At 34.2% G+C, this 144,179-nt stretch overlaps 1 protein-coding gene across 1 annotated transcript; it reads left to right on the forward strand.

The window, feature by feature from the left end:
- Window positions 1-22,067: 22,067 nt before the first annotated feature.
- Window positions 22,068-112,732, forward strand: CDH19 (cadherin 19). Its single transcript, XM_045790244.2, has 12 exons — window positions 22,068-22,232; window positions 44,131-44,432; window positions 47,516-47,810; window positions 62,789-62,908; window positions 64,256-64,420; window positions 69,819-70,000; window positions 70,559-70,812; window positions 74,825-74,946; window positions 83,793-83,914; window positions 106,083-106,200; window positions 108,160-108,411; window positions 111,555-112,732. The coding sequence occupies exons 2-12, from the start codon at window positions 44,238-44,240 to the stop codon at window positions 112,043-112,045; spliced, it is 2,316 nt and encodes a 771-aa protein (XP_045646200.1). The 5' UTR covers window positions 22,068-22,232; window positions 44,131-44,237; the 3' UTR covers window positions 112,046-112,732.
- The last annotated feature ends 31,447 nt before the right edge of the window (window positions 112,733-144,179 follow it).

The following is a 144,179-nucleotide window of genomic DNA, read 5'->3' on the forward strand; positions in this document are numbered from 1 at the left end:
GTGACTCTTTAAGACTTAAAATGTCCCTTTGATCTCCAGGTGACTAGAGGCAGGAAATGGGCTGAGAAAGCTGCTCAGCCCCAGGAAGGTATATTCTCCAATCCAATGTAGACATGGTCCGGGAGAATAATGGATAAGAAGACACTGCTAGACTATGATGCCGACATCTACAGAGAAAACCTGATGATCTGGTGATCTCCTATGTAGGGGACAGAATTAAGATCTAATCCAGGAGTGTTTCCCATCTCCAAGGTTAGGGCTGTTGTCATGCCCGCATGGGAGGGTTCAGAATTGCTACATATCAGTGACTACTCTGTGCACCTATTATTCTTTCCAAATTCAGGAGTGTACTGTGGGCTCCATATCTGACCTATCATTGAATATTGTTTCTTTGAGTTTTGAGAAAACTTGTCTTTCTAGTATGTACGTCTCAGCACCAAGAGGAGTGACATTTGAACATGATTAAAAAAAAAAAAAAAAAAAACTAGGTATCACTTAGCGTTCCTAGAATTTGAACTAAAACTAGTAACTCGATGAGAATTTTGCATTGTTTCCTAGAGGAATGAGTGAATGTGTCTACATATAGTAGGGAGAGGAACCCAATTTTAGAAGTAGAGTTAACAGCCTGTGGTAGTCCTTAAGGCCTTGCCTCTGATATCGCTGGCTCTCCTTCTAGGAATCTAATATGATTTCACTACCCTGATCCATTGAAGGCCCATAAAGTGTAAGCAGAAGTGACATTTGTCAGGTCCAGGTGGAAATTTAAAGAACCAGTGGACAACCTATCAGTCTTTCTTTACCCAGCCCTGACAACAGTCATCAATTCAATATAGTGTCTGCCTTGATAACTTGAGTTCTGGAGTAAATATACACAAAGCAGAGTCCCAGCTACCCTTTATAAAATGTGGGTTTCAGAGAAAGAATCATTTGTTTTTAAGCCACTAACATTTAACAGTTGTTTTTTGTTTGTTTGTTTGTTTGTTTTTTTAAACCACAGCCTGATTTAATCTTATCTCCATAGATACAACTATTTACTGAAAATTACTCGAGTAGCCCGGGGGGGGGGGGTGGGGGGTGGGAAAGTACATGTTTTTATTCAATGCTGTTTTCTATGTTAATTTATTCAGGCATTAGTCATAGTCCAGTATGACTTTTTTAATGCAGAATATACCTCTTTCACTATTATCACATGCAGAAGAAAGTGTTAACATAGGACCCATTATTTTTTGTGGCTCGTATTAAGGAAAACACAGTCATAGTAAAGGGAAAATCTCACCAGAAGAAGAGGCACAGGATAGAACACTGTGGACTGGGGAACAAACAAGAATTCCTGATCTTCTGGATGCCAGCACAACTTCCCAAAAATGTTGAAGCAATTCATTTTGCATATTTTTCCCCCAGTGACAATGTTGTTTTTAAAGACACAGAAACTACACAGATAGTGCATTTCCCATTGAAGTGTGTTTCCCAGTGAGAAGCAATCAGGGAAGCAATTGTTATCTTGTTGCGAAAATACCTACCAAGAGAATACAGAGCAAAAAATATAGCTTGCATTGTAGCTATCAATTTTATTGGTGAAGAAAACAACTACTATTCATTGGTTTAGGTTAGAAATACTTTTGCCACAGATTTTCTTAACATGAAAATGTTCTTCTTGGGATTTTCTAGAAGATGTATTGAAATGGAAAAAAGTAAGTGCTTGGACATAAATCAATCTCTACAAGTTAAGTTGCTTCCTAGGAACTGAATCTATTATTTATAATATTTAGTGAAAGCAAAAATTTAGTAAGGCAGATCAAAACAGTTATGAGCAGTGAAGCTAAATTTACTTATCAAGAGACTATCAGCTTTTTAATTAAAATAATTTTATATGTTTCTCCAATAAAAGTATATACCAAATAATATTTGAACTGACCAGATATTTAACATTAAAAACTCTTCAACTGCCCTTTGATTTAGTATATTACGGTTACATGTGAATGAGGTTACGATTCAGCAGCATTACATAAATTCACTCCCATGAATGTAATTATATCCCAGATTTCATTTTTTGGCATAGACTAAACATCAATTTCACTTGAACATGAAGAGGAATATACTACAGTGTATATTTTTTTTCTCCACGCCGTTGAAATAATTTTGTGGAGAATAATTTTTATTTTCATCTTGAATATTGACATTAGATATGATGTTAATATAGGAATACTTAAAAACAAACCCAGAATGTTAGAAAGCCTCAGAGTGCATTATGTTGGATTACCCTGTGGTGTTTCCCTGTATGAATGCTCACATGGCCCACTGCCAATCTAATAAAAAGTAGTGTTATTGCTTGTTACCCAGAACTGCCTTTATCACGTCTTATAAGCTTTCGTATTTTGGATACTTTATTGAATATAAAATATTCAGCTAAGTCAAGTGCCTCTTATTTAGTGTAGGGTTCGAGTGTAAACATCAAAACTAATAAATTAAGACATTTGTTCTCATATGCAGAAACTTTGGTTTGTGTACCTTTGTGAAATGCACTGCAGTCATTTTAATATGAAGTGCAGGTTAAGTTGTTAAAAGTACCATTGACTTTAGAGTGAGTGCTTTTGACAATACTTGCTATCCAACAAAATTACAATAAATATACAATTGCAGTGAAGGCAAAAAAACCCTGAAAATAAAAGAGCTGGATCAGATGTGGAAGAAGCCTAAGATGACCTATTTAGGAAAATCTATGTGCTCATCTTCCTGAGATTTGAAGAAAATCCTAAGATTTTTAGATTTCTTTAAGTTTATCATTCCAAAATTTTAATTCCACAGCAAAATTTCCTTTTAGGTAAAGACATTTTCGTAACTGATGCATCTTTTATTTTAGTCTTAAATCAGGCTTAATAGGAAACTGCCTTTACTGCCTGTCCCCCTTATGCTTCAGCAGAAAAACTGTGTCAACCCAGCTGATGCACTAGAGTCTTGGGTGGGAGGTGATGATCAGTAGTAGCAGAGGGCAGAGACAATGATGGTGGGAAGTCCCACTCTCCTGATGGAGCTTTCAGGTGAAGATAATGTGTAAGATAGACAATGATGAGAATACATTCTGGTTTCCCTTTTTTAGGCCATGCTACTCAAATCATAAGTCAAATAGTGATAGAGTAAATGACTTGATTTTACAAATATCTACCATAAATAGTATTTGATATTTAATATTTAGTTTATGAGTCTATACATTTTTGATGGGGGGGAATAAAGGGCTTCCTTCAAACTCTTAAGTATGGTCATTGTGGTGACCATGAAAATCCCCCATATGATTTCCTGCTGTGCAGAACACAGTTGACTGACAGCCCCCATTAAGACCCTTTGGACTCTGGATCCACCACCATATTGGTGCCACGTTCATGATTCTGTGAGGCTTCTCCCAGCCAGTGATTGACCAAGACAAAGCTCCTAGCACAGACCCATTTCTTTCTTTTTTTCTTTTTAATATTTGTTTTATTATATTATGTTAGTCACCATACAGTACAAACCATCCCTGGTTTTTGATGTAAAGTTCCATGATTCATTAGTTGCATATAACACCCAGTGCACCATGCAATACATGCCCTCCTTACTACCCATCACCAGCCTATCCCATTCCCCCACCCCCTTCCCCTCCGAAGCCCTCAGTTTGTTTCTCAGAGTTCATAGTCTCTCATGCTTCACTCCCTCCTCTGATTACCCCCCCTTTCTTTATCCCTTTCTTCTACCGATACAGACCCATTTCTGTGAGGCTCCGTTTGCAGACTGTTCTGAGTCAGAGACCTCCCATGAGTTCATCCAAAATTTACCAGAATGGTGCTGCAGTCTTAAATCTTTACTATGACAGTGGTTTGGTAAATATTTGTTAAGTGCATGAATAGAATAATTAGGACCGTGTACAGTTGAAAATAATACAAAGACCCGACCAAAGGGGAAAGCTTGGGAACTTAAGGGGCGTGTACTTCATACAGTGCTCTAGAGGCATTCAAAGTTATCACTGAGGAGACTGTGTAGTAGCATGGGGAAATATTTAGGATATGTTATTAGGTTAGAAAACACTATTTAAACTTGGATTGCGACTAAGTGAAGATATAATTCATATGGCCAAAAACTAGAAGTAAACAAAGAAATTTGGAAACTTGCTAGGGTGGTAGAGATTGTGGAGATTTTGTCTTTTAATCTTTAAAAAAAAATGGTAGTTTTCTTTAGCTGAGTTTGGAGTGGTTTTTTTATGCTGCAAAATAAGTGGAACACAGGGTAATAATTCACTTATCCCGCTGCCTGTGTTCAGTGCACCAGAAGAGAATGAATAGACTTTAGTAGTTAAAAGAGTTATTTTCTCCTGCTATCCCTGGTGGGTGTTGTTTGCAGTGGTAAATAGAAATGGAAAAACAAGGACACTTTTGTACTTTGAGAAATTCACACAACCCTATAAAACACAATCTGAAAAAGGGAAGGCCTCATCTGGCCAATGCATGTTATTCTCCATCATTGCTAATTTGGGCATTGTTAATATAGTCAACATAGTTAATTTGGGCATTGAATGACAAGGCATCATGTCCTGCCTGATTTCATATGAACTTTGACATTTGAGGCATGGCACACAAACTGATATATAGAAGAGTGGCAGGAATTAAGCAACTGCATGAAAACAACTTTTGCTCAAGAACAACATCTTATTTTTCAGAGTCCTGAAAATATCAAAGACGAGTAAAGCAATTTACATGGTTTCTCACTATTAATGGCATTATAAACTTATAAGAAAAGAACAGAGGGTGGACTTAGGCTAGACACAGGTGGACTGCGTGCATCATGGCCCTAGTAGGGAGAGATTTCACTTCCGTAATGCACCGCGTGTTAATAGGGAACTTCCATGTGACTACACAAGATGATGTTCATGACTGAGCATGTGATCTTGTTAGAAAGAGAGAGCTCAAGCTCCAAGGGGCTGGTATCCGCCTTCCCTTTAGTGGTACAACTGAGACACGCTAAGACAGAACTATGTTAAATGACAATTATGAAGAAGATACTGAGCCTTGGTAGATAACGTTTCTTTTCAACTTGGAAGCCACATTCCTGGATGTAGAGCATATTTTTCAAAAGAAGGCCCTACAGTATAGTGGATGTCCTTCTGAATCTGTCACCAAGTGGCACTCAGTGATTTATCATATAGTGAATCTCAAACATTTCCATTTTAAGAGTATTCTAGTGACGCCAAAAACTATGAGGAGCCTCACCTTCAGTCTAGTCCATTCTGTTCTTTCACGCATATCAGTTGATTGGCACCCTCCTTTGGCTTCCCATTCCCTTCAAACTACCAACCCATTTCTTGACTTTGTAAAGAAAATTCCTCAAAAATGTATTTGTAGTTACTCTTTTCTTATTCATTTCATTTGGACCATCAGCCCCACTGTTCCATGGAACTATGTCTTGACATCATCAGAAATGCTTCAGACATATATAGTCTATCAATAGCATGTGACATATTGTTTTGTTTTTCATTTTATACATGAGACCTCACTCTTTTTTTAACTTCTTAAAAACTCAGTGGACACTTGCCCTCAATATTCTTTGCTAGTTCTCCTATATTGTTGAAGAGCCCCAAATCCCCTGGATCTCTTTTCTACATTAATTTAAAATATATCTAAAGCTAAAGAAATAGGTCAAGTCAGAATAAGTTTCAAGTGGGGTAGAAGGTTCATGCTGTTTGAATCACAGTTTACACAATATTCATAAGTTATGTTCTTTTTCTCTCCCGTGTCACTTGTCTTCCTGGCAGTGCGGTTATGTGAATTGATTTGAGAACTGAACAAGGCGACTCAAATGATGGATAGTGCCTGGGACTAATATACACACTCTTTTTTTAAAAATAATTTTTATTTTTTTATATTAGTCACCATACCATACAGTACACTCTTTTTATCAGAGAGCTTCAGGAACATGCAAACCTGGCCTTAATGGAAGGTGCCAATTAGCTTGTATTTTTGTGTGTTTCTTGAGTAGAAGACAGTTCCAGGAAAAGAAAAAAAAAATATTCCCCTAATGGATGGCAGATTTCAAACATCAAGCATTTGGAGAGTCTCATATACCTCATATATAATGAGTACTTCATGAATATTGAGGTCTCTGGTGTCTTGGGACACTTAGGGTATTATCAATACTAGGTGCTTATTAGTGTTTACATCTCTTTATATCTATGGTCAGCACATGTACATCTTCATCTCACCTGCTAGGTCTCAAAAGTTACTATTTTATCACATCTCACATCCTCTACAAATTATTCCGGTAAATCATAAGCAACTTGCTGTATTTACTTTCACACCTGCCCTTATTTTCTTGTTTTCTAAAGAAATGAATATTTTCACATGAGGCAGTAATCACAAATTAAATCTTTATTACAGTTTTTCAGATACAACAAAATACAATTTCAAAATAATCTTTTTTCTCTCTCTCTCTCTCTCTTTAACTTTTCTATTTCTTTTATAAAACTTTCTAAACTGGAGGCGATAAGAGTGAATGTTTCAGGCTATGAGTTTGGCTAAGTGGACATAAATGATAAGATTTTCAGGACTCTTCAGGGAAGTTAAGACTTCTAGATTCATTGAATCATCCATTCAACAAATATTGGCTGAAATCCTACAATCCAAAGATGTGGCTAAGATAATATGAAATGGGAAGAAAGTGAATTAGATATATTCTCTCCTTTCAAGTTTGGCAGAGGTTAATATGTTGTGAATCAACCATATCATTTCCTCTCAGGAACACAGGGAGGCTATGCTTTCCAACCTCTCCAATTATGCTGGGGCCAAGGGACCAAGTTCTTAACAATGAAGCATTAGTGAAAGTGATATGAGCCATGCCATTTCCAGGCCTTGGCCTTAAAAAATATTCTGCAAAACCATGTATTTTCTCTTCCTCTTCTGCTGTACACTTAAGTTATTTAAAAATTTCCAAAAAACAGAGACACAAGATGGAAGCAACTTGGATTCTTAAGTCAGTGCTTGGAGAAGAGCTGCTTAGGAGAGCTGTGTGAGATCACAAAATAAATCCCCTACATTCAGAAGAGCCTAGTGTTAAATATGATAACCAATAGATATTCTAATGCAGTGAAGAAATTGAAGTGCAACAGTTCTATGTAGAAACAATGTTGGCAAATTGAGAGCTGGGAGATTGCTCTTCAAGAAAGGACTCAGATAAGAATAAATGGAGAAGATATCATTTAGGAGTGTATTTGACAGATTTGGACAATAGAAATGGTGTAAAAAGCAATGCAGACAGATAACAGTATAAATAAAAGCAGTACATCAGAAAACATGAAGCTTGTTTTGAAGCTCCCAGGAGTCAATTAGGCAATTGCAAGGAGAGACTTGTAAAAGTTGCAAGTGTAGTATTGAATCCCAGAGTAAACTTTGCTTTGGATTTTTTAAACACGATTTGGGTGATATTGAGAATCTTTGAGCAAGAGTGAAGATACCAGAATTATGGTTGGTAAAAATAATCTGATACTCTCAGGATGAATTACACAATTTGTGGGACCCAGTGAAAAATGAAAATACAGATCTTCTTGTTCAAAGATTGTTTGTAATTTAAAGATGGCTACAGCAGAACATTGCACTGAGTTTGGGGTCTTTCTAAGAAAAGGCCTTTATGGGACTGTGCAGGTCACATGCTTATGAAGCCATGTCTGCATACCTTAGTTCCTAGCTATGGTGGGAAGGAGGATATGATGTGCTTAGATGGAATTGCAGCTAACACCAATGTATATACTTAGAAACTTTTCACAAGTCTCAGTGAAACAGTATTTATTAGTAAAAATTATTTGACAAGCCACTAGGCATGGAAGATATGGCAAATAATATGAAAGCCAATGTCTAAATATGAATGTTTACTACCAGCGCTAAAAAAAAGTTTCTGATCCAAACATATATGTTCTCCCTACAGTAGAAATAAAATCCATGGCTTTAATATAGAACTGTCTGCTGCAGATATAAAATAGAACCTCTAGTTTCTGTGTATTTGGATGTTTACATTGAATTACTTAGTTGATGAACTGACTACTGAAATCCATTTCACTCCTGTTTCCCATGATTGTCTCAACTGTGTTCTAGTAAATAGGAAATTCTGTAACATTTATAAGCTGGTCAGAATTGCTGAGAGTCTCTTTGATACTATGGGATGTCCTAAAGATAACCCTCTGATGCCTTGAAGGAAAGCTTCTATGATTATCCCTTCTATTATTATTGTCCTGGATGAATCTGTGGGGCTAGTCATTCCAACATACAAAATCTAGCTCCACTACGAAAAAAAGTATTGAGAGGTTAACATACATATCCATGAAAGTTTCCTTTGTGCTTTACAAGAGAATATTTAATTCAGGTTTTTTTGTTGTTGTTGTTTCTTTCTATATCAGTCTTGTAAAATTGTATTAGGTGTGAATAATGCAAGAACTTAAAAATATAACTTGAGGTAAAATAAACATAATTTCTCCATATGTCCTCAATCCATCATAAAAACAAATATGAGGTTGATCATATAAATTGTTAAATGAACAAATCAATTCAGAGGAAGCATGCTTTGGGCAGAGAAAAACATTATAAATATTAATATTTTCTATTGCCATATTGAAAAGTCTTACATAAGGTCCCTTATTTTTACATTTTAATTCAAAATATACTTAGAATACTTTTTGTTGTTGTCATGACATCTTTCATTTCTGTCTCAATCACTAATACACTATCATTCTTTGATAGTATTACAGCACATAAAAAATACAGAAGCCAAAGGGCTGAATGATTTCCATTTTTCCCCCAATGTAAAACTTCATGACATGTAAAAATAAAAGTTCCAGAGGCCTTGCATTTCATTAGGATAGATCCAGTGGAACAATAATAGTGACATTTTTCTTAACATCTACCAACATTTCTGAATACGACTTGATAAAATTGCCATAATAAGAAAATGGTAGCCTTTTTAGTCCTTTTATTCCAAAGTACAAGTCGTCTTGCCTAGAAAATTACTTCTGGTGACATGTGTTTGTCTACTCTCCAACAGTCTCTGACCCGGCACAATTATTTCATCAAGATTGGCAGCATAGTGTTTTGGTTTGGTCAGTGATAATGAGTATTTGTTTGCTCTCTTTTTTTACAGACTTTTTTTAAGAGCAGTTTAAGTTTCACAGCAAAATTGGGAGGAAGGTACAGAGATTTCCCATATAACCTCTGTCCTTATACATGCACAGCCTCCTGCCTTATCAGCATCCCCCACCAGAGTGATACCTTTGTTACAAGAGATGAACCTGCGTTGATACATCGGGATTACCCAGTATCCACAGTTTATAGTAGAGCTCACTTTCGTTGTTGTATATTCTACGAGTTTAGACGAATGTATAATGACATAAATCTGTCTCAGAGTATACAGAGTTTTTTTTCACTGCCCTAAAATTTTGTTTGCTTTCTTAATATGAGTTAGAAGAAATTCTGAAACAGACTCTCTCTCTTCCTTATTTAGGGTTTTACTCTTTTTCTATTTACAAGAATCATGTCTTCTTTACTTTCAATGTTAATTAGGAAAGAACATTGCTTTCTGTCCCTCCTCCACTCAGTTTTATTTAGTTAAACTTTTAGGACATTGTTTTTTTCATTCTTTTTACCAGTATTTACAATTAATCATGGTGGTATGTTATCCTTTGCAATATTTGGAATAAGTGAGAATACTTTCTTTTGTCTGTGTATCCTCTCCACTTCTAGAGTCCTACTTTTGTGGTAAATTTTAAAAACACAAATGCTCCAGGGAGGACTAATACAAAAGTGAATGGGTTTATCCGAAAAAAAAAAATATTTTTTTTTTAGATGAGGGAGATTATATTACATCTAAGGAAATGCTCAAAAAGGAAGTTAGAAAGACAACCAGTGGCATCTCATAATTAGACAGAGCTTGGACCAGATGGTATGTTCATACTCTTATGCCAGATAGGATAGAACTAAGATTTATATTGTCAAATTGAAAAACAAATCCAGACTTAGATCAGGGGAGACTTTATTAAGAAGTAGGATTATAGTAATAGAGAGCATGTTCTGATTTCAGAAATTTGCCAGTGTCTCAAAATCAAAAAGAAAAAAGCCTTTAAAATGGGGGGGGGGGGAAAGGTAAGAAGGGATAAGCAAAGATTAACGGATATTTTTCTGGGAAACTTTGCTGGCCAAGGGGTAATGACCTGTTGGGTGTGACATGAAAAGCATCTTGCTGTGGTCAGTCAATTGTAAGGAAAAATTGATAAGATTGTACAATCCACTTTTTAGGTTTAGGGGTAAGGAGAGTCAGGGACACCTAGGTAGGAGAAAAGTCCAACTGAAGTTTGGTTGGGACAAAGTAGAGAGCAATAAATGAGCAATTGTGAACATTTGGCCAATGGTATTCTATCATTTTAATAAAATCATTGTTTTTGAGGAAGGAAAATGAAAACTTAGGAGTTGAAGAGCTATCCCTGCTTGGACACTGTCACACAGTATCCACCCTGAGCCGTCTGTCCAGGCCGTTTAATCTGCCGGCCTAAAAAAGGGGACTGTGGTTTTGAGTCTCCTTGGAAATATTTTACGTACTATACTGTGATGTCTTCATCTGCTCTTCTTTCTTTTCTGATTTTGATTTGGTACATAACACAGTCTTTCAAAATAAACACATTTGGTGCATTTTTTAGAGGAAAGTGCTAAAAACGCAATCCAAATCGTGTTTTGATATTTATAAAAGGACTGGAATTGAGATTTGACAGGACAGTATTTAGTATAGAGTCCCCACGATACATACCCCGAGAGGTATTCAGAGAATGTTAGTGTGAGAGTGCCCCCAAAGTATTTATTACACAACCTGAAAAACTGTATGCAGTAGCTTAGCTTGAATCATAGATACATAAGAGGGAGTCTGTGTTTAAAGCAACCAGACTAGTTTTAGATGTATGTAAATGGTACTTAAAAGGTGTTTATTATCATTGTTATGATTATTCCACAATTTACACATGTTATTAGTATCTATATCCAGATTTGTCTTCTATGTGACAATTGAGTCATTTGAAAGCAATCCAGCTATGTCTGTCCTATTCGCTCTTGCCTACACATGTGCATTTCTAACTCCTCAGTCACCATTTACAGAATATCCAAAGATTTTGATTACCAGTTCTAATATCATGCTGCTTGAATTCTGATTCTGTCATTTATTCTCTGTTTAACTTCGAGGAAGTGACCTGACCTTCATTCTACTCAACCCTAACATGGGAAAAATGCCTACTTAATGGGAATGTTATGATGATTAATTAAAACAATTACATGGAAGGAACACATAAGAGCAGTTGAGGTAAAATAAATATTAATTTATATCCTCCCTGTCTATAGGCTCATATCACTTAGTATATAAACAGGCAAATTTCAAGCGCCAGGCTTCTAGTAATTTAATCCAAGATTAAATGGTTGGACAAAATCTCCTGCAAATAGCTATTAATTCTAAAATTAGAATATGTATATAGAAAATCAAATATGTGATGTGAATCCAAAAAGAAGTGACTATAGAATATTAAAGTATAACGTAGCATTAAATGTTCATATTGAAAAAAGAATGAAGGTCTAAAATTAATGGTGTAACTGAACTATTTAAGAAACCTCTCCAGGGGCTCCTGGGTTCCGAGTCAGTTAAGCCTCCAACTCCTGATTTCACCTCAGGTCATGATCTCAGGTTTGTGAGATTGAGCCCTGACTCAGGCTCCCCGCTGGGCATGGAGCCTGCTTAAGAGTCTCTCCCCCTCCTCTCTCTTACTCAAATTAAAAGAAAGAAAGAAAAGAAAAGAAAAGAAAAGAAAAGAAAAGAAAAGAAAAGAAAAGAAAAGAAAAGAAAAGAAAGAAGCAAATAAACAAACCCCCTTCAAGAAATGGTAAACCAAACCCAAAGTAAGTAGACAATAGAATAATGAAGATAAGATTGAAAATCAGGGTGCCTGGGGAGCTCAGTTGGTTAAGTGTCCGACTCTTGATTTTTGGCTCGGGTTATGATCTTAGGGTTGTGAGATCAAGTCCCACGGTGAGCTCCCCGCTGAGTGTGGAACCTGCTTAAGATTCTCTCTCTCCCTCTCCCCCTCCATCCTGCTCGTGCATGTCCACTCTCTCTCTCTCTCAAAATACATAAATAAATAAAATGTTAAAAAGATAAGAATGAAAATCAATGAGATCGAAACAATAGGGAAATTCAATAGAAACGAAAGCTTTTTTTATAATATTGGTAATATTTATAAACTTCTATTTATGATGAGAGAAAGAGAGAGAGCATAATATATATAATTTATATTACATCAGAAAAGAAGACATGTCCTTAAAGATTCTATAAATAGTAAATAGAGAATGTGAGTGTATCATGAAAAACAATGCCAATAAACTTGGCAACTTACAGAAAAAACCTTGATGGGTTCCTCAAAGTACACAAATTATTCAACCTGGATTCAAAGGAAATAGAAAAAGTTTATAGCTTTATATCTACCGTTAAATAAAAATTTACCCACAAAAAACTTCACACTAATATAGTCACTGAATGATTGGTGATTTTTATCAAACATTTAGGAATAAATTGCACCGAGTATGGACAAGGTCTTTCATGAACTAGAGAAGGAATAGTCAGTTGGCAACTCCTTTCCTTGAGATCAATGTTATTCTGACAACAAAACATGAACAAAAATTGCAAGAAAACTACATGACATTATCATAGATAAAATCCTTAACAAAATGTTACCAAATCAAATCTATTAGTATTTAAAAAAAAACTTACTCCATAATTAACAAGTGGGATTTATGCTAGGTCTGCAAAATTTGTTTTACATTGGAAAATTAATCAATGTAGCTCATCATATTGAAAGAATAAAGTAGGTTAAATATTTGATAATTTCAATGGGTGTAGGAAAAGTATGTGGCAAATTACACCATCCATTATGGTAAAAACCCTCAGCACATTAGTAATTAAAGGGTATATTTACAACTTAATCATGAAAACTTAACATTTTTCCCCTTAGACTACAATATGACAAGAATGTCCACTCTCAGAATTTGTATTCTATAATATACTGGCTGTCTGACTCAGTGAAATAAGGCATGAAAAGAAAGTATTCAAAGAATGAAAGGAAAAAGTACAAATTTATTCACAAATTAATCATTTATGTAGGAAATTCTAAGATATCTACAAAAAAAAGCCACCAGAACCAATGTCAGAACTATGTAACCAGTATAGACAGATTTAACAAAATATATTCAAGACTGACTTACAAAACATTGCTGAGATAAATTAAAGAAATCCAAATAAATGGAGACTTATACTATGTCCTCAGGTGGGAATATTCAGTGGTGTTGTTTTCAGTTATCCCCATATTGATTATAAGCTCAGTGACATCCCTTCCCTAAAACACCATTTCCTTCTCTCCCTGCCTCTTCTATTTTAGTCTCTCCCCATACCCAAAACATATTACCCCCCAACTGTCCTACCCCATTCCATTTGTTTTTGGCACTCTTCTCACAACTGGCCAATCTAGAAACCTGTGGGAAAACAGTCTACCTCTTCCTCTTACTTACCTACAATTGGCAAATCTCCAAATGCGTAAGTGATAAATATCTTCACAAGTCATTTTCATCTCTTTTACTACTGACTTAGCACATCTCTTTGTGTTTTATCCATTTTGTGTGAGAATTACTACAGTAGTCTCATAAGTGGGTATCCCGCCATCACTCTTGAACATCTTTCCTTTTTACTGTTGCCAAAATCACTTTCCTAAAATTCAGATCTAGTCAAATTATCCTTTCTCAAAAGACTTTAACATATTTAGAGCTAAATCAAGCACCTCCATGTTCTTCTTCTGCTTATATTTTCATTGTTGACTTATAACATTTCTCAGCATCCACCTTAAAATCCAAGTATTCCGATTTTTCAGAAGTTCCGTTAAGATGTTATTCTTTGTCATAGTATTTCACATACGGTTACCTTCCTTGATGTAAATAGACCTACTTATTCATCAGCTCAACATGAACATTATCTCTATTGGAAAGCTTTCCTGACAGCCTCCATACTCTATCTGAAAAAAAAATATTAGTAGATTAAGCCATATCTTTGTTGCTTTTGTAGTATTCTGTGATAAATCAATCACAGCACTTAGAAGAGTATAAGAAATGCAGGACCTTTTAACTAATAGATGCCATGAATCTTTTTAAAAATTATTTTAACATGCACTGTTTTATTAGTTTCAGATGTACAGTATATTCAGCCATTCCGTATGTCTCCCAGTGCTTATCACAAGTACACTCCTTAATCCCCATCACCTAATTAATTGATCTCCCCTACCCCCCTCTCCTCTGGTAACCATCAGTTTGTTCTCTGTAATTAAGAGTCTGATGTATGGAACCTTGGGGTCACTATGTTGTACACCTGAAACTAAATAACACTGTATGTTAACTAACTGGAATTAGAATAAAAATTTACATAAAAAGAGTCTGTTTCTTGATTTGTTGCTCTCGCTTTCCCCCCCTTTCCTCATCTGTTGTGTTTCTTAAAGTCCACATGAGTGAAATCATATGGTATCTCTCTGACTGACATTTCGTTAAGCATCATACTTTCTAGCTCCATCCATGTCTTTGCAAATAGCAAGATTTCATTCTTTTTATGGATGAATAATATCCGTGTGTGTGTGTGTGTGTGTGTGTGTGTGTGTGTGTGTGTATGCGTCTTTATCCATTCATCAGTTAATGGACACTTGGACTGCTTCCATAGTTTGGCTGTTGTAAATGAAGGGTACATGCATCCCTCTGAATAAGTGTTTTTGTGTTCTTTGGTTATATTTAACCAGTAGTGCAATTGCTAGATCATGGGGTAGGTCTATTTTTAACTTTTTGAGGAACCTCCATACTGTTTCCCAGAGTGGCTGCACCAGTTTGCATCCCCACCAACAGTGCATGAGTGTTCCTTTTTATCCACATTCTCGCCAACACCTGTTGTTTCTTGTGTTGTTGATTTTCTCCTTTCTGACCTGTGTGAGGATATCTCATTGTAGTGTTGATTTGTACTTCCCTGATGATCAGTGATGTTGAGCATCTTTTCATGTGTCTGTTGATGAAATGCTTCTCGTAGGGAATGGACATACAAGAGTATTTTGATTTGTATGTTTGTATCTACTTATAGCACAGTGCGTCATACATAGTAACACTCAATAAACATTCTTTCAATGAATGAATGTTGTCTATTCACTTTCACTAACAAATATAAGACAGTGTGATAGAGTAGAAACTGTATCATTTCTGGCATCAGAGAGACAGAAGTTTGAAATCTGGCTGCAAATCATTCTAACTGCATGACATTCTCTGAGTTTTAATTTCCTCATGCCTTATATGAGGATAAAAAGAATAGCAGCCAGCATACATCATGATGCCTGACAGTTCCATGTCACTTCAAAGTGTCATAGCATCCTTTAACCTACTGCTGCTGGAAGGGGATTCATTGCATACGATACCATCTACTCATTTTATCACAGAAAATCGGACAAGAGATATGAGTCCAAAGATAAGTGACTATAGAATCTTCGATGATGTACATAGAAAACTTTGTCCCCATAGAAATTTTAGAATTCAAATATTAATAAGTTTTCTTCAGTAAAGGGGGATTGTGTTACAGTAAGTACAACATAGACCGTGTCTTAAAAAAACCTCTGACTTTTCAAGACCTGGCTCTGCTGTTTGTCTCATGTTTTCTCAAATGTAAAGAAAGGCTTAAAACTACTTGGAAGAAATGTCGTAAGAATTAAGTAAGATTATATATGTATTTCTACCATAGTACAGCTATCCCATATGTACTAGAAAATGGAATAACTGGAGCTTTCCATTTCTTTTGCAAGATGTGACACTCTGAACCTGACACAACACCCTCTAGTTCATGAGCATATTTTTGCTCTTAACCACACAAAGGGCCAGCTGCATTTGTTTGCAAAACTATTGGTGCCGGGGTTTCTTATTTTCGAAAATATAGATATACAAAATATAACAAATGAAATATGTCTGAAAGGTACAAGCCATTATTTTTCTATTAAATCTAAGAAAATTTTGCAGAAAAGTTTATTAAAAGCAAGGTGTTAAAATGCTTTTGAGGGTATGAATGAAAACACTTTAAAATAGATACAAAAAATCATTAAAACCAAATAGGAAAAATTTATGTCCATACAAAAACCTGTATATGTATGTTTGTAGCAGCTATAGTCACAATTGCTAGAACTTGGAAACAACCCAGAGGTCCCTCAGAAGGTGAAAGGATAAATTGGGATGCATCCAGACAATGGAATATTATTTAAGGATAAAATGAAATGAGCTATCAAAACATGAAAAGACATAGAAGAATCTTAAGTCCATACTGGTAAGTAAAAGAAGCCGATTAAATAGGCTTCATACCATATGATTCCAACTATCTGATATTCTAGAAAAGGTAAAAATGGAGACGTAAAAATATCAGTGGTTGCCAGGGGTTAAGAGACAGAGAGGGGTGAAAAGGCAGACCATAGAGGATTTGGGGGGCAGTGAAACTACTCCATATGATACGATAATGGTGGATACATGTCACTGTGTATTTGTTCAGACTCACAGAAGGTACAATGGCAAGAGTGAACCATAATGTAAACTATGGACTCTGGATGATTATGATGCATCAGTGTAGTTTCATTGATTATAACACATGTACCACTCTGGCGGGTGATGTTGGTAGTGGGAAAGACTGTGCATGTGTGGGGGCCAGAAGAATGTGGGAACTCTCTGTACTTAATGTTCAATTTTGCCTTGAACCAAAAACAACTCTAAAAAAATAGTCTTTTATGAAAAAGTTTTTGCACCTATATGTCTCCATATTTTCTTTAAATTCTCTCTCTGTTCTTAAGATACAAACGGAAAACAGACACATGATGAATGTGTTTTATGGAAAAATATGCAGAGACCCATTCTGAGGATAATATCTCAAAGAAAATGCCTTGACACCCTACACTGCAATATATATGTATTTTTTTAACTGCATAGAATATATTTAAGCTATTTAAAAAAAAACTAATGTTTTTTTCCACCAAATTAATGCATTAACTCAGTGACAGACAAGATAATATAGAATAAGATGATTTCTGGTGTATAGATTTTTATATATTTATGTGTGTTTAAACATATATTTATTCATTGATCAAGTATACGTAATTTAATTCTCAAGTAAACTACAATATAAACATTTGAAGTCACTGTATCACATGAATATAAAGCAGGAGTTGGTAAACTTTTCCTGTAAATGACTATATAGTAAATATTTTAGGTTTTGTGGGTCAGGAGTCTCTGTTGCAAATACTCAACTCTGCCATTATAGCATGAAAGCAGCCACAGACAGTTTGAATAATTTGTAAACAAATGGGAATGGCTCTATTCCAATAAAATGTTGTGTTTGTTTTTAATGAAAACAGAAGGCTGGGTAGATTTGGCACATGGGTTTCTTAGTTTGCAGATTCTGATGTGAAGAAAGTTTGTTGTTTAATTAGTATTAAGACATTATTAATTTCCAATGAATACATGACATTTATTCATTTTATAAAGATTTATTTACTTAAGAGAGCAGGGGTGCTTGTGCACGCACAGGCAGGGGGAGAAGGGGAGAGAATCCTCAAGCAGACTCCCTGCTGAGCCTTCACTGGATCCCAGGACCCTGAGATCATGACCTGAGCCAAAATCAAGAGTTGACTCTTTATCCAACTGAGCCACCCGTGCATCTCTCATTTATATATATGTATCATTTAAGCAGGATTTTTATTTTCGTAGATATATGCAAAATCTTTCATAAAATGTAGAAATGTCTTAGCGATACCATTATATTTCAGAGAACTTAAGCAATACAAGGACATCTAGTTGTACAATAAAACTCAGTCTGCAAACAAGCTGTTATGTTCTAAAATTCTCCATTATCAGCTCTTGACAAAATAACACATATTTCACATTTCATCACATATTCAGTGAAGGTTGACATTCTTATTTTCCCATGTGATTCTGTCAGGTTTTCATTTTTGGTTTATGCCTGTTGGATGCTTTAAAAATTATTTGTGCTTTTCATTTTCAAGAAATAGTTTGGTCAGAGTCGTACTTGTCTTTGTATAGCTATAACCTTAACACAGTGTCTTGCAAAAGTAAAGAGGGTAGATGATTGACTAATAGATCTAGAGCTAGGGGTCAAGGGTGAGGATTCTGCATTTCTGAGGTTATATTTCTGATTTCCAGTATCTTAAATTGTTTATGTATTGCTAATTAAGTATGTTTTTTATAGAATGGGAACTTTCATTTTTTACATATTAATTTGCGTATTTCCTCTTTGATGCGGTTTATGTTATAGTTTAATCAAACAGAATTATTCCTTGGATGCAGAGCTCCAAAGCAAGGTCCGCTCCCAGGAGAAAGCAGTAACAAAACAAAACAGAAAATAAAAGAAAAAAATATGGATATATATGAAGAGAAAAATTTTAATTATATCAAACTAAGGGCTGCTGAAACTATAATTTAAAGGATAAATCTTTTAAGACACTACAACATGTTACCATATTCAATAAAATGTTTCTTTACCAGGAGCCAAGTTTTACTGAGCTTGACAGAAAAGAATTTGTTATCGTTTGAAGTATATGGATTAGCTAGTGTTTTTTCTTATTGTTGTTTTAATCATTATTTTAGTTTCTCCTATTTATCATTGTGATACATGCGCACTCTTCAAACAAGAAAGACAATACAGCAAATTAGACTATTAGTAAGGAACAACATCTATAAATCATACATAGCAGAAATTATTACTTTTATTTTCAACTCTTTACAAACATGTCTATAGTGAATACCATTGGTTGCCAACTACTGCACCCTGATTTGGGGAAGTTAATCTGTTTCTCTACCAGGTAATTCTTCCTCCCACGTGCTGGAACGGCTTAATGGTTCTCAGCATTTCTCTTTGGCATACTTTGTTCAGATATGGGGACAAATAATTATCTTAAGTCAATAAGACAAAAGCAGAGTGTCATAGGGGCTCTTGGGAAAAGATTGTTTATTCTTAAGCCCAAGAAAAGAGTAAATGAACCTGAATAACTAATCGTGTGGAGCCACCAGATCAACTAACCCTTAGTCTACTTTATCTTTCTACGTATGTGTCACATTTCTTTACTGTTCAAGCCTTTTTGGACATTTTCAAATTTTTGTATCTTCACATATCATGAGTTTTTTTGCCAAAAGCATTCATGAATAAAATTTAATTTGAGAAACAGTGGTGATGTAGATGCAGGCCCTATCTGCTATCATCCTGGCCACAGCGGATTGGACTAGGCCTACATGTCTAATTGGAGGTGCCTGAATAGGTTACATTATAGAATTTCTGTTTAGAGGTTGATCTAGGGGCAGGTCAGAACCTGAATAACATGTGGTTTTCATCTTCTGTCCACTGTTAGGTCTGAACTTCATTAGCTGACCCTGTCTTCAGTTAGTCAGGAGGTTTACATTCCTTAATTATTTGGTTTAAAAAAAAAGAAATCAGAAAAAAATAAATAGAAGGGAAAGAATGAAGGGAGGGAGGAAGGAGAAAAGAAAAAAATCAGTAGCTCTTTCGAGCATTGATGAATTATAATATTTTAGTTCAAATCTTTATTTAGGTTGACTCAGTACAATCCTGGCTAACAGCATCTGGAACACCAGGCTCTGTTCCTTAGCCTGCTGGCAGAAGACATTTGTAGAATCTACCCAGATTGCACGGGACAGCTGACGAGTTGTTTACAAGAATGTTTCTGTATATTTTTCAGAATGTTTCTCTGTATATAAAACAACATAAATGTCTCAGGAATTATCCACCCTCCCTCATGCTTATTCTGTGGTGTGGAGACCTCCAGAAATCCTAGTGTGATGGCTTGGACACTCACATGGGTAGCGGTGTACTTAATTCTGAGACTCTCCATTCTAATAGAGTCATGTTCTATTCACTAGTCACAGTTTCTTGCTCTTTCCACATATGGGAAAGATTTCACGTACTTTTCTTTCTGATGTGAGGAAATTCAGTTTTAGTAATACCTGAGTTTATATGATGACTAGTCCCATCAGTCCGGGCCAGTCTACATTTTTGGTTGTGGCAAAGGTATAAAGACAGCTCAATCCCAGCCAATCTGATGTTAATCTCTCTTATCCTCCAGGGATGACAAACATTTCTTAAGTAATTTAATGAATTTTGTGTCTTATTCTCTCTCTCCCACTCCCTCTGCCCCTCCCCCTAGCTCATGCTCACTCACTCTCTCTAAAAAAATAAAAAATAAAGAAAATAAAGTACTTTGTGTCTATATTAAAATCAAATCTAGTTGGTCACTTTGCATAGGTGTTTTATAACACATCTTCCTGCTTAATGAAATCGCAAATTTCTGTTAATGGTATTCTACTACTTGTAGAATTCTAAAAAATTCTACATTCTTTTGAAAATTTATTCCTGTCTCAGTGTAACTTCTGAAGTTGTGATTATCCTTTTACTGATACAATAATCAGCATAGCAAATGCTGACCTGCACCTGCGCCCTTATTGCCATAACACAAGCCCTGGAACATTGGGTTGAACATATACATGCAGGTCGAAAAGGCGCAGTTGCAGCCCAAAGTGGAGCTCCATGTGGTATCAAGACAGGAGACAATATCCCATAAAAAGTTAGATTCTTACATACACTCTAGAACACGGATGAAACTAGAGGACATTATGCAAATGACATAAGTCATTCACAGAAGGATAAACACTGCATGATCCCACTTACATGAAGTATCTGAAGTCATCAAACTCATAGAAGCAGAGAGTAGAATGGTGGTTGACAGGGCCTGGGCCGGGAGATATAGGGAGCTGCTCAATGGGTATAAAGTCTCAGCTGTGCAAACTAAATAATTCTAGAGATTGGCTGTACAACATCCTGCCTATCATTTACAGTACTATGTTATGTACTTTAAAATTGAAGAGGGTAGATCTCATGTTAAGTGTTCTTAACACAATTTTTAAAAAATGCTTAAAGAAAAAAAACTTATTTTTGGTTTTGACTCATGTTAGAGGCATCTAACATTTATTTAGCAACTGGTAACGAATAAAGTTTGTTCTTTATGAATTTAAATATGAAGTAAGCATAAACTGGACATCATATAATCGATTTAGTTACCACTGGCATTACATGTAATCTTTCCTACTATCCTTCCCTTGCTATGATAAAAAGCAGCAAACATGCATATGGTCCCAATACTGTGGAACAGAATGCAGGTATCTTTCTGAAATTTGTGGTTGTCTCCTCACAATAATTTCATATGTAAACCTTAAAAATACTAAGTTTTTTAGACATCAGTCATTATTTTAGCACTGTTTTACTTTAGGCACTGTTCATATTTCTGAACTTTTCTAATTTGGTACAAAAATAATTTTAACTAAAAACAGCTTTAGTAATCAGCATATAGCTTAATATTATATATCTCATAATAAATAACAATAACAGACTCTAATTATAAATTTAATAAAATAAGTATATTTAGGTAATAGATAAACCAAGGAGAAGAAAAGGATTTTAATTTAGACATTGCCCTCTCTTTCTGTATTTTACTTGATTCCTGAGCAGAAAGACTGAATTAAGAAGCAGCCAGAAGGCATAGAAGCAGAGTGGAAAAGCTCTTCTCTTTTTAGTAACTTTTGTGCCTGTTTTAAATTGATCATTTGTTTCCTCAGCTAATCCCCAAGTAGAGGGCATGTCCTTTCCACTTGTAGGAGTCTCTTACAGAAGTTGAATTCCCTCCTTATCACCTCAAGCCAATAAGTACTTTATTTTCCTTTCGCTTGTTGTTAGGAAAAAGGAAAAAAAATGGCTCATACCACTTGCTGGAGCTCTCTGCATTTTAATCCAGGCTTATGAACGGACATCAGAGTGCCCTTATGATATTTTGCACAAAAGGCTCAGTGTTCACGGCTGTACTCAGAGAACCCAAAATAGCATTCTGTAAGCAGTGACACACTGGTGGTGTGGTACTAAGCGCACAAGCATCTGTAGCTCGGAGCACTGTGGCACATGTCAGGTTTGAGGAGAAGCCTGGGAAGCAGAATAAGAACCATCTCTCCTCCTCTTCCTCATGTGTTTATCATGAATTTTGAATTTCAATTTTTGCAGAATTCCTAGAACTTGAAGATACACAGGTAAGGATGTGATAATTAGGCATATTTGAGTTACATAAATTGTCTCTTAATGAATACAGAGCCAGAAAGGACTTGAAAAATGCTTTGCTAGTTTGTGCTTCATCGGGGAAAAAAGTTTTCTAAAAAATTTAAAATCACAATGTGTATATTGAACTTTCTCTAAAACAAATATTTGTGAGAACAATTGGCCATCTCTACAATTCGGATTGAGGAAAATAGAAGTTGCTCATTCCAGAACATTTAAAATGTTACATTTCTTGGGAGGAATGTATCACTACTGTTTCTTTTTCTTCCTCTAGGATTTTATTTTTTAATTTAGCGTGTATTTATCTCTGTACTATCGGATCCTATGAACAATAAAATCGCCTTAAAGATATAAGAAAAAAATAGACTAAATATTTTAATACAATTAATTATTTACTTCTTAGGAAATGATAGTCAATGTGGAGCTTTCTGCATATCTGAATAAAATTAAACATTTCTTTGAAGGGCAATTGATTCTCAAAGTTGACCTATAATTATTTTTTCTTCCTCTTTGCCAGTTGTTTTGGCTATCAAACTTTTTATTGACTTTAGAAAAGTCTTAAAGCAAAAAATCTAAAGTAAGAATATAATAATAATAATGAAAAGCAAACAATTGGGCAAATTATCAATACAGATACCTACATATTCAAACATGTGCACATATTAATTTCCAATAAATTATATCCATCACATAATAAAAAGCTAATTCATCAAATATGAAAGACATACAAAAATATGAAAGACATAAAAATGTAAATTACAAAAATGCCAATTGTGAAAGATATTTAATATTGTTTCAGTTTTAATTCATTACAAGTAATTTTAATAGGGTTACTAATTTTAATAAAATATTTCAATGTAAGTTTGCCAAAGAGATTTAATAAATCTGTAACTAGCATATAAAAAACACACGAAGAGGTAGCAACAAAACTATCTAAATAGAATGACAAATGTTTTCTTTATATAAATTTATATTTTAGCTCAAGGAATGCATTTTTTGAACCAATATATCTATGGAGAAGATATTATTTATGTATAATAGTCACAAATTAGCTATATATATTTATATTTTGGATACATTTGCAATATCAAGTAATGTAATAAAATAATGTACATTCATATAATATCATTTAATCCAAATTCTAAATACTTTAGATGTTTAAGTATCACATATAATTTTTAGTTTGAAAATATTTAAATTTTTATATAATGTGGACATTTCTATTTACCAAATTTTGTAACCAATAAATGTATTCCCAAAAAGGAACAAACATTATAAAATTAAAAGTCTAAAATTACTCAATTTTTACAAATAACCAGTTTATAAAATCTAGAAGTCATCTCTAGATGATTTATTCTCTTATTTTTATATGTTTTCTGCTTTACCAAGGCTTTTTAACAATGACTGAAATGTCTCAGATCGTTATGTAAATTATATCCTCATTTTCCATTCTCAATTTTAGTAATTTTTTACTTGTGCTCTAATAAAATATTGAAATATTTATACTTTTATGCTTAAACCCACTCTCTCTCTACCCCTCTCTCTCCCTCTCTCTCTCTCTCATACACACACACACACACTGTAGAAGTCTTAAAGAATATTTTATCTATTCATATATTTTGTTTTGTTTTGTTTTCCCCTTTGGAATCTTTCCAATATACTTATCTCTGGTAACTTTTTAAAAAATTAATTCAATTAGGGGCACCTGGGTGACTCAGTCTGTTAAACGTCTGCCTTTGGCTCTGGTCATGAGCTCAGGATCCTGGGATCAAGTCCTGCATTGGGCTGCCTGCTCGGCGGGGAGCCTGCTTCTCCCTCTCCCTCTGCCTGCTGTTTCCCCCTGCTTGTGCTCTTTCTCTCTCTCTGTCAAATACATAAATAAAATCTTAAAAATAAATTAATTCAATTAAATTATCATAAGTTGAGACGCTTTAACATGATTTGCATAAATGTTTCCCAAGCATTCGTAAGAAATCTGACCCATCTTTCAGGAATTTGTCATAGTAGAGATACATACAATTTGATAAATGATAATCTATAACTAAATATAAACTGATATTGAGTTTTTTTGACACTCATGCTCTTAACACGTACCCTTTAAATACTATTACATTCAAAGTTTTACAGAGCACTGAATAACATGTTACTGAGTAGTAATGAATAGAAATAAATGTATTACATGATTTAAAAGGATATATTGGTCTTTTCATATACCTTTCTTTAGACTGGGATTTATTGCTACTGACCTAATGTTCAAGAACCATGATAATAAATATGAGAAAATGGAACTTTTATATTTTGTTGTCATGACAATTCCCTCTAATATTTATGATCTTCCAATACCTGTATCTTTGCTTTGGAATAACAGATTGGGGATGAAAAATAAACAAACAGGAAACTTAATAACCCGACATGAATCCTTTCTAACATTGCTTTTGACATCTGCCATATTTGAGAAATGAGTTACTTTTTCCAAAGTGACCAGAAAGATGTTTGACACTTTTTAAAAACCCATACTGTTAGAGTTTTCAACTTTCATCACCACTCACTAGAAGGAATCCACCTAAAATGCTCTAAAACCTGCCTTTTACAACTTACAACAAATCAATTTCTTTTTGAAATGATGCACGCCCTGTTGAAAATTCTGAAATGATCCAGCAAGAGCATTCGTATCTCACTTTAAAAACCACTTTAGAATTAGTAAAACAGAAATGTTTTTGTCAGAAATTCATTGCACTAATTACTCAATAAAGGACATTCAGAATCATCAAAGAATGTTTTAAAATTAAAGCAAAGCATATAATTGAGATTTTGCTTTGACATACCAAGTCAAGTTTGAAAGGTAAGTATTGGACAATGACTTATCAACATACAGGATCAGTATATCTACATTTTATAATAACTTACATGATAAATGAACTTGTAAATTTGTAGGATAGTATATTAAAGTGGGAATAATTTTAGCACATCAATTATGGCTTAAAATAATCTAGGTAATTTTCTCTAAGTGCAAAATTTAGAAATGTCATTTCTGTGGAAATGAGCAAATTATACATAAATCATAGAAAAGGAAAATGCCACCATTTTTTCCTATCTTTAAATTGGTTTATAACTAAATTGTTTCAAGGAGTTTGCCACCTATTTTATTTTTTTAATTTCTGGTGGAGACTTTTTAAATCTCTAGTGAAGATTCTATGACATTTTTTTGATAAAGAGATAGTACTATGATATATATATATTCATTTGATAATTTCAAGACCACATAAATTATTTGTTAAAATTCTATGCCATTTTATTATTTTCTATCCCTCATATTTTTTTTAATTTTTTAAAACTTTTTATTTTAATTCCACTTAGTTAACATACAGTGTTATATTAGTTTCAGGTGTATAATATAGTAATTTAACACTTCCGTACACCATCCTGTGCTTATCACAAGTGTGGTCCTTAATCCCCATCACCTACTTAACCCATCTCCACACCCACCTCCCCTTTGGTAATCATCAGTTTGTTCTCTCTAGTTAAGAATCTGCTTCTTGGTTTGCTTCTCTTTTTTTCCCTTTGCTGGTTTGTTTTGTTTCTTAGCAAAACCACATATGAGTAAAATCAAATGTTATTTGTCTTTTTCTGACTGACTTATTTTGCTTAGCATAATGTACTCTCGCTCCTTCCACATCATTGTAAATGTCAAGATTTCATTCTTTTTTAAAGCTCAGTAATATTTGTGTGTGTGTGTGTGTGTGTGTGTGTGTGTCTGTGTGTGTGTCTGTGTATCACATCATCTTTATCCATCCAGTAAATGGACATGAGCTATTTCCGTAGTTTGGTTATTGTAGATAACCTGCTATAAACATTGGGATGCATATATACCTTTGAATTAGTTTTTTTGTTTTCTTTGAGTAAATATCTAGTAGGGTAATTGATGGATTATAGGGTAGTTCTATTTGGATAATTGATGGATTATAGCGTAGTTCTATTTTTCATTTTTTGAGGAAACTCCATACAATTCTCCAGAGTGGCTGCACCAGTTTGCATTCCCACAACAGTGTGAGAGGGTTCCCCTTACTCCACATCCTTGCCAAAACCTGTTATTTCTTGTGTTGTATGCCATTTTATATAGTAGATGACATATATAAAGTTATTTTTATGAAATTTAAATTTAAACTATTTTAAAGATATGAAGCAATGTTGTCATTGTGTGTGTGTGTGTATTAAACCAATGTTTAAAACACACAGTTCTTAAATCATAAGTATAATTTTTATGAGATTATGTGACATTGTATTATAATTGAACACTTGGATTGTAAGGAAAACAGAAACAAGCAATACAGTTTTAACACTGTATATATGTAAGTGTCCAAATTAGCTGCTTTCTACATATTAAGAAACAAAATGATGTTAGGCTTGCCAGATTAAAAAAAATAACATGAGGGATTATTTCATATAAGAACATCATCTCTTCACAGAACATATTAACTCTTTCTACACGTTGAGAAATGGAGTGGCTCATAGTCCACATAATGTAAATTCTAAGAGAAAAAAAGACATCTTTTCAGTCAATAATCCATTCATTCATTCATCAGATTATACTGAATGCTTTTACATTTAAGCACTAAAGGAAACATGTTTATCTTCACTGGCATCCATTACAAAGGAATCAATCATAAGGAATCTATCTCATTGCTTTTTAAATCCGTCTGTACCTTAAATTAATTATATTCATGATGGTTTTCCTTCCTGAAATTTATATGTATTTTTAACACATCCCATCTCTTGGAGGTGCACTTTTACTGTTTTCTAGATTTACAAATGTATCTCTTCAAATTTTCCCTATATAAATTTAATTTAGAATTAAAGTGATGTACCCAAATTTCTCATTTTGAGAATTTTAGAGTAGGAGTTTATTTACTCTGTAAGCATGCCATTCATGTTAAAGGGATTTAAAAAAATCTCCCTTGTGAGATGTTTCCTATATTATATTTACTAAAGTACATTACTTGGTCATTCTTTCTACATACCTAATAGCATAGAGTCATAAAATGATATCCCCAAAATGTAAAATAGTTGTATTAAACGCTCCTGAATTAGTCCATCTGGTTTCAAATTTTGTTTTCAAAATATATTCTCATGATCACCTACTCTAAAATAATTCAACAAGGTGAACTTTAAAAATGTGGACTAGTCAAAAAAAATATGGGCTAGTCACTAAATTATTTTTAACTTATATTCAGAAAACAAAAACATAAAATAAATGATATAGAATTTTTTATTTATATGTTTTACATAAAGAAACTGAGAAAGCATTGAGTGTTTTATTATACAATTTGAAACTAAAATAATTCTTTTATTCACAGAGGTGTTTGTGCAAAAATATTTTGCACCAAAATAATTATATATTCTCATTTATTTTTTAAAACCTATCCTTTGAGACATACATTCCATGTTAGTATCCAAAATTTATTTTAATTTTACTCAAATTTTTTGTGGATGACTGTTGAAATACTAAATTAAACTCCTTATCAATTCACTTTTTCAGTTTTGAAATTGATTTAAGTATCATTTTAACATACAGAATAATCTGAGAGATTAAAAACTTTGAATTTCCTGAATTTATTTTTTAACTCTCAAGTCATAGGAAAGTGTAAGGAAATGATTGTAATTATATTATTGTTATTTACATATATATTATTCATAATAAACAGAATTTACAGAGTGGTTACTTTGGTGCTTGGTTTATTTTTTTTCTTTGCAACATCTTTGCTTGTTATCGTCCATGTAATTGTCCTACAAACAGTCTCAAAAACTACATTTTCTATCTTAAAACATTCTCCCTTAAATCCAAACTCCCCAGTGAAGAGTTTTCTGCTTTTCTATTAGCGTCTACTTTGAATGACTCATCTACTCTTGGAATTCATCAGTTCTAGACTGTAATCACTCTTCAATCCACTCTTTTCTGCTTCAATCACTCCTGAAGCTTCTCTTTAGCTATTCAGCAAGATGTACCATTTTTTGTTTGTTTTCCTTTTAATTGACAAATGGTACGAGAAACCAAATCTGGGCACTAAGGGTGCATGTTAGTTTTGGTGATAGTAAATTACTGATGATATTGGTGTGGCCTCTCTTGGTGACAAGTTAAGAAAGATATCTATTTTCATGTTCATTTGTTAACATTGATTTTTCTAATTAAATACAACTCACTATGGAACTCTACTTTCCTGGTACCGTGAGTGTTGTTAACTACTAAATCTTTCTACGACTCTGATTGTCATAATCCTGTCTAATCTCTTTAAACACTTGAAAAATTAACTAGCTTCAACAATTAGTTTTATATTTTAATGCAATAAATAATACATTGGTAAACAATGTTTTACACCAAATTTTCCAAATTCCAATTTGTTTCTTTAGGATAGACTTTCAGACATGAGTTCAGTAGATAAAATGGTGTGAAATCTGTAATGCTCCTGAGATATATTTTCTAATTTCTAAATTTTCTAAAATATCATTTCAATTATTTTGCTGGTATGAGAAACAGTTCATGACAAGAAGTCATGGATTAAGAACTTGGAGGTTATAGGACGTAAGTGCATATATTTGAGAGACTTAAGAGGTAGACTTGACTATAAATGAAGCTTGAATATGTATGTAAGGTAAACATTGAAGGGGGATTCCTTATTCAAGTGTCAGTTTTTGAGTAGGTAGTGGTTTCATTCAGTGAGAGAAAGAACAATGATGAAGAGGAATGAGCAATAAAAGAGAATGGTGTCTATGTGGGACAGGGACTTTGAAATGCCTTTTGGAAAGTAGATCTATAGATAAAGAAAGAGAAGAATATGGACTGCTGAGAATCCTTTGTGATGCTTTGGTATATAGACATTAAGTGAAGCCATAAAATCTGCAGATATTATCGTACATATAGAGTGAGCAAAGCATTTCTGAAGGATGGAACTCTAGTATTTAAGGAAGAGGACAATAAAATGAAATAGAGATTTTGAGTTGAACGAGGAACTTGAAAGTGTGTAGAACTTTGCAAGCCAAAAAAAGACATAACTTTTAAAAAGGGAATTGCAATTATAATGAAGACAACAATGTGTTATACCACTATAAAGTTAATTTCAAAAAAGAAAGAAAAGAATTTATCGAATTTTGTTAAAGAAATAAAGGGGATGCCTTTTGACCTCAATGGATTGGTTGCATTGTATATTGGGGGGGGGGGAGACTGCATTTTGCAGATTGCATTTTTCTGTAGATTGGATGAGAAAAATTTGGAGAGAATGAATGTATATTTATTCCATTTCTCTGAGAGTTACTTTTTTTATGTTGTACCTTTTGAATTAATCCCCTAATAATCCTTTTTATCCTATTTTCTATACCCATGCCTTGTTTTTCTACTTTCTTAAAGATTTTTCTTCGAATTTATCTTTCAAAATTTCCTCCTACACACACCTTTTAAAAAATAGCCAGGAATTACAATTCCTGTTCTCTAAATACTCTTGTTAAAAGCAAGCTATACTTCTTTCATTGGGTAAGTATCTTCTTTTATTTATCTAAGGAGCTTTTGGTTTTCTTCCTTTCTTCTTCTTCTTCTGTTGTTGTTGTTGTTGTTGTTATTTTTGTTTTCTACCACTCCTGGCATTTGTTTTTGCTTCTTTTCAGTTATATTTTTATGCTTTGTATTTGTTTTGGACTTTTCCTTTCAACTGGCATCTTTCCCCAAAAGGAACCTCATGTATATATAAGAATAAGGAACATAAAAATTGTTTAGGAAGTCTTTTTGTATGAGTCGGAATGGAGACTGAATACTGTCAGAATTCATTAGATATTTTTCTGGCAATGACCAAGGTGATTGATTTAGAGATCCCCAAATATTATAGTTTTTCTCTTGCGGATATATATTTCTCTACTAAAGAAAGTTGATAGGTAGACAGGTAGGTAGAGAAAGAGAAAGAGAGAGACTTCAACTTACAAGTTGATAGAAATCAATTTTTCAATATTTAGATGTGACAATGGACTTATATAGTAATGGCTTTATCCTTCTGATATCTCTGAAGTAGCTTAGGTCCTGTGACGACTTATACACATTTCTACTCTTGTCTCCTACCAGATCCTGACATTTCATATGATAGAAACTGTACACATCAGCCTTGGGTGTGTTAACCTTAAATCATTTGTAATCTTTAGGAAATATTTCCCATTCCCAGTTGCCGTGAGTTGGAAAGAGCTCTTTCCTGAATGATTTAAACAGTATTCATGTTGGCAGTTACTCCTTTTATTTTTATTCTTGTAGCAATGGGAACTTACTAGTGATTCTGTTCTGCACTTTAGGAAGAGATTAATTAGAATTTTCCAAAGAAATCTGGGATTAGAAATATTTAAATAAATGTCATGTTTTTATGATATAATAATAACTACCTTTATTGAACATTTGATATGATTCAGGTGCAGCTTGTTATTTTTATGTGACTTATCACAGCAATACCTAGAAGTTAGGTATGTTATCTCATTTTGCAGTTGGAGAAACTCAATCTCAGAGTGTTTAAGTACTCTGACTAGTGTCATGAAGCTATAATATAATAGAGCCACAAATCTTTACATTTTATACAGATTCTCCTTAATGGTCAGCATTAATTTAATATTAATATTAAATGAAGATTTAACTAAGTAATATACTTAGGAAAAAGAACCAGATAGAAATTATACAGTTCATTTGAGTTAATTCCTATTCTCAATCTGTATTACTTATAAGAACCATCTATTGTAGATATAATTTGGCAACCAGAAAGTTACTATTGCATGATCAGGACATAAAGTAAAAGTCTATCTAAGAACCCATGCAAGTTATTCACTTGAAGAGAGAGAAAAGCAGGATAAGGTGGGAGATATGGACTTGAAATATTCAAAATGGCCATGTTGTCCTCCTCCACCTTGCAGAGCAGTCTCCAGATAAGTGACTCCCTTGTAGTCTCCTTTAGGTAACACAGAGTGTACCCAAGACCATCAGCTGAGCTGTGGCAAAATATGAAAAATTCTATTTATATTGATGGTTACCTCATACTCCTATATTTCCATTTTGATTATGTTTTTATGAAATATATTTGTAGTGGTAAAAGTTGTAGAAGTAAATGATTAGTATATAAATATGCATTACAATATTGGAGTTTACCCTAAGCATTTTTTTCATAGGAGAATAAATGTGAAAATTTGGAAACCACTGCTATAGAAATAAGCCCTGGCCAGTATCTACCCCTATATTTCTTTTCCAAAATGACATCTGTATTCTGGAAAATGGTTCCTGCAGTGTTAAGGGTACCAGCTCTGGGGAAAGTAATCTGCTTGGATTTAACTCCAGCCTGACAAATTACTACATAGCTAAGCAAATTTAGTTAACTTCTGTGTGCTTACTGTCTGCAATTATGAAATATCAGTAATAATGGAGCATATACCATAGAACTGTTGTAAAATAAATCAGTTAAAGAATGGCATACTCTGTATAGTAATAATCATGAAGTAAGCTCCCAATACATGTCAGACATGATGGTTGTGGTGGTGGTGTTATCCTTGGACTATTTGTCTTAGAATCACCTTGGAACTTGTTAAAATCACCTAAGTAGTGAATCAGAATCTGTGGAATATGGAATCTACATTTTACTTACCTTTTCAGTTAATTCTAATGTGAATAAGGTAAGTCATTTCCTAGAAATTGAGGGACTGAGTCAACCAAGTTATTGTTTATTTACACTTATGTAAAGAACAAGGAATTCTCTTCATGCATAATAAAAATTTTAAAGTAGAAGAATGTAACCACCTCCAGCATAAAATAATAGTTTTGTCATATTTGTTTGTGTTTTAAAATAATAATTATTGCTACAGTTGTCAAATAATGTGCTTTGCATGGCATCTAAAATGCTTTAATATTTTAACCAGTTCATGTGAATCGGGTACTATGTGATTCTATGATACTATGTTATAAATGTTTTAAATTTTGCATTGAGTCTACACACACACACACACACACACACACACACACACAAAATAGAGTGTATGACTTTAACTTTTTTTCCACTCACTAAGATTTAGGTTTTTAAAAAGTCATGTTTACATTATGCCTTTTTCAATACAAAATTATATTTTCCACCCCATTTGGCAGTGGTGCTTACTAAGTATTGCTTTTGATGGTAGAATACATTTATAGCTATTATAGTTATAAAGAATATGTACTGAAAGCAATTGATAATTGGAGAAAGGAGCATTTAGATGATATATTTGACTAGGTATTATGCAGCTACTAATACAACATCAGCAAAAAAAATGTCAAATAGAGTGCAACTGTGTCTTTATTTACTGTAGTAAGCAGTAGCTAAAAAGATTTTCAACAAGTGAAAAACAAAATAATATATGCATAATGGAAAATTGAAGACCAAATAAATAATTTTGTGATAAGTTCTTGGGAAGTAGAATGCATTGTTGCTAAGTAGAAAAATATCTTTCCTCTTCTTGTTTCTATGGTGATACGTAAATTCAGTTTGTCAGATATCACTTATGTGATGAGAATAATGAACTGATAGGGTTTCATATTTATCCAAACAATGTTTTTGGGTAAGATGCTTCACTTTGCTATGATTGTGGAAATTCTCACTCCTTACATACATGGTAACTGGTGATTTTGTCAAACTGCCATGATTATTTCCTGGATCAAGAAATCTCTAAAAGTGGGGTGCCTAGGTGGCTCAGTCAGTTAAGTATCCGATTCTTGATTTTGGCTGAGCTCATGATCTCAGAGTCATGGGATTGAGCTCCACGTCAGGCTCCATGCTTAGTGGGGAGTCTGCTTGAGATTCTCTCTCCCTCTCCCTCTTCCTTTGCCCCTCCCCCACCACACTCTCTCTAAGGTAAATAAATAAATCCTTTTAAAAGAAAAAAAAGAAATATCCAAAAGTGTACCTTATTCATCATTCTTTAAAGTTTTTACTTTCCTAAATTTGTTTTTTAGTTATTTTTTACCATTGAAAGTCATTACCTATTGGTTCTATACTCTCTGAAAGCTGTGAATTCATTAGGATTAAACTGATAATAAAGGAAATTTGTGATATATATTATATTTTCTAATTGGTGAATCAGTGGTATATCTACATGAATTATAATTTAGTCTTCAAGCTGTATAGAATTCACACACACACACACACACACAGAGCCTGAGCCTTGAAATAAATGAAGTTTTCTTTCTACTTGTTTATTTTTTTTTAATTTTATTTATTTATTTGAGAGAGAGAGAGAGCACGAGCAGTGGGGTAGAGGGAGAAGGAGGCTCCCTGCTGAATAGGGAGCCAACATGGTGCTCAATCACGACCTGAGCCGAAGGCAGACGCTCAACAGACTGAGCCACCCAGGTGCCCCTTTCTATTTGTTTAGACACAATTTTTGTTCATGTGTGTAATGAAGCTTTGATTACTTCTAGTCGTAAAAGTTAAAAATGAATCAGATTCAACTAATTATAAAAATAAAATATACTTGGGATCAATTAAAAGTAAATCTACTCTCATAAAACATAATACAGTTATCCAAATCATGACAATTCCTCAACTCAGTTTATATAGATATAATATCCTAATGCCAAAAAGATAGTGTAGGAAAGAAATAGTAGAATAATTTTGCATATGATATTAGCTGGAAATCATCATATGCTATATAGTCTATATTATATATCTTATAGTTTATATTCTATTTAATATTTATACTATTTACAACATATACCATGGATAATATATAATGTATATAATATATAAAATATATAGATTATACTTTATATATAATGTATTAAGTTTTTATTATGTATTATATACATCCAAAGTGATGTGTATGCATTAGGAATGCAAGCATGTCTCAATCTTATTGAATCTATTCACTCTATTCTGTACCTTATCAGACCAAATGAAAAGAATGAAATCATATGGTAATTTCAATTCATAGTCTTAATTTTAAATAAACACATATTTATAACAAAAACTTTATTGTTTTTAAATTTTTAAAGATTCATATATGTATGTATTTATTTATTTGGGAGAGAGAGAGAGCATGTGAGTGGGAGAACGGGCAGAGACTCCTCAAGCATACTCCCCTGCTGAGCGTGGAGCCCAGCGATGTGGGCCTGGATCCCAAGACCCTGAGATAATGACCTGAGCTGAAATCAAGGGTCAGAAGCTTTAACCAACTGAGCCACCCAGACACCTTAAGAAAAACTCATTAAAATTGGAAATGTTCACTAAAAGCCTCTCCATGTGAAAATGGGGGGAAAAGTGAGAATTTTGGAATTTTATGTGTGTGTATATGTATTTTATGTGTGTATATGTGTGTATATGCATATGTATGTATGCATACATGTAATGAACTTTTAAATTACTTGTTACTTGGTGTTGTGAGTAAGAGAGCCCTTGGCTATTGCCCACTGCATCCTGTGTGCACTTGACTTTTCAAAGTTTCCTCTGTGGCACTCAACTCAAACATGTGGTTAAAGGCTCTGGATTTGAAATTGGGGGTAGAAATCTACAGGACTGAACATACAAGTGTCCTCTGATAATAATTCAACTAATTTTTTTCCTGAACTAAATAAGTTGAATTGAATCCATCAGTCAGGTAATTATTAGGAGGTTAGGATAACAGTTGGGTTAGTGGGCAGGAGAAGGAAGAAGTCAGTACAGTTGGAGATTAGGTATATCTATGTTTTAATCTTTAGAATATCAACATTAAAATATAACAAAAGGTTAGTATTTGAAATCACAAGGAAAAATTAAACTCAGTATGAAAGATTTTAAGTATTTACTTTAAAATTCATGAAGGAGGTGCCTCAGTGGCCCAGTCAGGTAAGTGTCCAACTCTTGATTTCAGCTCAGGTCATGATCTCAGGGTTGTGAGATCAAGCCCTGTGTGAGTGAGCTTTGTGCTCAATGGGGAGTCTCCCTCTCTCTGTCCCTCCTTCTCCCTCTGCCCCCCCCCTCATGTTCTCTCTTTCTTCTCCCTCTCTCAAATAAATAAATAAAATCTTTAAAAAAATAAAAATAAATAATAGTGAGCAGGTGGCCAGATAATTAATTCAGTACCTAAAATTGTGCAGCAAATATCCTAGAAAAATCAAGACCGGGTTGAACTAGAGAAACTAAGGCTTGACATATACACAGGAAGGAATAGCTGAATTATACAGGCTATGGAGATTTGTCCCCTATTTAACTACCCTTAATATCTTAGCTTGGAAATGGCTTAACTTGGACTGTTGTCTGGAATAGTGTTTTTGAAATTAATATGCAAATGTACTTGTCCCTGGGCACATCATATTTCTCCCCACTCTGCCCCTATTCAACTTCTTGAATTCTTTCAGGTTAGGTACTTTTATCTCTTTTATTTCTCTGACAAGACTTTATTCCAGTTATTATCTATAGCTGGCCTTTGTGACTCCTTTTTTCTCATTAGTTTATATAAGCTCACTTTGATCTTCTTTCTTCTCTTTTTAAATGGAGGTTAATAATTAGTATCTTACACAATTACAAAGAAAACTAACAAGAGAAAACATGAAGTACATTTTATGTTCAGGAATATAATTTGGGGTTTTATTAGGGTGCTAGGCTATGTAGCCAAGTAACTACCCACTTCTCAGTAACCTCAAACCACAAATATTTAATGAAAGTCATGAGGGTACAATACTGAGTTCCGTACAGTTGCCAGTGCCCTAAGCTTGGTTGAGGCTCTACTGTCTCATCGCTAAAATATCTGATTGCCAAAAGAAGGGAGTGATAAAGACAAGGCATTTTACTGCTCCATTTCTGAAGTGAAAGCCATCAATTCCTTATAAATGGTTAGGAAACTAATCACATGACCCTGAGAAATTGTAAGAATGATATTGATAAACAGTAGTATGTCTCCCACAGTGATTAAAAGATGTTAGTTATTTTTATTACTCTCTGATATCTCCTCCTTGCCATTTCAGTTTACTAATCATCCAGAGGTTAGGGATGGATTATGAAATCCTAAGGAATTAAAGGTAAGCTTTTCTTAGAGCAGTGGGGTGAAAAGGAAGATCATGGTAACAATGGCAGTTCTGAATATGGAATCACCAAGTACTCACTTAGAATCTTTGTAAGTTCTGCAAGTAGCCACCTCAGTATTTCTAAACTTACCTTTGACATTCCCTACACAATCTCTGTTGAAGTCCAGTTGGCCATCATGTTTTGTCAGTGCTGTTTCTGTGTTATTTATTGATTCTCTTACTTGTACTACCTCACATTAGTCTGAGTGCTGGGATACATCAGCACCTTGCATTGAGTGATAAACATTCATGGGCCCAAGGCAGTAGATCCAGAGAAAAAAATTTCAATGTCTGGAATTGCAGATGTTTTTAAGCACTGATTATAAGATTCAAAATATTTAATTAAAAGCTAACATAATATTAAATTATTAAAATAAAACTGATTAAAGTAAATATATATATATAATTAAATATAAAGGCAGACATGAAGGTGGGAATTAACATAATAGACAATACAGATTTCCCAAGATATTTCAGCTGAAACAGTTCAACAACCCAAAATTTCCCAGCATTAACATACTTGCTTTTGTGTTTAAGTAAGTAGACAAGGTTTTAAATAGGTTTACACAAATATACAGTACCTTTTTTTTTGGAATGAATATTGAGGCAGTGTGTGTAATATTAAAAAAATTAGACTTGGAGGTATAGTCTGTAACTTGTTACCAACTACCAAGGCTACTGCTGTAACAGTCATTATGAAGGGATAAAAGAGGAGTGTTAATACACATTTCAAAGCCCCCATTTTTTTTTCCCTTTTGTAGGTATATAACTCCTTGAATTTAGAGAGAAAAGAATCTCTAAATACTTCCCTGTAATAATTTAACCACTCACAGCCCCAAGGGCTGCATTTTACTGTTTGTTTCACACTAAAGTTTTATAAAATTTGCTTGCTTCACACATTTGGATCTTGATATCAGAAGTTAGACGTGCTTATTTAAATGGAGAACAAACTGAGGGTTGCTGGAGGGGAGGTGGGTAGGGCATGGACTAGATGGGGGATGGGTATTAAGGAGGGCACTTGTAATTTGCACTGGGTGTTATTGTAAGTGATGAATCTCTAAATTCGACTCCTGAAACCAATACTACACTATATGTTAACTAACTAGAATTTAAACAAAAACTTAAAAAGATAAATTGACGAAGAGAAATGTTTTATCTTATTTTTAAGTAGCATTTTAGAAACCATGATTTTGAGAGTTTTCCTTTTCCACTTAGCTTTAGAACGTCCTGACCATTGCAAATTATTAGTCTTTTGATATATTATTTTGACCAAGCCACTCATGGTTTTCTAAAGATGGAGACATTATATTAATTGCCATCTGTTTTTCTCTATGAGAAGCTGGCTTAGTTGAGCTTAGTTTTAGCTTTCCACAAGCCTTACAGAATACATTATATTTTTATAAGTTTTCACAGATGGAATAATTATCTTTATGTAACCAAGAAGAGGTCATAGAAAAGACAATTCATAATTAGATTCAGTTACAAACTGTATAAGTGCATAGATTATAATATTTTTCATCCCTTAAGTCATAATTAGTCTTCTTTGAAAACAATTGTTCTGAGTCATACTGGGATCATTTTCAGCCTATATATGTCCATGCAATATCACGTATTATTTCAAGCATGACAATATTTATTTGTCAGAGTCACATAGCCATGCTTAGGGGAAAAAATGACATTCAAATCATTTGAAAATACATGTAGAACACATGCATTAGGAGCCATATATCCTACACTTTTTGCAGTAGTCATTTATAAAGTCTTTTTTAATATGTGTGTGTTGTTTGGAGAAATAATAGTAGCTGAATATTTCAAAGTTTAGAAATAAATCATTAGATCTTTCCCATGCACTTATAGATAGCTATTTTTGTGTAGTTAAAAGCACTTACATAACATTAATGTTTGTCGGACAGTATCTAAGCATATTAACTCATTTAATCAAGATAACTCCATGGGATAGGCACTAGTGTTAAACTCATTTTTCAAATGAGATGAGTAGGTACCCAGAGGTTAAACCTTTGTCAAGTCATATAGCAGTGGGCGGCAAGGCTGGTGTAGTCATTCACCGCTCACACCAGCAAGTTGCCTGTGCAACATTTCATCTCAAAAAATTTGGGAGAAAACCCCAGAGGCAGTCAGTGGTGATCTCTTGATCTTCACTATGGTACTAAACAAACTTTTCTTTCGTAAAATAGTTTAATAATTTATTATATAATCATGTGTAGACATGTATTAAATATTAACACATGTAACACACATGAGGAAGATTTTAATTCATTTATAATTTCTCGATGCAGACACAATTGCTATCTGCATTTGAGGGTATAGTCTTTCAGGCCTTCTTTTCTGCACATGTCAACATATTTTTTCCTAAATTAATGGAATAATTTTCTTTGTATTTATTTCTTTCACCTAACAAAGTGTTACAACCGTATTTCCATATCATTAAGTAACTTTAGAGCACCACATTTAATGGTCGAATAACATTATGTTAATATGAATTTTGTAATTCGTTTTTATTTACTTGTTTCCTTGTTAACTGTGAGACCAATTTTCTGTATCTCTCCAAATGAATAGATTTAAAGTATTCAGGGAATTCCCAGTGTTTTTAAATTATGCAGTAAAACAAAAAGCATGGATAAATATAGGTGGGTTTACCTCCTAGAATAATGAAGTGATATTAGAATACTTCTGTAGATATTGGAAATAAAGTATTGCTTTCTTTTTGGTGTTTTTCTTTTTGCTTTATTTTTTTCTATGTTATGTATTTTCACAAGAACATTAAAAGAAAAATTTCGCTAAAGAAAAATATTTTACAGGTTTGACTGCAATCACACAAGAAAAATAAATGTAAGAAATAGTGTGTGGACATGCAAGGGCCAAATTAAAATCATTACTAACCTGGCAAAGATATAATGAAGTCTTATACAGATTAATTGCATCGCCAATTAATGAAGGATACAGTCCAAAAGTGTTTTAGCTAAATCTTCAGTACAGAGGCATATAGTGATTTAGCTTAGAAATAATGAGAAATCACGTTTTGCTAAGTTGTGGAAGGCGGAAAAAAGTGGGATACCAGATTTTTTAAAGTGATATTTTGCCAATGGGTATTTCATCAACTGGGATCTGTCTTTTCTCGTTGGGAATATTTTCACATTCGGGCTCAATTTTGTCAAGGCGCTTAGCACTGAACACAGTGCTCCTTAATCCACAAAGTCCTCTCCACCAGCCCAGGGATGAAATGGCACTTGTCGCTCCCCATCGTAGGGCATCACACAAATAGTGAACAGGGAAGGCTGTAATGCCAAAGGGCTTGAGAAGCTCTTACGCGGACGCTCGGACCTTATATTAGCTGTAGCACAGTGCTTTTATTTGTGCCAGTAAATATGTAACATATATGTTTAACGAGAGTTTATAAATGGGACAAAGATGTTTTACATTCTACGTCTACAGAGAAAGAGTGGGCGCATGGTTTATTATAAATTTTGGTTCAGAAATATCGCTTCTTCTCACTTATGTATGCAAGCTCTATGCACGCACATTTCTTTCTATATTTCCTATTAGCGGTTCTGAGAAAGCCATTTAAAAGCCTTCGTGTATGGTGTCACTCTGAGGCTGCCAAGTTTCACTTGATTTTTAAAAAGATCACAAATAGGATTAAGTTTCTATATTTATCCCATCCACATTTTCCTAGCTTCAACTTTTATCTTCCTCTGCACAGACACCAGATCCATCATTCTGACTTACTCTTCCCCTCCCCCCCCTTTTTTTTTTACCTCAAGGATCTTTAGAACAAGGGGGAAAAGGTGTTCTAAAAGGAGATAATAGAAAACATTTGATTATGTCTCGTTTCAAGACTGGTCCAGAAGTTCAAATGCAATTTCTGTATATTTAGTTAATTTAAATAAGGTGAACTATCAGTGGCAGATGCCATGCACTTTGTTAGATATCTACACGTTTTCGTTCTTCAGTAAAGCTCCATGCCCTTAAGATTAGATTTCCAGTCTTACTTCCACTGGTAAATAACTATTTGTTACTGGACAGGTCACTTACAACGTCTTAATATAAATTTCTTCATATGTGAACGTAATACATTAGAGAAAATTCGATTTTAATACTAAAATTATATGATCCTATTTTTTTTTAAAGATTTTATTTATTTATTTGACAGAGATATAGACAGCCAGCGAGAGAGGGAACACAAGCAGGGGAGTGGGAGAGGAAGAAGCAGGCTCATAGCTGAAGAGCCTGATGTGGGGCTCGACCCCATAACGTCGGGATCACGCCCTGAGCCGAAGGCAGGCGCTTTAACCGCTGTGCCACCCAGGCGCCCCTATATGATCCTATTTGAACATAATGTGTTGGTACATTTTATAAGTGTTATTCAAATATTAATATTATTTTGTAATCTTGTCTTAATAGCAATGCCACTTAATTTTATACATTATATACTTTGAAATAATATATTTTCAAGATATGTAGTGAAATATAGTTCACTCTACATTTTGTTTAATATTTATAAATATGCCTAGTACGGGCAATGAGATTAAATCTAACATGAGACACAGTATTAGTGTTTTTCCATATTGTAATATTATGCAGGTTTTCATCTGTACATTCACCTGACTGGAAAATATAACCAGGACTGGAGATATAGGGCAGAAATGCCACTGCTTGTTTCTCTAGGGCCCATTTCAGACAGACTAATTGATAGCATTTTTCCTTATTAGCCCAGACTGTGCCTGAATATTTCTCAGGCTGGAACTGCTGACAGCTGTCAACACTCTTCAATCAGAAGTAGACCATTATTTGAAACATTTTGCCTTCCCCTGAAATGTATGACCATTATAGACAATTTGGCATCTAGAAGAGTAAACAAAGCCATAATATTTCATAATTCAGACATACCTACTGCTACCATTTCACTCTGGTATTTTTATATTGAGGTTCAAATGAAAGGGTACTCCTTTCTGTTTTGTTATGATTTAGGATTGTAAAATAATGATAGTTTAACTTCTAATTTTAAATTTAATTGTAAAATAATTCAATCATATGCTTTATCTGAAAAAAAAATCTAACATATGGTAGAAGAATCACCCAGATTTAATGAGTGCTATTATTTGACATATTTACTTGAGATTGTTTAGAGGGAGAAAAATGAGACATATTTCTTTTTTTTTTTTTAAAGATTTATTTATTCGACAGAGATAGAGACAGCCAGCGAGAGAGGGAACACAAGCAGGGGGAGTGGGAGAGGAAGAAGAAGGCTCCCAGCAGAGGAGCCTGATGTGGGGCTCGATCCCATAATGCCAGGATCACGCCCTGAGCCGAAGGCAGACGTTAACCGCTGTGCCACCCAGGCGCCCCAATATTTCTAAACCTCAATATTTAAACCAGTTTTTCTTCCTACTAACATGGTAATTAACATAATAAATTTTGTGTATCATTTTTCTTTTCCTAGACTTACTTTACAGAATTTATGTATGACAGCAGTCTCATGTCGCATCATCTTATAATTCTGAAACACTTTAAAATTGGTATTATATGGTATCCTGATTGGAACTTTATTTTTCTATATATATTTTTCAAATTAACCCAATTTGTATTTGCCTCACAGTGGACAAATTTGAAAGTTTCTCTAGATATAAAGCAGTTAAAAAAAAAATAGCTGTCAGTTTATAGATTCAACTTATTTTTAAATATAGTACATTTGGCCAAACTATTCCTCAAGATGATTGTCCAAATTTTCAATTTCATCAGCATTGTATAGGGGTTCTGTTTTGTTTTGTTTTGAATTCTCATCAATAGCTGATATTAAACTATTTAATGATTTTTGTCCACCATATTGATTTTTTAAAATACAGAATATATTGTTATTTTTTTCTTGTTTTAATTTATAAATTTAAACACAAGCGAAGAATAAAATAATAGCTATGCCAATGCTCATGACCCAATTTCAAGTATTAATTATCAAGCCTTTGCCTCAGTGGTTACCTGAGCTCCTACTGTTTCTGAAATGTTTTTAAAAAAATTCTAGACATCATGTTATTTCCAACACCAACATGCTTCCGAATACATGACCAAAAGTAGGGTATGTTTTTATATAACCACAAAGAAACTTCTATAACTAACAAAATCCATGATGTTTTCTATCATCTCAAGATACTGAATTATCATATTGGATCTTCATAAATTCATAAAAAATGTAAATATAAAAATGGCTTTGTATAAATTAAATTCTAGACAATGTTCTTATTTTACACTTGTTCTTGTGTGTTTTAAATATCTTCTAATCTAGAACAGCATCTTCGCTAAAGCCCCTCACTTTTTTTCCGAGATGAATGAAAATATCATAATATAAAGTTGACACAAATGCGTTTACCCAACATTATAATTACACGTCACACCACTATTAGTGATAGTTTCCCATATTTATACAAAATAGCTTCCTCATTAAGACACTGAACTTGTTCTGAGTGTTTTCATTATATACTTGCTATCAAAAGGTATATTTTAGCAATTTCTAGATAACAGACATTATTTAAGTTCAGATATTCAACATAAGAATGAAGTTCTTCTGTAATTTTCACCTCATTTGAAGTTCTTCATGGCTTTCATTAAGTAATTATATAACAAAGAAAACATCTGCTTGAAGGAACACAGAGGCACTAGAGTATCCCCATTTATGATAATGTGTTCTTTCATAATTAGGTGTTTTTTAATGACTCTTTCTAAGAAGAGTCAAAGACCTAAAATATCTCTCAGTGGTTGTTCAAAAACATGTGGAGAAAATTTCAAAGTGAGATCATATTAAAAATTCCTAACAAAAACAGGGAGTCTGGCTTTTTGTTGATTATGTAGTATTAAACTACATTGTAGACCTAACAAAATTATTTTTCCTCAAGAGTCCCAAACAAACATCCAGTTCGGTTATTTGGAGGTGCTGGGACAGTGTAGTAAATGCAAAGCTATTCAATTTCCTATGAGGTTGAGAATTACCAGTCATTTCAAAGAGAGTTCGTATGATCAGTATCAGTTAAGTGGAAAGTTTTACATGTAAAATTCAGTAGTTGAAGCTTCTCTTTTAATATTTTGAAAATAGAAGATATCTTTTATATCCATCTTATATATTATAAACAGCCATTTTTACCTAGGGACTATATTTTTGTATTTATTTTCTAAAAATAGCATCATCTCTTTGTTAAGATGAAAAACATTTCTTTTCATATCTTTCATAATATTAAATGGTAAATATCTTGCATGGACTTTCTATTCACAGAGTATTTTATAACATCAGTATAACTGTTTATTAAATCCCCCAGGTTTCAAACTGAATTGTCATTTTGTCTATTTAATACCAGATCAAATACTGTAACTTGGGAAATTGGATTAGGAAACTTACTGCTATTTAGAAAAAATCAGAAATATCACATTTTCCCCCCTGGCTTGACTGTTGAGTTTTACCGAGATAGAATGGAAGATGTAAGCAGGTTAAATTAAAGGAAAAAAAAAATCCATCTCAATGTCAGCTGTCACTCAAGGAGATTGCAAGACCGACTTTTCAACCTTCGGGCAGATTTATGGCTACAGCTTATAATGGACAGTTCTTGAGTAGAAGTTTCTAATTATAGCATTCACATTATTGCCGAGCTACAAAATATAACTAGCTTAACTGGAAGATAAATTAAATGTATATTGTTGTTCCATTTTTATGAATGCAAAAGTTGTACCCTTACTTCAGCAATTATGCGAGAAAGTGTTATTTTTAAATGCAAAATTTTGTTTTGTTTCTTGTTCTTTAGGAATATGAAAGATACCTAAGACTTAAAAAGATTATAAAGGAACATACAGTTTTTGTTTGCAACTACTCGTTCCTCTGAAGAATACCAGTTGGAATCAAAAGAGCAGAATGAATTGTTGCTTATTTCTACCTTTTATGTTGGGGATTCCTCTGCTATGGCCTTGCTTTACAGCAATAGAAATCTCTACAACAGAGAAAGTTAAGCACCCAGCGGGTTCTCATCTCAGAGTGAAGCGTGGTTGGATGTGGAACCAGTTTTTTGTACCAGAGGAAATGAATAAGACTAATTATCACATTGGCCAGGTACTGATTTTATGAAAGTGTTACAGGAAGTAACATTATATAAATCTAAATGGATGGGTTAAAGAAGTTTTAAGGCATTTAATGAAATACACATTTTCTCAGTGGAACCCCTAGAAAGCTTCAGACATCAGCCTAATTAATTGTTTCAGATTTTCAAGCACCTAAAATATTTGCAAAACTTGAAGAAGAAACGCTCTGATTTTCAAATATCACTTTTGTCTCACATATGAAAATATTGCCCTCATTTATCAACATCTGGAAATCTGATGGTGTTATTTTTGGTAATGGATCAAAGCAACCACACTGAGAATAATAACGTTTACCAACAGTATTTAGCCTGATTTTCTACTATGCTCAGTAGGTGTTGATTTACCCATCATTAATTTTTCATGAAGCAGATTAATACCAAACCCTTTTACAGCTAAGTAGCTTCAAGAGCCTACACACTTCATTTGATTATGAAGTATAAAGAACAACTATTTTTATTTTCTCATAAGAATATATATATATATATTTTAAATTTCCTTAATGAGATAGAACATTCCTTATTTATGTTTTTGGTTTTTATTATTACTCAATTTTCTTTAAACAGAGGTATTTACAATACCATGTCCTTTTCTGTAAGGATCTTTCTCTAGATGAATGAACCGAAAAAGTTTAACTGCTAATTAACTGGCACTAAAATTTAATTGGGCCCAAAGGGTGAAGCACTCAAAATTCATTAACTCCCTTTTCCTAGCCCTTCCAGGAGAGCTGCAGTATTAACATGATGTCCAGATTCCGAAGCAGTTCATCTATCCCATCCAACAAATGTATATGTATATATTCAACCAAAGGCTCAGGTTAGGATCTTAGGCAAACAGATTTCAAACATTTGTGTATGTTCACTTGCCTGCTTTGAGTCACGTTTCACATCTCTTTATTCTCTAAGATGACTGCAGGTAAATCAGAGGCAGGATGGCACAAATGAAGTCCATAGTTAAGTGTCTGCTAGTTAAACTGAGTCTCTGTAGCCACATTTGCAGAGCACTATATGCTCTCCCATCAATGAGCGGGGTGACGGACTAACAGAGGCTGGTGACTTCTAGTGAATAAGGCTCTACAGGGAAGTGCATCAGTACAATCAGAGCAGAGACTACCTCCCCGGCTGACTGTCACATTTTCTAGTTTTTGTTTTTGTGCTCCGGGCACACCTCCTGTTGCCTCCTATCACATCATGATTGGTTTTGCCTATTTTTTTTTCATTCTGCAAAAATACTTACAAAAATATTCTAACAGATGTTTTCCCCTGAAACAATGTCATTAGTCTTAAATAACGTATAGATAACCGGTTTAAAAGAGAGTAATAATGAATATTTAGGTGTTGTAGTTAAATAGCTGGTAAAAATAAAATGTAGCTGATGTGTCCAGATGACTTTCTTTTTGAATGTTTGTTAACAGAGATTAAGTTTGGAAAGTACAATTAAGTAAAAAATTAAAGGCATATTGATTTGCCAAATCAATAGTAACTGCCTAATTGAAAATAATATTTTTGAATAGAAATACAGAAAATATCATAATACAGAATTCATGAAATTAAAATGTGTTTAACTTATGCATTTTGTGACATTGAGACTGATGTTTTCAAAAATAAGTAAATATATGTATATATGTATATATATATTTTTTACTTAAATCTGGGTCCTTAAAAATATCAAGCTCACTGATCCATGAAAATTATACTGTACATATGTACTTGGAATACATTTATTTATTATTAAATTTGATTTATCATCATTCTAATATTGAATCAAATTTTCAAACTGTATTGAAATGATATTTGAAAAACATAACCATACCTTACTTTCATTTGATATACTTATTGGAAAGGACATTTGTTTCCCTAGATTTCTTATTAGTAAGTCATGGAAACTTCATTTTTATCTTATGTGTAATGAAGAGCTATCAAATTAAAAGAGCTATAACTCTTTTATTATCTCTTTATTATTAAAGATTTTATTTATTTATGTGATGGAGAGACAGCCAGCGAGAGGGAACACAAGCAGGGGGAGTGGGAGAGGAAGAAGCAGCCTCCCAGCGGAGGAGCCCGATGTGGGGCTCGATCCCACAACACCGGGATCACGCCCTGAGCCGAAGGCAGATGCTTAACGACTGCACGACCCAGGCGCCCCATCTCTTTATTATTATTCCCAATCTTTTTCTTTCAATGAATAGCAGTGTTATTCAACACATTATTAAAATTAGTTGTTTTAGATATCTTCAGATATTCCACCCAATCACAGAGAAATGTATTAATTAGTCCATTGTACCTTGAGCTATCAAAAATGTTATGAATTTGTTTAAGATTGTATTTCTTTGGTTAGCTTTGTAAATTTTCAGAGAAGCTCTTACCTGTTGTCTAAATCATAAACCTATACAAAAACCATGACTCTGTGAAAGTTTTAAAAATTTTCAGTCTCTCTTTCTCTGTATAAATGATTATATCAATAATATATATATCACAATGTTATGAGGATTAATTGAGAAATCATATATAAAGCAACTTGTAGATTTTATGGCATGTTATAAATGCCAACAAGGATGGCTGAGGCTCTCATTATCTTCTCAACATGCTCCCTTATTTCCCTGTTAATATTTTCATATTTCCTTTGTGTTTTTAGCCTAGAGATAGAACATTACTGTTTATTATCTTCCTATCTGTTTCTAGGTCCCAATCTAATACAAATATTTGAGAGTATGGTTTTAGTGACCAAGAATGTAATCATAGAGTAAACATGAACCAACTTTGTTGTGCATAATTTATGAAAGGTACTTTGTTTTTCAATTATTGTAGTTTCTAATTAGAATAATCTATTTAGAGTAATAAAATTTATATAGTGATTTACGTTGAAATTTCAGACTCCTCTGCCTGATGATAGAATTTAATCTTAAAATTAATATTTCACCTGATTTAAAATACTATGGGAATTACATGCAGTTATTAACTTGGGGAAAAATTAACAGACATGAAAATAAAATCGTTAAAATTGATTTGTCCATTTAAAGATGTCTAGAAACTAAATTATTCCTCTTTGTACTTGCAGCTAAGATCTGATTTAGACAATGGAAACAACTCTTTCCAGTACAAGCTTTTGGGAGCTGGAGCTGGAAGTATTTTTGTCATTGATGAGAGAACAGGTGACATATATGCCATCCAGAAGCTTGATAGAGAGGAACGATCCCTCTACACTCTAAGAGCCCAGGTAATAGACAGCACTACTGGAAGGGCTGTGGAACCTGAGTCTGAGTTTGTCATCAGAGTTTCGGATATCAATGACAATGAACCAAAATTCCTAGATGAACCTTATGAGGCCATTGTACCAGAGATGTCTCCAGAAGGTATTGCATATTAATTTACATCAAAGATATATTAACAATGACAAAAGATTTAAAACTTTGAACTTATGTTTTGGAAGTGAATTATTTAAAGTTCAACACTTGTACTTCCTTCTACAAACATGTTGAGTAAAATATTTTAAAAAATAGAGGATCACTTAAATTTTGTAAACAGTGGTACTATATATTAATACGTTATTTGTCTTGTTAAAATATCTCAGTCTTCAAGGCAATAAAAAAAAAAGGTTAAACATGTATTTTTTAGGGATGCCTGGGTGGCTCAGTTGGTTAAGCATCTGCCTTTGGCTCAGGTCATGGTCCCAGGGTCCTGGGGTCCAGTCCCTCATTGGGCTCCCTGCTCAGCGGGGAGCCTGCTTCTCCCTCTCCCTCTGCCTGCCACTTCCCTTGCTCATGCTCTCTCTCTCCCTCTTTCTCTCTCTCTCTGACAAATAAATAAATAAATAAATCTAAAAAACAAAAACAAAAAAATGTATGTTTTACTGATTTTTAAAATTCTTTAGCTTATTCGCTTACTAGTTTCTCCATTATAAAAATGCATTTTCCAAAACAAGATATAATTTTGTATCTTACAAAGGCACATAAGGTCATCCTGAAAAATATGCATGTTTAAGTAGTAGAGGGCAATTTATAAGACACAAATACTATATGCATCAAAATCATGGAACATAAAGACAAAAACCAAAGTGGTTGAACAGCTGTGTGCAACTGTATTTATTTTCAAAGTTCCTTTCAATTCCAATGTTATTTTTATAAATATTTTAAATATAATGCATGCAGAAGCAAGTGCTTTCCATAAGATATAAGAACTGAATGCATTGAAAATCAGAAATGTCTTTCTAAAAGGAGGAAATTATGGTGTGGCTATGCAAAATTTGTTCATTCATTGAGTCAGAAAATTTTGATAGCACAATATATAGTAAAATTAAGTGCATAAAATTTACTTAAGTGTGATAAATTCTATTCCATAATGGTCATTTTAAATTATGCTAACATACTTTAAAATTGCTTTACCTAAACATTTGATTTATTAGCCACCAAATCTAAAATTATATATTCTATTGTGTATTTTCCTGATTCTTGTTTTTTAACATTCTAGGAAGCAATTTAAAGACTTCTTTCTACATGTTTTGAGAACATAGGTCTTTATAGCATAAACAAACTTAGCTGTGAATGTATATCAGGACCAGTTATCATTAGATGTAAATGACACATTTTTATTGTTCTATTTGGTAGCTGGGCAGAATTCTTCCCACTCCATCCTGCTCCTCATTCACTTTCTCCTCCTACTCCTCTTCTTTCTTAAACAGCTTACGTTATGGACCTAACATTTAAAGAAAATTTTTTGAAATGTAATTTTGGAGGTAATTGCTAATATGAAACTTATGTTTTAGTTATATCACACAAACAGTAACTATTTTTAAATAAGGTGATGTTTGATACTGTATGTATGAAAGTGTTAATTATGGGTGAGGTATGATGATGATTGACTGGAGGAAGTGGGGACATTTTAGGAGATGATATTTGAAGTTGATTACGAAGAGTCCAATCATGTCATGTTCTAGGAAAATATTCCCATACAGTATGGTGAGGATTGCATATATTAATTATTAATGTGGGAGTTATTGTCATATAGCAAGCATGTAGGCATGGCTGTGGATGAGATCCCTTGGCAGAGAATGTAGGCAGAAAAGAGAAAAGCATACAGGGTGAGTTGACTGTTAAGCAAAAGGGGGTTGACTGCTAATTTATAATGATTGAGATTGGCCAGTGACATAGGAAAAGAGAAAGACATGAGAAGGGATTTTGAAAAGGAAGAGGTCCTCCAACTGTGTGAAATGCTGCTGTGAGGTTGAATAAAATCAAGAAAGTGTAGTGACTTTTGATTTGGGAAGTTGAAGGCTCCTAGTGATTTTGGTAAGAGGAATTCAGTTGAATTTATGTGACTGTGATATTTTAGAGATTATTCTGTTGCATGAATGGATGGAAAAGAGGGGGTTATAGTGAATTTAGCCAACTTTAAAAGATATTATAATATAGGGAGAAAATAGAGATGTGGGGCATTAGAGATAAAGGTAAAGAGGATTTTTTTGCTGTTATCATTATTTAATCATTTATTAAGATGGGAAAGTTAAAAGCACAGTCATATACAATAGGCAATGATCCAAAAGACTATTTTTGAAGAAAATTAGGGGGCTATCTATAACTGCTGGAAAACTGTTCTTGAGAAAGGAAAGACCCATGGAATCTAGATCAATAGTAGAGGAGACAGATTCAGATAGGTTAACACTTTGGTTGATAATAAACCAGTTAATAAGTGATTATTTCTGTCCATTAGGTATGAGACAAAGGCAATAACTGAGAGCAAAGGGGTGGATTTTTAGATTTAGAAGAGGAGGTACTCTATCATGTAGAGTTGGAGAGTTGACCCACAAGCGTATTGCAGTATGTGCAATACAGTCTTTGCATCATGGCATCAAGTGTAGCCACAAGACTGTTGTTGATTCAACAGAGATCACAAAATATTGTTTTGTTCTGTATGGTATTTGACTAGCACAGATCTCTTTGCTTTGCAGTTATATATTAACCTAGTTAATCTGTGTAATTATGTACATTGTGTGGGAGTGCCAGTCCGAGTTCAGGCCTTGTATGGAATCGTACTAAAATCAATAGGATTTTTTATTCCTTTCCGTGGGAGGAAGTGGCCAACAGAACAATAGTCAGCTGTTACCAGAAGTGTTATCTTATATGGAGATAGAAGAATATCCCCATTGTTCTGTCAACTAGGTATAGATGGTTTCCATCCGAAGCATTCCTTTAATTGACTTTGCTTTGAAAAAATCAATTATATGTGATTTTTCTGTTTTCCCCATCTCAATATTTAAGTAATGAATAATATGAATTATTTTACCTGAATATTTACTTAGTGCTCATGTTCTTTCCATATCATTGCCCTTTTGTAGGTTCATGGGTGTTAATCTTGCTTGCAAATACCATACCCACCTATCTTATCCTTTACAAAGCAACAAATGCAAACATTTTATTCTCTGTTATCTTAAATATTATGCATTGTATTGTAGTCAGCTATCAATTATTATATTTGAATCTGTACTTTGCATGTAGAATTTTGTAGAGTACTGAAAAGAATCTCCATTTGAGGATGTCATCAGAAGAGAAAACCAAGAAAACTATGAACTACTTGTTGCTTATTAAACACATATTTATTTACAAGTAACAGTGGGCTTTTACTGATTGCATTTATATTTAAAATGCAATTACTTCCAAAACTAGAAATACCAAATAGAATTGAGATAAAACATTGTTTTTCCACTTGTTGGTCTGGAATTACAAAATTATTATCTCTCTTCCACACAAAAATATAAGGTCTGTTAGGCTAGGAATCACACAGTACCTGAAGTTTGTGATGATTGAGTCAAAGAATGAGTGCCTGGATGTGTGAAAAGCTATGTAAGTAATTAGATGAGGTTTTGGAGATGAACGGAGGATACTGGTGGATATAAAATTCAGGGAGGCTCTGTGGGTGTGAGTTGAGGCACATAGTGACCTAAAGTGCTTCAGGCTGTCTCGGAATAGTGATTCCTCAATTATAAAATTTCCCAGTGCAGAACTTCTAGAAATATTTAAATTTCTAGAAACATATAACCTACTGAGACTGAATCATGAAGAAACAGAAAATCAGAGCAGACAGATTACTAGTAAGATTGAATCACTAACTAAAAACATCCAAACAAAAAAAGTCCAGGACCAGTTGGCTTCACTGGTAAGTTCTACCAAACATTTAAAAGAAGGATTAATACCAATCCTTCTCAAACTCTTCCAAAAATTTGAAGAGGATGGAACACTCCCAAACTTAATTTTACAAGGTTGGCATTACCCTGATACCAAAACCAGAGAAGGACACCACAAGAAAACTACAGGTCAATAACTCTAGTGAACACAGATGCAAAAATTGTCAACAAAATTTTAGCAAGCCCAATTCAGCAGCACATTAAAAAGATCATATACCATGATCAGGTGGGATTTAGCTCCAGGATGCAAGGGTGGTTCAACAAGAGCAAATAAAACATGATATACGACTTTAATCAAATAAGGTATAAAGATATATAATCTCAATAGATACAGAAGAAAATATTTGACAAAATTCAGTATCTTTCAGAATGAAAGCTCTCAACAAGTCAGCAATCCCACATCTGGGTATATATGAAAGGAAATGAAATCACTATCTTGAAGAGATAGCTGCACTTCTGTGTGCATTGGAGCATTATTTGCAATAGATAAGACATGGAAACAACTTAAATGTTCATCATGGATAAATAGATAAAGAAAATTTAGTATACACACACAATGGCATATTATTCAACATAAAAAAGCATGAAATACTGCCATTGATGACACATGGATGGACCTTGAGGGCATTAAGCTAAATGAAATAATTAAGACAGAGAAAAACAAATACTGTAAAATTTCAGTTATATAATTGGACTCTAAAAAAGTTTAACTCGTAGAAACAGAGTAAAGTGGTGGTAGCCTGGGACTGGGAGGTGGGAAAATGATGAAATGTTGGTCAAAGGGAACAAAATTTTAGTTATAAGATGATTCAGGTCTGGGGATAAAATATTTGGTATGGTATTCTTAACATTACTGTATTACATATTGGAAAGTTACTAAGACAGTAGATTTTAACTGTTCTTACCACAAGAAGGTAAAATTATAATTATATGAGGTGATGGAGGTGTTAACAAACCTTATTGTGATAATCATTTCTCAATATATTTGTGTATATCAGCTATCACATTGTACACCTTAAACTTACACGACGCTGTGTATCAGTTGTATCTCAATAAAGCTTGGAGGAAAAAAAACTCACTTTAATAGTATTTACCATCAAAATAACAAGTCACCCATTATAAAAAAAGAGATTGAATTCAGTTTATGTAAAACACGTGCAAATTGAGATGTCACTTTTTGAATTCATAAATTTAATAAGCATCAACACTTAGCAGCGATTTCTCTGAAAAATAAAAATCCTTATTTCTTAAAATGCATCAAATTTGAAAATTATAGTCTATAATATGTCTTTGGACATGTGACTTGAAGGTGACTGAGTTTGGGATGGATTACTCTTTGTATTTTCTCTGAACATATTGTTTGCTTTCTTAAACACAGTCTATTTATTTGACTTAAATTCTCTCACATTATGAAAAATAGAGATGTCAAAAATACAACACAAGAATAATAAGAATGACCTAATTTTCAGATGATGATAGAAAAAAAAATTTGAAGAATATTTTGTACGTTTAAGGTGACAAGTGGGAAAATGTCATCTGTTTCTTGAGTTTTGCTTGGAGGTTCTAGGTTGTAAAATAATTGCTTCTCAAATATAAACGCAGGAGGTATGGGCCAATTAGTCTCTGTAAATAAATAATGATCCTCAAACTAATAAAATAAGTGCCCAGTGTGAAAGAATGAGCAGATCCACAGATTAAAACCTTATTTCTGTCATGAATTTGATTTCAGAAAATTATAATTTTACTAAATTATCTAAAATTTTGTATCCATTTTAGTGTCACAAAAATCAGACACAGAGTGTAAGTCAAAATAATATTATTTAATTTGGGCTTCTTTAAGCTTGACCATAACACAATTCAACATCCTCTCAATAAATTTGCTTCAGCATCATCAAAGTGTACTTGTACTAAAACTGCATGTAAAAATAGCCAGTCTATTCCACAATTTATAACTTCATTCTAAGAAAAGCCTGTTTAATATTTTACCACTGACCTTAACACACAAAAAATTACATACTAAAATAAATGAGTCATTTTGAAACCTACAGTTCAGATCTTGGCATTCAAACATGTATTAAACCAGGACACACTGTTTATTTAGTATTCTATATGAATGGAAGCTTTACATACAAAATGTCCTTGTCACAGGTTGCTGACTTCTCTATTGCCTGCAGGATATCTAAATTAGTCTGCATATCAAAATTTATCACTCTTTTACATTTTTATGGATGCCTCCCATAATCACTAGAAAGAAGATAAAGCATTTGGTGTGAAATATGAGATATCATTTAATAAAGTTTTGTTACTAATATTAAACTTAACATTTAAGTGAGAATCATTCAGTCCTCTGTAATACTTCTGGTTAGTACTAAAATCCATATAAATCAGTATTGATGGAATTACACTATTCTTACATTAGGTTTTACTCTTGATGTGAGAATATGTCTAATGTGTTGGGAAATCACATTATTCATGCTGTCAATAATGCTTTTGAGCTTCAAAAATTTAACAGTGCCACAGTATAGTTTACATGTGGTTTCTCATATGCAATAAATATTTTATCTTACACTAATATACCATTATCTTACTATAATTTTGTAGCTTGTGTCATAACAAATGAAGTATATCGGCAAACTGCAGTTCCCAGTTCCCATGGTTTAGACTTCTAAACTATGATTTTCCTCTCAAGAATTTGGTACAAGTTTACATCCTGTGTTACTTACATAATAATAAGTTTTTGTCATATAGTATTGCTGACAAAATGGGTGAAGTCAAATATTGTCTTAAACTTTTCATAAAGTCCTTTTCCAAAAAATAGCTTTGAAAATTTAGAATCTACCTAAAAAGACAAAACTGATTTTAAATTTCCATTTATGTAGCAGTAATATAGGCAAGTAATATCAACCATCAATGTAATAATAGAAGCCAGAGTTATTATATTAAATGTTACATTTGTATGTTTATTATTGGAACAAGTAAACTGAGGAATTCCTCTTATTAAAACATGATTCTAAAGGGCTCCTGACTGACTCAGTCGGTAGAGCATGCAACTCTTATCTCCAGGTTGTGAGTTTGAGCCCCCATGTTGGGTGTAGACATTACTTAAAAATAAAATCTTTTAAAAAAACCCATGATTCTAAGAGAGTAATATTTTGTGAACTTTTGTTCATTAATAGAATAGATACAAATTGATTTAAGAGGATCTTTAGACTGCAAGAGTCTGATCTCTCTTCATTTCCACACAATATAGCCATCTCTGGTCAAGCTATAATGACTCAACTCAGAGATGCATGCTGACACCAAAAGGCATTCTAGAAGATGATGCCCTATTTTGGGTACGTGCCCTAGCAACTGACTTTTTAATAGATACAGCAGATAAAGAGTGGCCAGTTCAAGTAGGATGGCTTATTGCCAAGGATGTGAGATTGCCGTTGAAAGACACTGACTTGGGGGCGCCTGGGTAGCACAGCGGTTAAGTGCCTGCCTTCGGCTCAGGGCGTGATCCCGGCGTTCTGGGATCGAGCCCCACATCAGGCTCCTCTGCTGGGAGCCTGCTCTTCCTCTCCCACTCCCCCTGCTTGTGTTCCCTTTCTCGCTGGCTGTCTCTATCTCTGTCAAATAAATAAATAAAATCTTAAAAAAAAAAAAAAAAGAAAAGAAAGACACTGACTTGGTCAGTACAGTACCAGCATGTCATGTGTGTTCTAAACACTGCCCAAGGCAACTGCCAAAGGTGTCTGGAGCCACCCAATGGAGTTTCCAGTTGTTGACAGGTTGGCAAATTGATTATATTGGCCCCCTCTCTCTGAGTGAGAATTTTAAACATGCCTGGTTTTGTGTGGAAACAATGCTTTCCCTTGTCATTGTGTGAACCAGGCTGCCACTATGAGGGAATTAGAGAACCTGAGTGCTGTGAATGGATAGATTATGATCAAGGGTTTCACTTCAAAGGTGATAATATGCAAGACCGGACACAAGAACATGATTTTGAATGGCTTCTCCATCTCCTGGGTAATGTACAAGAGGCAGGGTTGGTAAAAAGAAAAAAATGAAACATAAAGCAGGAGATTAAATTACTAACAAGTAAAACCACCTTGGCCAAATGGACTAAAGTACTGTCCCAGGCTTTTATAGATTTGAATGATCAAGCAGTAGAGTTTGTTGCCCCATATTGCCAGACTGGGGAACCCTGCTGAGGCAACAGTACCCTAAAGGTATGGAAGTCAGGAGAAACCACCATTGCCCCAAATCTGCACTTCAAATTAACAAGCTATGCCTCTGAGAACGCCAAGCCCCATCATGCCTGGGAAGAGAGTTATTTACCAGAATTTGCAATGAGATGTCCCACCAGGATGGGTTATTTACTTCGCACCTCTGGGTGAATGGAAACTCTTTGCTCCTCACTGGGATCCCATTGTCCTGGTGCAGCTGGACCTGTTGAAACAGAATATCCCTGGAATAGAACACATACCATTAAAAGAAAGAAGGTGTTTGGGTCCTGGTCTGGCATATCCCACCCCCAGTTCATCTCCTTATACCTGGTAGTGCTGCCTGGACCAGCTAACATGTGATATGCACAGCCAGGTCAACTTCCTAAAGCTACCGGCCTCCCTCTCCTCAAGGCCAGGTGGGCATATTGTTTCCTGCTAGTTTAAGCAGGAAGTTATGACACATAGAAGCCCTTACTAAATTCACCCAGCAACTTGAATGATAGCAAGCAAAGTCTGCCCTTAGTTGAACACTGGAATGTCTCTGATGATAAAAGCTGCCCTCTAAAGTAAAACAGCCTTGGACGCTTACAGCCTCACAAGGAGGCGCCTGTGCCATTATTCAAACAAATGTTACATGTTCATACCTCGTGACTCTGTTAATGTGTCATCTTTATTAAATCACATGAAGATAGAAGTGATCTGACCCCCAGCTTAGAGGACTTAGTAAATGAGTGGTTCAGGTCATGAGATTCTTGGTGGAAACAGTTGTCACTGATTTGGGAATTATTTTCTTAATCTGTCTTTTTCTTTTATGTGCCAGTATTAACTGCCTTCAGGGCAGCCAGATATCTGCCAGATGAGCCACTTCCATGCTAGCGATGCCCCTTGCTGATGGCTTAGGGCACATTACGGAAGAGAGGAGCATGTAAGATTGTAAGAACAGGTCAAGAGGTTGTGAAACATTGGGGGAGATCTTTGAGAGAATGTGACTGCCAGTTGACCTGCGTGCTGGGCCTGGGAAATTAGAGGCTCCTCAGCCCCTCTCCTGTCCTTGGAATCTGGGTTCCACTAGGCTGGTTCCTCTCCCAGAAGCTGCCCCAAGCACCCAGACTTGAGATAGAAATGTGGTATTGAGACTCTCTGTATGGTATATATGACTGAAGCTACGTAGGGCCTCTATAACTTTCAAGACTTGGTGGACAGATCCAAAAACTACTGGTCTTAGAGCCACCCAAAGCAAGCCTCATGAATAAGTTCTCTTGCTCAATACAACTACCACCTACCAATCTAGAGTGGGCTGTCCCTTTCTTTGGTTTCCTCCTGTCCTGCTTGTGAGGGGCCGGTTTCAGATTACAGCCAGGAAGATCAGGAAGATTTTGTGAACTAATAGTGATCAGATCTCCAGTTTGACCCAGGACAGCCCTGCTTAATCCTATTTTTAGGGGAGCATTTTGTCCAGAAAGCATTTGGCCCTGATTTTGTATATTTTTAAATATTATTAGTAGGTGCATTATAACAAGCCAGAGTGAGTTTGGAGGACATCTGCTTTGTACTTGTGGCTCTCCATGGGTTGTGAGAAATAGTGTAATAGTGGAGACATACGGGCATTGAGTAAAATGTCTCCTTTTAAGACATGATTAAATCTGAAAGAGAGCTAGTGATAACCCAAGCTCTTTTCATAAAAACAAAATTAAGAAACTGATTAAATAATGCAAATACATGTAAAAAATATCTATCTGGTGATGTATTTAATATTAAAATAATCTATATAAAGCCATTTTCATTAATGCACATATATATCATTTGTCCTTTAGAAATAACTTTATTACTAGCATAATTTAAAGAAACTTTAATTTTGATCCACCAATGTTGTTAAACCAACTTTGTCAGTTTTACTGAGAGCACAATAAAATGTTGATGAAATGAGTGAAGAGGCTAAACAGGTTGGTTCATATGTGAGGCATGCACCATGTTTCATTCACTGATTGAGTAATGCACCATTAAGGATAACATTCTACTGAATGCCGTTTCAGTAGAGTAAGAGCAACCAGTCCAGGCTGGGAAAAAGGGACAAATGAGTATGTCTAATAAACAAAAACAGGGATTTGGCATTGAGACAAATACCAGGTTTATCAATCACCCAATCCTGATTAAGAAGTGTTGGCATTTGTCTTTTTTCCCTGACGTTATACAAAAAATTTCCTATTTTTATGGAAGTTTCATCATTCTGTTATATTCGTGTTGTGTACCTTTCACATTTATAGCTACAATTTATTTTAAACTGATTTTTTCAAACGTGCCAATTTCTAGATCAAAAAAGAAATAACTGATGGATGTGCAGATGGATGGAGATATCCAATTGACCCTGCAACGTTTATTGAAATGATTCCCCATTGCTCACCTGTGCCACCATTGCATGAATGAGTTCTCCACATATATATGATTTGGGTTCTGAATCTCTAATCAGTTGTATCATCTTTTGTTGCTCCTGGGGCTAATGCTATATGGCCTTTATTGCTGTGATTGTGTCCTAAGCCTTGCTGTATGTTAGTGCAACTCCTCCAGATGTTTTTCATCAAAATCATCTTGGCCATGCTTGGTCCTTTGCATTTCCATTCTTATTTCATAATCATCATTTTAATTTATCCAGTAATACAACTTGTGAAGATTTTGATTAGGATAGCATTTACACTGTGGATCTATTTATTGATAATGCTGTGTAGTCATCTAATTCATAAACCCAGTATTTTTGTTCATTTTTGATCATTAATTTCTCTTTTGTTTCTTTGTAGAGATCTTTAATGATTTTCGTTTAGATATTCCTGGGTATTTTTATTTGTCATATATATTATGTATTTAATTGAAATACTTTATATATTTCTGGTATACCTAAAAATGGAGTTTTGTGTATCTTTTTTCTTCCTGTAACCTTGCTAATTTAACTATTTAATATTCTCGTGTAAACTTTTTTATAGGTATATTCTGCTTGATTTTCATCAAAAATACTGTTGCCTTTGAATAATTATTGTAATTTTAAAAAATGTTTCCACTATCTATCTATCTGTCCGTCCATCCATCCATCCATCCATCTATCCATCCATCCATCATCTATGGATCATTGGTCTGTCATTGTCATCATCTTTAATCATTCATTTCGGTATACATGGCATTGCCTCATTGCATTGTCTGAGAGGTTCAATACAATGCTTTAAAAAATAGCAGTGATAATAAACTCTTGCTTTTTAACTACTTCAGAAGGAAAAGTTCTAACTCTTCACAATTAAATATGATTGCTGTCAAAGTTTAAAAATGCCCTTAATCAGATTTAGAAAGCTGCCCTTTTTTCCTAATTTTCTGGGTTTTTATTGAAAATAGAAATGGAATATTTTCAGATATGTTTTATATATATAATGTGAATTTTTGTTTTACATTTATCTTTTTTAAGCCATTAATGCCACAAATTATATTGGTTCATTTTCGGTTAAAACATTCTTGAATTTTAGTAATCAAAAATTCAAAATGCCTTCTCCTATGAAAATAAACATTTAAAAGTAGTTCCACAGTATGCTAGAGATGGGCCTGTATAAATTATGTTCTTATGTAGAATAATACCCACAATATTTTAGAATCAGCTTTAATCGATAGTGATGGGTAGGTATTGTTAGGGAATGGGATGACCAGGAGACTGGAGCCACAGTTCCCATAAAACTGTTCAGTGATTCTCACAGTACACAAAGATCATGTCATACAAACAGTGATTATGTAAGCCTAGAAAGGCTGCTGTACTTGAAAAGAGCATCCCTGTGCTAGTCATTTGATTCAAATGTGAGTAATGCAGCTGAGATTACTGACAAATAAAGGAAGGGTTACATATGTTTGTATAACAATGAGTATAAATTCAACATTTATTTGTTTCAACCATGAAATATCCCTTTACCTATATTTAACTGGTAATAGAACAAGGGGGAAAGGGGACTGTGGAACAGTTACTGATTTTTTTGCATTGAAGGACACATTATTGGTCTTATAGTGATTTTTTGTTTCAATTTTGTGTGTAATATATAGCTAATTCCTAGCTGCAAGTGAATGTACAGGTGGATTCTCTTACAAATGACAAGGGAAACATAAATGGAAAACATTAAAAAAAACATATCAAAGTTTTTTGTATTTCTTGACTACTCTAATGTTTATTTATTATTACAGTTTATGCTTTCTTAAAGATTTCTGCAGTATTTAAATTACTGATTAGGAAAATATATAAGCTTACTTATGGCTTTTGATTTTTTTAGAAAAACCTTTTAGAAAATATCTAAGGGCCTAAAGTTGCTTAGCATGTTTTTAATGAATTGTGATGTCAATAAAAAAGGCAGGAAACCGCTAAAGTAAATAAAAGAAAGTTAGATTGAGTGATATAAAAATTGAACATTGCTAAGTTCTTTCTGAATTTTACAACCAATAATTTACAAATCATAAGAATTAAAAACAAAACTATATGTAATGACTTTTTTGAAATTCTGTTGCATATTTTTATCATCTTAATTTATTTTATATATATTTGATGGTAACTTAAAATAGGGTAGACATGTATATGTGCTCTCTCACACACATACACACACATAAATACTAGGAGTAAATCACTAGTAGTTGATGAATGTCTATTATCAAGCACTGGGTGCCATTGAGACATTGTAGAATTTTCTCAGTTCTATAGATTGGTACTTTCAATTTAAAATAGCTATAAATCTTAAAAGAGAGAATAATAAATATTTCCCCAGAAATTTGACTTCCTAATAAATTCACATTAGAAAGATATTGTGAATATTTATAATATTGTTTTTATCCACTTAATTTCCTAAGAGTTTGACTTTTTGGATTTTCCACACACTCAGAAATTATTTTATGACTCATTAATATATTAGGTTTTCCATTTAGTAGAGAGCAAGGGAGTGACACATTAGAATACCAAAGAGGTACATTCTGCTTAGAAGTAAATGAAGCATCAGTTTAAAATGTTCTTGAAAAAAAAATGGAAAAAAAACCCTTAACTTTGTAACTTGTTTTTCTATAAATGGAGAACAGGGTATCTGTGACTCGGTGCATTTTCGTGATCTTCCTGGTGCTCATTTGTATAGTACTATGTAAGGAAGCCTAAAGTCCTAATAGTAAGAATTTCTTTTGGTCAACAACTAACCATACAGTGATTTTGACTATTGCTCCAGAAGCTAGATACAGGTAGTCTAGTTCTGGAATCTAGGGAAAGAAATGAAATGGAGACATAGGAAATGTAGAAAAAGTAAATGGATGTGTGCACAGAAGGTAGTTAAAAAAACAAGTCTTGCCCAGTACAAACTGAATTGATGTCCCTAAGAATCCTTTTCTTGGAATAACTCCTTATAATTACTACATAAATGGCTTTTATTGTTTGCTGATTATTTATTGATTTATTTTATTGAGATATAATCAACATACAACATTGTGTAAGTTTAAGGTCTACTATAATTTGATTTGATACATTTATATATTGTAATATATAGTTACCACCTTGGCATTCGCTGGCATCTTCATCACCTCATATAATTATCTTTTGTGTGTGTGGGTGGGGGGAGACCATTTAAGATCAAGTCTCTTAGCGACTTTGAAATATGCAATATAATATTGTAAACTGTAATTACCATGCTGCTCATTAGCTCTCCAGAACTTATTAATTTTCTAACTGCAGTTTTCTAGGTTTTGATCAACATTTACTTAATTCTCCCACCCTAAACCCCTGTTAACCAGCAGTTTACCCTCTGTTTTTATGAGCTCAGCTTTTCTAGATTCCACATATAAATAATATCTTTGTCTTTCTCTGTTTGCCTTATCTGGCTTAGCATACCGTCCTTAAGGTCCATGTTGTCACAAATGGAAGGAATGTACTGTAAAACACTTGAAACTAAGGTGTTCACATTTTGTGTGGTTGTACAGTATACAACAAGTGTTAAGCAACTAGCAAAATACTAAGACAAAAGAGCAAATATCACATACATTTAAGGGCCACGGCAAGAGTTTCAACAATTTTACTACAGAAGACTAGAAGGGCTTCCTCTTAGAGTGTCTTAGTTTATAAAATTAGATTGTAATGAAAATATTAATGATGCTGGTTGTAAAGAAAATCACATAGGCTATTTGATTCTGTGATGTTCATGTTGCCATTCTTGTTGACACAGAACATAATGTTTCAATAAATGCAGATTTCCAACAAGACCCAAAATGCTATTCCATGTTTACATAAAGATGATTAAAAAGCTCAATAATTTTAAAGATATATATATATATAATTTAAGAATGGAGCTTAAATGTACAAATGCTTACATTGTGTTTTATTGATTGTTACTTAATTTTAATGAGAACACTTTACGTTATCAATATCTGGTAGATTTTGCTTTGTACTTAAAAAAAAAAGAATTCTTCAAAGTAAGTTTTTTATAGAAGGGAATTAAACAGGGAAGATAATTATGCCCTTCCTCAACTTGATACTAATTCAAGCACATCAATAATTTTTGTTAGTATTTTATCAACATTCTGTGACTTTTTTGAGTTATAGGTCACAATATGATTTTTAAAGTAAACTGCTTCCAATTCCCTTTTGATTCTTCCACTAATAATACACCTTTGAAAGATCCTGAATGGATCTTGTCATGGATCATTTAATAGTTACATTCATTACGGCATAGAACTACATGTTTAAAATTCTACATTGCATATAGGAATTAGGGCTGTTTTGCATGAGGCTATATTCTCTTGTTTATACAGAATGATACTAGTTTTATAATTCTGAGTAAGGAGGGCTTGTCTTTTATTGTATATCATCATCTTGCTAAAGAGAGAATGCTGTATAGAACTGAATGCATTGTTCAATAATACCACAGTCTTACATTCTTGTTACTATTTATATTTTCTTCAGGAACATTCGTCATCCAGGTGACAGCAAGTGATGCTGATGACCCTTCAAGTGGCAATAATGCTCGTCTCCTGTACAGTTTACTACAAGGCCAACCATATTTCTCCATTGAACCAACAACAGGTATTTCTGAGTGAAATAAAGTGCAATTCAACAGGATTCTAAGTAGGCAAATGTCAGAGCAAAAATCATCTGCTTATAAACATGCTGTACAGTAGATCTGATGTTTCAATAAATAAATGGGTTGTAATTTTAAACATTCAATTCTTTTTAGGCTTTTAGCTGATTTTTCTAACTCTCAGAGTTGAATTTTCCAACTCTGTACCACAAATCATTTGTGTATAAGGTATACAACATATGTAAAGATTAAGACAAATCAGTTAGAAAAAGAAAAAAAAAACAATTTAAAACTATGCTGAAAGACATGTAAAACAATTGACTAAAATTTGATATTAAAAAAGCCTGTAAGCATATTAAAAATGATGAACCTCACTAGTCATGGAAATGCAAACGAAAATCACATGAGATACACCTCCACACTCAATCCTCTCCAGTGTCAAACATAGGGATACTAGCAGTGTCTAATATAGTCACAGTTTCTACAGTGATTCATATAAAAGATTATACTTGTAAAACACTTTAGTCCACAATTAAAATGCCATCACAGTATGATCCAATTTATCCTTTTTTGTTTTTACGGGTCTCACAATTTTTCAATGAACACTTTTCCCCAAACGTATTTGAGTACTGGCCATTCTCTTTCTTCATGTTAGTGTTCCCAAAATCTTTAGGTCAGCATCCCCTTGTCCTATGCACCACCTTAAATTTTTCCTAGTTTTCTTTTTTGCAGTGATAATTACTTTTTCACTGAATAATTTTATGGAAAGTTGATATTTATTACATTTATTATGGTCCATCGTGAGTTTGAAAATCTGTGTATATATTTATCTCTATTGGTAGATTATGAATAACTGTCAGTCAAAAAAAAAACCTTTCTTCACATATCATGACTTCAAATAGACTTTAACATCACAGGTGCACAATATTTTTTTGCATAAATTTGGTGTTGTAATTTCCACATTTATTCATAATTCACTTATTTCAAATTTAAGGGAAAAGTTAACTGTAGCACACAAATATGTTAGAGAAGATAGCAGAAAATAATTTGAGGTAAAAATAAGATATTCCTCTTTTCTACCTGCAGATTATATTAATATAGTTATTTTATTAAGGGTCTACTTATGTTCTTAGTATATGATGACTGTGCTAAACTCCAGGCAGAGTTGGTGTTTATTATTATTATTATTATTATTATTATTATTATTGTTATTTCTTCAGGACAATGTCTAGCATATTGTAGTGGTTTGAGTGTGTCGAAAGAATGATTATATGATTGAATTCTTAAGAAATTAACTAGGAGGATATCATGGTTAATAGTGAAATAATTTAAGTTTTATTACATTTTTAAAGGAGTCATAAGAATATCTTCTAAAATGGATAGAGAACTGCAAGATGAGTACTGGGTAATTATTCAAGCCAAAGATATGATTGGTCTGCCTGGAGCACTGTCTGGGACAACAAGCGTATTAATTAAACTTTCTGATGTTAATGACAATAAACCTATCTTTAAGGAAAGTAAGTAGAAAACATCCTGAATTTTCATTATAACATAATTATACGTATGTTAAATATATGCAGATGTTAGTGTTTACATCTAAAGCACTGCAACAGCACTAAAATTATATAAAATAATTTCTTTAATTATTCTGTGTGACTATTTTTATTAGTGTGAAAAGTCAAATACAAATGAAGGAGTAATGTGTTTTCTTTCAATTGCTTCTGTAACAATTTCCACAAACTTCACATCTTAAACAAATCATTATCTTAATGAAATCTGTTATAGGTGTCACCAGATTAAATTCAAGGTGTCTGCAGGGCTGTGTTCCCTTCTCGAGGATCCTGGGGAGAATCCATTTCTTTGAATTTGGTTGTTGGCAAAATTCAGTTCTTTATGTCTGTAGGATTAAGGTCTCTGTTTCCTTGATGGATGTCAGCTGATGGACATTTTTAGCTCCTTGAGGCATCTTTCTGATTCTTGTATATAACTCACGCACCTCAAACACAGCAAAAGGTGTCAAATCCTACACACACTGTCATCTCTCTGACCGACACTTATGCCTCTTCTTCACTTTTAAGGACTGATGTGATTGGATCAGGCCCACTTGGTTAAACCAAGACAGTCTCTGCATCTCAAGATAGCTGATTACCGATATGAATTCCACCTGCAACCTTAATTCCGTTTTGCCTCTTTATGTAATATGTTCATTGATTCTGAGATATTTGAACACATATATTTTGGGGGACTCACTTTTCTACCTATGACAGTAATGATTTGAAATGATAATATTTTATTTTTTTAATTTTATATTTATTTTTATTCAATATATTAAAACTAAAAAGAGAAACACAGTTCACCTATTTCTATATTCACCTATGATTCATATATATGAAAAATATCTGTATAATATTTCACATATAAGAGAGGTCATATGGTCTTTGTCTTTTTCTTATTTCACTTAGCATCATGCCGTTGAGTTCCATCCATGTTGTTGCAAATGACAAGATTTCATTCTTTTTTATGACTAAGTAATGTGTGTGTGTGTATGTGTGTGTGTGTGTGTGTGTGTATCCTAATATTTTTATCCACTCATCCATTGATGGACACTTAGGTGGTTTCCATATTTTGGCTATTGTGAATAATAATGCAATGAACATGGGAGTGCAGGTATCTTTTCTAATTAGTGTTTTCATTTTCTTTGGATGAATACCCAGAAGTGGAATTGCTGGATCATAAGGTAGTTCTATATTTAATTTTTCAAAAAGCCACCATACTGCTCTCCATAGTGACTGCACCAATTTACATTCCCACAAACAGTTCACAAGGGTTCCCTTTTCTCCATGTCCTCACCAACACTTGTTATTTCTGGTCTTTTGAATAATAGCCATTCTGGCAGGTATGAGATAATATTTCATTGTGGTTTTCATTTGCCTTTCCCTGATGATTAATGATATAGAGCATTGTTTCATGTATCTGTAGCCATCTGTATCCCTTCTTTGGAAAAACATCTATTCAGATCTTCTGCCCATTTTTAATATTGCTATTATTTTTATTATTATTATTTGATTTTGAGTTCTCTGAGTTCCTATGTATTTTGGATATTAGTCCCTTATCAGATATATGACTTGCAAATATTTCCTACCACTCAATAAGTTGCCTTTTCATCCTTTTGATGGTTTCCTTTGCTGTGTAGAAGCTTTTTAGTTTGATATAGTCCATTCATTTTTTTTCTTTTGTTGCTTTTGTTTTTGGTGTCAGATTAAAAAAATCATCACCAAGCCCTAGGTCAAGGTGCTTTACTGCCTGTGTTTTCTTCTAAGAGTTTTATGGTTTCAGGTCTCAGTTCAAGTCTTTAATCCATTTTGAATTCTGTTGCATTCTTTTGCATTCATTTGTCCAGTTTTTTCAACACCATTTATTAAAGAAACTGATATTTTGCTATTGCATATTTTTAGCTCCTTTGCCATAAAATAACTGACCATATATGTGTGGGTATTTTTTACTCCTTAGCATGAATAGGCCCCAACTGCTCTGATGATTTAAGTTATAAATACAAGTTAAATCACTCAGCGTGCTTCAGAAGGAATTTCTTTTGAAATTCTTAGGAGAAATTATTATTTTCTTAGGAGTCCCCCCCACCCAGGGGATTCTGTCTCAGCTGCAGAAATAAATTTATAAGCAAGTTTAGGAATCATGAGCAATTATGATAGGAGGAATGTATAAGCATGATTCTAGCACCATTAAGTTACCTCACTCTTTTAAATGCTTTTCTCTATTTCTATCCCACACCATAATCGTGTGAAAATATGTGTATTGACTGTTCTTCCAGAACAGAAGCATGCTGACCTCCTTAGTCTTATTCAAACTACTTCCCCTATTGTAACCCCGTTAGCCTCCTCTCCTTTTAAATATTTAATACATATCTCCTCTGATATGCACAACCTCCCCTCACCTCTCAATCAAGGGCATCCACTCTGCCTGTTAATTACTATTAACATTCAAACGTGTGGTTGTTGTTGTTTTCATCTTAAAAAAATAAATAAATACATTATTGACTCCACTTCCATATCTAGCTAACCATGCTTCATTTTCTTTTCTTTTCTTTTAGAGAAAAGAATTTTTAAAGTGTTGTCAAACTCATCAACCTATTTACTGTCTTTTAAACTCTCTGGAGCCCACTCCAGTTGGGTTTCATCCACGCTACTCCACCAAACTGATCGGTCAATTCTATCAATAATCTTTGTGCAACTAAATCCAATCAATTCTCAGTCCTAATATAGTGTGATTTTTCAGCAGAATTTGACAGAATTACTTCGTTCTCATGTACTTTATCTTCTATCTCACTGGTCACTTTTTAATAGTCTTCCTTGCTTCATCTTCATCTCTACATACTGTAAACTTTGGTGTAGTTCTGCTATCAAGCCTTAGGACCTCATTTCTCTTCCATCTGCATTCACTCCTTGATACTCTCATCTGGATACAAGACTTTAAATTCCACCTCTATGCTGACACAATTCCCAGATAGTCACTTCCAGTATGAACCTCTCCAATGAAACACACATGTGGATATCCAACTGTCTACTCAATATCATCATTTATATGATATATACATTTAAATTTGACATGTGTTTGAGTTCCTGATCATGTCTGCCACCTCCTTTAAGCCTCCTCTTTTTACAGCTTTTCCCATTCAAAGACTGTCAAATCCAGCCTTCATTGCTCAGTGCAAAATCTCACCCATTCAATTCAGATTCAATTCAATTCAAACAATCCAATTTAGATTACACTGGGTGAAATCTAGGTCAATTCTAATTTCTAACTCAGACTGAATTGATGATCAGTTCTGCACAATTCCTGCTAGTCTCTTATTTTCAATATTCTATGAGCGTGCACATGTACACACACACACACTCTCTCTCTCTCTCTCACACACACACACACACAATCTCTCCTGATAATAGAAACTTACTTTGTTTAAAGATTTTGAAGTCACCTTCCCCTCTGTTCTTTCTCTCACATTCAAAATTCAATCCTGTGCAGATCTTATTGGCTCTACCTTTTAAAAATATCCATAATCTGAACAGTTCTCACCAATTTTATTTGCAACCTTGGATCATGCTACCCACTTAATTTGTCTCCATTATTGCCATAGGCTCCCATCTAGTCTCTCTGCTTCCACTTCTGTTCTCCTTTGGTCTACTTCCAACACAACTTTATTGATCTTGTTGAAATGCAGGTCAGATCATATCACTTAAGTGTCTTACCATGTCACTCAGAGAAGAAGTCACAGGCCTTAATATAACCTCCATTGTCCTAAACAATTTGCCATCATCCAGTCCTGTTCCATTACCTGTGGGAGTTCATGTAGTAGCATTCTACCCCTTCTTCATGGACAAACCAACACCAGGCAGTTGACGTACTCTCTGTCACTGGAAAACTCCAGCCACTGGTTTTGTGGTCTTTCGACTTGCTCTTCCCTCTTCCTGAAATTATATTTTCTCAAATATGCATTTTCTCACAATGGGAAAAAAAAAACCACAACACTTTGTGCAGCACAGTTAAGCTGTTACTTCCTGAAAATAGTAGAAATATCAGCAACTTTTAAGTAACGTTTCTCCCATGTTAAAAAAGAAAGGACAATCTCACAAGGCAGTCTATGAAGTGACTTGCTATATTCTTAAGGAAATCAATAATCTCTTTAAGAGAAAAAATGATTATGTGTTCCTTTCTTAAATTCTACAAAGTTTCGTTCTTTTTTTCCTAAAGATTTAATTTATTTATTTGAGAGAGAGAGAGAACATGAGCAGGGGGAGGAGCAGAGGGAGAAGCAGGCTCCTCGCTGAGCAGGGAACCCAACACGGGACTGGATCCCAGGACCCTGAGATCAGGACCTGAGCCAAAGTAAAGCACTTAACCAAATGAGCCACCTTGGCCCCCAAGTTTCATTCTTTAGAATATTGACAAATATGATTATTTCCCACATCTTAACATAAACCATAAATAATAATTAACAAATAGCTAACTCTTTATCAGTTTCATGCAGGTTACTTCTGAAAAATAAAGGAAACAAATCTCAATTATTTTTATTTACATCTGTGTATTTCAAATATAACTGCCGTTGTTTTCATGTATCCAAAACAATGGGGTCATCTGACTCCAACGTGGTTTTCTTACTTCATCCAGTCACTAACTCCTGTGGATCCACTCCCCCCCCCTCATTTCCAATATGGCCAACACACTCAGGCTCAGAATCTAAAAATTAAACTATTACACTTACAGCTCACTTACTTGCTTTATTCTCTCCCATCTCTAATCCAAATTTATATTTACTAGTAACTTTTTTTAAAAGATTTTATTTAATTATTTGTCAGAGAGAACAGAGAACAAGAGCGCACAACCAGGGGAGTGGCAGGCAGAGGGAGAAGCAGGATCCCTGCTGAGCAAGGAGCCCTATGCGGCCCTGGATCCCAGAACCCTGGGATCATGACATAAGCAGGTGCTTAACTGATTGAAACACCCAGGTGTCCCACTAGTAACTTTAGATATCAGAGAATGCTTAAGTGAAATTGAAAACTATTTTTATCAAATTTAATTGGGATGGTTGAAGGATATAATAAAAAAATCCAAAAATATCAACAAAGTATTTGTATGAATAGAAATTTGAAAATTATATGTACTGGTATTAAGACTTCCTAAGCCAGATTTGAGAGACATTAATAGGTCCTCAAGTAGGATATTAGGGAAATACAAAATACAGATTACAAAAATAAATAAGGGGTAGATATTGATTTAGAAAAAGTAACTGGTAGAAAGTGAGAGTATGGGTTTTCCCATAGTCCACAAAAAAGGGTACTAAAATTGGGAGTTTCTTACGTTTATTATTTTTGTGAAATATCTTGAATTTTGTTTTTAAAGGTTTATACCGCTTGACTGTTTCTGAATCTGCACCTGCTGGAACTTCAATAGGAAAAATCATGGCATATGATAATGACATTGGGGAGAATGCAGAAATGGATTATAGCATCGAAGATGATTCACAAACATTTGACGTAATTACTAATAATGAGACACAAGAAGGAATAGTTATATTAAAAAAGGTAGATATATTTTCAATATTGACTTTGCAGAAGAATACAAAATCAAATCAGAAATACATACAATTATTTTGTGTAGCCAGTTAGTTATTGCTTCATTAAGTAATTGAAATGAGAACCTGTGGTTTATGATTTAGGGAGCAGAGGAACTTAGAGATGAGACAGAGTTATTACAGAGTCTCAAATTATTTGTAGAACAGTTTTTTTCTTTATTATTTTTTTAAAAGACTTTTAGAGGACAAACGTTTTGGAAAGATCTTAAATAAAAAGAAATTAATTCTCAATTCCATAGGATATTTATGCCCAGACAAGTACAATTTTAATCCTAAAAAAATGTAACTGTTATTCCAAACCATTGCATAACCGATGAAGATAACAAAACACTTACAGGGCTTTGCCGTGCAGCTGCTTAATGATCATATCAGAGGGATCCAACCAAGTACGTAAGAAGCAAAATCTAACTACAAAGCAACTGAGACTTCATAGCCCAAACTTTTTTTCTAAATAATGTCTTGGGTTACTGAAGCCATTTCTTCTTCTGTACACTGTATTTCTTTGTAGGAAGTGGATTTTGAGCACCAGAACCAATATCGTATTAGAGCAATTGTTAAAAACCGCCATGTTGATGAGCAGCTCATGGAATACCATGTTGAAGCTTCCACCACTTTCATTAGGATCCAGGTGGAAGACGAAGATGAACCTCCTGTTTTCCTCCTTCCATATTACCTATTTGAAATCTTTGAAGAAAGCCCACATGGATCATTTGTAGGCATGGTCTCTGCCACAGATCCAGATCAGAGGAATTCTCCTATCAGGTATGTTTGGGAGGCCAGCTTTGTATTAATATATGAGTGAATACAAACTAGCCTGAAAATAAAATTTCATAGAAATGTAAGAAAGGTAAATCTGTATTCCTCTTTATGGTACTTATTAAATTTGCAACATTTTAAACCAGTTAAAACAGGGAGCTCACTATTGATAAAATTGTAGTGAAAGAAGCAATTGCAGTTGTACAATAAATAGACAATCAAAATTTCAAATTCAGTGAAATCAACTCTACTAATTGGGGTAAGTAGGTGAGGGAGAAGAAACCATTGATTATGCCGAGTCAGAAGCAAAACTGACCAAAATGTGCTCCATTTAAATACTACTTAATTAATATTCAAAAATCGAGAAAGCTTTCACAGGATACCACTTAAAGTAGTGAAAATGAAATAAGTTCAGTCGGTTAGAAATATGTTTCTGTGTTGCAATTAAACAATACTTATCTATTAATCTAGTCTGTTATTTTCAGGTATAATATTTTCATTTTCATTAGACCTGGTTAGACATAAAAACAAAATCTGTTATATTTCCTTCCACCACCTTCTCTTACTCATCTGTTCTCCACACTTCACAGTTCTGAGAATTTTACAAACTTCCATGTAGTTATTAAGATGCTGACTACTGCTTTGCACTTTGTAGGAGCTATGATACAAAGAAGCTTCTTTAGATTTTTGAGACAGACGATGCTCCCACTTTACCACTGTAAATTTTAATCATAAAACATTGCCTTGTAATATGTAGATACAGTTCTTATTTAGTAGTACTACTTTTAGTAATAAATATAAGAATATATGTGGTATTACATATATAATTATAACCCAGTAAATGAATTATTTAGATTTTTTTAAGTAGTATATCTATTCACCTATGTATTGCTCTTTTGAGAATACTAAAGAATACATAATTCTAAAAAAATGCTTTAAGGATTAAGATGTTTATTATATTATCATTTATAATAATAAAGTGTTGGAAACAATTTAGATATCTAACTGTAGTGGTATAATTAAGGCAATGGATGATAAATGCTTGACAGTGATGACTGTGAACATAGCTAAAAGCATGGTGTGATTTAAAAATAATACAAAATTTCTAGAGTTGTATGTTTACGACAAGTAAAAGTATTTCCTATCTTTGAGTCAGATAAGTGAGCCACACCCAGATATTAACTGGGGTTGTTTTATATTATCACTATTGGTGGTTACTTACTTTCTTTTCTTTCTTTTTTTTTAAGATTTTATTTATTTGACAGAGAGAGCTTGAGCTGGGGCAGGGGGAAGGGTAGAGGGAGGGGGAGTGGGAGAAACAGGCTCCCTGGTGAGCAGAGAGCAGGACATGGGGCTGGGACGGAGGGGACATGGGGCTTGATCCCAGGACCCTGGGATCATGACCTGAGCAAAACGCAGATGCTTAACCGACTGAGCCATCCAGGCGCCCCTACTTTATTTTCTACCAAAAATATTTTAGCTAATAATTTTTACCTTTATAATGAAATTAACTACTTTAAAATTTTTTGTTAGTGACTATCAAAAGAATATTTTTAATGTCTTTTATGCAAAAGATCTAAAAAATGTTTCAAATCAAATGATAAATGATTTCAATTTGAGTTTTAATGTGGTATATCTTCCTTAATATTACTACATGGTAAAACATATGAAAACCAAAGGAAATTAAAAGGCATTTTATTTTGCCCACAGGGGTGTTCCCTGTTTGGGGGAAATCAATTAACACATAGTAAAAAATTACATTATACGTAATTCAAGTAACTCATATTACTTAGTTTTTCCTTCCGTGTAAGAATTACCTGGTATTTCTCTGAAGTATGGAGATTCTTAGGCTCAATTTCAGCAAGTCTTGGGTGAGGTAAACCGGCTTAACAAATTGTTCTTGCCATTGTTGTCATTGTTAAGTGCAGAAAAGCGTGAGAGAGTATGCCTTGATGTGAATTAATAAACTCTGTGGTAAATGTTTAAGAAAAATGGGGTGCAGGTATAAAGAATGCAGTAATTAGACCTGAAATTGATCAGTCATGAGCAAGACAACCAAGGGGGAAAAAAGAATAGACAAATGCTAACATTATCTGAAATGAAAGAGGGATCATAACTTTTGATCCCATAGACATTAAACAATATTATAGGAAAATACTATGAATGACTCCAAACCCATGAATTCAGACCAATTCCTTGAAATTCCTTCAATGAAATTACCAAACATTCACATAAAAAGATGAATAACCTGAGTAGTCATGTGTGTGAGAAACAGGAAGAGCTTTGTGGGTATTCGGGAGTGTTGGGGGTGTTCTCCTGTGGAAGAGCTGTCTTTGAACATCTTTCATCTGTGCTGTAATGGAAGCACTTAAAAATCCTTGAAACACCCAGTGGATCTGCAGCGTACTTGGAAAAAGCCAGCTTTTGTATATGGGGTTGGCTCTCACGTGTCTCAGTTGTTTCGTCTATGAAATAGGAATGTACTTTAGTAGAGGCATATGAGGATTAAGAACAAGAGGCACAGGCAGGTATCCGGAGAAGCATGCATGGAAAAACCATTTGTTAATCATTCAGGCAAGAGCTGTTGGCAGTAGGAAAACAGTGCACAGTCACATTGTATTCATTCAGAATTTTGTAGGAATGAAAAGTTCCATAAAAAGGAATTCCAAAATGAACCAGACATCAAAACATCACATTTTAAGCTTTTTAGCTCAAGCTCTTTCTAAAATGTATTGCACACATCTTTCCTAAGTGGCGTGTATTGACTATTATTTAGAATGTTACTGATGACTCAAGGCCATAATTTTCAAAAACTTTTATTTGAAAATTATGTCAAACATTTGATTGGTTTTATTTGGAATGGTTTATTATAGAAACAGGATATTCTAGATATATTATACAAAATATTAACTGTTAAACTACTGTTGCTCTCTGTCAACAAATCTCTTAAGTAGGAAATGTGACCATTTGTGGATATGTCAGTAAATTGCTTACAAAGGTTTAAAATGGGGTAGAGTTAAAACCAAATTCCTCTAAAGCTTAATTTTCTGTAATTTCTATTTTAATTCTCCCCTGAACACCAGTCTACAAATCAGTGCGATATTTTTAGAGACCTGTCAATTCAAGATTAAAATATTCTCATCTCTTGCCACATAATTATGGCAAACCTCATTGATGTCTCATCAAAGTCTTCAGGAATATACGTGCAATGAGAAGTCATCATTGAACCCAAGTTATTACTCTTCTTTAATTTTTATTATTAATCATTTGCAAGCAGATAAGACATGCGAGTACTTCAAAGGCTCCTTTCATTGTGGAGTTTGAGATCATTTTCCAGGCTTTTGCATGAGGGAATTTTATTATCTGGCTTCTTTCCATGCATGTTCTAACAGCATATTCCATCTACTATCATTACTTTTGGGGGATATATATATATATATACACACACACACACATCTCTCCTTTTTATTAAATATTATCAAAGCATTTTCTTTAACAAAACCGAACATTTCTCATATGTCAGCAATTGGGTAATTATAATATAATTCACAGATTTAGCAAGCATCTAAATGGTGTAGGAAAGAGACTCAGCAGTTTAGGGTGAAGATATGCTTTGCGTTGCTTCAAAGGAAAAAACAGAGTTAACAAGCAATAATTTTTACTGCTATTTATTTGTACTTCTCTTAATTTTGCAAATACATTTTACCATTTCTTTTTAGCTAAATCATTCACTTATTAAAATTTTCTTTTAGGATTGAGAATGAATTACGTGTGTTTAGATTCAGCATATGTTAATTTAAATCTGAGGCCATTTTAGTGTAGTTTTTTTCTCTTTAATCCTCACCAAGTTGAATCTTAAATATATGCATGCACCTTTCTAAAAATTGTTCAGCATTACATTTGCTATATGGAGCATGCATTTAACTTGTCTAATTGCCTCAAAAAGGTTTTATATATCACAGTTATACGGACAAAATAATAAAATTTATAAATGCCTTTTTTTTTTTTTTTGGTGCAGGTATTCTATGACCAGAAGCAGAGTGTTCAGTATTGATGACAATGGCACAATCATCACAACTAACCCTCTTGATCGAGAGATTAGTGCTTGGTACAACCTAAGTATTATAGCTACAGAAGAATGTAAGTACTCATTTAGGACCACACATTGGTTCAGCATATATTTAAACCATTCAGTAATCTCCAAATGTAGGGGAAGAAGGTAGCTTACATTTTGTTGGAATTGGAGTTAAATAATATATATGTCAATTCATATAGGTGTATTTTATTATTTTAGATTACCAATGTCTGTTCATTCCTATTATAGCTTATTTATATACTTACCACTAAATACTTTAAGACCTTTTATCATGACAAATTGAATATAAATTTTGCAAGATGTTTAACTGAGATATATTTAATATATATTTTCTATGGGTTCTCTTTTAAGTTATGAGTTTAATGTAACAAGAAAGTCTTATGTACATTACCCCCCCCAAAAAAATTGACCCTTAAAAAATACGTATAGGTAGAAAAAAGTTATAATATTTATTTCATAGGAATATTTCCCTTAAAGAAAAATTTTAATTTAAAGAAATGTTTAATTAATGTTACACATTCTTTTAGTACTATCCAAAGAGTAGTAAACCTAATGAGTGGGAATTAAAAATTTAAATTTAACGTAATTTAAAATTGACTAGTAATGTCATACCATTTAGCCATAATCAGTTTAGACTGACTGTATTAGTTCATGACAGGACTATTCTAGAAATAAAACACAGAATGCCTGTGCCTTCTTCTATTTCTGGAACAAAATGTTAGCTATATACTCTTGGACATTAGGGACAGGGTAACACTCCAACACTGCCTTTTAAAACTTTAGACATTTAAAAATGATCATATTTCAATGAAATTATGGGGAAAAAATGAAGGATTCAAACAGCAAACATTCATTGGTACATCACAAACAGTAATCATAGTCAGACATTTTCAAATCAAGCTCATATTGGAAGCTGTGCTAATAGTCACATATTCAGTAATCAGTGGGGACCAGTTGTTGTCGTTGTTGTGTGTTCTTATTTTTGTTTTTTATTTTTTGGTTTTCGTTTTTTGTTTCCAGAGATAGGAAGATGATTGCATTTTCAGGTTGTAAAAAGTAGATAAAAATCATCCTAATTCACTACTTGGATAGTGTCTTCAAAATTATCAATTAATTTGGAATTAAGTCAACCATATTAATTAATTTAAGCCCAAAGGAATAGATATAACACAATATAAAAGATTATCAAGATCATCCCCTTTATTTAATTGCTAGGTTTATTATAGTTCAGTAAATAATTAAATTTGTGAATGTGAAATGTTATGGAATGCATCCTTTATAACTGATTTTGTGTAAATTTTAATAATCTTGTTTACTTTTCTGGCTTTTTTTGAAACCGTTAAACATATATCTTATTCCTTACTTATTGAGCAGTGGCTGGGGAATATGGTGGAGTGGAAAGCATCTCTTGCATATTTTTTTGTCATGCACTGAATAGCTCTATGGAAACACTGCAGGAGGACCCAGTCTGGGTTTTGAATTTTCCATTTAACTTAACAACAAAGACTGAGGAACAAATGTTACAGGGAATAAATGTGGGCTGCAACAGAAGAAATGCCAAGGCTCTTGGTGTCAGAAAACACAAAGATGCTTCTGCTAAAAGCAAGAAGCTTTTATTCTTTGGGTTTTCTGAGAACAAATTATTTATAATATCACTATTTACAAAACTGTTCAGAAAAAGACTTCGAATCAATTCAAGGGAAGGGTTGACATCTTTGAAAAATGTGTTTCCCTATAAAATGGTTTTTTAGCTATTACAAGAGTATGTTTTAATAAATGTATATAAACTGTAAGCTTATTTTATATACAAGGGAAAGATTTTTTTTGTAAGAATATATCACTTTTTGTTAAATTAGAAAGGCTACAATATGAGGTATAAGAAAGCAGAATCTTCAAAATGTGTTATGTGTATTCTGAGACAAAAAGCATTCTAATATTTTATAAATGAATAGAGAAAAGGATGAATGAGTGATTGGTATGAAAAGTTGGTGAGATAAGCCAATTATACCCGAATCCCATTAATTACATAATTACTTTTTATCAAAAGGTTTCATGAAGTTCTCTAGAGAGACATTGTTTAAAGTGTTTTTGTGTTGACCCTGCCCTTTTTTAAGACAGTGGAAGTAAATTGTACCATCACAAAATGAAATAAAAACAGTCACACAAATCTCTGGGTTGCAAGATAGCTGCTGTCCCAAAAAATTATTAATGGGACATATGTATATATGTTTGCATTTATATTACAATGTATGTTATCTAATCAGTTTAATTATCTCACCTACATACTGTGTTCAGAGGTGATACCCAAAGATTCAGTAAACAGCACGACAGAAATAATCAGATGGGACCTGAGATCTTACTAAACTATTGCTCTGTACCAGTTGATCTATAGGTTTCACCTTCTTAAGGAAAACAGTGGCTCCAAATGTTCTCTATAATGTACTTACATATGTGAGTGGGTGTGCAACCATATAGTACTCAGGCAATAGAACTGTTTCAATTCGTAGTTTACAATATTACTTACTACATAGGTTTGCACTAAAGACCATAGGTATTATAATGGTGTATATATTGAGGAAAATAAAAATATAAGAACGACAGTAAAAACTGCGTGCCATTTGTGATTCACAAGGAAAAAAAATTCTGGCTTTGTCACTTCTTGTATTTTTAGATATTTGTTTATAAAATATGTATTTTTGCAAGGTGAGCTTTCAGGAATTACATTTTATTAAATAGATTACTTTTATTACATATAAATAAATATATGTTTATAAAAGTATATATATGCATATATACTTTGTGTAAAATTCTACAGTTAATAGCATTTTTATAGCCATTAATAAAAATTTGAAGCAAACATTATTCCTGTTTCAGAGAAGATGAATCTGAAAATTATGCAGTTTATTTGCCCAACTCCTGAATTATGAAACCAGGGATTGATCACAATTATATCTGATTCCAAAGCCTGTCTTAATCCTATGCCATGCTATGCCACAATGTTTCTTACTGAGAGTGTGAGAAATGATACTTGTTTTCAGTGTTTTCTGATTTAGAGATATGCACAATAATCTTAACCAAGTTTCATATTTCTTTTTTTACTCTTAAAAAATAAAGTGTAATTACAAAGTTATTTCAATTACTGACTCAAATGTAAGGTTTAAATTAGTTCTTGTTATATGACCTCCTCGGGGCCAAACAGTTGATACTCTCTATGAGTATGTTAGCCAAATTCTCCTTGGATACTTGTTCTGACTGTGCCCTGAGGTGTGCTCATCACCTGTTGCTGTTGCTTTGTCCATGTTCATTTGTTGATGAAAGCACATGTGGCTGGTGATGTTATAGTCAGTGAAGGGGAGTTTAGGAGATGATTAATTTTTTTTAATAGATTTTGAAGAACAGCATCCTATTGTGCAGAAATATGTTAAAACCATGTTTTTTTTAGGGGTGCCTGGGTGGCTCAGTCAGTTAAGCATCTGACTTGTGATTTTGGCTCAGGTCATGATCTCATGGGTCATGGACTCAAGCCCTGATTGGGACTCACACTCACTGGAGAGTCTGCTTGAAGATTCTCTCCCTCCACCTCTCCCCCCCCCCACATATGTGCATGCATGGGCACGTGTATACTCTCTCTCTAATAAATAAAAGTCTTTTAAAAAGACATGTTTTTTAAAATAAATTTTCTCTTGAAACGTTAAAGCCAGAACATATTTATATTATAATAATTGTTTTATATTTAAAGATATCAAAATAAAACACATGTAAACATTTAAAACAATAAAATAGGGTCATCTGGGTGGCAGTCAGTTGAGCATCTGGCTCCAGATTTCAGCTCAGGTCATGATCTCAGGATCCTGGGATCGAGCCCCATGGGCTCCACACTCAGCAGGGAAGTTAGCTTGAAGATTCTCTCCCTCTTCCTCTGCCCCTCTCCCAGCTCGCATGCTTGCTCTCTTTCTCTTTCTAAAATAAATAATAAATCTTTAAAAAATAAAAACAATAAATTAGTGAACTTGAAAACATTTTAAGTCTTTTGAGGAAAAACAAGTAAATAAGATTTCAAAGTGAATTCAAGGGACAAAATAGAATAAAACAAGATGTTTAATAGATATGTAATTTTAGATACAGAATTTCATAAAATGTGATTAGATCAACATGGAAGTTGGTCACTTGATGCAAGACATATCGATTTATTTAGTAAAGTTTTAAACTTAAAATTTTGTGGGTTATAGAGTATTGTATTAAAACAAATAATTTATAAGGATGCCTGGTGGCTCAGTTGGTTAAACATCTGACTCTTGATTTTCACTCAGGTTATGATCTCAGGGTCCTGGTATCCAGCCCCACATGGGGCTCCTCATTCAGCGGGGAGTCTGCTGGAGAATCTCTCTCATTCCCTCTGCCACCACCACCCCATGCTTACATGTGTATGCTCTCACTGCCTCTCAAATAAATAAATAAATCTTTAAAATAATAATAATAATTTATAAATAAAGGAAGATTAAAAATGTAGTCAAGGAAAACAAATTTGTAAATGCCTGTGAAAGGCAAACAATATAAACTGAATATATTTATTTTACACAGAATTTAATACTTAGAAGTTAATCACTTTCAGAAATAAGTGATTAGAAATGTTATCAAGTACAGGAATTATACAGTTCATGCTGCTCTGCTCCTGGCATTTTAAATCCGTTTTCTTAGAATAAAAAATAATACTTTTAGATAAAAGAGATTATATTCCCACTGTTATTTTTATTATAAAGCTGAAAAGTTACAGCATTGGGAATGAAATTCCAAAATATAATTAGATAAGCATTTTCAGAAAGTCACAAAGTTAGTGTATATTTAACTCATCTTCAAAGATTTTTTGAATTTTTTGTTCCATTTTAAGAAAAATTGGTTAGAAGAAACTTTTGTAACACCAAGTAACCAATTTTCATATACTTTCTCTCTCTGGGATTTTTTCTTGTTCCACATCATTAAACCCATTTTATTTTTTATTTATTTATTTATTTATTTATTTATTTATTTATTTATTTATAAGATTTTATTTATTTATTTGACAGAGATAGAGACAGCCAGCGAGAGAGGGAACACAAGCAGGGTGAGTGGGAGAGGAAGAAGCAGGCTCATAGCGGAGGAGCCTGACGTGGGGCTCGATCCCATAACGCTGGGATCACGCCCTGAGCCGAAGGCAGACGCTTAACCGCCGTGCCACCCAGGCGCCCCCATTAAACCCATTTTAGAACAATTTCGGAGAAAATATTTGTATGTGCCAATTTCCTATTAATGTGGTATCAATATAAAAAATAATTGTTTGAGGGGTGCCTGGGTGGCTCAGTTGGTTAAATGTCTGACTCTTGGTTTCAGCTCAGGTCATGATCTCAGGGTCCTGGGATAGTGCCCCAAGTTGGGCTCTGCACTCAGCAGGGAGTTGGCTTGAGATTCTCTCCCTCGGCCCCTTTCCCTGCTCATGCTCTCTCTTTCTCTCTCTCTCTCTAAAATAAATAAATAAGTCTTTAAAAAAATAATTTTTGACCATATAAGTCTCAATAGTAAGATGAACAAAAACCTGAATGGTAGAAAACTAGGGATCACAATATTGTTACATACACTTGCTGCACAAGGTGAATAACTTGAAACAGTGTAACAGTTATGCTGATTATAGGAAAGAGATGTTCCATTTTAACATTTGTTTCCCCAGAAAATGAAGTTCATTGTACTCTGGCTCTTTCCTGGAAACCTTCCCATATTAAGTACCAAGCTATTTATCAGCATGCCAACTAAGTGACTAAAACTACTAACTACTTTTAAATGAAGCTGTGAAAACATATGTATGTTTTGTACAGTCATAACAATTTTTAATTTAAACTTAAATTTAAACAGATTTTCCAGGAAAAAATATAAAAACTTTAAATGAATTTCCTCTTATTTTTTTTTAAATTATTTTAAATTACTTTTTCCGTTTTATTTACTTAAGCAAAAAGTTATTCTATGGGTATATATTATGTGTGTAAGCCATAAAAAATATGAGCCTTAATTTTTGAATAATTGTATCTTGAAATCTCTAGAAAGAGCCATATCTTAATGTTTTGTTTATCTATTTTTATCCTAAGCATAAGACAGTAGAGTCTCAAGATGATAATTTTTACAATAAATCTCAAGATGATAAATACTAAAGGCTAGATTTTTTGGTATGTAATAAACCTTGCAAATTATAATTTTAATTAATTGGAAATTACAATTTCTGTCATAACTGCAACTATTATTTATTGGGAAAATAATTACAAACAGGCTCATCCCACCCCAGAAAACAACTCCATAATAGTGGAATAGAGAGAAAACAATTTTATAATTGAAAAGCATTCAAACAGAATTTGATGTGTGTTACAGGGATCTGCTGAGATTTCCAAGTCAGAAAGAAATTTCACCCTATTATAGAATCAAGCATCATGTTCTCAAGATAACCAAATACTAGCCTTCCAGTAGGAAGACTTACTATCATGTGTCACACATAGTTCACTCTATGTTCACTAGGTAGACATGACCATCTGTTTTTGCTAACTGGCTTTATCCAAAGGGAAACTAAATTTCTCAGACCTTTATGACAAGAGGTAGTTTGGAACTTCGTCAAAGCCTTTGCTGAAACGAGGCTTCTACCCTCCAAGAGAAACTGGGAGGAAGGAGTGTTATTTTCCTTGATAATTATATTTCAAAGAGTTCGCTCCCAGTACTTGAGAAAGACAAACCTGGTTTGTGAAGTTGGCAAGACATGTATTCAGATTTTAAGGGGTTTACATACATTAAAAAAAAAAAAAACTTAAATTACAAGTTTCCTAAAGTAAATGCTTTAAGATGAGGAACGAGGGAAAATCTTTTCCCTTATTTTCAACAGGGAGAATTAAGCCTTTTTTTTTTTAATGTATTACCCTTACAAATTACAATTGCAAATATAATGCTTTTCCAATAACATAAGAACAGGATATTATAAATAAAAGCATTAAAACAACAAAGAAATCTTCCTCTCCTCAGTCTTTAATTGTATGTACCTTCCCACAGCATTTTTTGAATTAAAAAGAAAACTTTTAAAATATGCAAATACACAATATATTATGTGGCAGCCTGCTTTTTTTTATCATTTTGCAAAATGCCATGTATATCACTGCTGATTAGTAGACAAATAAAATAATAATATTTAATATTTATTGCTTCTGTATGTCCTAAGTAATCTTATAAATGCTTTATGTGTTTTAATTAATTTAATCTTTATAACAGCTCTTATAAGGTTAGTTCCTAGTATCTTTTCCATTTTGCAAAGAAGCAACTGAGACAGTGGTTAAGCATTTTTGTCAAATTGAGGATCAAGATTAAAATCTATTTTTAAAACTCACTATGTTACATTTATTACATTAACTCATTCATTTTTAATAAGCACACACAGTTTCATAGTGTGGTTGTAATTTATTTCTCAGTTCCCTTTAGATATGCATTTGGGTTATTTTCAGTTATTTGAGATGAAAAAAAATTCTAAATAAATTGGATCATATACTCTTTGCATATGCTAATGCCTTGGACTGTAGCATAGGTTTCCCCAAAGGAGATACGGAATTACTGCAAAGATACGTTTAGTTTCTCTCTTACCATCTACTGCCAGATTAGGTTCCAGAAAAGGTTTACATCCCTACTATTTCTCAGTACTATCTTTCATATTTAACATATTTAACCCATAGACTAAGTCATCATTATCTGCACTACTGGTGAGCCAGAGTGTTTGTGAATATTATCATAGAGCAGCATGTTTCAGTTGTGGGCAGTTTTGCCTCCTAATACCTTTGACAATGTCTGAAGCCAATTTTGATGTCACAACTGTGTGGGGAATGCTATTGGCATTTAGTTACTGGAGGTCAGGGATGCTCTGCTAAGCATCCTACAATGCACAGGACAGCCCCCCAAAACAAAGAATTATCCAGTCCAAAATATCAATAGTGAAAAACTGGCATTGATCATTTGAATTTTCTCATCCATGAATTTCTGGTTTGTGATTATTTCCTCAAATTGTTTTTTTTTTCATATCAACTGTCAGAATTTATAAATTAGAGTTATTAAAATTTTATCTTATGATGCAAACATTTTCACAGATCACTGGTGTCTTGTTGTTGTGGCTTTTTAAAACTTTTGGGGGCGTAGGTGGAGGGTAGCATTTTAAAATGTATTTAACCATATCTTCACATTCCTTCATAGTTTCTGTATTTCTTGGCTCACTTAAGAAAATCCTCCCAACTAAATGTATACTTAAAACTTTACCTAGATTTTATTTTATTTCATTTTAAAATTTATTTATTTATTTAGATCCTTATTTTCTGTCTTCGTTTTTAAAAATTGTACTGAACAATGCCATCATTACGAGCACTTATTGCTGGCTTCTTAAACTGCCCTTTCTACTTCAGCTATGACCTTAGACCAGCCATTTATCTGTAATTTGTGGAACTAAATTCTCAATGTTTTTATCAGTAAAGTTAGGGAGGATAATAATTCATTATTAATGAATTAAATGCATTAATATGCATATATTCGACAGTTGCTGGATTTTAGGAAGGTGTCCCTAAACCTGACCATCTTTTTCATTACGTTTCCTCATCAGCTCTGTCTATAGCCCATGGCAAGTAAAAGGCACTTGATAAGTATTGGCTGATGTGAATGTGTTGAGAACACTTTTTCCTAGGCTGTGTTCTTGATAAATATATGTTTATAATAGAGATTCTGTGTTCAGGTAGCTTTTATTCAAGGAAAATAGAAATATGCCACGCATTTGTAATGCAATTTTCATGACCTTTTTTCCCCCTAAAGACAGCATTAACGTTCTTTATTTTCATTCTGTTTATTCAATTTGCAGACAATGTGCAACAAATTTCTGCAGTTCCTGTGTATGTGCAAGTTCTTAATATTAATGATCATGCTCCTGAGTTCTCTGAATATTATGACACATATGTTTGTGAAAATGCAGGCTCTGGTCAGGTAAGGACCTGCAATAAATTGTTAATGTCTAAACATTGCCATATATTATATATAATAACTTTTGCTACCATTCCTCCCATTTTGAAATGATAAAAATAAGCTTTTTTTTAATTATATGAATTACTGCTTTTATGCTGTGAGTTCTGTATAAATTTCTTTTTTAAAAATATATAAATTTAAATTTCTTTTTTAAATTTATAATAAAGTATATAATAAAATGTAAGCTTCAAGCTTTCCACTTTAAAATTCCTCAAATGTTTGAAAAATCTGCTAACACCGGGGATTCATAGTAAACCTTTTATGCTTTGTCAATACAATAAAGAAAAGTTCTTTTTTCTGTAATTCTATAGAACAAGTAATCATATTTCAATTAATTTTTATTTTTTCATTCATCATGGCATGAAACATGATATATAAGCATAAACATGAAGAGAATGAGCTGGATTTTTTTTCTGTAGCTTATAACTACTATATAAGACATACCAACACAAAAGAAACCTAATGTCAAATGAATTACTAGATTTGCAAGGAATAGAGAGCAGACTAATTTTGAAACACATCACCATTACTTCATAATTTTTACCTTTCTTCCTTTCTTCCTTCCCTCCCTCTTTTCCTTTTCTTCTTTCTTTCTTTCTTTCTTTCTTTCTTCCTTTCATTTTTACTTCACAGTTATTTCACACATTTTCTCTTGTGGAGCTCACTTTTTTCATCTGTAAAATGTAATGCTTAAGGTAGATTGTTCTTTGTTTTCAGTTCCAGTACATTAAAATTTTTCTTACGTATCATTTGCAATGATAGAAGCCTATTAAATGTCATAAAACATTTTTAAAGATACATAAACTAGTTTTCAGAATACTGAATGTGTGTATGTATGTGTGTAAATGTATGTATATATAGGAATATATGTATATATGTATTTACTATGAAACCAGTTATTCTCAATAGATTTGAATTTATCAATGAATCTAGTTGAAGACAGTTTGGATTTTACAAAAATGGAGCTTTTAATTTTCTACCAGTAAGTAATAGTAGCCAACGTTATCCTTTATTATCAAATACTTAATATGGCAAGAAATAGGCATATTTTAAGAATGAAATATACCTGAATCATTATGGATTTTTCAACTGTAACATAACAGGAATGATTAGTAGCTCTTAAAATGCCTTGTGAAATTTATTTGGCCATGATTAGTTTTGAATACATTGTATTCCAGAAATAATTCTGAAATATTGCCTATAAGCATTTCCTAAGTTTAAAATAATAATAAAAATAATAATAAATATACAAATGAATTTAAACTTAAACTACTTAATTTGAGTTGGTTAGGACCCAGGGTTTTTGATAAAGTGAAAGGTTAATATAAAACTTTCAGACTCTCCAGCATGTGGCACTGCTCCCTAGATCCAAAACCAAACTAATTCAGAAACCTATGGACAGACAATATGGTATAAAGGAATCACAAAAACAGAATGCAAATGACCTGCTACCCACGACTCCTATAGAAACTAACTTTAAACGTTTCTTTGAACTTGGAATTAATAGATGATATACTTAGAAATTTAACATATCTGATGTTCTCAAACTTTCCAAACACATTTGTCTATCTGGACACATCAACAAATATAATAAGCTTAAAAGTAAAATAATTTTGGAAATAATTTATCTCACAATTTTCTAAATCTCTACATATTACATTTACATATTTAAGATGACTTGTATTTTATAGTTATTATAAGCACAATTACATTTTATAGTTATTAGAATTATATATGTCAAATTTAAATATTTTATACACTTTACATAAACATGGATGTATTGAGAGTGCCCTCCTGACTAGACAACCTATTTCCAAACTTCAAAAAATAGGCTTAATTTACTATACACTTATTTTTATAAATGTATAAATTTATAAATAAGGTTGCATGCTTGATGGTCTCATCTGGGCTAACATGGGCAGAAGATTTGGGAAGCAACACAGTTTATATAAGAGAGTTGAGACCACAGCCCTAGCCCTATGTGGTAAACACTTCTAAGGATGATGCTACCTAACTCTGTTGATCACACTGGAACTTTTATTCTAACCCCTCAAGTTGTTGATAACAACTATAATTAATCATGTTTATGATAACCCTTTTCAACTTTTGCATCGTGTGAAAAGATAGAAATCTACATTTCTAGAAGGAACTAGCTCCCTCCACTATTGATTCATCAAAGCCACTCATATCTTTACTGACTCAGTGGATCATTCATTCTTTTCACAGATTCTGGCTCATAAGCAAGAACTCAGAGGTCAGTACATTTGTAATGTTGTGAAATACTCCCTTTTGTGAGAATGAGAATTTGTTTTTTTTTACTTCCTGCTCACTGACAGTGACACCGTGACCACAGGAGGCTTCAGACATTAGGCAGAGATGAATTCACAGCAAAGGGCAGAGCAGACGAATTTTCCTACAGCAGTTTTCTGACTTCAGTGCTCAAATTCAAAACTCAAAACTTCAGTGGATTTTCCAACACCGGCACATAAAAGTACAAAACTCACTGGCCTGGTATTTATAACTCTCTTTGATTTGGTCACAGTTGTATCTATCTTGCTTTTTAATGTGTATGTATATACACATTGTATATGCTTTTTAATGTATATATATATATATATATATGTATACATATGCATTGTATATACACACACATATACACACACACATCTATATATGTCCTGTTCACACTCTGAATTGTTTGTCTTTCAAAATATAAATTACAGCTTCTAGGGTTTGTTCATATCAACCCTTCTTCCTGAAATGCCCCTGTCGATTCCTATCGGAATTTTAACTATACTACAAAACTGAACTCACATGCCCCATAATCGGACTATTTTAAACAAATATATATTTACAACATCCCAGGCATGATTCTAGTAACATTATAAACATTAAAACAAAATCTCAAAAATTCTCAAAAAAATTTTAAGGGAAACATATCATGTGCCTCGTTTTCCAGGTGAAGAAACTGAGGCCCAGGGAAGTTGTTGCTTTCTAAGTAAAGACAGAGAGATATTTATCCCAAGTGCTGGCATCAGATCCATGCATGTTAGCATTATATTTGTTGCCTCTCTATCCGTGGTGTGAATAGATCTTATATGTTTGCAAAATGAGTCATTTCTAGTTTCACGTGTTTTCTAGATTCCAGGATACTTATGAACAAGGAGTGAGTTTATTTTTATATTCTTGACAACATGCACTGTGGTTCCCAATAATAACTAGTTGAATAAATGAGTGGAGCATAAAGACAGTAGTTCTTGAAGAGTAGTTTTTCAATAATTTTCTGAAGATATACATTTGAAATTATTAGCTGGTGGGTGATATTTAAAACTTTACAGTGTGATGAGATCCCTTAAAGAGAGAGTATGGATGGAGACAAGAATCAGTCTAAAGACTGAGACCCAGATACTCCAGTATTTGTTTGGGCGGGGGGGGGGGGGTCGGGACACATTAGAAAATAAAATTTGCAAGTAACATAGAAACTAAAAAAAAAAAAAAAATTCCAAGGAGGAGAGGGTTATTACCTGTTTTATTTTGCGCTTACAGGTCATATAAAAGCAGAAAAGAAATATCCTCTTGAATTTAACAATAGAGATTTTAAACTTACTAGAGTATTTGTAGGTAACATTTGTAGTGTATGTAATGTCACCCAGGGAGAAAATAAAAAATGAGAATATGAGAGAACATAGGACAGAACCTTTGGGAATAGCAATATTTAAGGATTCAGTGAAGAAAGAGAAGGCTGCAAAGTAAACTGAGCAGGTGGGATCAGTAACGTAAGAAAGAGACAAGAGTTTTGATGAGGACGTGCGTGAGTGCAACAGTTCTTGAGGAGGACGTGTCAAGAGACTTAATTCCCACTATTCCAGGGGGAAAATATCATCCTCGCAGTTTACCATATGGTCAAATTTACTCTTTAGAAATACGTAATTTTTAAGTTATTCACAGCTATATAAATAAAATGACAGTGCAAAACAACTTCACTAGAATGTGGCAAAGAGAAATTGTACTGGACACTTGTTAGGAATGGCAAGGAAGATGTTATTCAGATTATTGCAGTAAAGATCAAGACCATTGCCATAGGGGAGACAAATGAACTTAACTCTGTTGAAACAAAGTTCAGGAGAGTTTTTAAACGCTGGGCTGAGGTAGGGAAAAAGTACTAGAGGACATGTGTGGGGTTGGCCAGTGTGATTAGGCCAGCTGTGTAACGCTCTTAGAGAAGTTAGGCTCCTACCCTCCCATAGACACTGCAAGATAGGAGTCCTATCTGATTGACATTTACCTTTCAAAAGGATGGTTTTCAGGCTTTTGAGAAAGACCATGGGCATCACAAAATTGGAAGAGTTTGGAAGATTTATTCACATTACAAAGGGGCATAGAATTTGCAATGAGAAATTGTCTCCTGCAATTGGTCAGAGAAAATGAAGGTCAGGAGCTTCTACTCAGGTAGAAACCTGTCTAAAATTGAGTCAGTCGAAGGGGAATTCTATGGTCCTCTTGGTCAAATGTTAACAAAATGTAAACATGCCAAATACGTATTTGTCAGTATGTAAATCTTCGAGGAGTTTAAAATATCCTTTACAGCTCATATTTTTGTTGAAGAAAGAATGGCTATCTTCTTTGCTCCATTATTGCAAAGCATTTAATCTTTAGATTTATAAACAGCAAATATAATAATCAATCTAGTTAAAAAGAAAAATCCTATTGCATTCCCTTACTTCCGGTGACATTTAGATACATTCTGCCTTCAGCAGTTTTCCATTTGCAAGATAAATCAAGTAGATTTTGGTGCAAAACATTTATAAAAGATGAAAAAATACTCTCACATTTATTTTTAGCAAAACAGAACAGCCCAGATTCTTATCGCAAAATATCGTGTGATGAAGTCCTTCCTGTTGAGTGACTAAAAGGATGATTACTATATTTTTCCTTTATCCTTAAAATCATATTGTTCATTTGCTGATTCTTGATTTTGAGAATATTCATCTGTTTTATCTTCATCTGAAGACTCCGTCTCAAACCTTTTTATACATGATCAGTTTCACCATCATCTTGAGTCTATAGTGCTGGTTTCTGCTTTTGGTTTTCATCTTCTATTCACACACTACTGTGAAATTACTTCCTCTGTCAGTTTTTTCTTCCTCTAGCATTATGAATGTAAAATGAAAAATCTTGAATTTTCAACTGTTTTTAAAGGAAAAATAAAATCAAACTGGTGTATCAGTTTTTTGATATCTTTTTGAATGATGATGTAATACTTTAAGCAAAACATTTAAAAAGAGAAAGAAGAGAATGATGCAGTGGGGAAGATTTATTTCGTTATTATATCATCCTTCTAGGCCATTCATCTTACAAGGTTCATGTAAGTCTTTTAAAAGCACATTAAGAGAAATTTATGAGCAATGATGAAATGATTTGTAAGATGATGAAATAGCGTGATGCTCAAGGCATAGAAAGGATCTTATCAGTGAGTTCCCAGAATGTATCCTAGATTTATAGAGTGTGCCCATTCAGTAACTGAAGGAATGATTAGTTTACTTATTTAATAATTAGTTAATATTTCCTTATTATCAGGAATACTTCCAAGAATTAAAAAAGTGAAATAGCAATCTTTAAAAATAGGTAGAAATGCTCAAAAAGAAACTCAAATGCTAATTTTGATGCAACAGACTTTAAAGGCAGATTAAGAGTTGAACTTTTCTAAGGAAGAAAGATACCCATTAGATGTAGTGCGCGGAGTTCTTGTGTGACTTGCTCAGCTGTATGAGAAATCTATGACATGCTATACTATTTATAATTTTACAGATGTGTATATTATGCCTCAAAAAGTTTATTTCAACATCATATAGCTTATGAGTGAGCAAGGATTATAATTTGTATCTATCTCCAAGAAGGATGCTTATTTTAACTATGCCCTGATAATTATAAAGACTAGCCATCCTTATTATTTGCACAGTACAAAAACAAATAGAAAAAAAGTTTTCTTTTTAATTTTTGTACTAATAAATTAATTAAACCTACAATTTTAAGGGCAAAAATAAAAATGAAACCAGAATGACTGACTCTCACCTCCTTTCCAGGGGATGCATAGCTCAAACTCAGAATAAATCACACTGGTTAGTGCTATTTCATAATCAGTGTCCTTTAAGGAGGAAGGCCACAAATCATCAAATAAATCAGGGGACTCATAGATGTCACTATCAAATTTAGAAGTTTATCCAAGGTCTATAAGTATCTGAAAAAAATGATACACAGCATGGCTACCTATAATGTTCCTCCACTCCAATCCAAAGGGAATCCAAAATTCCTCACTTGCATTGCTACATATGCTGTGGTTTATGAATTGAAATCAATGTACAGATTATTTGAGTGCTGCCAAAATATCCAACAGTACCATAATTTTCTTCCTGATATACAGGGGGTGATGCCTTATTTAGTGGGTGGGTGTTAGGTCTATCATGGCTCCTAGATTGTCATTGTTTGTACCATGTTTCCTCAGATGTTATATGTGGAATCAGACTGACTTGGGCTCAAATTTCTGGTTTGAAATTTACTTGACAGGCTTCCTTCAAGTACAGTCAAAACTGAGTACCTAATATCAGTATGTACCTCCCAGAGTGACATTAAAAACTTTCAAAAGTACTCTTAATCTCTTACTCATTCCTAAAACTTAGATAGTAATATGTGAACGTTACAACTTAATGGAATAAGCTCTCAAAAAATATTTGCTTTAAAAGATAATAAAGCATATCTTGTGTAACTGAAATGGTTTTTATGCAGACAACATAATTTTTAATTTAATGGTGCCTATAAGCAAAATATTAAGAGCATTCTGTTTAGACATTCAGAGGAAATGCATTTTACTCTATTTAAAAATAAGGAATAAATAGTCTATTAATAAAATAAGAAACCGGCTACACCATCAAAACACAAATTGGGAAATATACATGTCCCATAGTATGCATTCTTGACTAAGCCAAGGGAAGATGCAGAAACAGCATATACTTCTCCAGATAGCAAACAGGAAATTTGGGTGTGTAAGCAGAGAGGAAAGAATCTCTTCTCTGGACTGAAGAATGAGAAGTCAATGCAATGTAGAGAAAGGAGGAATGAAATATAATTTAGAAGATGTTGGGGGAGGGAATATAAAACTTCATAATAGCAAAACCTGAGGGAGGCTTTGTGCCAAGGAAGATGGAATTTGGTGTGAATTTGTTTATATTAAGCATCCCAAAGTGAAGGTCCCTCTTTCTTTCCTATATTCTCTCCTTCCCCACAACAGTTTTTACAAAAGAACAGGCCTCTCTGATGCTCAAAAAACCTGGCACCAAATCGTTTAAGATATGCATACATGTGCTTACCCACATGTACACATACACAAATAGAAACAAAAGAAAAAAATGTAAGCAGTCTACATCACAAAGAGAATTATAAATGGACAAAGAATGGTAAGAAAAATAGATCTTCAGACATTCGTTACCAGTTTCTATGTACTTTAGATATGACCTATTAGTCTTTGATTTCTTTCTTCATTTCTGATACAGCAATATGTTCTAGGCTTTGCCACTTATTAATTTACTGCTTTCTGGTTTCACATTCATCCTTCAGCACCTCCTTAAAAAGTACCTTTTCTGTGATACTGTGATAATGGATTGGTCCCTTTAGAGCATTTCTCTTATTGTGAATGCAGTGTTGAGCCTTGTCAAAGAAGGGCATGGAATGAACATTGAAGAAGGAAAAGGTCCTCTCTTCCTGGTCCTGCATGTAGCATGTTGGTTTTTGCCTTTCTCATCCTTCAGGATTGGTCAATGTGAAGATGCATGTGGTGCTTTATCCAGCCACAAGTAAAGCCCCTAACGTCCCAAGGGCACATTCCCTCAGCAACCATACAACTCCATCCCAGGCCTGGTGAGGTCTTGCAGCCGTCCCAGTGTGGACGCTGTGAGCTCTAGACCTTGCAACTGCAGTGGCCTCCCGACTCCTGCATTTCTGTCCACCCACACACTTGCACCCGGAGGATTGTTCTGCTTGCCTGGAGAATATGGACTAGCTCTGGCCAGGCAACCCAGTGAACTCCTTTGTCCTGAAAACAAGGTGCAGCAACCACACATTCCCCAAGGAGATCTAAGGCTTGTCTTGGGGAGAGGGCCTCCCTTCCACATTTGTGTCTTCGGATAATTCCATTGAACTTCCGAGTACTCTTTGGAGTTCTCATTTCATCTTTATATTTACTCTCCTATTATAGCTTAATAATTCTTTATATTAATATTCCTCCTTTTAAATTACTGTGTGCTTCCTGTTCCTCAGTTGGACCCAGACTGATACATAAGCTCATCTTTTATATTTTCTGCCTCAGGTTTGGAAGCAGTCATTTTCCTAAAATTTGTGATATTTTAGTAGAATATTGCAAAAAATACAGATGGAATGGTCAGTAAATAAAATTGGGATACCAATCCTAGAAAACCAAGAAAAATCCTGCTTTCTCTTTCTCTCTTGCTCTCATTTTATAGATCTCCTGTTCTCTCTTTTGTTTTCGATAATGTGGAAGACCACTCTAAGGGAAACTCCGAACACAGTTTGTTAACTTCTTGTTTATTTTCTTCAGTTATTTATAATTAAAGTACAGTAGAGAAACACAGATATGATAATTTTTCAGAAGGTTTTCTTTAATTAGAAATATAAGTATTCAGAGGTAACTAATTTTCCCTCAAATTGCAAATGATAACCCCACTCATCATTCACTAGTTGGGTTAGTTCTGTCATATGTGTGTGCATGTGTGCATAAATGCATATACATATGTGTACAGCTATGCAAAGTTATGGCAAATAATGCTTTTTTAAACCAAATACTTAAATTTCTAACAGAGACATAAATCCTAGGAGTAGTAGAGAACTCTCTAACCTTAAATATGATTGAATTAATATGGACACTATTTAAAGGTAACAATACCAAAAAGAGAAAAAGATCTTCAACATTAAAAGCTATTCTAGAAGACAAGGAATGCAAAAGCAAATTGTACAAAAAATACAATGCTTGTAAGCAGTGTCAAATTTAGTAAATCTTTTCAGTTGCATACAAATCAAAACTACAATGAGATACCACCTCACACCTGTCAGAATGGCTAAAACTAACAACACAGGAAACAACAGGTGTTGGCAAGGATGTAGAAAAGGGGGAACCCTCTTACACTATTGATGGGAATGCAAGCTGCTGCAGCCATTGTGGACAATAGTATGGAGGTTCCTCAAAAAAAAAGTTAAAAATAGAGCTAGCCTACAGCCCAGCAGTTGCACTACTAGGTATTTCCTCAAAGGATATAAAAATATTGATCCAAAGGGGCACATGCACCCTGATGTTTACAGCCACATTGTTAACACTAGCCAAATTATGGAAATAACCCAAATGTTATCAACTGATTAATGGATAAAGAAGATGTGGGATGGGCACCTGGGTGGCTCAGTCAATTAAGTTTCCAACTCTTGATTTTGGCTCAGGTCATCATCTCAGAGTCATGAGAGCCAATCCTGTATTGGGCTCTGTGCTGGATATGGAGCCTGCTCGAGATTCTCTCTCCCTCTGCCCCTCCCTCCCTCTCTCTCAAAAAAAGAAAGTTGTGGTAAATAATGGAATATTAGCCATCAAAAAGAATGACATCTTGCCATTTGCAATGACATGAATGGAGCTAGAATATTATGCTAAGCAAAACACGTCAGAGAAAGACAAGCACTGTATGATTTCACTCATGTGTGGAATTTAAGAAATAAAACAGATGAACATAGGGGAAGGGGGAAGGGAAGCAAACTGTGAGAGACTCTTAACTGTAGAGAACAAACTGAGTGTGGAAGGAGGGAGGTGGGGAGGGGATGAGCTAACAGAGTGACAGGTATTAGGAGGGCACTCCTTGGGATGAGTACTGTATGTTAAATATAAGTGATGAATCACTAAATTCTACTCCTGAAACCAATATTACACTATATGGTAACTAACTAGACTTTAAATAAAAACTTGAAACAAAGAAATCTTTTCAATTACAAAGCTATATTCATATACTTTATACCTTTTTGGCTTTATCAGTAAATTTTAATTAAAAATAAAGACAAAAAATAGATGGGGAAATAGCTACTGCAAAAACCTGAAAAAGTCACTCTGTTATTAACATACAATAGCACTTGCTGTTTGATGAGAAATCAGCTTAACAGCTGGTTCCTTGGTAGTAAGTGATCATTCAGAAATACCATGAGAGAGCTTGTCAATGAAGAAGTATTCAAGTGCTTTGAAGCCATTACAGGTGACACCTTAATTATTTCTTAACGTGAATGTGTTCTGTAGGATATGTTGATCCTATTGAGTTTACCCAAACCATTTTCTATAATATGCTTTCCTAAAAATTAGCATAATTTTTATTTTTTATCAAGAAACCACATTCTATTAAATAGTCTTTTAAAATAGAATATTTATTGCTAATACTCTTACAGAGTGAGCATTTTCAATAAATCGGCTTATAGAAAACATCTTTAATAAGTTATTTATGGGTATAGAATTACTAACAAAGTAAGTATGTCAAAATGAGTATAAAATAAATCGTGAGCATGTAGGTGATCATAATTTAGAAATAACAACCACAGTAAAGGGTGTTAGGGGTGCCAATTACCTAATAAAGTACCGTAAACCCAATAAAAAGAAAAGCAGTCTTTGCAATCGGCTCCTAGATTATTAGAACAACCAGATTAATGAGTCTTGAAGTCACACAATTTGAGGCAATTAGATTCAGAACAATCAATGTTACTCTCTAAAAGAAACATTCTCCTTCATTACCTTCATTTTGGCATCAAGATTATCAGATTTTTTAAATTTGTATTTGCAAATAATTAGGGCAAAACACTTCGAATTGTGAAACTTGTTTTTTAAAGCCCGTGATGTGACTATGTGTGTGAGATTTTATAAGATTGTCCGTGAGCTATACTGATTCACTTTTTATAATATAAATCTATGAATAAGTGGGGAGGCCAAAAGTGTAGCATTTTAAAACAATCTAAAATTTTCCAAATGCATTTCAAAAAAGATCTGTATGTCTTAAAACAATGTTCTATTATATACAGTATTTTTTATTATTGTAGATAGAATTTTGCTTGTTTCTTCCCAAAATGATAATTTTCATTCTTTTTTCAAAATGGTAATTTCTTAATGACAAATTTATTTGGGGATAATGGACACTGCTTGAATGCATTAGAAATTAGAAATCTATGGGGTGCCAGGGTGGCTCAGTTGGTTAAGTGTCTGCCTTCGGCTCAGGTCCTGATGCTGGGGTCCTAGGATCTAGCCCTGCATCAGCCTCTCTGCTCAGTGGGGAGCCTGCTTCTCCCTCTTCCTCTGCCTGCCACTGTGCCTGCTTATGCCCTCCCTCTCTCTGTCAAATAAATAAATAAAATCTAAACAACAACAACAAAAAGCCCTCCCAGCAGCTTCCTATTAGGATGCTTGGGTGGCTCAGTTGGGTAAATAATATGCCTTTGGCTCAGGTCATGATCCCAGGGTCATAGGATCAAGTCCCACATTGCTCCCTTGCTCCGGGGGGAGCCTCCTTCTCGCTCTGCATGCCGTTCCCCCTGCTTGTGTATTTATTAACTCAATCTACTCTCTCTCTCTCTTTTTTCAGTGATATAATCTACTAAACTTCTAATTGAGTCTTACGCAATACAAAGCACACAGCTTTCCAATGATAAGGGTGTATCTGTGTGAATGTGATGAATTTACCTCTTTACCATTTGAGAAAAATTGACAGAATAGGAAAATAATTTTTGTCCCCTTTACTATTCTTTAAATGTTGTCCTCGTTTTTTTATATGTTTATTTTGTCCCAGTTTTCAGAGACAGAAAGGGTCCTTTAGAGAGGATTGCAACGAACATGTGTTTTCTGGTATTAATTTGGGGGCGTTGTATGGGTTAATTGGTATTCTTCATTTTTGTCTAAAAATCATGTATGTAGAAAACCATGGGTGTTAATTCAAATATGTTTCCCCTCGTTTAGGAATCAAACATCAAAAACAACAATAAACAACAATAACAAGGATTGCCTGGTACAGTTACAAGAGAATTTTACTATCACCCACATTTCCCAGATTAGATGATAATCTAACCCCCTGAATACCAGTCTCCTCATTTGAGAAAGATATTTTTGCCCTATCTTATAAGGATTTAGTAAAGATAAGATTCTATTAAGTGAGAAAATGGGTAGAAGTGGCCTTTGTTAAAAGTTAATTTTGTTACTTGTTAAAATTAACCGTTAAGAGTAGTCTTACAAGTTCTTAATATGGGGCTCATTCCCTTCTAACGGGATTCTAAATGAGCTACAAGGCGTGTATGTACACCTGACACTGCACAGACACAAAGCTGTCAGTGCAGATAAGGGTGGGAACAGATTAATATTTTTATCCCATGCTTAAAGGAATCCATTACTTATAAAAATTAAAAAGTTACAAACTTCAGTATAAACATTAATTGAGATTGGGTTTTGTTTTCTTATTGGGAGTTCTTATTTTATCATATAATTGATTTATTTTGATTGGTTTGAAACATATTAAGTTGTTGCTTCTTAAATTTCTGGAGCCATAACTCAATAAATTGCATATGCCACTTTTTTTTCTGAAGTAATTAAATACTTCCTTCTTTGTTGACCAGATTATTTAATTTCAAAACTGTTATTTGTAGTACAAGAAAAATGATAACTTTGAGTATGCAAATCAAAACAAAAGAAATAATAATTAAATCAATAAGAGTAAAAAAAAACCCATGCCTTATAATAAAATATTTCTGTGTTCTAATAAACTTGAAAATCTGGATGACATGAAAACACTGCAGAGCAAATGCAAAGATAGATATCAATTCTCTAATCTTTTCAGCAAATTTTGCTGGAGCAATTGGATATTCATAGGGAAGAAAGAGAAAACTCCACCTAAACCTCATACCTTACACAAAAGTTATTTCCAAATGTATCATAGATTCATACATAAACTTAAAACTATAAAACCTTTGGAAGTAAACACAGGAGAAAAACCTATTCTCTGTGACTGGACAGAGTTCTTGGATATATCGTGAAAGGCCCAATCCAGAACAAAAAGAAAGTATTAATTTGACTTTATAAAAATTTATAAATGTGTAAATCCCTGTTAAAAGGATTAAAGAAACAACCTACAGGTTGGAAGAAAAAAATTGAAAACTAAAGATTACTCAAAGGATTTGCATCTGGGATATTCAAAGAACTCTTAAAACTCAACAGTAAAAAAAATAAATAATCCAATTATAAAGTGGGCAAAAGACATGACAAGACATTTCACTGAGAGGTTATACAGAAAGCAGAAAAGTACTTGAAAAGATGTTGAACATCATTTGTTATTTGGACAATGCAGTTTAAAATTACAGTGAAGTATTATGACACACCTACCAGAATGGTTAGAATAACACCACCCATGGACATCATCAAATGCTGGGAGGAGAGGAGGTGGAAATAAAAAATGAATAATGATTTGACAGTTTATTATAAAACTAAGTGTATACTTACCATACAACCTAGTAGTCACTCGTTTGGGCAGAGTGTCGCACACATGTAAGAGAAAGGCTTACATTCATATAAAAATATTCATGGCAGCTTTATTCATAATAGCCAAAAACAAAATAAACCGCATGTCAGTCACCAGAGGAATGATTAAACAAAGTGTTGATACATCTGTAAAATGGAATACCACCTGGCCATAAAAGGAACAGATTATCTGTACCTGGGTAGCACAGTGAATCTCAAAGGCATTGTGTTTCATGAAAACAACAACCCCCTAAACCGTACATGCTCTATGATTCCATTTACAGTACATCCTCCAAAAGTCAAAAGTGTGAGAGGTGGAGAAGGAATTAGTGGTTGCCAAGGAACAGGGGAAGGAGTGGGGATGTTAGGTGTGACAAGAAAGAGTAGTATGAAGGAGTTCACACATGTGACAAAAGTCTTCTGTATCCTGACTGGGTGTGGTGACACCAGTCTTTATATGAGATCAAACTGTTTGAGTTACACACACACATGCCAACACACACACACACACACACACACACACACACACACACACGTGGATGTAAGAACCAGTAAAAACTGAATAAATTATATTATCCATTTAACAGTATCTTACCCATTTCTATTTCCAGGAATTGATATTGTACCATGGTTATGTAAGATGTAACCATTGGGTTATCTGAAAGAAGTATTTAAAATGCTCATTGGACTGTTCTTGAGATTTGCTGAGAATCTATAGTTATTTCAAAATTAAAGTTCAAAATCATTTGCTGGAATAAAGCATAATAAAATGCAAAAGTAATGATGTAAAAAAAATAAGAGTAGAGATTCAAAGACAAAATCATTAATATTATTGAGAATATTTTAGGCCAAGAAATCAAAATTATTAGTGACTATTAATCCCCATGCTGTATAAACTTTCCCAAAGCATTCGAAACAAAGAGGGGTGGCTCCTCAAATTACTTTAAGTGGCTTTACTCATAGAAAAGTGACAAAATTAAACACCTGCAAACATAAACACAAAAAGATTATTAAGAATATGACTAAGCATTGTATGTAAATTATAATTAAAAACAATTTATGAACGTATTAAATGGTGATACACAGAACAGAAAGAAAAGTGTCTTTAAGGAGAAAAACGAAGCAATATTTTAAAATCTATTAATATTTTCCATTCTATCAGTGTCTCAAAGGAGCAAAAAGATACACATAAACGTTTTATTTGATGATGCTAAGAAGCCCTTTGGCAAAATTAAAACTTAAATTCAGGGTAACAAACAAACCAAGACAAAATGCAGCCTTAATAAATATAGGAAGAATAAAATGATACTACTGGCCCGCAAATCAATAGTCAAAATCTCACTTAATACAGAAACACGTGGGGTGGCACGCTTTAAAACAACGATGAGGTGCCTTCATAGTCTTCTGAAGCTCGGGCCCATACAATGATAGCAGAATACCTGTAAAAAAGCTACTGAATAGAAGGACATTTATTTGAGAAAATGCGATCTAGTGCCATACTGCCAAATAAATGTGATGGGACTTTAAATTTTCTTGAAGTCACATTTAAAAATATAAAAAATGGAGAGTTGGTGTTCAGCAGGTGTAAAGTTCCAGTTACACAAGACGGGTAGGTGCCGGCGATCTGCTGTGCCACATGGAGCCTGAAGTTAACAGTGTGGTTTTGTGCACTTAAAAGTTTGTGAAGAGGGTAGATCTCATGTTAAATGTTCTTACCAAATTAAAGTTTAAAAAATTTTTAAAACAATTTAATGTGTATCTGCACAATATATACAAAATGCTATCATTTTCACATGCAATACATTAAAAATCAGTAAGGAAGTATTTTGTTTTCTAATACTGTGAAGATCATTCTTTAAAAAAAAAAGATTATTTATTTGAGAGAGAGAGAGCACACAAGTGGGGGGAGGGGCAGAGAGAGACTCTTCAAGTAGACCTCCCGCTGAGCTCAGAGCCCAAGAGAGGTGGGCTCCACATAGGGCTCAATCTCATGACCCTGAGATCATGACCTCAGCCAAAACCGAGAGTCAGGCACTTAACCAACTGAGCCCCCCAGACACCCCACTGTGAAGATCCTTCTTGATCTTATCCCCCCCCCCCCCACAGGCTTAATTGCTGGACAGGATGACAAATTACAATGTGTCTATCTGCTTTGGATAGATAATACATTCATCGTAGAACATCAGAATGCCAGAACAGTTGCCCTCCATTCTGGAGAAAATCAGGCACTTCCTTAATGATCTGGATGGATAAACAGAATTGTTTTTGTTCTTAGTGTGTAAATGCCCCAGTTGGGGAAGAGAGGAGGGAGAGAGTGCTCAGTGGTTTGCAGAATGAGTATAATAAATGAGCTGACATTAGGGCAATTTGCCTTTCCTGTTTGGTGGAAATAGTTCTAATTTTTCAAATTAATGATTCCCATTATCTTGACTGCTACCAAATATCTTTTCCAGAAGTAAAGTATAATATCAGCGATTTTTAGGTTCTTTCATAATAGTATTCTAATGTAAAGACATTTACATTGCTCCATGCAAAAATTTTCTATTGCCTAAATTTCCATGATCCTGCATTATAATCTGGTTTTCTTCTGACCTTTCTTTCTTTGTTGTGTTCTGTCCTTTTATTATTTTTTTTCAAAATCACTCTCTTTGCTTTCAGTAACTCCTATGTCTTAATTAAAGTTCATATTCAAATGACTTCTAGATCTTTATGCCAGTTTTTCTCCTGTATTTCAAGCTGTATGCCCAACTAACTAGAGATTTCTATCTATATGACCTAAGGTTACACCAAATTGTCTTCCAAGCCTGCCCCATTTTTTTTTTTTTTCCAACATCCCTTGCAAAATTACCGTAACTCACCAAGTTGTGCAGGAAGGATGTGTGGACATCATCCTTAATTCAGTCTGCTCTCTTATTCTTCATATCTAATCAGTCATTAATTTTGTTGTTTCTACCCCCTAATGGATGGAATACCATTGTATTCCTGTAATCTGTCGATTTTACTCTATCCTCACTCTTGAGACCCTACCAGGGACCTAACACATCTTCTGGAGTGAACCATGAACAGTTCTGCTGAAAGACACTCCTGTAAAATCAAACTTCTCATTATCCCGTCTCACGGCCCACAGGCAAGGATGTGTGCACAGTTGTTGCTCATTACTTATCCTTATCGGCTAGGACTGAAGTCATGGCAACAATTTCCATGGCAGTCAGTTTTAGTGGTGGGACAATAGTCGAAAGAATATATTGTGTGTGCTCTTAGAAAGGGTGAAACGTTACTTTGACGATAACACCTTTCCCGGTGGGAAATCTGGAGCCTGGGAAACCGTATCTTCACCTGAGAGCGTGTTGTTGCCACCTTCAGTTTATGTAAACACTTCAGCAATTTTCCTATAATTTCTCATTAAAAAGAACTCACATTCTATAACTGTGATTGTTGTCTTTATAGATCACATCAGGAGCTTTTGAGTACAAACCGATTGCTCCCCTGGATCATGGCAACAGCTTGTTCACTAGATTCCCTATCTCCACATTCACACTAAGGATGTCCTCAGAATGAACATTCTAAAATGCAGATTTCCCCAGTCATTTGGATCATGGGATCCTAAATAAAAAATAAAATCATGTTTTTTCCAACTTAGAACTTGTCAGTGGACCTCAGTATAAAGTGCAAACTCTGTAACTTCCCTTCTAGAACATTCATGATGTCACCACTGCTCACCTCTGAAATATAATCTAATTTTTGTTTAGATGCCAAGTCCTCTGACCCCCAAATATTTAAGTATTATGTACTTTGGGTGTTTTATTCTGCACTTTTCTTCTTTACTTTAGGTATTATGTTCCTGTACCCCACTAGAATGTCAACAGTGGTGACAGAGACGCTTGGTCCTGGTCACTGTTGCACCCCCAGGACCTGAGATGGCTTGGTGTGCTCCAAATACCAATGAAATATTTGCTAACTGGATACCTTTGGGATATTAGTCAGATAATTTTATAATTTAATCTTTTTCATTTATAAATGATGATTTTACTTGAAATTTATAAGGTGTTTTAAAATTAATTTAACAAAAGAAATGAAATATACACAGATAAAAATTTAAGAAAGTAAAATTTTTAACTGAATATAAGTAGATATCTGTAAGTAAATGGCTAAACATTACATATCTATGACACTTAAATACATATATTTTGGTAAAAAAAAAAAAAAGTCCTTTTTAGAAACTTGGAGTATCTCGCTTCTGTCCAGACCATAATATTAAAATACCATGAGCTTCTCAACACTTTTCTCCTAATAACGTGCTAAACAAAGAAAGAAAACAGAAACTATACACCAGATTTTCTTGTTAGCTCTAATTCTATTATTGTATTAATTAATGCTTTGACCTTTTGAGCAGATATTCAACTGCCTTTTTGAAACCTTTATTTTATCTGAACAAGTCTAATTTTGTATCATTTCTTCAGTGGAGTGGTACAAAAAGTGACAGTCTTCTTCAAATTTGTTGACAATATTTCTTGACGATGGGAGAAATAATTCACATCTGTAGCTTGATGCAAGGTACAAATACCTAGAATAACTACATAAGCAGCAATTTAGATGAAATTTTAAAAATCCCTCCATGTAGTCTTTTATGGCCATTCTCACTTTTTGTTTAACATGTTTCTATTGCAAGAAATTGTTTATTAAACACATTCCAAGGAATTGACAACTTATATCAATTAATACCTCTATATTGATTTATAGCTCATATTTCCATGTAATGTAATCTTATTCAAAATTTATTCTCAACTAATACTGGAAGTAGATTTCATTGATACCTGCTGTTCAGGTAAAGAAACAGACTTAAATGTATTACCTGTTTGCTCCAAATCCACGTATGATACTTGCTTCTTTGCCTAGCTATCAAAAAAATTGCATGTTTAATAAAGGTCATACCTATATTTTTTGTGAAAATGAATGTTGTACTGATTTTTTAATCAACATAGTAATAATCTAAGAATGACATTTTAGTAAGCTGGCCCATTTGTGCCTCTTTTTTAAGAAAAAAAAGTCACAGTGAGAAGTAACTGGTAGACAAAATGATTATCTTTTTTCCCATGATTATCTTTAAAGTCAAATACTGTTTGTAGTTCCATAAAATGATCAAGTTGAAACTTATAAAACGGCCAGTGTTTAACTATCTTTGACGTAAAAAATGCAAATTTAATGTATTTCTACCTAATAATATATGATCTCTCTGCATTTCCAGTTTTCACATGGTATTCTTTGTATCTAGATCACACTTTCCCCATTAAGTCATATTTTTTACTCAAGTATTACCTCATTTACTCAATTCCACTTTGGAAAATCATTTCTTTTTCCTACATTAATACTCAGATTATTTTCTTCTTTTTTTTTCAACCATTATTTTTGGTCTGTATCTCTTCTATAGCAATTATATTACTTATTTCTCCGTATGTCTCTGTCTTTTATGAGACTTGGTTTTGTTGGCCTCTTGTCTAGCACATCCATTTCAGTATTTTTTGTATGCAAACTTCATGAACAAAAACGGGTCTAGGGCTTGAACAGTGTGCCTTGGAGGAATAGAAAATGATTGCCAGGGGCTTAAGGGTGGGGTGTATGGGGAAAGGCTGGTAAAATAGTATAACTTTCAGTTATAAGATGAATAAAGTCTAAGGATCTGATGTATAACATGGTTATCAACTATAGCTGATAAAACTCTTTGTATAAATTTGCTAAGAAAGTAGAACTTTTAAAAATGATAAATATGCAAGGTTTGGGATTTGGTAATTAATTACATGGAGAGAATCTTCACAGTGTATATGTATTTCAAATAATTACGATGCACATTTTAAACATTTCTCAATTTTATTTTTCTCAGTAAATCTGAAGAAAATGTGCTCTGGGGGCCACATGCACTACTCATTTCACACTCATGGTAGCATCAGCTTGCATTCAAATTCTGACCTAGCCATTTTACATACCTAGAATATTTAGGTGACTTGAAGCTTAATCTAAGTAAATAGAAAATGGGGACAATAATAGGATTTATTGCATAGGATAATTATGAAGTTTGGCTATGATAATATGTAGAAGTGGTTATTTTTAGATTTTGTAGGCTGTCACAATGTATTTCCATTATAGATTTTAAAGTGTTATAAATGGAAAATCACATGTATTGGTTCAGAAAAAAAATTGGACAAAATTCTACCCAGGACAAAGGGGAATTTAAAAATTTGAGCTCTCAGAATTTGTCATAATATAGCCATCCATGTTTTTCTACTTCGTCTCCTCTTCGCTTTTGATTTGTCTTTGCTGCTCTCAGCAACGTATCCGACAGTGATAGGCCCCAGGCCAGTATATGTAAGGAAATAGTTCAGAAATCTAATCAAGGCAACAAAATTTTTTCTTAGAATTTTATTTGAAAATTAAAACAAAAACCTTTCCGTTGTCACATGAAAAGGAAAAAATGAGCATTCCTAGTCAACTTTTGTGTTCGTTAATGTTGGCTCTTTTCTAGAAATTTGTGTTCTCAAGCACAGTGTACACGTTCAGGGCTAGTTCAAAAGAATTAATGGTACCTGCTATGTAACTGATTCTGTTATGTCATTGGCTTCCTATTTTGTACAGTGGCAAAACCTGTAAAGCATGTGGAAGTTCAATTTATAAAGCAAGTGTAAGCGGAGGGGTGTACTTTAAAAAGAGGCCCGGGTATTGAAACCTATGCATATTCAGTTTATCTGTACCTATAGAGAGAGTAATTTAGTTAATTAAAATTATTTAAAAATTTATACAAAGTCAAAATCTCACCAGTGTTCTTAAGCCTCCATACACAGAATGAAAACATTTTCAACCTTTAGTCTGATGCGTGTATTTAATACAGAAAGTCAGGTAATGAGATAAATTATTCCTTGTCTAAAAATCAAGACTATGTGTCAACAAGGTAAACATGAGATTTTACAACTTGCTATCAATCTTAATTAAACAAATACACATATTATGAGATTACACAAGTATTCAGGATACCATCTTATCTGTGAAATTCCCAACAAGACCACATTTTCATGAGGAAAACACCTTATAAACACGTACTGACAGTATGACAAGCACTTTGACAAGCTATGACATATAATTCTAAAAATCATTCCTAAAATGTAAGTATCTCCGTTTTTTAAGAATAAAAAACTAATAAGTAGCAGGGCACCTGGGTGGCCCAGTCAGCTGACTGTCTGCCTTGGGCTCAGGTCATGGTCCCAAGGTCCTGGGATGGAGCCCTGCATCAGGCTCCCTGCTCAGCGGGGAGCCTGCTTTTTCCTCTCCACTCCCCCTGATTGTGCTCACTCTTTCTCTCTCTCTCTGTCAAGTAAATAAATAAAATCTTAAAAAAACAAAAAACTAGTAAGTGGAAAAGCCAGCATTCAAAATATCAGTTTCAAGTCCCCCCCCCCCCCGCCTTCACCCTGGCTATTATGTTAATCCAAAATAAAAGCATTACCCTAATACAATGCACATTTATTACTGTAGGCATGGATTGAATGAAAATACGTTTTATTAGATTATTTAATTAACAGTATATGAATATGATTTAACTAGGAATGTGTTATAAGGAAAAAAATAAATCGATGTAGAGAAATAATGTACAAATTACATTCGTTTTATAAGACTGCATGTGGAGAGATCTTTGAGTATAACATCATAAAATTTGGATCTGTCATCTTGCAACTGAAGATATTTTTGTTTGACACATTGTTAAAAGCACTTTAATTCTAGAAAATTCAAAACAATAACTTCTATAATCAATTTAATTTCCAGAATTAATCACAATCTCACTATGTGATCTTGACAGCATATCTCCTTTTTGACAATAATGAACCACTTGACTGACACATTCATGTCTTGAAAGAAAAGAATTAAATGTGAACTGATGTGTTCATAACTGCATTACTTCACTTTTTTATGATCTGAAATAGAAATTTATTTGGTGAGGAACACTTTCGCTATAATCTTTATGGGTCAAAGGAAATCATGTACATTGCCCCTAAGCTCTAAATGCATTATTTCCTCAAATCAATTTGAAAACTCATTAGTTTAGCTAATACTTGAGTAAGACAATAAGTTTACCAACAGCTATGCTCTCAAATGAGCAGGGAGTGTATAACTTCAACAAATCATAATGGCTGCTATTCAGATAAGGAAAGGAGAAGAAGGGAAGAAAGGGGAAAATCAGGTCCAAAGGATGGGAGGAAATCTTGATTTATAGCAACAGTTATTTTTAGAATTTCTAACAAACTTAACTGATAGAAATCATTTCAGCCTCCAACAAGAATTTATTATGTAGTATCAAAACACTCTTTTGAAAGGGGCAAGTAAACTTATTTTTAACCTGAGAAAATATCTTAACATTCTCCCCAAGAGAGTTATCCTCTGCAATACACACAAAAATTTTGGTAAAGCAATTTTGATAAAAGCTAATACGAATAATGATAATAATCTTATAACAGTAATTATATTCCTGAATCAAAAACCAAGCAACCACTTTCTATTTTTTCCTAGATAATTCAGACCATCAGTGCAGTGGATAGAGATGAATCCATAGAAGATCACCATTTTTACTTTAATCTATCTGTGGAAGACACAAAGAACTCAAGTTTCCTAATCATAGATAATGAAGGTAATGCCATTCACTCCTAATGGCTTTTGTTCCTTTCTTTGAGAAATGTGCTTGATTTTAAGGGTATTTATAATTTTGCTTTTTATAAGGTTCTTGCAATATGATGATGTTGGGAAATAGAGCAGAGTGGCAGTGAAAATGGTAAACAAAACCCGAAGTCAAGTTCTGAAAATACTAGCCCCATTTCTTTCAATGAGAAACACTTTTTCAAGTCATCAGTGGCTACAAGACCTTGCAAAAACAGAATGACCCTGCAAATATAATGGCAGTACAGACACAGTGGTTCCTTTCATGTCCTTGTAAAATTCAAACTTCAATCCATGGGGAAGAAAATGATATATACTTATAGTCATTAGCTTGATCGATTCACAGATATTTGGAGTCATTAATTAGAAGCTATAAATATATAAAATTGGTTTAAGATTATTGTCCTTCCTTCAAAATGAAACAATTATATCAATCTAAGGACACAGTGTTCCAAAGGATTTTGTGTGGAGAGACAGAATATCTTCTCCTTCCGTACAGAAGTGGATTGACTTTGCCGAAAGCCCCTCTGTTCTTTTTTCTTTTGCTTCAGTAAAAGATTTTCTTGTCATAATATGAATCTATTTTAATTTTACTTTATATCTGAAAGATAAGAAACACCACAGGATTTATTACTCAAGTATCCATAGCCAAATACCTGCAGATGTCCTTCCATACACCTGATTTTAGGCTTCAATCTATGGGAGATCTTTTATGGGACAATAAATGGCAGGCATGTTCTCTTCCTTTTCTCCTTGTCAAACTTCTCAGTGAAGGAAACTCAGCTAAATTTAGGATAAAAAAATGCAAATATCAAAAGAAGAAATAAATTATAGCTTAGATTTGTTTGTATTAATATAAGTCACTGGGGCAAAATATGTATACTAAAACATAAAGAAAATAATTAATTTGGTTTAATGTTTGTGATTAAAAAATAATCTGATAAAATATGAATTGAAAAACGTAAACTCTCTTACCTTTTCAATCTGCCTAGTAAATAAAATCACAAGTTTTATGGGTTCCAAAGCATGATGGATAATTGTTTTAAAAAGATGATTTGGGAAAAGTGGTTGTAAGCAGACACACATTTTTGAAACACCTCATTTATTTGCATTTTACTGTTGTGTATTCTAAGTTTTGATTACTACAGAAAATATTTTGGGGGATGGCCATACAAAAAAAGAGGCGGAAATATAGGACTCAGACACAAGAAACTGCACTGAAAAAGGTTACTTAGAATATTTAGGGATTCAGGGGAAAACAACTTCAAAAGTGTCAAAGTATATATTGTTCATCTTTGTCAATTTTTTAAATGTTCTGTCTAGAAGAGTGATCAGTGCATGCTACTGAGGTTTAACTGTTACCTTAATTTTAAATAGAAAATGGGTTAAAAATGTCAACGTAAAATGAAACATCCCAATAGGATTTTTCCTACCATATAAAACTAATCCTTCTGTCTCATTAGTAAATAGTGATTTGGGATTACTTGCTGTGATACTGGCAGATGACTTTGAAAATCTTGTGTATTTATAGTATTTGTGAAAAGAATGAGTTCCTATTAGAAAAAGCACTATGTCATGAGTAAATAACCCAAATGAAACTCATACTGTCATCATAAATTTAATATCAGTAGCCTCTATAAAATATTGATATCTGATTAAAGAGCTGTTTTCTTTGTTGCACATTTACGTTTTCTGTTTTTATCAAAGACATTTTGGAACTGATTCATGTAATTCATCTAATTATGTAATTAGGGTTAGAGCAATGCCAAATCAATAATGACTTTTTGATTGGATTTTTTGACTTTTTATCAGAAATTTTTTCTTTATTATTTAAACTTACTTGATATTTCTATACTGTTGCCTGTAGTGCATATGACTGGTATGAATTTCTTTTATATTATTGAAAAATTATGCACATGGGTTTTTGTTTTAGATAACACAGCTGTAATTTTGACTAATAGAACTGGTTTTAGCCTTCAAGAAGAGCCTGTCTTCTACATATCTGTCTTAATTGCTGACAATGGAATCCCATCACTTACAAGTACCAACACCCTTACCGTACACATCTGTGACTGTGATGACTCTGGCAGTACACAGACCTGCAGGAATAAGGACCTAATGCTTGCCATGGGATTCAGAACAGAAGTCATACTTGCTATTTTGATAAGCATCATGATAATATTTGGTAAGTAGTGCTGAAGTGAACCTATCTTCATTACTGAAAATAATGTGATAAATATAAAAAATAGTTAATTCCATTTTCACAGCATGATATGGGTGTGTGTGTGTCTGTGTTAATTGCTCTTCTGAGTATGTTGCAATTCTTAAACCGTGGAGTAAATGAAAAATAGAGTGGCCATGCATTTCAAGATGAAAATCAAGGATCCCTGAATTCGGAGTATGTCGGCGTGTTTGCACATCTGCTTAGGAATGTTTTCGACACTGTGCATTGCAGCACATACAGTTATATAACAGTTAGTAATAATAATAGTGACCTTCTGTTGAGTGCTTATTAGACTCCAGGGTACTGTCTTGAGTGTTTATACACAGTATACAATGTGATTCTCACAATAACCTTATGAGGTAGTAACTATTATCACCTGCGTTGTATGAATGAAGAAAGTGAAACTCAGAGCGTTAAGTACTTTACAAAGGGTCATGCAGATATGCTAAATTTCCGTAAATGTACACAAGTCTATTCAACCCTGTACTGCAACTTTAGAGCCCTAGGACCACTGTGAAAGGAAGGAAACAGGTTGGAGGAATGCAGAGGGAGGGTTTTACTTGATCAAAGTGCTAAACACAAAAGAAATTTCAGAAAAATAGCTCCGTTTTCGCATAGATTTTTATTTATTTATTTATTTATTTATTTATTTATTTATTTATTTATTCAAGAGGGTGGGGGGAGAGAGCGCGCACAAGATGGGCAAGAGGGAGAGAGAGCGCGCGCGAGAGGGGCAAGGGGCAGAGGGAGAAGGAGAAAATCTCATGCAGACTCAGCGCTGAGTACCACTGGAGCAGGGCTGGATCTCACAACTCAGATCAAGACCTGAGCCGAAATCCAGAGTTAACCACTTAAGGGACTGAGCCACCCAGGAGCCCCAAGCTCTGTTTTTTTGTTTGTCGTTTTCAGAAGCAGTTTCCATTTTACAGATGAGACAGATGAACCCCAAAATGTTTTAGTCAGGCTTCCACAACTACAAATAATTCATTTAGCATCACCTTTTCTCTTTCTTTAACGTACCAGTCAGTATGTATAATCTAAACCGTCTCTTGCTTCCTTCGTAACTTCTTGTCAAAGTCAACACCACTTTATTACACAGTGTTGAGAACAATGATATCAGCCACTGGTTCTGTAGTCCTGCCGCGAACGGCCAGCAATCACTGGTCTGATGGATGAAGGATTACTCCGAACTTTGCTGTGAAAGAGAGGAGAAGGCAAAGGAGTCAACGCTCAGAGACGAAGACCCTTTGCTCTTCTTTGCTCCCACTTTTATTGGTCCTTGAGGATAATCACAAATCCTTATCACTGTTTCTTCAGCACGTGATGTGTGACGAAGTGTCTTACTAAAACTAGGAGGACCTGTTTACAGGAGAGATAAAATATGCTAATCTGCGTGTTCTGCAGTTCTGCTAAACACAGCCTAAGGGACAATGCAAACATCTCTTAGATCACAGGGTGACTGTTTGGGCTAAGAAAGCTTCAGGGAAGGCAACTCCTTGCGGCATTCTAAGGGCAGAGTGGTCACGCAGGCCTCGGCATTCCAAAGGCCTACACCCTTCTCCGAAACCTTCCATCGCCCCCTGCGCCCCCCTGCTACATTTTAGCAAACCAGGTATTACTGCTGATTTCATGCTCTGCGTTAACCCCAACATAATACCAAACTCAGTGCTCAAAATGGCATCTGTGTCCAGGGATTGCTTTGCCCTCACTCTTCTCATCTTTCTCAAAGCCTCAAAAAATCTTGCATTCCTGTTTACCATCCAAATCACCATTCTTTCCTACCCAGCCTCAATTTTTAAGATAATTTTAATGGTCTTTGATCATAAAACTGAATATAGAGCTACATAGATGGGTATCAGAATCGAGTGCAATAAAAACTGTAGTGTTTAGAGGATGACAAGTACTGATTTTACTCATAGGTGCAGACCTAAGCCAAGTCCAAAAACCCCATGAGTAAACCAAGGACAGCCTCACAGTCAAGGGTATGAGTAAGATTTAGAGGGTGAGAAGGGTCAACCAGTAGTCAGTAGTTTTCTTTGAAAGTGTCATGAATACTCTCTCCAGTTCATAGATTGAAAAAATTATTTATTAGCTCCCTTTCTATATCAACCATATATCTGAGCTGAGTTTCACAGTACCTGGATTCAAACTCAATGACCTTATTTCAAGAACACTAAAGGTAAGATTTATATAAAGTATTGCCTAATGTATTTCCCTTTATGATAATATTAATAACATCATTTCATGTTTGTTTCATTTCCTATAGGTGAAATTCTGAATAGTTCCAAGGCTATGAAAGGGTTGGCTATTCTTGATACAAACACACACACACACACAAAATTTTCTCTAAAAATAGAAAAAAGGTGCTTTGAAATTGTTCTATTTCTACATGATGAGCAAACCAGTGTTATGATTAAAAAAAATAATAGTTTGGGTTTTCTGAAATTAATGTGGTATCACTGAGCACAGGTTCTAAACCTGTATCTGGTGGCATACACCTTGTAGTCGATAAATACTAACTTGGAAAATAATTATGCCACAGAATTTGTCTCAGCAGGGACTTTCAAACTGCTTTGTTATGCTTAACTCCTCTTAGCATGGATTATTGGTTACTAAAATTGACAAATGCGTGTAGATTGGAAAGTGTTCCCTTATGCTACTTTTCTTTTTCAATATATAAAAAATACAATTTTAAATTGATTATCATCACAAAACAGTTCACTCTATTTTTATATGTTTTTCTGCTCTAAATCATCAGCCAGAAATATTGTTATACTGCCTTATGTCATTCTGCATGACCCTTTTGTAAAATTTCAAAAGCAAATACTGTAGTTGAGTTTTGGGGAGTCAAAAGTTATACGGGGATATTCCACTGTGCAGGGGATGATGTCACCAACCCCCGCATTGTTCAAGGGCCGACTGTATGTTTTCTTTTGCCTTACAATTATAAAATCTAAACTCATGTCTTGAGCTTTTAACAAAAGCAAGGATTGTAAAGTTTATTATAAGAAATATGTAATATTGATAAATATAAACTTATTATATTAACATGTTATATTTATTATATTACGTTAATTAATGTTCTCATGTGCTTTCTTTGTCAGGGTTTATTTTTTTGATCCTAGGTCTGAAACAGCGAAGAAAGCAGACCCTCTTCCCGGAGAAAGGTGAAGATTTCCGAGAGAACATATTCCGATATGACGATGAAGGGGGAGGAGAAGAAGATACAGAGGCTTTTGATATTGTGGCACTGAGGACTCGCACCATCATGCGGGAACGCAAGACACGGAAAAGTGCTGCTGCAGAGATCAGGAGCCTGTACAGGCAATCTTTGCAGGTTGGCCCAGACAGTGCCATTTTCAGGAAATTCATTCTAGAAAAGCTCGAAGAAGCTAATACTGATCCTTGTGCCCCTCCTTTTGACTCCCTCCAGACCTACGCCTTCGAGGGAACAGGGTCATTAGCTGGATCCCTGAGCTCCTTAGGATCAGCAGTCTCTGATCAGGATGAAAATTATGATTACCTGAATGAATTGGGACCTCGCTTTAAAAGATTAGCATGCATGTTTGGCTCTGCTATGCAGTCAAATAATTAGGGCTTTTTTATTTTTAAAATTTTTAAAATGCTAATATGCTTTGGGCAGACTGGTAGTCTCTTAGGAAAGAGTTGTGTACTCCAGTTCTCGGGGTGGGAGAGAAAAGTTATAGCGTCTTCTGATTTCCTTGGAGTTAATACCCCTTGGTTATTTCAAACTTCCCACATGTTGTCCCCAAATGCAGATGTAGAGTGACGCTGACAATCAGCTCTTGCGTGCCAATGCAGGCCAGCTCTGGCGCGGAACTGAAATCTTCCTCTAGCATTTTTTTCACTACCGTCCAGTACAACGTCTCAAAATTTTTGAGCTTAATATGAGAAAGGCCCTGATTTAAATCAACTTAATATTATTTCATTTATCCATTTTTTTTCCCTTACAAAGTGAGAGTAAAGTGTTTGTTTTAAGTTCCTGATGCTATACAGAGATAAACTTAAAACACCTAGTAGAATCTGGGTGATTATATAAAACTTTTAAAAACTGTTTCTTTTTTATGAATAAGCAAGTTTCTGACTGAGATTCTATGATTCACAGTAGTTTGATATTTTAAAATCATTGTCAAGGTCATACTTGAAAACTGATTTCAAGTTTAGACAGATTCTTAGTGTATGTTAATTAATCAAAGATACAGTATAGATTTGTATTGTCTTCGATATTTCAGATGTGTATTAAAAGGGGAGTATGAAAATATGTCTGGGAGATTTGTATGTTATTTTTATATGTAACCAGAATACATCTTTTTCATGTCACAATGCAATAACAAAGCACATGTCAGGGTTTACTCAACGTTAAATTTAAACTCTATGATAATCGTGGAAAGCGTGAAAAATTTTAAGTAAATTTTTATTGCCACTGAAATGATAGCAATAAATGAAAGAACTATTTGATTCAAAGTTGAATTAATATTCCAAAATATTATGATCACTCGTACTGATTCCTACCACGCACAGAATAAAACATGATAAAATTCTCAGGATTTCCTTTTTATTAAGAGCTTAGACCAGAACTGATTCTTCAGTGTCATTTTTTTTATTATGGGATATAAAATTAGGTGCAGTAGTTACTTTTATTGTAACATTATGAAGGAAGTATGCTAAGCTGCTGGACATGATAAAATCCATGGTAGCATTCAGATAACAAGCTTTATGATAGCATCAGATAATAAGATAATAAAACCCTTTAATTTTAATCAGCATTTTAAGAACAATCCTTTTTATTCTATCCAAATCAAGATGGAATTCAAAATTCATAGGTTGAACAGAAAGAAAATGGTGAACACAGTGTCCTCAAAATGGTTTTGTAAGTTCATTTCTTATTAGCAGCATGTGAAAATGAGCTGAACCAAATTGACCATATATGTTTAGGTAAAATATTTTGAATAATTTTTGGCTGAAGATAGTGGATTTGAATAGTTACAGTATTGTTTTCCTCTGTACTTGGAAACATAAACACCACACCATGTAATAGAAGCGAGGTTTTCCATCAGTATCAATTCAGGTACCATTATGTCAACAACATAGGTATCACCACTTTACAAAACCCCAAGACTGGAGGAAATACAACAATTTAGGCAGATATTAAAAGTAGATGAGAAGTCATAAGCTGTGGAATATCCTGATGCATCCATATCATCATTTACTGAGGGAGGAGTACGAATACCGTTAAACAAAACAAAATGTTAAAAAGAGAAAAACTTGCAAGTAAAATAGAAATGTATGAGTTGAGAGAACATTTCTATTTCTATCATATTGACATAAAAATTGAATAAGTATAATGGGGGATATTTTCAGAAATTATTCCATAAAGAATTATTCCCTGTACTTAAAAGATAGTGCTATATAATCTTGGTTGAAGAATTGGAAAGTAGGATGAACAACAAATAAATTAATCCATGGAAAATAGATGAGAAAACAGGAATAGGGTTTTCTGAGCATCTAGTAGGTTCTGTCATGGGTGAAAGCCTTATGAACAACTTATCAGTTTAGATGAACACTTTAAAAAATGCACATCTGCATCACCTGGGTTTCATGTTTGAGTCCAGTGGCACTTAGAAGATGTGTTAAAATAAATTCTGGTTTAGTCGATGGTGGGATTGTCAATTATAGGTACATAGGAAAAGAACATACATGGTTGCCTATCTATGTGCTAGTCTAAAAAGTGTCCTTTTAAGCTGTATTAAAAAAATACTATCTGATTCTTTTACGGAAGTTGCAATTTCCTAGATATTATACTCAGTCACATTTCAATCACACTTGACCTTTTTGTAGTCACCTGGGTGTTGCAAGAACACAGCTGCATCCTAAGCTAAAGACATGGCGTTAAGATCTCATTTCTGTAAATTTTCATAAAGGCTAAATCAATGCAGATATTTATAAAAATAGCACAGCTTCGCATTAATACCTGCAGTGAACAAATATTAACCTTCGTTAACTCACAGGTTTATGTGTAAGTCTGGAATTACTAGTGGTCGAAACAGGGAAATATAGAAAGTCCGTTGCAGGGATCAGAAACTGCCAGTGATCGCGGTGTTCACTCGGCGCCCGTGCTCGAGCCTACCCGTGCTGGGTCTGAATTAGTGTGCCTCTGGGTAGATCACCGTGTGAACGCTGTCGAGCTGTCTGCTCCTGGCAGAGCCGAATTTGTAATCTGTACAATAAGGCCCAGTCCACCTACTTCCCATGACTGTTGTGACAAATAAGCAGAACCTGACCCAGTAAAGCACGGCATCATTACGAGGGCCGATGCGATGTGGCTGAAACACGCGGACCCTTTTCCTTCTAGTACTGAGTGCTCTCCACGGCTTCACAGCATGTTTGTGGTCTGAATCAACTCTGACCCACATGGAAGGCCAGGTATTCTTCTGTCCCTGCGCATTCCTGCATTCTTAACTCTTGGGTTCATGTTCTAGGCCTGAAACGGTCTGCCCCCAAACTTTTCTCTTTTTTATTCTCTCACTAAATTCAGGTCTGTGATCAACTGTGATTTCCTCAGAAGGGCTTACCTGGCCATTGTCTTCCACTGTGACCCTTGCTCTGCCTTGCTTTTATTCAAATCACTTAGCCGCCTGGTATTACAAGATATACGTCCTTTTTTTTTTTTTTTTTTTTACTTATTATGTCTTTATCACTTATTAGAATGTAAACCCTAATGGGCAAGAAATCATGTCTTGTTCCTTCGTTCTTGTCTAAAACTGTTTGTAGCACATAGTAAGTGGACCAATAAATATCCCTTAATGTAACAATGAATCCCCATCTATTTTCCTTGTCATGTATAGAAGCCATATTGAGTTTTGCTAAATAATAATATGGAATTAATATCTTTTTCAAAATAGGTCACCACTGGGCAGTTCTTGGGTACACCAAGATTTTTCAAAATATTTCTAGTCATTATATGAGTTTGGCGTCTTAACTTGTTTGGACGTATTGGTATTATCCCCAGGGGCAAAAAGAGGTAATGCCTTTAAACTGTTTGGTCAAAACTGGTCATATGATAAATGCTGTAGAAATTCTCATATGAATAAGTCCCCATGAAGTGTGATGACTATGAAAACGTATGGAATGCGTGAGAATTCTGCTTCTTGGTTACAATACAAAACTTGGTAACAAATGTATCGTTAGACTTACAAGGCTACTGGAAACCTACAAGGTAGCTTTATGTTCTTTTATATGACATAAAAGGACATTTGATATCAGATACACTAAAGGCTGGGAGACAAATTAGAAAAATAAATGGAGGAAAGGAATATGTGACTTTTTATATTTACAATCAGGTCTGCCTGCCTGTCTATCTATCATCTGTGTATCTATCTGTGTATCCATCTATCATCTATTTTTTTTTTAAGATTTTTATTTATTTATTTGACAGAGTGAGAGACAGCCAGCGAGACGGGGAACACAGGCAGGGGGAGTGGGAGAGGAAGAAGCAGGCTCCCAGCAGAGCAGAGAGCCCGATGCGGGGCTCAATCCCAGGACCCTGGGATCACACCCTGAGCCGAAGGCAGACGCTTAACAACTGAGCCACCCGGCGCCCCTCATCTATCTATCTATTGAGATAAATTGTGATTTCCTGGAGGAAGGGAGACTAGCACCTCGATCACAAAGCAGATTCTTAGGACCCGTTAGAATGTGTCACTGCCTTCTTTTCCTAGAGAGCTCTGAGGATGGAATGCTGAGCAACTGGTTTGAAATGGCAGACAGAGAGGGCAGGAGCTGGACAAAATGCAGTTCCTAGCTGTCGACAAGGCAAAGCTGCATGAATTTCCCATAGGTTAAGGAGGTTGCAGCTGTAGAGATTTTGCACAGAGGGAAGGCTGAGAGGGAACTTAAACCAGTCATCCAAAGCGTGTGTCACACAGGCTAAGGAAATATAGGGACCTCAGGTCTTTAAAATGTCTCCAAATACGCCATGCATTGGCTCACAATAGAGTGCCAGCATTCTATGCCTGACATTGCAGAGGAATCTAGCTGTGGGATAGTGGACGCGCCAGCCATGCTTATTGTGCCCCTTACCTCTATTTCCGGACATCAGAGGTCCAGAAGCAGCAGAGTAAGTGGGAGAGGGTGAGAGAGAGAACTTTACTTTGGATATAAGGAAAAATAATTTAAAAAAGTGTTTTTGACACTGACCAGAAGCTGGGCAAACTGTCTGGGATTTGGCCAAGGTGGGCATCAGAAAGATCAATGCAAATGTGTGTAAAAACTGAACAGTATAAAACATTTTCATGATGTTTCTTTCAAGTTCAAACTAATCAATAACCTGGTTACATTACCATATCAAATCAATTTGGAATTTCATATATTTTAAATAATTCAAAAATCAATTCTTATCTAAATCAGAAGCAAAATACAAAAAAGTAAATATAATTTATAGTGTCCTTAAAACATTTGTGAGCATATGAAAATAGTTTACACAACTTCATTTCATGTCATTCTTCTGTGTTTATTCATTTTAGTATTTAAAATGTGATATGTTCTATTGAGTTCTGCCGTGCAAAGTGATTTATCTTAGCTACAAATAAGGCTGGATATGGAAAATAACTCATATTCATGATTACATAGAGGTCCAAATCTGTAGAATGTTTTGTCTAGAAAAGAGAGTGGAGCTGATGTCTGTATTCACATGTTTCCATAATATTATCTCATTTACATGCTAGTGAGAATAAGTGGTCTATGAAGTACATTTTAAATTATTTTCTAGTTGCTAACATTTCTTTGTTGTGTAAACTTTGATGAATTATTTAAAATGTTCTCTTTTGGTACCTTAATTTGTACAGTGGGGATATGGAAAATAGATAATCAGACTTTTCATAGGAATTAACAAAAATAATACATATAAAGAATGAATTATGCCTAACATAGAGAATGTATGACATTTTATCTGTTATTGTTAACATAACAGTTATTGTGACATCATTAAGTTTTTCTTTAGAAATGCTCATAGACCAAGCTCATTACTCTACAATTAATGTGGACAAGAAGAAAGTGAATTAATGCAGGACAGTAATTAGCTTGCTGTTACTTACTGCTTCCCCACCTTGACCCTTCCTGGGTAATGTTCCATTATTACCAAAGGAAAAAATTAATTGCTCCAGTTATGCATTATGTATGAGATGAGATGTTGTGATTGGAAGTCACTCCCCTATGACTTTTATTTGGGGGAAAAACTCTGCTAAATAATAACTACACATCATGACGACTTTTTCTAGGTATGGCTATTTTAGGGAAAAAAACTATCAAAAAAAGGAAGGGGTTTGCTCACTTGGTCACTAATGCACAAAAGAATTCATTCCTATGTTAGATTAGATTTACATGGAAGAAATAAAAGAAACATGCTAACAGCTCCAAAAGAAAGCTTTCAAATCTGTTGTTAATAATATCTGATGCCCAAAGTTCTAATTTTATATTAGGAATTTAAAATTAAATTACAAAACAGATTGTTTTCATCACCTCTGACAATACAAAATGAAAATCTGCACCGTTGGCTTTTACCTACGTTGCCCTATCCTCTCTCTTTTTAAAAAGCAGAAATTAAGAACACATTGCCATATGTTCTCTGCTGAGTAAATTTTTATCATCTTTCCTTTTTTTATCCAGTCTTAGGGCTCGGGCAAGTTCGAGGCAATTGTCCAGCTCCTACCGACGCCTCAGTTTTCAGTTACTTCTTTCTTATTCCAGATGACCTCTACATTGTTCTGGAAGCTTCCTCTGCAGCACTAATTACCTAATTTTAATTTTCATTAAAACTTAACACATACCTGCACTTGACATATTCAGTTTACATAGAGAGAATTTCACCTGATTATTTGAAGACGGTTTGTTTTACTAAATGTATAAATTCAATTAGAAGTGGATAAATCACATAGAATATTTATCCATAGCAACTTATCACTATCACACATTGTTTAATAATAACACAGTTTTTAAGAGCAATAATTTCTTCTCCTTTATAAAATAGCATCTACAGTCATGGTACTTTATTTTTATATAAATACCTAAAAATCAAATCTGTACCAAGGCACGGGCTAAGAAAAATTGTGAACTGTAAAAATTCTAAGTATTTCTCCCATCGGGTTCACTCATTCCCAATAAGTAAATTAACAAACATCGAAGATTTTCTCCACTGGTAGTATCTGGGGAGCATCTCTAAGTGGAGTGCTATATAATAAACCCCGAACAGAATCTCAGCAAAGAAAATCGCCAGGTCCTAGCCTGAAAAATATCACCCAGGAACACTTGGAATTGAAGGGAGTGGATGTGACCAGAATGACTGGTTACTGCTAACGTGAGACTTGGTGCTGAGTCCAGCTCCCCTCCAAGCTTTGCAAGGAATAGCTGTCTCTTAGCGGTGTTCCACTGAGTTATGCTATTGGCCAAGAAGAGGAAAATATCAGTGATGGGTGGATTTGTATTCTCTCAAATGTTTCTGAATATAGCAAACAAAGCTGTTCCCCTAAATCTCTTTCACTCTTTTTGTTTTAAGCACACATATTTCTAGGTCCTATTCTCAGTGGTTTTCTTTTTCTGATGTGTTATCTCATTTAATTGAGTATTATGTGAGGGAGGCACTGGTGTTATTCCCAGGATACTTACAAGGAAATTGAGACAAACTGACATTGAGTAATTTGCCTGAAGTTGTGCATGTAATAAGCAGTAATAATGAATACCTAGGCAGGCTAGTTCTAGATTCCAGGCTTTTATCATTATACCTGGCAGTCTCCCCATTTACTTCAGCTCCTTAGGTTGTTAACCTCGAGGCTTTTTAATATGATTTTTATTTTTCTGTCTCCATAGTAACAGTCCTCCTATAAAGGGTATTCAAATAAATAATTGTGTGCAATTTTTATATCATCATAATTAGCAAATAAATGATGAGCAAAAGAAAGAAGATTAAGGCAAGAAAATATTTTTTAAAAAACCCCACTAAGTTCACTTGGAGAATTCACAGCAATTGCCGTTTGTTTGCATTGCTTTTATTACATCCTCCTACTTCTTCCTTGGATCTTCCTTCTATTTGGCATTTTCTGTATCACATACCGCTTACACTAAAATGTGCTTGATTTTTTTGTCTTTTTTTCCGTCATCGAATCTTCCACTAAAGACAGGGATTAGCTGTGTTTAAGCAATGATTTTTGAGATTCGTAGAGACAGAACGGAGCACTGAGAGTCACAGGGCTGGCGAATGATGCTAATGTGGGGGTAACACAAGGTAAGCTTACGTTAACATCAGACCTGGTTCCCTGATTTATCTTTCAGCAGCGATCCGTGCCCTAGGAACGAAAGCAAGATAATAAGCCCTACATGTTCCTTTAAGTTTTCCCTTCTGATATCAGACTGCATGGTCTCTATCCTATCAAGGAATGTAGTATTCCTTGATTAAAAGAGGCTGCACTGGCCAACAGACGACCCCAAATACCAAGATAATAGGCACCGTCACTACTGCACCTCAGGTCAACCCTAATGATTCTTCTAGCACGCGTCCACTTCACTCAGGATAAAAACAAAGCGGAGGTACCCTTTGGTTCCCAGGAATTCATGGTATCAAATGAACACATTGGGAAGCACATTAATCACCCAATTTTTTGCACATCTGAACTGTAACTGATTTATTTTTGACCTTCCGACAAATATATTCGAATGTGGTATCGATTTCTAAGGTGGCTAACCTAGAACAGTGCAAGTCGATTTCATAATATGCATTTTTAACTTGAAATTCCATATTTAAGAATGTCTTCTGGTCAAATTAGGGTCAAGTCAGGCAAGTCTTTAAAACAAAAAAAGAGAGAAAATAAATCAGGAGCAGTGGATCCAGACTCATTGTAAAAGGGCAACTGTGCTTACGTGATTGTTTTCCATGCTCACTTTCTACTTTTCTCAATGGAAAGCAAGTACTCTGAAATCCTTTCTCTGTAATATTTTTAGAGAAAATATTAGAACATGGTGGTCAGTCTGTAACATGGAATCTCTAGTGTATTCCTTACTAGGCAATTAAAATGCCTTGTTCCTTCTACTAAGCTGAGGTTTGACTCTTACTGGCAAAGGCAGGGTTGACAAGTCATAGGCAAGATCTGCTCCAGCAAGAGATGCATTTTGACTTAGATGGACGACTGCCCTTCTGTATTTTGTGCCAAGGCAAACATTACCATTATCAACTCAGAGGTAGGGAATATAATTGAATGTGTGTAAAGAAGTGGCACCAACCAACACAATTGTATAACTTTATATTACATTAAAATCCTAAATTTCTTATGGTTGCTAATTTTGTTTTCTTATTGGTTTGCAACATTAATAAACATTAAGAGATTTATTGAAATATATAGAGAGAACTAGAACAGAAAGTCATAGCTCAGACTTTTATGAGTGACTCATCCTAGAGTATTTAACATTCCAGATCGCAGAAGGGTTTCTGCCCTTGTAAATCATTTGCTACTTTATAATGTGTTCTCTTTTCTAATTAAATTGATTGCACAAAGCTGGTGGAACCTTGGGATTTGAACTCAAAGAGCATTATGGAGGCAGAGCTATTCATTTCCAAGCTGGCTCTTGTTTTGTCACATGCCAAACTCTTCTAAAAGCCAGATGCTACTTTCTATGGCATGTCTGCTACTCCCTAAGGTAGATTTCAGCCCCCGATTTCCCCTTCCCTAATCACTTCCATTTATTTTTATACTGTATATAACATTAAGTAAATCAGAGTATTCCATTATGACCTCTAATTGCTTTTCTGAAAGGTAGGCTTCTTAAATGTATTAAATATGTTAAACATGGCAACAGTCCCACTGAGAGACATAGGGGTCTCAACAGCATCATCACCTTTGTAAAGCAATTGAAGATGCTTCTCTTTTTCCAGGCAGTTCTTTAATTCAAGTAGAAGTGATCTGAGATGTGGCTTTTATAATTAGCCTTTGCCTTAAGACATTGCCCCCAATGAGAAAAGATCAGAATAATAATGAATTTTTAAATAACATAGCTACACTGCTTTGCATTAATAATAGAAGAGTCGAGGGATATTGGTTTGGAATACTCAAGTATTTAGTAGATATCCTTTGGGGAAATATAGTGTATGGTTAGCATTGTTAAACTTTTCAAAAGTTAAATCTCAGACTGTTAAACTACTTGTAAGTCAATATGTCCCCAAAGTGTCCCTCAACTACTAAAAATATCAAGAGGTGAAAATGCAAATTTTAGAAGATATTTTACTTCCTAAGCAATAATTTTCATCAAATGATCCACTTTAAAAATACCATCAAACATCTTTAAAATGTGATCTCTATATGATTGATCCCTATATCGTTTCATTTTTAGGATGATTTGGTTCCAGTGTACTAAGTGATACGTATGTACACACACACACACACACACACACACACACACACTCACCCTAAGTACTACACCAGGCTGTGCGATGTAAAACACTGTTACATACATGTCGTAGGCTGCAGAAGTCACACCATAAGATAGTGAGAATCTGTTCTGCTATATTCTCATCCTAGGCTCTTTCTAATGACACGAAGCCATCTCACTTACTCAACTTCCTTTTTTAACCCCAAACAGCAAATATTTATTGAGTACCCACTACACTGCAAGCATTTTAGCAGATGGTAAGAAAATCAGGGAGAATAACACAAGGTCTCTTAACACCAAAAACATATTCTGAACAAGAGCACAGGAGTACATTTATCACAATCCAGATGCTATTGGGGTAAATATAAAGTGGGCTTGGAATATGGTGGAGGGACCCCTCGCTGGCTCATTATGGCAATAGCGGTATGGCAGAGAAACGTGAGGATACCTTTGCTTCACCAAAAGGTGATATTCGAGCCTTGGTTTGAAGAAGATCGGTAAGGATATGGTCATTCACATGCTCTTTGCAGCTACCATACCATACCCCTGACACACGTACCTCCCACACAGTGGAATTTCTTTGGATGTTAGCACACGCTAGCACTTGCTCCGTTTGTAGGTACACAAGAGTTACCTCAAAGCTAGGCTTGCACCAAAGACACAAGTGGTGAATACCAGCCGTGTTGCAAAGGCAAACACCTGGGTAGGGAGCTTCATCCTGCTGTGGAAAGGCAGCACTGTATTGCACGACTCCAGGGCTGCCATTCATTTTTCAGTTGGTTTTGTACAGTGTTTGATTTATGGGGCAACTCTGGCCACAAAGGACTTCCTCCCAAGAAAATTTTGAATATACTTTTTTTTTTTTAAAGATTTTATTTATTTATTTGACAGAGACAGCCAGCGAGAGAGGGAACACAGCAGGGGGAGTGGGAGAGGAAGAAGCAGGCTCATAGCGGAGGAGACCGATGTGGGATTCGATCCCGGAACGCGGGGATCACGCCCTGAGCCGAAGGCAGACGCTTAACGACTGCGCCACCCAGGTGCCCCTGAATATACTTTATTTTTTAAAAACAATGTTAGACTTACTGAAAAGTTGTTATGACAGTACAGTCTTCCCATAAACTATATGTCCGGTTCCCCCTAGTATTAACATTTTCCATTAGTGCAACACGTTTATTATAATTCATGAACCAATAATGATACATCGTTACTAAAACTCATAATTTATTTAAATTTCCTTGGATTGGACCTGATGTCCTTCTCGTTGCAGCGTCCTATCCAGGGTAGCTGCCACATTACTTTGTAAGCTCCTCAGACTCCTCTTGGCTGTGACAGTTTCTCAGGCTTTTACTGTTCTTGGTGACCTTGACTGTTTCGAGTAGCTCTGGTTGGATATTTTGTAGAACGTCCCTCTGCTGGATTTTGCCTAGTGCTTTCCTAAGGATCAGACTGGGTTATGGGTTTGGGGGAGGACTATCACTGAGGTAAATCGCCATTTTCATTGTATGGTAACTCTGGGGTACATCCTGTCAGCATGGTTTATTGCTGCTGATGTCGACCTTGATTACCTGCTTGAAGTAGTGTTTGCCAGTTTTCTCCACTCTAAAGTTACCCTTTTTTCTCCCCTTCCATACTATACGTTTTGGAAGGAAGTGCCTACACTTAGTACATGGAAAATTATGCTTCTCCTCACTCAGGACAGAGTAAGTGCATACTTTTTAGGATTATTTTTTATGGAATATGTGTCTATTCTCCTGACTTTTTTACTTATTTATTCACTCATTTATTTATATCAGTATGTACCTATGGACATTTTTGTTCTATTTTGCGTTATAATGCAATACTATTTTGTTTTGTTTAAACTGTTCCAGCTTTGGTCATTGGGAGTTCTTACACTTGGCTTTTGTGTCCTTATGACATACCTTCTGTGTGTGTGTGTGTGTGTGTGTGTGTGTGTGTGTGTGTGTGTGTGTAGCGCTCCCTTACTTTTCAGCACTATGACATGCTCTAGACTTATCTTGTATATTCCCTGCTCCATTCCCAAAAGCAGCCATTTCTCTAAAGAGCCACGGTAAATGTTATCGGAGAATGAGGTTAGACACCAAGTTTGGGCAATAGGTGTTGTTATTATTACTGGGATATTATTTCTTTCCTATTAGGCCTTTTCAGCTAACAGAGCAAGGAAATATATGTGTGTTTTTACTGTTACTTGCATATACATATATCTTAATCATATCATAAATATTTCCACACATTACCACCTGCATCTGCATTAAGGAAAATATGAGTTTATGTTTATGTTTCCAACACTAATCTGCTAGCTCGTGGATCATCCTAGCCTTCTACACTTCATTATATCGAAACTGTGCTCCAACAATAAGCAGACTGGCTTCTCATATCTGCTATTTATTAAGTTAATTATTCAATTCTATATCCATTTACAGCAGTGTCAAGATTGTGAGCCAGTTTCCCCTTTGAGACAAAACTTTATCCCCTAGATTACAGGGCTTATGTACAATTTCTTTTACCTTCAGTTTTACAGACTCTAGTTATTTCCAAAGTTACTTAGGTCAGCACCTCCCACCCATCTTTCAGTGAGGTCGTTTCATGGATTTATGTAGTTATATAGTACAGTTATGTTGTTTTGTCACATTCTGCATTCCATTCTGAGATTCCCTTAACCTCCTAAATATTTTTATTTGCATATATTCAAGTTCATTCTGTGCTATGAGCTCAACGGGTTTTGAAAAAGTGTAGTGTTATATAACCTCAATAGCGTTATCATACAGAATAGCTTTTTTGTCCTAAAAATGTCCCTGTGCTTTTCCTATTTAACTCCTTTTCCCTCCCCTCCCCCCAATCTTGTAGTTATTGGTCATTTACTTTCTTTATCGTTTTCCCTTCTCAAGAGTATCTTATAATTTGAATCATACAACAGGTAGCCCTTTAGACTTTCACACAGCATGTGCTGTTAAGGCACTGTTGGATCTTATTGTGGTTTGGTAACTCATTTATTTAATTGCTGGGTAGTATTGCATTGTAGGGACGTACCATCGTTGGTTTATCCATTCACCTATAGCAGGACATCTCGGTTGCCCTCCTTTTTGGCAACCATGAATAAAGCTCACGTAAACATTCCTACACATGTTTTTGCATGCACATAAATGTTCAAATCACTTGTGTAAAAACCTAGGAGCATGATTGCTTGATCATATGGTAAGACTATGTTTAGCTTACTGAAAAAGATGCCAAACTGAGCTCTGAAATACCTATACCGTTTCAGTCCCCATCAACAGCGAATGAAAGTCCCTGCTGCTCCACATCTTCAGGAGCATTTGGTATCGGGAAATCTGTGGATTTTAGCCATTCAAATAGGTTTGCAGTTGTCTCTCACTTTAATTTGCATTTCCCTAATTACGAATTATGATGAGCATCTTTCCATATTCTTATTTGCCAACCGTATATCTCCTTTGGTGAGGTGACTGCTCAGATCGTTTGCCCACATTTTAATTAGGTTGTTTGTTTTGTTAAGTTTTAAGTCTTTCTTCTATATTTTGGATAAAATACAGAAGAAAAGAGCTCTTTCTGTATTTCGGATAAAATATATTTTCCAGATATGTTTTTCAAATATTTTATCTCAGTCTGTGGCTTGTCTTTTTATTTTCTTAACAGTGTCTTTTGCAGAGTAGAAGATTTTTTTTAATAAAGTATATTTTACCAATTTTTTTTCATGGATCCTGCTTTTGATGTTGCATCAGAAAAACATTAAATGATCCAAGGTCACATAGATATTCTGCAAAGTTCTCCTCTAACATTTTTATAGTTTATGTTCCAGATTTATATCTATGAGCTATTTTGGAGTGAATTTTGGGAAAGTCATGATGTCTTTGTCTAGGTTTATTTTTTTGCATGCATACATCCAATTGTTCTAACACCATTTGCTAAGAAGACTATCCTTTCAGCATTGAATTCCCTTTGCTCCTTTTTCAAACACCAGTTGAGTACATGTGTATTTCTTTCCCCTGGGCTCTCTACTGACATTGACCTATGTCACTCTGTTCACTTATCATTCCTTTAATGTTCACTAATTAATAGTGATAATCCCCCTTTTATTTCTAACATTTATAATTTATGTTTCCACCATTTTTACCCCCTAGGTTGTCCTGCCTAGACTTGTATTAATTTTATTGATCCTTTTAAGAAATCACATTTGGTCTTACTGATTTTGTCAATTACTTTTATGGTTCTTTTTCAATTCCATTGATCTTCTTTTACCTGATTTTATGATTTGTTCTCCTTTGTTTGCTTTCGTCTTAAATTGTTCTTTCTCTAGTTTTCTAAGACGGAAACTTAGATTATTGACTTTAGATCATGTTTTTTATAACACTTTTTAAATTTAAATTTAATTAAAATTGTGATTTTATTTCACTTGTTTTAATTTTTAAAATTTTTTGAGATTTATTCTTTGTCCCATATATTATTTAGAAGTGTGTTCTATAGCCTACAAATATTTGGGCATTTTGCAGGTATCTTTCATATAAACTTCTCTTCTAATTCCATTTTGGTAAGAAAATATACTTTATGGGATTTCTATTCCTTAAAACTTGTCAAGGCGTTTTGATCACCAGGACTGTGTTGTCTGTCTTAATGAGTGCTCCATGGGAGCTGGAGAAGAATATGTATTCTGTTATTGGATGGAATATTCTATAAATGTCAATTTGATTGAATGATAGTGCTGGTCAGGCCAGCTATATCATTTCTGATTTACTGCCTGCTTGAACTGTCAATTACTGAAAGAGGGTGTTGAAATCTCAAACTAAATAATGGACTTCTCTGTTTATTCACTAAGTTCTGTAAGCTTTTTTTTCCCCTCATATGTTTATGCTTTTTTGTTAGATGCACACACATTAAAAACTATGTTTTCATGGAGAATTGATTTCTTTATCAATCTATCTATAGATATAGATATAAAGATTTATCATTACCTATATATAGATATGCAGATAAATGTAGATACATATATAGATATATATATCACTATCTATCTATAGATAGAGACATATCTATCTGTATCTCCCTCTTTACACCTGATGCTTTTCCCTGTTCTAAAATCCACTTCTTCTGAAATTTATATGCTGATGAAAGAGTTTTTTATTATTAATATTGTCATGGTACATCTTTCCCATGCCTTTACTTTTAACTTATTTGAGCCTTCACATTTAAACATATAGTGAGTTATTTTTATATCCACTCTTACAATCTGTTTTAATGATTATATTTATAGCACTCACATTTAAAGTGATTATTGATATATATGAATAATAGCTACCATGTTAATTGTTGTTTTCTGTTTATTGCTTCAAATGCCTTTACTGTCCTTTTTGTCGCCTTATATAGAGCCCATGCTTTGTGATGATTTAATCTATAATCCACTTTCATTTACTCGAGCTTTGTGTGTGAAGGAGGGGAAACGTTCTATAATGTTATGATTAAATTCCAGTGTATGATTAATCTCTTTTCATGACCCTGTGTCCCTGTTCTTTGACCTTCGCAAATATTTCTCAACTCCTCTTTCCCCTCAGGCGAGAGAGAAATCTAGTGGGAGCTAGAGTGACATGAATGCCCTTGTCTCCAGGTGGGTGTGTCTCTGGTAAGGTCTTCTCCCCTGGCGAGTAGACATGGAGCTAGGCTGTTCTATGAGCCCGTGGAGAACATTCTGGGCATATGTTCATATTTCTCACTGCCAGAAATATAAGAAAGCTTTCTTTCTTTCCTTCTATTCTCCTGTCTTTCCTCCCCTCTTCCTTTCCTCTCCTGCTGCTTTGGCTGTTTACATGAGAACCTGCTGGAATTTCAGAGAGGAAATCCACGAAAGAATGCAGCTCCCAGGACTTTTTCAATCTTCATCAATTCTTCCATTTAACTAATAAATCCTCCAGACAAGCAGATCAAGCTGTGACTGATTGGATTCACCTGTCTACAGGTTTCAGCGTGGCAGTCTGTCCTGCAATATTCCCGGCACTGTTGTCAGTTCTCTGTATTTAAGAGAAGTCAATGATTTTTAATTTGTTCCATTTTTGTTGCTATTATTGTAAGAATAGGGGTGACACCTTTCAAACTCTTTACACTTTGTTGCTTGTGCCAGAATTTCCCCCCCAAGTTTTAGCAAGCAGAGGGGGAGCATAAAATTGGCACCACCTGGAAAGAAGAAGAAGAAGAAAAAATGGTGGTGCCCACCAGCCTCCCTCTTCGGAGCATATCCACAAGCCTGACCCTCAAGCCAACGCTTTAAGGTTAGCAAATGAGTTTCTTTCATATAAATTCTGGGTGTTTTTCAAACGGCTGCTTCTGGCTGGGCCCTGGGGCATTTGGGCCCTTTAAGAGAGGTTTCTCACTTCACTGCTATTTTGGGGGTCTTGTGGTGGTTTTCAAAACTAAATGTTTTGAGGGCTTATCTCTCAGGTGCAGATCTTAAACGTTGGGGTGCTCAATGTGGGGTTTAAGCCATTCACTGTTCAGGGAGAAGCTCTGGGTTTTGAGTTCCTTCCAGATTGTGAGTTTCTGCTTTCACCACTGTTGTGTTGTAATTTGAAATTGTTTGTGGCTCTTGTGGATCCCAGGCACTGGTCAGCAAATCTTTCCTTAAAGGACCAGATAGTAAAAATAACAGGCTTGCTGTGGCTATGGGCTGTATTGCTACTTTTCAATATTTGCTTTGTAGTGTAGAACAGTTATAGACAATACATAAATTAGTGGGTGTTGCTATGTTCTAAGAAAACATTATCTGTAAAATCAGTCAGCTGGCCCACAGGCCAAAGTTTTCCAACCTTTGTCCTCAGATAGTCTTTGGAAACCCAACAGGGTTACAGCTATATATTAATATTATAGTACTTTATATAGTGATTTCTTTCCAATGTCCTAAGAGTTAAACAGTATGTGGAATTTGCCTGGATTATGATTGGAGAAAAGGGTCTAGTATGGGTCCTATCATGTACGAAAAGGTAATTTAAATTCTCTACTTCAGTTTATTCGTGTGCAAAATCAAATATAGTGATATCTATCCGAGAGAGGACAGAATGGAGGAAAACAAATTATATTGCCATAATTTTTCTGTGCCTATTACGGTTCTTTGTAGGAATTCATTAAACACACCTGCTTTACATAGTTGCTTACTTTAAGATCAAATAAGAAAATGTATCTGAAAATATACTGTAAATGTTAAGATACTGGAGATTTATTATAATTATAACTAGCAAACATAGTCTGTCCTTTATATCCAGGTGAATATTATCTAAGCTTGGAATTGGACATATTGAAGGGGATTGATGCACTACTCAATCCATTTATTGATCAGCAATTACTTTTTATTGTTGGTTCTCTGGTTTTTCTTCCCTTAATGGAGATGCTTCTGTAGTACTGGCTTCGTTGCTCAGCTTTGCTTTAACTTGGCTTGGTTCAAAGAAGATTGTGTGACTTTGAAATAACCTACATTTTCACATATAACTCCACATTTCATTGATAATTTCTCCCAATACAGCCATTCTTTTGAATGGACACTTTTGGTAGAGTGATTATCATATACGGTACTTCCCATAAGAAAGTCATCTTCTTTAAGTAGTGGCCATCCCTGTCATTTCTTTAAAGCAAAAGCCTGTAGATCATTTTGTTCTTTTATAATTTAACAGTGAAGTGAGTTTAATGCTTTACTAAAGAATTATGGAAACTTTTCTAAAACATGAGTTTGTCAGAATAGAACTACAGTATATTTATGGGCAATTTTATTTTGAAACAGTACGGTGTGAATCAGCCTTCTTGATTTCAGAATTAACACCAGTGGAGCATATTCCGAAATGGTTTAAAGCCCTGTTTCCATCTACATTCACTTTTTGAGAAACTTGTAAATGCATAGAGAGTACATTTAGAAAAGGGATTAAATGCAAGTCACTTCATTTGCCAAGTCCCATAGCGACACTTCACAGGACATAGGAAGATATAGTGGTTACTTATCTTTTTATTTCTAGTTCACTTAGATTTTTTTATTCATATCTGTTACTCCTTTCTGAATTGATCCTAATTTATCACACCAAAAAGTTATCTCTTTAATAATCATAGGGCAGAGTACAGAGTTGAGTGCTTAATAGGTCATCAATGAAATCATAAATTAGGCTCTTAGGATAGGTATAAATTATTCTTACAAAATTCACTTATTCGAAAAGAAGAATGGTTAAAGCTGGGTTAAGAGAGATGATTGCTCTTTTTGGGTCAGAGATGCCTCCTATTTCAAGTTGATAAGAATTAAATGAACTGCTGCAGCCCAAATGCTCTCATGCATTTATATTACATGGATTTACACCAATATTATTTTTACATAGTCTTATGTCAAACGTAAGAAAAAGTGCCAAGCAGGTGAAGGATCTCCTGTGACTTTTTATAAATTAAAGTTTTGGATTTGACAAGTGTCGAAATAAACGTAAGTAGTAAACTGGCTAAAATCAAAAGGCAAAGATAATTTTTTAACAGTATACAATTTATTCTTTCAAGCTTTCAGCTTTATGGCATCTGATGATATGAAAAAAATATCTTCTACTTTTTAACTAAAGTCCTGGACAAACATTTTGAAAGTTTAGAGTTCAATGGTAATCTATGAAAAATCATTACTATCACACCTTAAGTTCTCAACTCGTGAACGCCAGTTAAATACTCCCCTTGACAGGTAAACATCTAGAAACAAAGGCACAGAGCCCACGTCATTCAGAAGGCTCCATAAGAATATCATGAGAAACACCATCAAATTTGTGATTGTTTTTGTTAAAATCCAGATGATTATTTTCTGACTCTATGTCCTAATCTTGTAATTGTTAAATATAATTTACAGGACTAGGTGATGAGTCTATGAAAGCTTCATTTGTATCACTCTAGGTAAGTCAAAGAGAGAGAATGGAATTGAAGGAATTAAGTGGATGATAATTACTGGAAGATTTGATTCTCTAAAGTCTAGGAGAACCTTCCCTAGTTTTCTTTTAGTTTTCAGAGAATCAAAAAGCTGTCAAGCTAGCAGGAAAAGCTAATGATTGTAGATGCCTATAGCACCGGATGGGAAATTTGTAGGGAAAAAAAAAAATGCCGGAGGAGCCGCAGACCATTACTTCCTCAGAAGCCCATGAGTCTGCCCACCACTGCTGGAATAAGGGCTTTTGTTTTCTCTTTTCCAGCTCTCATGCAACTACTTCTTATCAGTAGAGTTAAAACAAATAATGCAGACTGGGGAGAAGTTCAACCAATTTCTGATATGCAACACAGTTTAGCCAGAGTCAGACCAAAAAAAAAAAAAAAAAGGAGAGAAAGAAAGAAAGAAAGAAGAAAGAAAGAAAGAAAGAAACCACTCTTTTCTGCAGATGAGTATCTAATATAGGGAATGTCATTCCTAAAATTCCTTTAGAGTGCTGGAGAGGACAAGGCCTGGAAAAGCATTCCTGTCTCTCAGGTTCAGTCCTACTTTTTAGAAAAATCAGTAACTTGCAGAAATGCAAGGAAACTTGTAACACTAATAGCAATTGCCTGTAGCAGCATGCAGAGGAAGTTTTAGAGGAACACCAGAAGAGCTTCGTGAATTACGCTTGCCAAAGCCCTGGCTTATGCCTGAGACCACTAGGGGAGAAATACGGATTTTAATTCTCTTTTGCCTTCCAAATTGGCTTTGCTTTTCTGCCTTTCAAAGTTTCTCATTGGCAAAACCTCAAACCAGAATTGTGCTGTCAGTGATTTCAGTCCTAATTTGGGGAGCGCGAGAAGATGATGAGGGTTATTGTTAGTTGTAATACATCACAGCCCCCGATTGTTACTCATCCACACACAGGCCATCATCAAGTTCTGTCGATTCTACTTCTTAAACCGATCTCAAAGGTAGTCACTTATCTCCACATTTATCATTATCATCCTGTTACCAGCCATTGTTCTTACCTGCACTATCACAACTATTCTTAACTAGTCTCTAAATACTTCTAATACAGACTTTGTCTTTTTCACATTTGCTCAGCTGGTGGAGTCATTGTCCTCAAATGCTTATTGCATTGTGTCCCACCACTGCTTAAACTATTTCATGGCTGCCTTTGCATTTCAAATATAAAATCAAACTCCCTAAAATAGTGCCAGGAATAAAAACATTTGTTAAATATTTGTTATGTGGAATATTTGATATATATGGTATGTATATTTTATAATCATATTTAGCTTTCGGAACTATCATTTCAGCTGTAGAGTATGTGCTGCGTTTTTGTAGGGGACAGACCTAGAGATGAGTTAGTTTGAGAATCTCTTAGGGAATAGGTAACAGTATTCATCACAGGGAGGCTTTATGGTGGTGTTCAGAAAATTAGTTATCTAAATTTTCTTTTTTTTACAAGGGAAATAATTATTTATTGTGACAGGCTTCAGGGTATGATCCCAAGAGTGGGTGGATAAAGTGGAGAGGATGAATCATCTGTATTAAGATTTTAGACATCTATAATGAAGGTAAGATTTGGGGAGAGAGAGAGAGATGCAATGAAAAATGGGGGAAATGACCATATTTGGTAGACAACAGTGAAAAGAGGTGTGAGAGGTAAATAAGTCAAATTTCCACTCTACAAATGAAGCTGGTATAAGAGCAGGGTGAGAAAAAAAAGGCAGGGGGAGAGACAACATTACATACATTGCAGGGGACTCCCACAGAAGCGCTATCCTTAGGCAGAAGTCAGATCTCAAAGACATTCAGGAAGAGAGAAGGAAGTATTTCTGAGCAGCTTGATAATAGAGTTGATTTTTCTATGAAACATATATTAAAAGGAGACTGTGGACTCTCTGGATGATTTAAATACAACACATATGGTCCATCTTCATGGATAACATGGATGTGAGCTTTAAAATAGGTACAGACTAAATGCTGGGTAAGTGAATAAATCAATAAACTTACACTGCAGCAAGGTTATCCCCTTTAATAATTTAGATTTATTCCTTTTCATCTCAAAATTATATGAAGTTATCTCAGTGATATTTGAACATTCTCTCTATATTTTATTGAGTATTACCATTGTACACATACCTAAAAGCATTTGGAAGTGGCCTGACTTTGGAAACCTTCTAAATGTGGTACCTGGGGGTGCCTGGGTGGCTCAGTTGGTTAAGCGTCTGCCTTCAGCTCAGGTCATGATCTCAGGGTCCTGGGATCGAGCCCCACATCAGGCTCCTGGCAGAGCAGGGAGCCTGCTTCTCCCTCTGCCTGCCGCTCCCCCTGCTTGTGCTCTCTCTCTTTCTCTCTCTCTCTGTGTGTCAAATAAATAAATTACATCTTAAAAAAAAAAAAAGAACATAAAAGTGGTACCTGGTTTGTACAGTGGTAATGTTGACTATTCATATTTAAATTGGGATTTCAATGTGAAGTTTGAAGTTTATCAAAACCATGATATGCAAATTAATGAAAATTTTGTGACTTATTTAGCAGGGTAAGAGCATTCCTCATACCATGATATGTTACGGATATTGAAATGATTTACGTTAGTGAATAGTTGTTCATATTTGCAGTGAAATGGAAAAACATTTCAGTTGAAACTTGGAGTCGATCTTTATAAATTTCTCACATTCAAAAATTTATGCACATGAATCGCTATTTTAATCATATAAAATGTATTGCATAAAACGCAAAGTCAACAAACATTATTTCTTAATTTCAACAAGAGGCGTTCAACAAGATGTAAGTTGAAAGTACTTTCTAGGGCACTTGTGAAACCTCATAGCCTGAGTGTGAACCCAGCTCAACTATTTCTGGCTTGAGCGAGTCTGAGCTTCTCTGTGTCCCTGTTTTCTCTACGTAGGAGGGAACTAATAATAAATCTACAATCGTTTAGCAACTTAATATACGTAAAACAAAGAGTTCCTAGGGAAAAAAACAGTGTTTTATGAGCCTTGGTTATTTGATGTAGTCTTGAAAATGAGTTACGTTTAAATTCACCTATATTATTTTTTTATTTGTGTACATTGATTATTGTACATAAGGAACTATACTCCCACATTTATTCAGTAATGGAGCTTATTTCATAAACATGGTTGGACTAAGTTGATTTAAACTAAATATTCATGGAGACTAACAGCTTGAAGAACACTCAGTTTTAATCATCTGTAATACTTACCAAAATATATAAGCCCACATGAAAATTAATCAGAATCACTTTTCTAGTGAAAATAATATTAAAAGTGAGAGATGTACACGGAAATAGGGGAAGGAAGAACTAGAAAAACATGCAGATGGGATCCGAGTATTTCTCTTTCAGATCTTACAGCTATTTCTTTCAGTTACATAGAATATTTAATATAAAACTTTCTTAACTAGGTTTGTAGAAAAATTATAATAAAGACAACAAACAATAACTTTTAAAAGTTGTATTATTTATTTCATATAAAAATTTAATTGAGTTCTGCTCTGAAAATACTGTCTAAAGAAGCACACATTCCCTTCCTCGGAAAGTGATAAATTTTGGTAGTGTTATTCAAGTATTTCTAATAAAAACTAGTAAATAATTCATGGTATAAATACTGCCAACTTGCAGTAATTGTCCTTTATCTCGAATTCATTTGCCAAGATGCTGAAAAGTTTGAAAAATTCTCCCTCTGCCAAATACAAATTCAAGAAACAATATTAGTGATTATCTTTCTTCTAATTGTGGAGAATAGATAGAGCCAAAACACTGTCACCGGTACCAACACGTGAAGTTTGGATTTGGGACTTTTCAGTAGCAAGGCAGTAATAGGACAAATGTCATCATGTTAAAACTTTGAAGGCCATCTGAGTTAATAAAACCCTATACCGCTTGATTTGCTTAAAGGAACATTAAGTCAGGTAGGTGGGATGGGGGTAGATTTCGTGTGCGTGGTCACCCTTCAGATACACAGATGCCACTGTCAACTATCATATGCAATTTTTTCTTCAGATCAAGTTTTGCTAATTAAGTGGGTCCCATTCTCCAACCCATTTCTCACATACGAGTGTTTTGATATCCCTCTGACTCTCTGTAAATGAACTATGATCCTCTTTCTCTACAGTGTATTGTAAAAAATGAAACCTATAAGACAGGTGTAATCTCATGTGTGGAAGGAAAAATGACAATAGCATTCATTCTAATACAAACATGAATGCAGACAAAAACCATTTTAGGGTTTTTGAGTCAGAGCTTATTGTCAATTATTTTGTTGGGCATTACAAGTAAAAGCACTATCTTTTATTCCTGGTAGCACACCTAAAACACATGTCACATTTCGTTGTAGAGTAATAATTGGTGGGAGTTAGAGTCATTTCATTAATATTTTTAATATCCTTAAACATAATCCCTTTCTTATTATTTTATTCAATATATTTTTAAATCCCTCCAGACATCTTGTCCTCTGGAAATTTTCAGTTTCTTCTTTTTGAGTAGATGATACAGGAAAATTAAAATGGGGCAGTCATCCTAAAACGTCTATATTTGCAAATGGCATGATATTTTAGATGGAAAATCCTATGAAATCTACAAAAGCTACTGAAACTAATACAAGATTAATACACACAATCAGCTATATTATATATATAGCCATGAAGAAACAGAAATTGCTACGAAAACAAAATAATTTACAGTATTATCAAAAATCAAATACTTAGGAAAAATTCTGACGAGAGTGAATGAACACTTGTACATGGAAAACTACAAAGTGCTGAGAAATACTAAAGATGATCTATGTAATAGAAAGAGATGTGTCCTATTAATGGATCAAAAGATCAGTACTATTAAGGCATCAAATATATAACAATTAAAATGAGATACATGTTGGTATCTTAGTCTATTCAGGCTACTATGATAAATTGTCACAGATGACATGACTTACAAATGACAAAATCTTATTTCTCTCAGCTCTCGAGATTGGGGAAGTCCGAGATCAAGGTGTCCGCAGATTTAATGTCTGATTAGCGCCTCCTTCATTGATAGCTGTTTTACTATAACCTCATGTGACAGAAGGGGCAAGCCAGCTCTCAGGGGTCTCTTTTATAAGGGCCCTAATTCCAATCATTAGGGCTCCACCAATGATCTAATCACCTCCCAAAGACTCTACCTCTTAATTCCATCACCTTGGGAGTTAAGATTTCAACATAGGGATTTTGTGAGGACACAAACACTCCGTCCTTGGCAGATGGTAATATGTGTCATTTCTTAAGTCTTGTATCCGGGGATCAGATTGCCTTGCCATTATTTATTAATAAGATAATTTTTAATTTTGATACAATTAGTGAGGAAAAAATATATGGGTACCAAAATTTTGAATTACAGAATTTGGATTTTTGGACTTTGAAGACAAGTTCATTGATCAAATGTTGTTCTGTGCCTCCATTGCCCATTCTTGCTTAACATGTATTATTATTATCATCATCATTTTATTTTTATTATTGTTTTGAATTTTTAGGTATAATCAGGTTTGGTAAACCTTGAAAGGCTTGCTCTCATAGTATTATATAGTCCAAGAAGAGAATTTACTTTTAATTTGGCATGGTGTGTGTAATCTCTTTTCTTCTTCCTGCTTTCATTCCTTCATTGTTGGATCCAACTTTCTCTCTCACTTTGAAAAAAAAAATGCAAAAAAATAGCATTTCTTTCCCCCAAAGGAGTAATATGGTTTGTGTTTATTTGTGGTTCCTGCATATTACTAAGGTCTTTAGAAAAATCAAGCAGTACTGAGGAGTTGAGTTACGTGCTGAATGCCCCTGAATAGGCTGTAACATACCCCAGATAGAATGTCTTTTCCTCTGAAATGTTATCAATAGAAATCATCATCTTAGCAATGGGAGTAGCATTTGGAGAAACTGTTATCAATATTCCATTTTATGCATATGGCTAAAAAATGATGACCGAAACAGAGCACGTAAGTTCATATAATATTGGCTTCAAATTGGAATGTAGTTGAAATAACAGTGATTTAAAGAGATTGGTATAAAGAAGGAAATCACTGGGAAATGGTAACGGAAATAATTTCTTCATGTTTGTTGTTGGTGGTTGTTTGTATTTTAACACAACATTAAGCCTGAGTGTGTGGAAGTAATACATATATCATTGTTTCATGGAAATATTCTTTGGTGGTCTCATTTTTTTTCCTCATTTATCACCATTCTTGTCTATAATTTGGTCTCTGTCAAGGATTTTCTTCCAGGAGACAGTACCATGAATTAACAGAGACATGTCTCATTTTAAATTAAGAAATTAATCTTCTTTGAAATAAAAAAATATCTTGGGATATGGGTTCAATATGTTAGCCTTTTTAAACACTATCTAGGTGAAATGGGGTAAATGAAACTGCATACATGTGGATCCCACTTGATTTGGGTTTGCCCCAATAAATGTATTTCTAATTTTTAAAATCTGTGTGAGGGACCAAACTTTTCTCTATGTGTTTTGATATCCCTTTAATTCCAACAACATGCAATGATGTAAATTAAAGAAATCCAGAGATTTCTTCTCTTTCTGTGCCATATTGCTTCATTCTCATACTGCTGAGTTTATATTTGAGCTTTCTTCTCTTCTTCAGAATTAATTCATTCTGTATTTGTGTATGGGTGTGTGTGTGTGTGTGTGTGTGTGAATCTGATAGTGTAAGGAAAAATAGTCACAGAGTTTTACTTTTCTTTCCAAGCTGGATGACCTTTTTTTTAATGACATAAACAGAGGTCGTTTGCCTTCAGTAGAAACAAAAAGGATTCCCAATCTCTGCAGGTCATAGAACAGATATTTCAATTTTTTACCTTGTGGGATAAGAAGGTGAAATAATAATGCTTTTTGGTACACTTTGTTAGTTTCTTTTACCCAGAATTCTGATGCTGATTTTGCTCATCCTTAGTTCATATTTATATTCCCTTTTCTCCCATATTATATTCCCTCCTTCAGAGCAACAAAAATCTTTTTGTTAATTGCAAGCAAATTACCAGATAGGTACTAATACTAGTTCCTCAATACACCTATTTGATTGCATCCTGTATGGTAAATAAATGAAAAACTAAAAGAAATGTTTATATATTAATAGAAATTATATAATTTTTAGTCATGGAGTTCATAACTTGTAAGCAAAATTTTATGTTATTCAGCAGGGTAAATAGTTCCAAATGATAAAATTTACATTGACTTACACATCCTAACTCTCTCAGATGAAAACATTAATTACTGAAAGAGCATATTTTGCCTCTTGAAGATACAACTTTTACACTTCCTCTCCAAAAAACAAGGTTTGGAAAAATAACTTCAAAATATTAGTTTAAAACAAAGCAAGTCAATTTCAGTATATTTGAGACCTACCAGCGCGTTACATTTCGGTTTGTTTACCGAGTATACCTCTAGAGCATCCGTGCCAATGCGTCTTTGAACAGTTCATATACTGTGAAGAGAAAACTGACAATATTGAAAGTACCAGATGATCTAGTGCACCATAAATATTTTGGATTTGTTTGTTCTCTTATTTTATTTTTTTTGGCTTTGATAGTATGCTTCGATTGAGGTAAAGCTTACATTATCATTTTCATATGTGTGATTAATAGAATATGACTGCAGGAGCAAATACTTTTGAAAGAAACATCTTCAAGCACTGTAATATCATCCAGGTTGTATTTGAAATGTCACTTTCTAGCAGTATTCTGCTTTTCCATCCACATTCATGATTGTCCTTTCTCTTTTTCCTTTTCTGGTATTTAATGCCTCAAGGATATAGACAAATGATAGACAATTCTATAAAAATGCTATTTTCAAAATCCTATGATCATTTCATATAAATCAGTGGACTGAATATTTGGATTACCTTCCTTATCTCAGAAGATTCCCTTAATGGGGTGCCTGGGTGGCGCAGTTAAGCGTCCCACTCTTGGTTTTAGCCCAGGTTATGATCTCCGGGTGGAGATCGAGCCCCAGGTCGGCTTCCACACTCAGCATGGAGTCTGCTTGAGATTCTTTTCCTCCCTCTCCCTCTGCCTTCCTGTTCCTTCTCTCTCCTCTTTTCAATAAACCTTAAAAAAATAAAATCTCCTTAAAAATGACAATAGTGGGGATTTTAAAGAGATGACTCCACAAAAATGAAGAATATAAATGAAAAAAACAATAAAATATCAAAAGTTGGGGGGCGCCTGGGTGGCTCAGTCAGTTGAGCATCTGATTCTTGGTTTTAGCTCAGGTCATGATCTCAGGTCACAGGATTAAGCCCCCATCAGACTCCACACTCAGCACGGCTCTGCTTGGGATTCTGTCTCCCCTCTGCCCCTCCCCCTGCTCACTCTTTCTCTTTCTCTCTCTAAAAATAAATAAATAAAACTTTTAAAAAATATCAAAAGTTGGGAGGCAATGTAATAGTGACAACTGACCTAGCAGATGTGAGAAAGTCGAACTCGAAATTCATGGGGAAGAAGGTCAAGATGCTACCTCATTGAACAAGAAAACTCACAAAGGCTTAGGAATGAGTGGCCTCAGGTTTCTGTAAACTTGAGCTGAAATTGTGCAGAAAGATAAGGCAAATATCTATGAAGGAAGACTTCAGAGCCTCAGATCCCTTGCCCCATTCGGCACCCTTAAGTCACTTTATACCCTGTGTGAGCACTAGCAGGTTTTCCTTACAGGACACAAAAAACAGTCTCTGGATTGAAGCTGCCAAGGATGGTTGAGGGTGAAGTTACCGCCCTGCATAGAGGGCAGTGAGTGCGTATCTACCAGTTCCAATTCTGCAGACAGACCAGCAGGCTGGAGACCCAGGCAAGAGCTGATGCTGCGTTCCAGTCTGAAGGCAGTCTGTTAGCAGAATTCCCTCTTCCTCAGGACATTAGTCTTTATTGTACTAAGGCCTTCAACTGATTGATGAGGTCCACTCATGGTATGGGGGATTATCTACTTCACTCAACGTCTACTGATTTAAATGTTAATCATATATATATATAACTAAATAGAACGCTCTAGAATAATGTTTGACCACATATCTGGGTACCATGGCCTGGCCAAATTGACACATAAAATTAACCATTCACATAGGATAACATTTTCATTTTCAATGTTGTCATATCTTATTGGTTTCTTGGGAAATTGTTTAAGGCATTATTCTAAAAAGCAAATTTGCTAAAAATAAAATAGAGATATAAATATTTAGGATGAGAGATAATTGCTTGAGGGTTCTAATAATTGTGTAGCCTGTATACTGCACGTTGCTTGCAGATAGGTATATTGTGAAATAATGTAATTTATATTCACCAATATAAGTTTAATATATTTACTAACTGGCAGTAAAATAACGGGATTAAAGTTGATGAAAACTTCCTGGATACAAATTCATTTAGAAAATTTGAAATAAATATTTAAAGTCTTCATTTTTTTCTTGGCATTTTATAAATGGTATTTTGTGTAAAATTTTAATCACTATTATGCATAGCAAAGCCAAGTTTCATAAAAACAGAACAAAACAAGCAATGTTAGTTTAGTTTGTTTAAGTTACTTTAACATTGATTAATGGTAGGAAAATAAATCCCTAATAAATAAAAGGCAAAATGAAGAAAACATCAATACATCTTAGCCACGACTTTCAGCAGTACTGAGTGTGAGAAAATACTGTAACATTTTGTATTTATTTTTATAAATGAATCCATACCTCTAGGCTGTTTTGAATTTGTCAGTAATTATTTATTTTTTCTAAATGAAAGTGTTATATGTATTATGGTACAAATCATTTTAATAAAGAAATGCATATTATGTATATGAATATTGTTCCTGAATATTCCATTAAATATAATCATGAATTAATTATAACTTATAATGGGATTTGATAAAATACTAAGAACTCATAATCAAAAGTTAATTGCTTAGAAAAGTTTTAGTCCATTTTTTTCTATAGTTTTTAGAATATTATTTTGATACAGAATTTTCCGCACCATAATTTCTATCCATTAATTTTAACTCTCTCATCTGGGGTTTATTCTACACATCTAATAACTCTCATAAGAGGACCCTTTTGATTATTTAAAGACAATTGCTGTGCCCAGCCCCCTAATTTTTTTTTTCAACAGGCGAAATTCATTTCTCATAGATAAACTTTTCCTCATGATCCTGTTCATATTTTTTGAGGCACATTCTATGTTAGCCTAACTAACACTCGCGATGCAACCTAAAATTCCAGGAATGAACTAATCCTCCATTCTGTTCTGTCTCTCTTGTACTCTTGAGCAATGCAGGAACTAGGGCCGCCAACCCCCTGTGGAGTTGCGGAGCCACATAAAAATTTTGACTCCCTGCAAACTCAACTACTAATAGTCTACTTTTGACTGTAGGCCATTGTCTAGTAATATACATTTTGTATGTTATATGTATTATATACCATGTTCTTACAATAAAGTAATCTAGAGAGAAGAAAGTGTCATTGAGAAAATAATAAGGAAGAGAAAATCACTTATAGTACTATACCTTAATGAAAAAAATCTGCATATGAGCAGACTCATGCAATTCAAACCTGTGTTAGTCAAAGGTCAACTGTATATATGTATATGAATATATGTGCACATAGATATCTACTATATATACATATATTATGATATAATGTATATAGTATATACTCTCTCTATATATATTAAAAAAAATGATTCCCACAGTTCATATCCAGAAGCTGAGGCCTGGAGAGGAACTGTAATGTGATCAAAGTTCACATGCTTACTGAGTGGTAGACTTGGGCCTCAGAGAAAATTATGGTTTGACACATAACACTATTGATTCTTATCTAAGTTTTGTTCACTGCCCCATCACTTATACTTTAAAATTGTGAGACACATGGTTTGCAAGACAATAGATTGCTCTCAAGATTGGACACTTATACCCTCTCCTGGCCACAGTCCAAAGATGACCTCAAGTCTCTGCTGTCACAACTGGAGAAGCCAAATGCGCATGGCATGTGCGCCAAAACAACTGTTGTAAGTCCCTCATATTAATCGTTGATGACTTGTCCAGCATGCTTGTGAGTGGACATTACGGGTTATGGAATAACAGGGAATGAGGACTTAAATGTGCATAAAGTAAAATTTGTTGATACAAGTAGGGGATTTTACTTCCTTTCTATAACACCAGTAACCAATCATAATACACTACTAGGATGACCCTAGAAGCGTGGAAATGTAACAGCTCACCTTAAATAAGAATAAAAATACAAGAGCTCCCTTGGCAGAGTGTGGAGAAAATGACCGAATAACTTAGAATGTGGGCATGCAAGAAAGGATCTGTTGTGTACGAGAACCCACAAGATGACTCTGTTCCTTGAGAAAACCAAATGGCCCTCTGTTCACTGAGCTTATAAGAATGTTGCTGGCGAAATGCATGCTGACTTTGTTGTTTAGGTCTGCTGTCGCTCATCTCTGTTAAGCCACAGCTGATAGTAGGGAATACCATTGTGAAACTGGGCTTCCTATTTTCAATGGGGATGATAAAATTCTTAAATAGAGGATGTCCAGTTGTATCACTTAAACTTTAGATGCAAAGTGGATATAAATACTATAAAGATGGAATGGCTATCAGAAGTTAATAAATCATGATGTCCCAAGAGGTAAAATAGATGAAAATATTTAGAATTTAGAAAAGAATTAAAGATTTTTGTCTTGAGAATCACTACATAATGTTTCACTTGCTTGAAAAGCTTATACCTGTTTTGATTGCCTACTGAGGCGTAACAGAGTTACTGCCATTCAAGTATTAAAATGAAATCTACAATGAAGACAGAGGAGTAAATCCAATACAGAAAGTAAACACACTTGATGAAATTGCTTTGTATTATTATAAGAGTATAGATCACTACTTGCTAAGATAAAGTGTGATTGTAATTGTGCAGTTTATGAGAAATCGTCTGAAGGAATTTAACAATGCATAATAATAATAAGGAATAAATAAATAATAACAAAGCATACATGGGGTACGCAGGTCAACTGCGTAGCAGGAACATGAAGGAAGTCAAAGACAGATGGAAAACTGCATTGGCATGACAGTTTCTCCAGAGTACTAGTAATGTACACTATTTTTTAAGTGAGGAAACTTCATGACATTCTATTTGGCAATGGCTTTCTGGATATGATACCAAAAGCACGGGCCACAAGAAAAAAAATAAACAAACAAATTTGACTATATTGAAATTAAAAATTTTGTGCATGAAAGGACACTATAGAGGGAAAAGGCAACCCACAAAATGGGAGAAAATATTTACAAATCATGAATGTGTAAAAATTAATATCAAGAACATATAAAGAACTCCTATATCCCAATAGCGCATGCAAAAGAAGAGACCAATGTAAAAAAAAAAAAAAAAGGTAGAAAGGACATGAATAGCCATTTTGTCAAAGAAGATATACAAGAAACACATGAAAAGATGCTTTGCATCACTAGTAATTTGGGAAATGCAAATCAAAACCACAATGAGCTACCATTTCGCATTTGTAAGTATGCTTATTTATCAAAAAACAGGAAATAAGAAACATTGGCAAAGATGTGGAGAAATTGGAACCTTTGTGTACTGTTGATGGGAATACAAAACGATGGAGCTGTTATGGAAAATAGTATGGCAGTTCCTCAAAAAAAATTAAACATTGAAAAGCCATATGATTTCACTTCTGGGTATATCCTCAAGATAACTGAAACCAGAATATTATTAAAGAGATATCCGTAAACCCATGTTGTTACAGCATCACTTGCAATTGCTAGAATGAATTAATTCAAGGATCTATTGATGGATTAAATGGATAAACAAAATGTACCATATACATACAATGAATAGTAGTCAATGTTAAAAGAGGAGAATATTCTGACATGTACTACAGCATGGATTAACTTTGAGGACATTATGGCGAATGAAATATGCCAGTCACAAAATAACAAATACTGTATGAATCCACTCATCTAAAGTACCTAGGGTAATCAAATTCATAGAGACAGAAAGTAGATAATAGTTGCTAGGGACTGGGTGTTGGGGGGAATTGAAAGGGTTTTGTAATAGGCACAGAGATTCAGTTTTACAAGATGACAAGACTTCTGTGTGTAGATCATGGTGCTGATAGCCCAGCAATGTGAATGTGCTTAATGCCACAAACTAACTGAACATTTATAAAGGGTCTATGGTATCTTTAATGTTATGCATACTTAATCATAATTTTATTTTATTTTTTAGTATAGTTGACACATACTGTGACATTAGTTTCAGATGTACAACAACATAGTGATTTGACATATTTATACATTATGCTATGATCACCCTAGCGTAGC

Source organism: Ursus americanus, chromosome 19, assembly GCF_024610735.1.
Source record: "Ursus americanus isolate L20-20 chromosome 19, mUrsAme1.1.p, whole genome shotgun sequence".
Lineage (NCBI taxonomy): Eukaryota > Metazoa > Chordata > Mammalia > Carnivora > Ursidae > Ursus > Ursus americanus.

Coding starts and splice junctions, on each gene's coding strand:
- CDH19 (XM_045790244.2), top strand. CDS start 44,238: ATGAATTGTTGCTTATTTCTACCTTTTATGTTGGGGATTCCTCTGCTA. Junction 70,001..70,558: donor GAATAGTTATATTAAAAAAG/GTAGATATATTT, acceptor ATTTCTTTGTAG/GAAGTGGATTTTGAGCACCA. Junction 108,412..111,554: donor AAGCATCATGATAATATTTG/GTAAGTAGTGCT, acceptor TTTCTTTGTCAG/GGTTTATTTTTTTGATCCTA.